This window comes from Procambarus clarkii, chromosome 63, assembly GCF_040958095.1.
Source record: "Procambarus clarkii isolate CNS0578487 chromosome 63, FALCON_Pclarkii_2.0, whole genome shotgun sequence".
In the NCBI taxonomy this organism is placed as follows: Eukaryota; Metazoa; Arthropoda; class Malacostraca; order Decapoda; family Cambaridae; genus Procambarus; species Procambarus clarkii.
Window position 1 is genome coordinate 25852617 of NC_091212.1, and position 143681 is coordinate 25996297.

General features: G+C 47.7%; 1 protein-coding gene and 1 long non-coding RNA gene across 2 annotated transcripts in view; both read left to right on the top strand.

Annotated features, from left to right (window-relative positions):
• Nucleotides 1-10312: 10312 nt before the first annotated feature.
• LOC123769449 (UPF0764 protein C16orf89 homolog) lies at nucleotides 10313-108201 on the top strand. The gene is made up of 8 exons (XM_045760557.2): nucleotides 10313-10686; nucleotides 11580-11681; nucleotides 27356-27532; nucleotides 40810-40964; nucleotides 41670-41841; nucleotides 69236-69382; nucleotides 74272-74503; nucleotides 107078-108201. Exons 1-8 carry the CDS (start codon nucleotides 10392-10394, stop codon nucleotides 107427-107429), a joined length of 1632 nt encoding a protein of 543 aa, XP_045616513.1. The 5' UTR covers nucleotides 10313-10391; the 3' UTR covers nucleotides 107430-108201.
• Nucleotides 108202-130787: 22586 nt separating this feature from the next.
• LOC123769448 (uncharacterized) overlaps nucleotides 130788-143681 on the top strand; it is a 68139-nt gene continuing 55245 nt past the window's right edge. Inside the window, exons 1-2 of the long non-coding RNA XR_011223581.1 lie at nucleotides 130788-130918; nucleotides 132059-133055. This is a non-coding gene — a long non-coding RNA (uncharacterized lncRNA). The remainder of the gene's footprint in view (nucleotides 130919-132058; nucleotides 133056-143681) is intronic.

Genomic DNA, 143681 nt, shown 5'->3' on the forward strand with positions numbered 1-143681 from the left:
GAGAGGTGGTGATAGTGTTCTAAGAACCACATCAGACGGACATTGACCTTACGTTCAAAGAGTTTGCAAACTCATCTCATGAGGGCTTCCGGCACTTATGCCGAAAGTCCTTGGGGGATGTCTCTAGAGATCCTGGTTTCCGAATAGGAAGAACCACCGCCTCAAGCCAGTCCTCGGGGACTGACGACGACTCTCAGATACGGTTATACAGATTTAGTAAATACCGAGACGCGCATGAAGGGAGATGGCAAAGCTTCTCATAATGAATGTCATTTGAGCCCGCTGTTGTAGAACCGCAGAGGGCCAGGGCAGACTGAAGTTCGAAGAGTGAGAGAAGGGATCGTTATAGGGAAGCTGGAGATGAGTGCAAAAATCTAAGGGATAAGATTCAAGAATGGGCTTACAATTTAGGAAAGACAGAGGAAGAAGAGAACTGGAGCTAACAGTCAAAAAGTGGGAACCCAGTTCGGTCGCGACCGCCACCGGATCCGCCACAATAGTACCACGGAGGTGAAGGATTGGCGAGACATCTGGAACAAACTTACCCACTATCTTGCGGATTTTCTTCCAGATCTGGGGCAGAGGAGTATCGGACGTAATGGTGGAAACATAAGATTTCCAACTCTCATGTTTAGATGTATGGATGAGATGGTTCTACGGGCCACCGTATTCGCCTTCCGAAATAAAATCAAAGAATCAACCGTATGCTGGCGACGGTGTTTCTTCCAGGTTGCACGCTTACAGCGGACAGTCCGAGCACAGTCTGCATTCTACACTTTCATTTGCACCAGGAGGTAAATCGAGGAATAGAGCGGAGAGCAACGTCGAATATGGTGTCAAGAAAAAGGAGGACGGCACAAGGGAGAGGCAGAGTGGAGAGGTCAGAAAGGGTAGCATGAAGGGTGAATAGATTCCAATCAGCCTTGATAAACTGCCACCTAGAGAAGGAGAAGGGAGGGTGAAAAGAAAAAAAGGTAACATAGACTGGGAAATGGTCACTGCCACGTGAAATAAGTAAGGAGATTAGCAGAGAAAGAGCAAAACAGGAAAGGGTGCGAGTGCAGGAGTCCACATGAGTTGGTTCACCAGGATTTAGAAGAGACAGGGAGGAGAGAGGGCAAATGGTTCGAGAAGGCGGCCCCGGGTGTTTGTCAGAACATCACCCGAGAGGGTATGCTGACAGTTGAAATCACCCAACAGGAGCACAGGCTCTGGTGAGGAGTCCAACAGGTGCTTAAGATCAGGAAGAGAAAGTGGAACATTTGAGGGGAGATAAATGGAACAGACTGTATACCATTTACTCACAAAGATACGGGCCGCAGAACATTGGATAGGCGACTGAAATGTAGTGGGGACGAAGGGAATATCAGTACGAATCAAGAGAGCAGTAGAGCCCCAGCAAAAGCTGGAGGGGGGAAGAGAAAGTAATAACCATGAAAGTGACCAGGACGAGCACCCAGCATCGGCTCCTGGAGACATACACAAAGTGGTGAAAACTGCGTTATCAGAAGTTAGGGTTCATGGAAGTTGGCATAAAGTCCACGAATATTCAATTGAAGAATAGACATTGTCAAAAAGAGAGAGAACAGCAACAGAGAACAATGAAGAAACAAAGGTAAAGAAGAACAAAGTGAACAAAGTATACAAAGTAAGATCAGGATCAGGATCAGTGAAATCAGAGTTAGAGGGCATGGGTACAGTTAGCAAGGACGATGGAGTCAGCAGAGCGGGAGGACGGACCTGAGGTGGACGGACAGGGTCCAGAGGGGGAGGTGATATTGGAGAGGGGCGGTCAAGGGGATCGGGGGGGGGGGGGCAGGAACAGGGAAGCCCACCTCATCAAGGGCAGCAACCGAAGGGGAATCGAGGACCAAGGGAACCTCCATAGCTGGGACAGGGGACTCGACCATCGAAATGGAAGGAGAGGTAGGGACAGAGTCGGAGTTGGGAGGAGGAGAAGAAGGCGATGCTTTTTTACCCGCTGGGGAGGAAGGAGAGGAGCGAGGCTTACGCTTCTGACTGAAAGAGACAGACATGCCAGCAACAACGTACTGGGTGACAGCCTCCATAGTCTCAACAGGAGAAGGAGAACAGGAACAATTTACATGAAGATCGTTAGGAGGACGATGGACAACAGCCTGAACAGACAGGTGGAGGGCCAAAAGACAGAGGGGAGGGATGGGGAGAAGGATCGGGGTGAAAAGGGAAAGAGGACTCAGGAGGCAGGGTAGCCTGGGAAGAAATGAGGGGGAAACACCAGACAGAGAACCAGGAGGAGGACCTTCCGGGTCAGAACGTAAATGAGCAGGGGAGGTGGTGGTGAGTGTGTCCAGGTCCAAGGCCTGGAAACGGTTATGAGACTGAGGAAGGAGGGGAGGGTGAGAAGTAGTGGAACGCATCACACGAGCATAAGACATGCCAGCAAAAGAGGGGAGACAGTGGACGTGGCGTCTCACCTCAGGAAAAGACAAACGATCGCGGTGCTTCAAATCAACGATGGCTTTCTCAAATTTGTAGTGCACACACGCGCGGGAGTAGGTAGGGTGGGCGTCACCGCAATTGATGCAATGAGCCTGGGAAGAAGAGCACTCCGTCTTAGAATGACCCGGGTTCCACACAAAGAGCAGAGAGACACTGCACTCGTGCATTTGAGGGAATCATCCCCAAATTTCCAGCACCTATTGCAAAGTCTAGGAGAGGGAATGTACTCCTGAACGGAGCATCTGACACCAGCAAGAATTATAGAATGCGGAAGGGACCTACTATCAAACATGATCTTCACAACGCGAAGAGGCTGACGATAACGACCACGAGGGGGCCGAGTAAACGTATCAACCTTAAGGACAGAATGGCCTTGGGCTTCAAGGATATGTTTAATATCCTTCCTAGCAGTCTTCCGGGTCCCTAACACTAGTCGCAACAAGGTGTGGGAGGATAACAGTGCCGATACTGGCATTTAACCGGGCATTTTTGGAGATCCTAACAATGTAGGTCTCCCCAATGCTGGACAACGAGGCTAAGCGTGCAGCTGCTTCCTGAGAAGGAGCAGCAATGATACACGTACCAGTACGGGTGGGGTTAAAAGTAACAAGGCTATCTACCGAATCGACAAGGTGTTTATGGAGGGAGAAATCATCAAGACGTGTAGAATCCAGATGGTTGAGATCAAAGTACTTAGTCCATGTAGCAGGACCAAACAAGATTTGGAACATATTAGAACTGGAAGGAATCATGCGAGTGCATCAGTGGGGAGGGGGGGGGGGGTCGGCGCCGAGCAACCCCAGTAAGAGGGGGTAAAAGGTGCAGTCATCACAATGAGAGAAGGAGCTATGCCAGGTGATGAGGTGGTCATCACTGGGGGCTTGGGGCTCAAGCCTGCAGCAGAGGAGGGAGCGTCAAAGGAGCAGCTTGGTTTGGGCCCAATGTAGCGGGGGCTACAGAGCCCGGTCTTCCAACAAAGTCCAACTCAGGGGCCCTGGTCGCCCACCCCACGATCCAGGGAAGTTAAGAGAGGGTCATTCATCGGCATATAAATGAGCAGGTAATGATCTCATTCACGAATAAGCCCCCATACCCCACCATGGAGCCACAATTAGATAAGATGGGGCCTCCCAGGGGCATCGTGTGCAATGAAATTGCAATTATTTCATCGCGAGTGCAATGAAATTGTCGGCAGTGGAGAAGGTGTTCCACTGTATCCTCCTGGGTCTTGGGTCGGACACCACTGGCAGTATGGAATCTACCAACGTAGAGGATGGAGATGTGCTGCCAGGCAGGTGTGGCCAATCAGGAGACGAGTGGTGGCCGTGTCGAGGAGTCGAGAATAGTGACGAATCGGAGGACACGAGGAGTCTTCCCAGAGGCCCGCCAGAGAAGAGGACCTAAGGGCTGGCGCCATCACTGCCTTCCAACTCGCGAGGTAAGGCGCCTGGAGTTGCGAGAGTATCGATAAAGTCCAGAGGCACATGTGTAGTCCTGGAGACCATGTGCCATCCCTACTGCTGTGTCGGCCACCTCATTTTTATTAATACCGACATGTGGCGGAACCCATTGGAGATAAATCGACCAACCTGGAGTATCAGAGTACGTCAGCAGTTCTCCATGGATCTGTGACACAGTATGACGATGGACTCGCGGACATAGTGATGATATCAGATGCAGGGCTTTAACAGAGTTCACGTAGAAAACCACCGCCGAAGGCCTGACACTTGTCGAAGGAATCGTAAGGCCAGTAAGATTGCAAATAGTTCCATAGCCAGGCACGAATGAGCAGGGGAGAGCTTCCACGTCTGACAGAAGAAGAAAGGAGCAAAGTATACAGCCGCGGAGGTGGATGGTGGCTGATCATTGCGGGACCCATCTGTGTAAACCTCCAAGTATCCAGGGTACAAGGAGGCTCGCAGGTCTGCAAAGATTGAAGGGGCCAGACCCCTCTAAATCCCTCTTCCGACGAGGAGGTTTGGAAAAGTTCAAAGACACCCAGATGAGCTTCTCTGCCCACAGAGGAACCGGAGAGATGTCTCAGGTTGCATTGCATTTGACCATGTAATGGTGGAGCAATAATAAAGCAAACGTATTTATATTTGTTATATATTTATTTAATTTTTGTTTAGATTTCATTTATTCGCATTTTTTGTATTAACAAACTTGGGTATACACAGCATCCTATCCTTAGGTATGATAGATTGGGAGAACAAGGAACCGCATGGAGGAGAGGAAACATGGAGAGCTAAATTACTGGAGGTGGCAACAAAAAACTTTTTAAGCCAGCATGTCAGGGAACCCACACCAATGAGGGGAAACGATGATCCAGCGAAACTTAACCTAGTCTTCACTCTGAATGACTCCGACATAAGGGAAATTTACTTCGAGGGCCCAGTAGGAATGCGTGATCACAGTGTACTGACGTTTGAGTATCTGGTCGAAGAAGGGTTAAAGTACTCGAGGAAGGGAATTGAAAACAAAAGGCTAGCATTCCGTAAGGAAAACTATGAGGAGATAAGACAATTCCGTTAACATGAGAAACTACGAAAATTCGAAAAATAACTAACGAAAGTTCCTAACATGGGAATCAAAGCCCAGGGGGGAAAGACGGCCCAAGACATGATGGAATACATCACGAAGAAGTGTAAGGAGGCAGCAAACAAGTTTACCCCGGCCCAAAGGGAAATAAATGAAATGCTGATGAGAAACCCATGGTTTAATCAGAGAAAAAAGTAAGCTAGCTAAGGAACAAAGTAAAAGAGCGTGAAGACACTAGAAATAACAGGACACTTGAGAGCTGAGAAGGATACCGGAGAGCCAGGAATGAATACGTCAGGGTGAGAAGAAAGGCAGAAGAGCAATATGAAAACAACATAGCAAGCAAGGCAAAGACTCAACCTAAATTGCTGCACAGCCACATCAGGAGAAAGAAAACTGTGAAGGAACAGTTAATGAAACTGAGGATAGGGGCAGACAAATTCACTGCAAATGACAAGGAAGTGTGCGAGGAACTTGATAAGAAATTCCAGGAAGTCTTCACAGTAGAGCAAAGAAAAGTTCCAGATATAAGAGAAGGAATAGTTAACCAGGCACCACTAGAGAAGTTTGAGATTACCAGTGGGGATGTAAGGAAGCTTTTGCTAGAGCTGGATGTAACAAAGGCTATAGGCCCGGATGGAATAATGCCATGGATACTAAAGGAAGGAGCAGAAGCACTGTGTCTACCACTCTCCATGGTGTATAACAAATCACTGGTAACAGGTGAACTACCAAAAATTTGGAAGACGGCAAACGTAGTCCTGATATACAAGAAGAGGGGATAGACAGGAGGCACTGAACTGCAGGACAGTGCCCCTAACTTGCATACCATGCAAGTTAATGGAGAAGATTGTGCGAAAAAAGCTGGTGGAACATTTGAAGCGAAGGAACTTTGTGACACAACACCAACATGGGTTCAGGGATGGTAAGTCATGCCTCACAGGATTAACTGAATTCTACGACCAGGCAACAAAAATCAGGTAAGAAAGAGAGGGGTGGGCAGACTGCATATTTTTGGATGGGCAGAAAGCCTTTGACACAGTACCACACCAGAGACTAGTGCCAAAGCTGGAGATGCAGGCAGGAATGAAAGAGAAGGAACTCCATTGGATAAGGGATTACCTAAGTAACAGAAGACTGCGAGTCACTGTGAGGGGTCAGGCCGCAAATTGGCGAGGCGTCAAGAGTGGAGTCCCACAGGGTTCAGTCCTTGGACCTATACTGTTTATGATATATGTAAATGATTTACCAGAGGGTATAGAATCATTCATTTCATTGTTTGCTGATGAAGCAAAAATTATGAGGAGGATTAAATTAAGACGGAGGAAGACAGAATGAGGCTACAAGATGACCTAGACAGACTGAATGAATGGTCCAATAAATGGCTACTAAAGTTCAACCCGAGTAAATGTAAGGTAATGAAACTAGGCAATGGAAACAGGAGGCCAGACACAGGATACAAAATGGGAGATGAAGTCCTTCATGAAACGGACAGAGAGAAGGATCTAGGAGTTGATATCACACCAAACCTGTCTCCTGAAACCCACATCAAACGAATAACATCTGCGGCATATGCGTGGCTGGCTAACATCAGAACTGCCTTCAGGAACCTGTGCAAGGAATCATTCAGAACCTTGTATACCACATATGTAAGACCAATCCTGGAGTATGCGGCCCCAGCATGGAGCTCGTATCTTGTCAAGCACAAGACAAAGCTGGAAAATGTTCTTGATTGTCCGTTGATTAATGTATATAGAAACACTGAGATAAGGACTGTTCCTGAGCAAATAGCCTGGATGTGTCACAAAGGAAAGGTTGATGATATTCTTGGGAGATATAAGAATTTTGCACCAAGACTGTAATATTTTGTTGAATTATCCGTATAACTAGGTCATAAAAGTATTTGTGTACGTCTGATACCATACTACTTGTGAAGGAGGAAATGTACATGTTTATCTCTCAGAATGTTTGGTAACAGGTTTATTGTTTGTGATGTGTGTCTATGTATGTACTAACACGTTGTACTGAACGGGGTGAGAATAGCTTGAGCTACCTCATCCCTTTGTGTGTATTTTACCTCAATAAACTTATTTCAATTTCAATTTCAATTTCAAAGCTGGAAAAAGTTCAGATATATGCCACTAGGCTAGTCTCAGAACTAAGAGGCAGGCTGCGTGAAATGTACGTCACGACACTGGAAGATAGAGGAGTAAGGGGAGACATGATCACTACCTACAAAATTCTCAGGAATTTACAGGGTAAATAAAGATAAACTGTTTAACACGGGTGGTATGCGAACAAGGGGACACAGGTGGAAGCTGAGTACCCAAATGAGCCACAGAGACGTTAGAAATAACTTTTTCAGTGTCAGAGTAGTTAACAGATGGAATACATTAGGCAGTGATGTAATGGAGGCTGACTCTATACACAATTTCAAATGTAGATATGATAGAGTCCAGTAGGCTCAGGAATCTGTACACCAGTTGATTGACAGTTGAGAGGCGGGACCAAAGAGCCAGAGCTAAACCCCCGCAAGCACAACTAGGTGAGTACAGCAATGTGCTGTTACCCTATTCTATATGAAAGATTACACAGTGTAGATCAAAAACTAGCTATAAGTTCATCTATTCCCATCTCACAGGATGGTTTGTCATACATGGAATCAGGGGAGAAAATATGCTCAATACATAAACAAGTCAACTCTGACTAAACAACAACTTCACGATTTTCACAAGAGCTAAGCACTGAATCATGGAAACATTATATTATAATTGCTCTTACTAGTTTCTACAAGATTCTTCTCAATGTCATTTCTTTTTTAACAAGCTTAGGTATACACAGCAATGTGCTGCTACCTTATTCTGTATGAAGGACCACACAGTGTAGATAAAAAAACAGCTACAGGCTCATCCAACATCCGTACCTCACAGGACGGCCAGTCATACATGGAATCAGGAGAGAACATGAAATGTAAGGCTGATCTATTAGCCCCCACTAGCAAAATCTGGGTACATCACAAGAATATCTTCCAGTATCCCTGAGTGTATGAAGTAATTACAGAGCTCAAAGTACCTCATACCATTTGGTCTGAAGTCACTGATAATAGCGCAATCACAGAATATAGTGTTGGAGAGTATGTTATAGCGCTTGTTCACATAGTTTATATTTGGAATGTTCACCTTTGGGGGATTCATTACCTGCAGCCACCTGCCATAGATATCGATATCCCATCCTAATTCTGCCAATGTCAATGTCATTGTCTAGTGATGTTTTATGCTGCCCGACCGCATATTTCTCGGTTCTAAACATATCATAGCTCTTCATACTCGTGCTTTCTGGCCTTTGAGTGTCAGTAACTGTTCTTCTGTCTTCCCTAATTTCTTGAAATATTGCGGCTTTTACACCTCAGAGAGTGGAATACCCATATCCAATTCAATTTCAGGCAGTTCTCTAATCCTCTAATCAAATCCTCTACTCAATCCTCTAATCCTCTAATCAATCCTCTAATCAAATAAATTTCAAAATAAACAATACCCAAATTTGTAACAAATTAGATGGCAAATTCCTTGGCATTCTCATTGACCACAAGCTGAATTTCCAGGGACACATTCTAAATATATAAAAAAAGTTTCAAAAACTGTTGGCATTCTTTCTAAGATCAGATATTATGTACCGCGCCCTGCCCTGGTGACTCTCTATTACTCCCTCATCTATCCATATCTCAACTATGGTATTTGTGCTTGGGGTTCTACTACCCAAAATCATTTACGTCCTCTAATTACTCAACACAAAGCTGCTATTAGGACAATATCCAACTCTGGCCCCAAACATCACTCGGTACCCCTACTCAAATCTCTGAACATGTTAGACATTAAGTCACTGCACATTCTCTCATGTGTATTATACATATATAAAACGCTGAACTGTAATGCCAATCCTGACCTCAAAAGCTTCATAGAAGGTTGTAACAGAACCCATGAGCACCACACCAGAAATAAATACAATTTTGATAGTCCTAGAGTACGACTTAATCAAACTAGAAATGCTCTACAAATCAAGGGACCCAGAACGTGGAATGACCTTCCCAACCATGTTAAAGACTGTACCTCTCTCAACCAGTTTTAGCTAAACACGAAGCTATACCTAATAAATTCCCTGTAACCTACCTTACCCCTCTATTGTCAACCAATGTCTGTTTTTTTAAATAGCGCTGTTTGTCGACAGAATTGTATTTGTGCTGCTTTTTCAGCCATGTTCCCCCCTTTTTTATCTCTTTTTTTATTTGTTCTCAACTCATTTTATTCTTTATGCTCAATTAGTATTAAGCTTTAGTCATTTAAGTTTTTCATGCCCGAAACGCTTTGCGTAATAGTGGCTTTAGGCATTGTATGTACTAGCCCTATCTATAAATCCATCACTCTTTGTAAAATCCTTTGTATGTATGTACCTTACCTAAATAAACATTTGATTTGATTTGAGTTAATCACATGAATTGTATGTACTACCTCTATCTTTAAATCTAACAGAATGTTTGTATTGTAAGTCTGCAACTATGTATGTACTGTTCCTAAATAAATTATTATTATTATTATTATTATTATTATTGTCTGCGTCATCATGCTGGACAACACCTATGTACTCACCTAGTTGTACTCACCTAGTTGTGTTTGCGGGGGTTGAGCTCTGGCTCTTTGGTCCCGCCTCTCAACCGTCAATCAACAGGTGTACAGGTTCCTGAGCCTATTGGGCTCTATCATATCTACACTTGAAACTGTGTATGGAGTCAGCCTCCACCACATCACTTCCTAATGCATTCCATTTGTCAACCACTCTGACACTAAAATAGCTCTTTCTAATATCTGTGGCTCATTTGGGCGCTCAGTTTCCACTTGTGTCCCCTAGTGCGTGTGCCCCTTGTGTTAAATAGCCTGTCTTTATCTACCCTATCAATTCCCTTCAGAATCTTGAATGTGGTGATCATGTCCCCCCTAACTCTTCTGTCTTCCAGCGAAGTGAGGTTTAATTCCCGTAGTCTCTCCTCGTAGCTCATACCTCTAAGCTCGGGTACTAGTATGTGAGTAGGTGAGATGGTATCCATACAAATGAGACTCTGAAACACATGCTGTTTGCATTAATAATGCTGTTTATAATGAATATTACAATATTCTTAGTATCTATTTTGCATGTTTTGTTTTTGATTGATTTAGCTTTTTAATTTTTAGTTTTTAATTTATACTAAAAGCTAAAAGAACGTAGATGCGTATCAGTCAAAAACGAAGTTTTAGAAAGTTAAAGTCCGGCCCTTTGTAAACACTGGGAGTGGCCGTGGACCGTGTCACTATGTAGTTGTCATAGGCATTTTACTGAGAATGGCGCAGTATACTTTCATAATACAAACAACAATCAACTTCATAATATTATCGGAATGGGGGAAGGGAAGTGTGAGAGGCGGACAAGTGGGTGTGGGCAGTCAGCGGGACCTCGGACACCAGCGGGTGTCTCTCGTGGGGTCTCCTCCAGGCGGTGGACCCCTGCGGCAGGTCGGGTCCCACACGCACCTGGTCATGCAGGTGTTGGCCGCCCTTGACAAGGCCATTGGTTATTATGAGAAGAATTATGAGATACTTAAGTTTGATGGTATGTTTGGTGCCAAGGTTGTTGAAGGTGAGTATCGGCACTAGGGCTATAGCTCTGCTTAAAATGTCCTGTAAATATATAGACACATACTTGTGCAGAACTATCACTCGTGTTTCACACTTCATGATGACACCAGTTTACCTTGTCAAGAATTGGCGCCATGTTTCTGCTGGCCATAAACTTTGTAAAATCTCTGTTGTTTCCTTTTACTGCATTATCAACAGATGTCTGTTACTTACAACATTTTATTTAGCATTGATCTGGATATTATCTTGAGACACATCCTGGGTAATTCAAACCACTTGCAAAAAAATAAATCTATATTTATATATCACTACTCAAAATGTAGTTTTCTCAGTGCTAAGGCTATGCCTGAACCTTTGCAATTATTGAAAGTTGAACTTTGATTGGATATGATCTTTAATTATACATACTGTATGTATAAAACACTGGCTGTTGTCCATAACTTTGGTATGAATAATATGTAATTGCTAGATAACAATTTACAAGGTTCTAATGATTCAGCTGTGACCAACTGCTTAATCTTATAATAGAATAATAAAATATTAAAATAACCTAACATATCCTGGGATACAGTAAGTAAAACAACATTTGTATTTTCATTATATTTAATATGTTGGGCCTAGCATAGACTCTTTTTTTTATTTATTTAGGAACTCAAAATGGGTGAATGGGTCTTCAATGCTGGGAAATATGGTACTTATTAAGACTTGCATGACACCCTCATTTATATATTCATTATATTATCACTCATGTTCCATTGCCAGTTTTACAAGACGCAGTACCATAAATATTTCAACTCATTGTCTCTCTTTGTAATACTTTCGTTCAGCATGTTTGTTTTAGAATATAATAGTCTGTTTCCTATTAATGGATTCTTTCTTGTATTCTCTTATCAGGCCAGTTAAACCTTTTGGTTGCGGAGTATAATAATGGTTTCCTCAGTGGCATAATGGACAACATCATGAAGAATGATATCTCAGGAATGGCAGCTAGGGCAGGTAGGAAATGTCTGTTCTGGTATGATTTCATATTCATATTAAATATATTCCAGAAACATAGGTACTTTATTTTGCTTTTAAATATGTATTGGTACAGATAAATAAGGAATTTTGTTCTAGTGATTATAATTTTTCCTTTATTTTAGCTAAATGTTTTGTCAGAATTTTATTTAGAGACTGACACTTGATGCCAAATTAATTAATCTACATTATTGTAATGTAAAACTTTTTAGGTTATATAAAGCATTAAGTTTTGTCTCTTATCCAATATGATAATTATCACAAATGTACTTGTTGAATTAAAATTTAATCTTATTATTATAATACTGTTATTCTTATCTGTTAGTCTTATCTGGGCTCTTACCCTTGAATTACTGTCTTTAGGAGCTCAAAGGCTGGTACAAAATAATGACTGAATTTAGCAATATTTTAATGTTTCTGTGGGAGCCCCTTTGGCTCCCTGGAGCTATTGGACTAATGTTTGATATATTAGACCGGGGTATTTGTCTATGGAGTTTGACCTACCGAGGACCATGAGCCAGAACCTGGCCTCCTCTCAGAATGGTTTCAGGGAGCAATGGCCCTGGACACCCCCCTCCCCAGTGTTTGGGGGGTTTTCCTTATCTGGCATCGACTGGGGTTACGCACCCAGCAAGGTAGGCATAACAAAACAAACCCCACATGGTAAGAAAATTACAGCTAAAAACCGAAAAGAGAGGTAGAACTCCCTCTCCCTCTAGACTTCAAGGAAACAATTAAACAAGCAAACGTCACACTTCACTGCAGTGCCTCTTATTCGCGCAGCCCTCCAAAGCCCCGGAACTCCCTGCGCCGGCTACCCAGCACTCCAGTTCGTTAGCTAATGTGGTCCGGGGTGGACGTCTCTCTGGCATCGATTTCCAAGGCGGTGTTTTGCCTTCATTGCGACGTCTGCAATGTTGTTTTTGACTCGTTGTTTTTGCCTCTGTCACGCTGCCTGCTGGGTCGTGATACTTTCGACCCTGAGTCCTGCGAATTTTGTTGCTTGCGGGTGACTTGGTTTACCCAGTCTACTGATGATGATATTCGGGTACAGGCGGCGCAGGCTTTGCATGTTAGGTTTAAGTTGTTGCAACGAGCTAGGTTGGTTGCTGACCCGGAAGGCCCGAGGCTGCCTCGTTTTGGTTATAGGGACGTGGACTTGTAGTGTTGGTCACTTCGACCTTGGTTCACTCCGCACCCCTTGTCCTTCCCCTGCTGTGGTTTGGTCTGGTCTCCCCCTCCTGCTTCTGGCTCCAAAACATCTGTGGGGTTTCGGTTGGGGCAGGGTTTAGATGGTGTTGAGACTCGGGCGGTCTCGGGGGATGCCCCTTCCGGGCCGGCGACAGAGGCATAGTGAGTCTTTCCTCCCTGCCGAGGCGTCTGGGTCCGACCAGTGGCTCCTTTTCTTCTGCTTTCTACGACTGCTGTGGCCTCTTCTTTTGAAGCTGGAGCTTTGGGAGACGACTCAGCCTCGGGGCCTGATGTAGTGGCTCCCACAGCGGGGGAAGGGGGCCTTGGGCCCTGTTGGACCCCACCTGGGTTTTTCTACCCCTCTGAGCAGTGCTTACTGTTGCAAGGAGTGGGGTTTTCTCCCCCCCCCCTCTGTGTTCGAATTTGATTTGGTGTCTGCCCCTCCCTTGGGGCCTCGTAGCCTGGTGGATAGCGCGCAGGACTCGTAATTCTGTAATTACCTAAGTGTAATTACCTAAGTGTAGTTACAGGATGAGAGCTACGCTCGTGGTGTCCCGTCTTCCCAGCACTCTTTGTCATGTGGCGCAGGTTCGATTCCCGCGCGAGGCAGAAACATTGGGCAAAGTTTCTTTCACCCTGAATGCCCCTGTTACCTAGCAGTAAATAGGTACCTGGGAGTTAGTCAGCTGTCACGGGCTTCTTCCTGGGGGTGGAGGCCTGGTTGAGGACCGGGCCGCGGGGACACTAAAACCCCGAAATCATCTCAAGATAACCTCAAGATAACCTCCCTTCCATGGTTCGGCTCCATGTCCCTTCAGGAGGTTTTTGTCTTCCCGCATCCCTCCTGCTGTGGTGCGGGAGGCCTTTGCGGCTTATCTCCTGCGCGACCCGGATTACGCCTCTTACGGATCCATCTACTTTCAGGTTTGGGTCTTCGTTTCCTACTGGATTCGTTACGACGTTCCGGACTCGTCTTGGCTGGCAGACTGTCCTGTTTTTGCTTTCGAGACTTGGCATACATTCTGTCGTTCCTGCACACTTGAATCACGTGAGTCGTTGACGGTGGACCAGGTTTTCCTAGGGGGCGAGTGTGGACCAGGTTTTCCTAGGGGGCGAGTTTGAACATCTTAATGAGTGCTTGTTTGCTCCTGTCCTACCTCGGGATGTGGGCGTCATGCAGCTTCACGTGTAGGTTCTCTCACTTTCGGCTGCGCTGGTTGCTGAAGACTTGCGCGCTCGTGGCATGCTGGCTTCGGCCTTGCATTTCTTTTCCCTTCTGGAGCTGTCTGCCAACTGTCTTGAGGAGGATGTGGAGATGCTTGGGGCCGTTCCTGGGTCTAGTGCCTTGGGCTCAGCGATGCGTTTGTCGTCTGCCTTGTTGAAGCTGTTTGCGCCGATCCTGCGGGATGTGGTGTCAATCTTTTCTGCCTCCCAGCTCGGGAAAACCACCGTCAGCAGGCGGTGCCGGCTTCCTCCTTGGAATCTGTTTGGGCCCTGGCTCTTAGAATTTCTTTGCCTTTTTGTCCCTTGCTGTTTGCCGATTCTGTGGTGGCACAGTATTTACAGGCGGCCATGGCTAGCTGTCATAAGATGTCCGACTTACTGGTTCTCCAGGGGTCTCAGGGGGGGGGGGGGCTTCCCAGAGGGGTCATGCCAGGGCTCATGGCAGGGCTCAGGGTTCCATACATTGAGGTAGGCCACTGGTGCCAGTTTCGAAGCCAGCGTCGCCTTCAGACCCGTCTTTGTCTGGTCGCCACGGTGTTCGCTCTGTGCGGAGCTTGGGCTCTCGTAAGGGGCTATGGTCCTTTCGTGGTCCATCACATTGACAGGGCGATGGGGTGGGGGGGAGGTTTGCTCTGTTCACTCATGCCTGGTCCCACGATTTGTGGGCTTTTCGGATTGTTTCCAGCGGCCTGCAGTGGCGTTGGGTGGCCCTTCCTCCTTCGGGGACGGTTCGGGGGCTCGCGGGGCAGGCCTTTTCTCCTGCGCTCTGTCGGGTCATCTTGGAGTTGGTACGGTTGGGCGTGGTCAAAATGACATCTCTCAGATGGGTTTCCCATCTGTTCCTAGTCCCGAAACAGGACTGTGCAGACCTGCGGTTCATTCTGGACTTGTCCTGTCTGATCCCTTGGGTTCATTGCCCCTCCTTCCGGATGACTACTCTGTCCCAGGTCCGGCTTCTGTTGGAGCCAGGCGCTTAGATGGTGTCCCTGGACCTCCGGGATGTGTATTGGCATGTCCCATTTCATCTGCGGTTTAGGGACTGGCTTGGTTTTATTGTGGGGCGTCAAGAGTTACCGCTTTCGTTGTCTCCCATTTAGGTTGAACCTGGCACCTCACATTTCACATGCCTTACTCGGGTTGTAGTGGCCCGTTTGCATCTCTTAGGTGTTTGGGTGGCCTACCTCGATGACTGGCTAGTTTGGGCTCCCAGCCGGTTCGAGTGTCTGCTCGCCAGGAATTTGGTTCTTTCCTAGCTCGCCGGGTTCGGGTTCTTGGTGAACTGGAGGAAGTCCCATTTGGTTTCCTCCCAGTTTCGGACTTGACTGGGTCTTGTGTGAGACTCTTGGACCGTTTCCTTGTCTCTCCCTCTGGAGTCTCTCCTTTCGCTGCGGTCCCCACCTTTACATTTTTCTTGGGGGTTCGTGAGTCACTGAGACTGCTCGAGGGTTTGTGCAGGAGGCTGAACTTTGTTGTGATGGTCTACCGACCGGGTTAGATTTGGCTTCATCGGCTGTTCTGGTTTCTTCAGAGCCATCCCTTCCGCATCTATCGCGATCACTGGGTTCGTCCGCCGGGGCCTTGCGTTGGTTGCTGCGTCGCCGGCTTCCTCTTCGGGTTTTTCGGGGTTCAGTTCCTTGGCGCCTACCCGAGCCTTCGCTCGATGTGTTCACAGACATGTTGTCTCTGGGCTGGGGCTTTGTGACCAGCTCACCAGGCCTGCCAAGGGCGGTGGGGTCCACCCTTCCGTCGAGCCCACAGCACAGTGCGGGAGTTTGCGGTGATGTGGTTTTCCCTTCGGAAGGTTCGGGTCGCTTGCGGATCGATGATCCGGCTCCATTCAGACTGTTTCCCGGTGGTTCATTGTCTGAACCACTGGGGTCCGATGCAGTCCGGGCTCTTTGGGGTTGGTCGCTTCGGGTGATTGTCTGCTGAGTTCTCAATGTTTGGCTTTCCTGTCAGTTCATGTTCAGGAGATGTCTAACGTTCTGTCGGATGGCCTGTCTCTGTTCGTTCCCCTGTCCACGGAATGGACGGTTCAAAGCCAACTCATTCAGTTGACTCTAAACTGAATAGTCGGTTTTGAGCCAGATGTTTGGAGTCTCTCCTTCAGCTGCGGTCCCACCTTTGCATGTTTCTTGGGGGTTCATGAGTCACTGAGATTGCTCGAGGGTTTGTGCAGGAGGCTGAACTTTGTCGTGATGGTCTACCCGCCGGGTTATGTTTGGCTTCATCGGCTGTTCTGGTTTCTTCAGAGCCATCCCTTCCACATCTATCGTGATCGCTGGGTTCGTTCGCTGGGGGCCTTGCGTTGGTTGCTGCGTTGCCGGCTTCCTCTTCGGGTTTTTCGGGGTTCAGTTCCTTGGCGCCTACCCGAGCCCTCGCTCGATGTGTTCACAGACATGTCGTCTCTGGGCTTGGGCTTTGTGACCAGTGCTCACCAGGCCGGCCAGAGGCGGTGGGGTCCACCCTTCCGTCGAGCCCACAGCACAGTGCGGGAGTTTGCGGTGATGTGGTTTTCCCTTCAGAGGGTTCGGGTCGCCTGCTGATCGATGATCCGGCTCCAATTAGACTGTTTCCCGGTGGTTCATTGTCTGAACCGCTGGGGTTCGATGCAGTCCTGGCTCTTTGGAGTTGGTCGCTTCGGGTGATTCGTCTGCTGAGTTCTCAGGGTTGGGCTTTCCTGTCATTTCACGTTCAGGAGATGTCCAAAGTTCTGCCGGATGGCCTGTGTCTGTTCGTTCCCATGTCCACGGAATGGAAGATTCGACGCCGACTCATTCAGATGACTCTGAACTGAATGAGTCGGTTCAGAGCCAGATGTTTGGGACACCCGGAGGTGGACCGCTTTCCGTCGGCATGATCGAGGCGTTTTCCAGTATATGTAGAGCCCTTCCCAACTGCGAGGCTGTTGTGGTCATTGCCTTTCGGCAGGACTGGTCGAGGTGCGGGTTCCTGTACCTCTTTTTTTCCCGGTTCAGCTGTTGCTCCAAGTCCTGGCTCGCTTGGAGACTTGCCAAGAATGAGTAGTCCTCTTGGCCCCTTGGTGACCGGCCCAGCCTTAGTTTCAGGTGCTGCTTGCTCAGTGTCCGAACCCGGAGGTTTTCCCACAGCTCCACCTCTTTCAGCAGATCGGTCCGGTCCGTTACATGGCAGGTTCGATCTCCTTCTCGTGTCTTCGCGTTTGGTGTTTTTTATTTAGGTCTATCACCATCTGTATGGCGATCAGGTGGTATCATTGATGGTGTCGCACCTGCGGGCTTCGTCTCGGCGGCAGTATGAAATTTCCTGGCACGCCCATTCACTTCTTTCTCTCGCTTCGTAGGTATTCCTCGCTCTTGGTTTTCGGGTTATCTTGTCTTTTCTCTCGTGGTTGTTTCAGGACCGTTATCTTATGCCGAATACTGTCGTCTCGTATCGTGCAGTTCTGGCAGAGCCCCTGCAGCTTTCTTTGGGTATTTTGCTTCAGCGCTGTTTTGCAAGCTGTCTTGTGCATTGTTTCACCTCCAGCCTGATCATGCGCTGCTTGAGCTGTCCTGATCTTTGGATGGGTGCTTTCTTTTCTCTCTTCTCCTCAGTTTGTTGTGGCCCCTTCAATCCAGGATTGTTTTTCTAAGGCTCTTTTTTTTCTGTTGGCATTGGCTTCTGGGGGTTGGGCCAGGGAGCTTCATGCTGTCTTCCGGCACAGAGGTTTCTGCTCTTTTGGTCCTCATATTAGGTTTGTTCGCTTGCAGTCGTCTCCTTCTTTTCTGGCGAAGAATGAGATGACTGCTTTCCAGAGGGGTCATTGGGTTGTTGATGCTTGGTTGGTCAGGCTGGGGGTCCATCATGTTTTGTGTCTGGTTGCAGCTCTCTGCTGTTATTTGCTTGCCCGTCTTCTGTATCCAGGGACGCGCTTTGGGTTGCTTCGGTTTCCCCTTCTTCCCTGTTTCAGGGTTTGGGTCTCTCAGATCGTCTGCAGGGTTATTTGGCCCAGTCAGCCTGCGGTCTATCCCCGTGCCCACGACGTTCGTAAGTTTGCTGCTCTTGCTGTTGTCTTTGGCAACCTGTCTAGGGCTGACATTCGAGCACGGGGATTTTGGCATTCGAACAGGGTCCTGGCTGCGCTTTACCTTGTGAATGTTCCTGAGCCTTGTCAGGCCTGTGTCGCTTTGGGTCGGCAGTTGCAGCCAGTTGTCTCGGCTTCGTGTTGAGGAACGAGCAACGACTGCTTCCTGGGTAAATCCCTCTTATTTTCGTCTTTTGGTAAGTAGTGACGAGGCTTTCCCCAGAAAACCAGCATTAGATGTAATGAACCCGGCAACCCTACTTCCCTTTGGGTGGCGCTTTTTCACGTGTTTTTGATATCCAGCCTTAGAACTGGGGTCTTGGGTAGCTGGCGTGAGGGGTTTGGGGCTTCCTCTTTCCCCTTCTGGGGAGGGGAAGCTGAGCAGACGGCAGTGCAGTGACATGGTGATGTCATGCTCGTTTTTGTTTGGGGAGTTTTGTCCACTAGTTCGACTCTCGGTAGCAATTTCTTTATCAGAATAGGAATTTGTTGTAGGATGCTTACCTTTCTGGGTGCCTGACCCAACGGTCGATGGCAGACATAGAATGCTTCCAACCATAGGGGGGTTTCTATAGTCCATTGCTCCTCATGCCTCTCTGAGGGGACCCAGGCTCTGGCTCGTGGTCCCCGGTAGGCCTAAGAACTCCATTCACATTGACTGATGCCAAAGTGTAATATTAGCATATCAGCTTGGATAGCTCCGGGAAGAGTCCAGGTCTCACCCAGAAAATGGCGTTTCATTACATTCAGTGCTGGTTTTTTCACCTCCGGCCTGCTCATGCACCACCTGAGGCGTCCTGGTCCTTGGATAGGGTGCTCTCCTATTTTTCCTCTCGTCTGTTTGTGGTGGCCCCCTTTGGTTCAAGAATTGTTTTTCCAAGGTTCTGTTTCTGTTGGGATTTGCCTCTGGGGGTCAGGTCGGTAAGTTGCATGCTCTCCTCCGGCTCGGATTTTTGCTCTTTCAGTCCTGGTGGTAGATTTGTTTGGTTGCTGCCTTCTCCTTCTTTTCTGCCGAAGAACGAGACGGCTGCTTTCCGGAGGGGTCCGTGGGTCATTGATGCTTTGTTGGTCAGGCCGGGGGGGTGCATCATGTGTTGTGTCCAGTTGCGGCTCTCCGTCGTTATCTGTGTGCTTCGGCTTCGGTGTCTGGGGATGCTCTTTGGGGAAATCCAGTTTCTCCTCGTTCCCTGTTCTAGGGCTTGGGTCCCCCAGGTCATCCGAAGGGTTATTAAGTCTAGCCAGCCTGCAGTCTATCCTCGGGCTCATGATGTTAGGAAGAATGCTGCATTGGTTGCCGTGTTTGGCAACATGTCTTGTGCTGATATTCGGGTGCGGGGATTTTGGAAGTTGGACAGGGTCCTGGACGGCCGTTATTTGGTTATTTGGTGTTGCTTTGGGTCGCAGGTTGTAGCCAGTTGTCTCGACTTCATGTTGAGGAGTATGTGGCGACCGCCTCCCGTGTAAGTCCCTCTTTTCCTTATCTTTGGTTATGTAGCTCCAGAGAGCCGAAGGGGCTTCCCTCAGAAAACCAGCTTTGAATGTAATGAAATGCCATTTTCTAGATGAGGAGCCCTGGAGGCTCCCTGGCAACCCTCCCTCCCTCCGGTCGGCAGTTTTTCGAGTTGTTTGATGCTTAACTTTTGAAATGGAGTGCTGGGTAGCCAGCACAAGGAGGTTCAGGGCTCCCCTTTCTCGGGATGGGAAGGGCTGCGAGGACGAGCGGCGCTTCAGTGGAGTGTAACGTTTGCTTGTTTCCTTGCGTTTAAAGGGAGTGAATTCTACCTCTCTTTTCAGTTTTTAGTCATAATTTGCTTACCCTGTGGGGGTTTTTGTTATGAGTACATTTCTGGGTGCCTTACCCTGGTTGATGGCAGATAAGGAAAACCCCCAACCACAGGAGGAAGGGGGGATTTCCTGGTCCATTGCTCCCTGAAACCTCTCTGTGGGGGGGCCAGGTTCTGGCTTATGGTCCCCAGTAGGTCAAACACCATAGACTTTATGCCCCAGTCCAAGTTATCACACATTAGCCTGATAGCTCCAGGAAGCCTTCGGGGCTCACCTAGACAATGGCGTTTTATTACATTTAATGCTGGTTTTCTGTGGGGAGCCCCTACGGCTCCCTGGAGCTTATCGGGCTAATGTATGTTATATTCGACTGGGACATTAGCTAAGGAGTTCAGACCTACCAGGGACCAGTGCCAGAACCTGGCCCCTTCAGAGAGGTTTCAGGGAACAATGGCCCTGGAAAACCCCCTTGTGGTTGGTGTTTTCCTTATCTGCCATAGACCAGGGTTAGGTACCCAGAAAGGTAGGCATAACAAAACAAACCCCACATGGTAAAAACTAAAACAAAAAAACGAACAGAGAGGTAGAAACTCCCAAGTAAACAAGCAAACATCACACTTTACTGCCGTGCCGATTGTCCGCGCAGCCCTCCCCGCCCCGAGAGGGGGAGAGGGGAGCCCCAGACCTACCACACCGGCTGCCAAGCTTCAGTTTGTAAGCTAATGTCAACCGGGATAGACGCTTCTCTGGCCTCAGTTTCCTAGGCGGTGTTTGAGTTGTGTGGCGTTCACTGCCGTGTGTTGTGTTGTGCAATGGCCAGGCGTACCTCATCAGTGCCAGGGCTGCATGCGCTTAGTGGCTGACTTCCCTAAGCGCCCTGTGAGTACTGCCCCTGCGTGACAGGGTTATCTTCTCTGGGGCGTTCGGGAACCATTCCCGTAGAGGTTCTTGCTGCTCGGCATTTGCCTCGCCCTTGGGGCCAGCTGGGGCTTGGGGCCCTTGTTTGGCCCTGGGTAGGGATTGGTATTGTGCTGGTTAGAGCGTCAGGGTACCTGGTTACCTGGTTGATACCTGATTGATGGGGTTCTGGGAGTTCTTCTACTCCCCAAGCCCGGCCCGAGGCCTGGCTCGACTTGTGAGAGTTTGGTCCACCAGGCTGTTGCTTGGAGCGGCCCGCAGGCCCACATACCCACCACAGCCCGGTTGGTCCGGCACTCCTTGGAGGAATAAATCTAGTTTCCTCTTGAAAATGTCCACGGTTGTTCCGGCAATACAGGTATTTCTTATGCTTGCTGGGAGGACTTTGAACAACCGCGGACCTCTGATGTTTATACAGTGTTCTCTGATTGTGCCTATGGCACCTCTGCTCTTCACTGGTTCTATTCTACATTTTCTTCCATGTCGTTCACTCCAGTACGTTGTTATTTTACTGTGTAGATTTGGTACTTGGCCCTCCAGTATCTTCCAGGTGTATATTATTTGATATCTCTCTCGTCTTCTTTCTAGTGAGTACATTTGGAGGGCTTTGAGACGATCCCAATAATGTAGGTGCTTTATTGCGTCTATGCGTGCCGTATATGTTCTCTGTATTCCCTCTATTTCAGCAATCTCTCCTGCTCTGAAGGGGGAAGTGAGTACTGAGCAGTACTCAAGACGGGACAACACAAGTGACTTGAAGAGTACAACCATTGTGATGGGATCCCTGGATTTGAAAGTTCTCGTAATCCATCCTATCATTTTTCTGGCTGTCGCAATATTTGCTTGGTTATGCTCCTTAAACGTTAGGTCGTCAGACATTATTATTCCCAAATCCTTTACATGCTGTTTTCCTACTATGGGTACATTTGATTGTGTTTTGTACTCTGTATTATGTTTAAGGTCCTCATTTTTACCGTACCTGAGTACCTGGAATTTATCACTGTTAAACATCATGTTATTTTCTGATGCCCAGTCGAAAACTTTATTAATATCAGCTTGAAGTTTTTCAATGTCCTCAGCCGAGGTAATTTTCATACTGGTTTTTGTGTCATCTGCAAAGGATGATACGAAGCTGTGACTTGTATTTTTGTCTATATCTGATATGAGAATAAGGAAAAGCAGCGGTGCAAGGACTGTACCCTGAGGTACAGAGCTTTTCACTGCACTTGGACTAGATTTTATATGGTTAACAGTTACTCGCTGAGTCCTGTTTGACAGAAAACTGAGTATCCAGCGTCCTACTTTACCGGTTATTCCCATTGACTTCATTTTGTGTGCTATCAGGCCATGGTCACATTTATCGAAAGCCTTTGCGAAGTCCGTGTATATCACATCAGCATTCCGTTTCTCTTCTAATGCCTCAGTGACTTTGTCGTAGTGCTCAAGTAGCTGTGAGAGGCACGATCTTCCCGCTCGAAATCCATGTTGGCCTGGGTTGTGAAGGTCATTGGTCTCCATGAAATTGGTGACCTGACTCCTAATCACTCTCTCAAATACTTTTATGATGTGCAATGTTAGTGTAACTGGTCTATAATTTTTTGCCAATGCTTTGCTTCCTCCCTTGTGTAGAGGGGCTATGTCTGCTACTTTAAGTGCATCTAGTATCTCCCCCGTGTCCAAGCTCTTCCTCCACACTATACTGAGTGCCTCTGGGTGTTGTGTGACCTGCCACCTATGCGGCGACCAGTTCCTGTTGCCTCTGGAGACGGTGTACTTTTGCGGGGTTTTTCTTTTGTTTTTATTTTCAATTGCCTGGTGGGGGTCTGCCCAGTTAGCTATAGTTCCACTGGTAGTGTTTGGTGGCCCTCTGCTAGGCCCCCCGTGATTGTACACGTCACAGGGATTTTCAGTGCTATCCTCTACCCTCTTGTTATTTTTGGGTTTCTTAACCGATTAGCAACACCTTGCCCAGGCTTCCCGTAGCAGTCAGGCTACGGGCCCTGGAAACCCCTTTTGGGGCTCGGTAGACCATTGAATGTGTCTTCCGGGTTCCAACCCATCTTGTACGGGATCGTTGGTTGCTTTGCCCTTGTCTCCGGGTGACAGTCACCACTTTTACCTCCGTTATGCTGCCTGTTGGGTCACTGACACCTTGACCCGGAGTCTTGCGAGCGATATTCTCTGCTTGTTCTTCAGTACTCTCCTGATGTTATTACTGTTCAGAGTACAGGCGGCATCCGTGTTGCAAGCTAGGTTAGGTTGCTGCAACATGCTAGGTTGGTTCCCACTCGGATGCCCCGAGGCCGCCCGAGGTTTTGGTTAGGTGCTATTCACCCCTTTCCCTCCCTGTTCCCCGCTCCGAACCGTCTACGGGTGTCTGGGTCGGGGTGGGGTTTAGTTGGGGCCGAGACTCGGGCAGTTTTCGGGGGCTGCCCTGTTCGGGTTGGGGGACGGAGGTTTATGAGCCTGTTCCTCCTGCCAAGGCTTCTGGGTCTTACCAGCAGCCCTTTCTTGCTGCCTTTCCCATGGACTCTTCCTTTTCTTTAAGGGCGGAGGGCTTGGAGGACGGCTCTGCCCCTGGGCCCCTGTTGCTGGTTCCCGTGGCTGTGGGGATGGCTGCTAGCTGTTCTGGGGCGGTTTGCCCCTGCCTGGGTTTTCTGCTTTTGGGAGGAGTTTTTCGCCCATCCAATCTGCTTGCTTCCCACTTTTGCTGGCATGTTTTCATATCTTTAGCGTCGGTCACAGCCCTCTGTTCTGGTGGCTATTTTCGTCTGCCGGTTTCCCGGCGTGGCCACCAGGGCAGCGTTGCGGTTTGTTTACATGTGCCTGGGTGTGCGAGCGAGCTTCTTGGGTGAGTTTTCACCTTTTTTCAGGGGTTTTATTCTCCTGTTGTCGTTTCTTTGCTTTTCTGGTGTTTTTTGCCCGTTTCCTGTTCCTCTGGGAACGTTTGGGTGTTGATTTTACACCGGTTTTCCCATTTTGTCTGTTTTAGGTCTGGGCCCTTGGGTTTGGGCTCAGTGTCCCTGGCTATTACACTTGCTCCCACACCTTGTCCCTCGGCTTTTGGTCTGTTATGACCGTTTCCCTGGGGGTTCTGTCTGGGGTCTGTGCTTTGCCTTTCTGTGGTGTTTCTCCGCCGGCAAATGTGCTGGTTTGGGCTCCCCCTGGTTCGATTCTGGGTTTCTTTGGATTCTTTGGTTTCGTTCCAGAGGTTTCTTCCTCTTGGGCCCCCTTTGTGGGTTCAGGGGGCTTTGTTTCCTCGTGTGTGACCCGGTTCTGCCTTCTGGAGTTCCGGGGTCTTCCTGGCTTGCAGACTGATCTTTTTGGGTCTTGGCACATGTTGTGGTCGTGCTGGGACTTTGAGGTTTTGTTGTCGAGGTGGGCCTTTTGATGCAGTTTTGTGCCTTCTTTGCCTGGCCGGCGTGGTGCTCTCTGCCCACTGGTCGGCGGCTTGTACTTTTCTTTTCAAGTGTATGTGTGTGTACGCATGTACATGTGTATGCTGTGTGTTTACTAGTTGTGTTTACTAGTTGTGTTTTGCGGGGGTTGAGCTTTGCTCTTTCGGCCCGCCTCTCAACTGTCAATCAACTGTTTACTAACTTTTTTTTTTTTTTTTCCCACACCACACACACACACCCCAGGAAGCAGCCCGTGACAGCTGACTAACTCCCAGGTACCTATTTACTGCTAGGTAACAGGGGCACTTAGGGTGAAAGAAACTTTGCCCATTTGTTTCTGCCTCGTGCGGGAATCGAACCCGCGCCACAGAATTACGAGTCCTGCGCACTATCCACCAGGCTACGAGGCCCCCATAATACACATGTGTGTATGTGCACATGTGTATACACATGTGTGTATGTGCACATGTGTATACACATGTGTGTGTAACATACCTTGTGTACATGTATGTGTATATACATAATGTGTATATGTGTACTTTTTCTTTCAGGAAGGGCTCTGTTCCCTTCTCTGTTGACGGGGTGCTGGCGAAGCAGCTTGCTCTGTTGACTCTCGCATGGTCCCGCTGTTGGTAGTTGTCGTCTCTTTCGCATCAGGTTGTCTTGTCCTTTCTTGGGTTTTCAGGACTACAGTTATTTGATGTTTTTTACTGTCGCCTCATTTTTTATGGCGCTGGCGGAGCCACTCAGGCTTGCGTTCGGGGTGGACGTCACATCTGCCCCGTTTCGTACGCTTTCTCGTGTTTTGTTTCACCTCCGGCCTGCTCATGCGTCGCCTGAGCCGCCCTGGTCTTTGATCACGTTGCCTTCTTATCTTCTCCTCAGTTTGTGGTTGCCCCTTCGGTTCAGGTTTCTGCTCTTTGGTACTGGTGGTAGATTTGTACATGTGCAGCCTTTCTCCATTCTGACGACGGTCGAGACGGCTGCTTTCCAGAGGGGTTCTTGGGTTATTGATGCTTGATTGGTTTGGCCGGGGGTGTGTCCTATGTTGTCTGGTTGCGCTTTTTGCCGTTACCTGCATACCGTGTCTGGGGTTGCGCTTTGGTTTGATCCGGTTCCCCTCGTTCCCTGTTTTCAGGGCTCAGGTCTCCCAGGTCGTCCGCAGAGTTTTTCAGTCTTCCAGCTTGCGGTCTGTCTTTGCACCCGTGCTTTTCAGACGTTCGCAGCTTTTGCTGCTGTGTTGGTGACGTCTATGGCTCATTTCGGGCGCAGGGATTTGAGGGTCGCACAGGTTCTTGGCCACCCTTTCTTTATGCGTGTCTGCTCCTGTGCGTTCTTGTTGCCTTGGGTCGCAGGTTGCAACCTGTTGTCTCGGCTACGCTTTGCGGAGTTTGTAGCGGCCGCCTCCTGGGTTAGCCCTTTCTTTTCCTTCTCTTTGGGTATGAAGCTCCAGGGAGCCGTAGGGGCTCCCCACAGAAAACCAACGTTGAATGTAATGAAATGCCATTTTCTGGGTGAGCCCCGGAGGCTCCCTGGCAACCCTCCCTCCGACCGGTCGGTGGTTTTTTCACGTTGGTTGAAGCTTAGCTTCCGAACTGAAGCTTGGCAGCCGGCGCAGTTGGTCCGGGGCTCCCCCCTCCCCCTCTCAGGGCGGGGAGGGCTGCGCGGACAATCAGCGCGGCAGTAAAGTGTGATGTTTGCTTGTTTGCTTGTTTCCTTGGGATTGTAGGGAGTTTCTACCTCTCTGTTCGGTTTTTTGTTTTAGTTTTTACCATGTGGGGTTTGTTTTGTTATGCCTACCTTTCTGGGTGCCTAACCCCGGTCGATGGCAGATAAGGAAAACCCCAACCACAAGGGGTTTTCCAGGGCCGTTGCTGCCTGAAACCTCTCTGAAGGGGCCAGGTTCTGGCGCTGCTCCCTGGTAGGTCTGAACTCCTTAACTAATGTCCCAGTCTAATATAACATACATTAGCCCGATAAGCTCCAGGAAGCCTCCGGGGCTCACACAGAAAATGGCATTTCAATGGCATTTTTGGACTTAATCCAAACCAGCATTCAATGCTGGTTTGTTTAATTTTTTTCACCCTTTGTGATATGAAATGAAAGTTGTTAAATTTAGCAATATTTTGTCATTTTAATTTTTTTTCAGTTAATGTTAATAGTTTTTTAACCCCTGCACCACGAAGTTGTCACATGAATCGAGTGGAGTGGGGTTAATTAGTATACAGTATTTGAAAAATATAGAATTTTATCAAACTGAATTAAGTTTACTCTATCTTTATTATTATTATTATTGCAATAATAATATGTATCCACCAGTGTCAAGTTTAGTAATAGATTAAGAGTTGTCTTGTAAATGGCAAACTCTCTCATGTGGATATAGAGAAGACTACTGTTGTCTCCTGTTAGCAGGCTTAGAGCTTTTCCTTCTTGAAGCTCATGATATGAGACATACATATCTCATGTATATCTCATGATACATGAGATAGAGATAGGTTAAGGTATCTCTTAACCTTACTAATTTTTCCCTGAAATATAACCCACCAATTGGTTACACCCATGTCCTTTATTACTGCTGAGTGAACAGGGGCGAACAGTTAAGGATTAGTGCACAGTTAACCCCTCACTATTCAAGTCTTGAACCCAGCCGAAATGGCTCGCACATTGTGGGGCGAGCATGCTACCACAGGGACACTGTAAAATTAAAATAAAATTCTGTAAATTACAATAATTCCAACTTTAATTTCTATCGTTATACTTTCTCCTCCTCTTAGTCACAGGGCTTAGAATATTTGTACATAATTAAGTGGTTTATATAGAATGTAACTTTCAAGTGCACAAACTAACTACAGTACTGTACTGTATGTAACATTATCACATGTTCAATATTCTTTATTGTATAAGTACAAATTTATTAATTGATATTTTATTTTAACATGTGTTTGGTGTTTATTTCAACACCCTTTCAAGGGTCTTTCATAATGCTGATTTTTATTTTTTTATTCAAAGTTAAGTTTTATCCATTATTAATTATTAAAACTGGATAGAGTGAAAGCATTCAGTACTGCATATAGAGAGTTTGTGTGTTGCAGGACGTGTTGTGAAACTAGCAATTCCATACTTGCATGAAAAGGAACCAGAATATATGAAAAGATTAAAGCGGATATTTCAGTTGTCTTGGGATATTGGACACTCTCATCGCACTGTTGACATGTCTCTACTTTGGTCCAATCATGTACGTCTTCTTGCCCAACCTGAAACCCTCAATGGTAAGGTATCGTGTCAAGACTAGCTTATGTTACAATAAAGATAAGAGTAAGCTGTATCCCATCCACGTAAAATGATGGATGAAATTTATTGAGTTTTAATTACAGTAAAATCTTACGAATATGGTTAAGTTCATGCCACATGTATACATAAATAATTATTTTTTATTTGTAATATGTTGGTCATTAACCAATTTTATTAATAAAATATTTGTGTTACATTTATATTACAGTATTTTTGTTATATTAATGCCTCCACAGACTTCAACCATATGCAAATTTCTTGTGGACTAAATTACGTATTTTTGGGGGACCCCCTTCGGCTTCCTGGCGCTAACCAGGCTGATAGGAATGTATTAGACCCTGGCATCAGTCAGTGTGCTCGGAGTTAAAGGCTACCAGGAACCACGGGCCTGAACCTGGCCTCCTCAGAGAGGCACGAGGAGCAATGGCCGATAGAAACTCCCGCGTGGTTGGAAGCATTCTATGTCTGCCATCGACCAGGTCAGGCACCCAGAAAGGTAGGTGCCCTAAAACAAATCTATTCAAAAAACAAAAACATGTAATAAAGCATGCTTATTCTGGTTAAAATATTGTTACTGAAAGCCAAACTAGTAGACAGAATTCCCCAAATGAAAACAAGCAAATGAGCATGACGTCACCACGTCACCATGCCGCTGTCTGAGTAGCTTCCTCCGCCTCCCCAGGAGGGGGAAGGGGGAGCCCCAGACCCCCCATGCCTGCTTTCCTCCCTTCAGTTCTTGGCTGATGTGAACTGGCAAGGTCGTGTGCCCCTGGCTCCTGTTTTCCAGTTCTGTGCCTTGTGGTGTGGTACTATCTAAGAGGTGGTGCGCGGCGAGCCAGGAGTTATTTTACACGTACTCGGGGCTACGTGCACCTAGGGGTTCCCCCTCTTCCCTAGGTGCCCTATAAATACTGCCCTTGGGGCTTGGGGCCACCTTCCATCAGTCACCTTGGGATCTACCTCCACAAGGTCTTTTGCTGCTTGGTGACTGACCACCCTTTGGAGTCATCTGGGGTGTTTCATACACCACTGTTTGCCTCTAGGAAGGGGGTAGTTTCGTCACTGGTTGGGGCGCAGGGTACTGTGCAGCTAGTTTTCACCTGTCATAGCGGCCAGCTCTGTTCCATCGGGGCACGTTGTCCTCTTGCGGGGTTTTACTTTTATTTTCCTGCCTGGTGTCAGGTCTCCCTCTTGGTTTTGGTCACACCCATTTATATCTTTGTGGTCCTCCACTGGGCCCTCGTGAGTGAATACGTCCTGGGGGTTCAGCTTTAGTAGTTTGATAACTTTGGGTGCCAGTTAGCAATACCCTGCCTGGCATCCCTTAGCGAAATTATGCGACTAAGGGCCATGGGAAACCCCGTGGGGGCTCTTTGGTCCGATGGATGCGACCCCTGGGTCCCCTCTCGCTTCGTGCGAGTTTGAAGGATGTTCTATCCCCTTGTCTCGGGGTGACACTCACCGGTTGTGCCTCCGTCATGCTGCCTGTTGGGTCTGTGACACCTTCGACCCGAAGTCCTGCGAGTTTTGTTCCTTGTTTGTACTCCAATACACCCAGTCCACTGATCGTGATATTCAGGTGCAGGCAGCTTCGGCGTTACATGCTCGGTTGGTTGCTACCCCCGGATGCCCCAAGACTGCCCTGCTTTGGTTATAGGGACCTGGACTTGGGGGTGTTGGTCACTTCGACCTTGGTTCAGTCTGCACCCCTTTATCCTTTCCCCTTCTGTTGTTCGTCCTTGTCCTTCCACCCTGCTTCCGGTTCCGAAGGGTCTGAGGTTTTCGGAGTTGGGGCAGGGTTTAGTTGGTGTTATGACTCGGGCAGTTTCGGGGGATGCCCCTTCCAGTGTGGCGACGTAGGTATTCGAGCATATTCCTCTAGCTGGAGCTTCTGGGTCTGACCAGTGGGCCCCTTCGTTCCTGATTTTACGGCGGCTCCTGCCTTTTCTTTTGAGACAGGGGGACTTGAAGAACGGCTTGGCCCTGGGTTCTCATAGGGAGGTTCCCAGCTGGGGGAGGGGGTTGACTTGGGGGCCTTGGGCTCCATTGGACCCCGCTTGGGTTTTAGTACCCCCCTGAGCGGGGCTTGCTGTTACAAGGTGTGGGGGTTTTCTTTTTCTCCCTCCTTGTATGAGTTAGATTTGGCGTCAATCCCTCCCTGGGTTCGGTTCTGTGCTCCCTTGGGTTCTTCGGTCTTGTCCTTTCGGAGGTTTATGGCCTCCCTCATCCTGCCTTATGTGGTTATCTTGAGGTTGTCTTGAGATGATTTCGGGGCTTAGCTTCCCCGCGGCCTAGTCCTCGACCAGGCCTCCTTTTTGTTACACACCCCCCAGGAAGCAGCCCGTAACAGCTGTCTAACTCTCAGGTACCTATTTACTGCTAGGTAACAGGAGTATCAGGGTGAAAGAAACATTTTGCCCATTTGTCTCCGCCTCCACTGGGGATCGAACCCAGAACCTCAGGAATATGAATCCGAAGCGCTGTCCACTCAGCTGTCAGGTGCCCTGGTGTGGTGTTTGAGGCCATTGCGGCTTACCTCCTGTGAGACTCAGATTACGCCTCCATAATGAATCTTTCTTCTTTGGTGTTTGAATCATCCTTTTTCCTTACTGGGTTCTTTCCCGGAGTCGCCCTGGCTTGCAGACTACCCCTTTTTCTTGTTGGAGTTACATTCAGGTTACCTTGAGGTGCTTCCGGGGCTTAGCGTCTCCGCGGCCTGGTCATTGACCAGGCCTCCTGGTTGCTGGACTGGTCAACCAGGCTGTTGGACACGGCTGCTCGCAGCCTGACGTACGAGTCACAGCCTGGTTGATCAGGTATTCTTTGGAAGTGTTTATCAAGTTCTCTCTTGAACACTGTGAGGGGTCGGCCAGTTATGCCCCTTATGTGTAGTGGAAGTGTGTTGAACAGTCTCAGGCGCTCTGATGTTGATAGTTCTCTCTCAGAGTACCTGTTGCACCTTTGCTTTTCAATGAGGGTATTCTGCACATCCTGCCATGCCTCCTGGTCTCATGTGATGTTATTTCTGTGTGCAGGTTTGGAACCATCCCCTCTACTATTTTACACGTGTAAATTATTATGTATCTCTCCCGCCTGCACTCAAGGGAATACAGATTTAGGCTCTTTAGTCGGTCCCAGTAGTTTTGATGTTTTACTGAGTGGATTCTAGTAGTAAAGGATCTCTGCACGCTCTTCAGGTCAGCAATTTCTCCAGCTTTGATAGGGGCTGTCATTGTGCAGCAGTACTCCACTCTAGAGAGCACTAGCGTTTTGAAAAGTATCATCGGTATAGCATCTCTAGTGTGAAAAGTTCTTGTTATCCAACCTGTCATTTTTCTTGCAAATGGCATATGTGGCAAATGGCGTGGCATATGTTCTGTCGGTCCCGTGCACTTGAGTGGCGTAAGGCTCATACAGTGTTCCAGGTTTTCCTTGGGGGCGAATTTGAGCACCTCGACGCGTGCTCAAATGCCCCTGCCCTTTCTCAGGATGTTTCACGGATGTTGCAAGTTGAGTTTCGGTGGTGCAACACGCTAGGTCGTTTGCTCCCCGGGAGCCCCGAGGCTGCCCCATATTGATTAGTGTGACGGGGCTTGGGGGTGTTGGACGCTTCAGTTTTGTTTCTTCCGCCTCCCCAAGTCTTTCCTCTGTTATTGTCCCCCCCCCCTCTCTTCCTCCCTGCATCCAGATCCTTACCATTTGTGGGTTCAGGGTCAGGGCGGGGCTTCGCTGGTCTTGAGACTTGGGCGGTCTTGGGGATTTCCCTCTTCCGGGGTAGCGATGGAGGCATTTGAGCCTGTTCCTCCAGCCGTGTTGTATGAGTCTGCCAGTGGGCTCCCTTCTTTAGTATTTGTCCGGTTGCCCGGGCTTTTTCTTGTGAGGCTGGGGCTTTGGGGGAACATCTCAACCCCAGGACCTGCCTGGTGGGTTCTCGGGGCTGGTTAGGGGCTGATGTTTGGACCCCGCCTGGGTTTTTCTACCCTCGGAGCAGGGCTTGCGGTTACGAGGAATGGGATTTTTTCTCTCCCACCCCCCTCTCCGTACATGTTTTTGGAGGTTGGCCCATCCCCGGGATCGGTTCCTTGTCCCTTGGATCTGTCGGGTCCGTCCTGCCAGTGAGTCCGTTTCTCCACCCTTCTTCTTGGGACAGGCCTTCACAGTCATGTTCCCCTCTTCTCGGGGATCTGCATGATTTTTGGTTTCAGGTGCGACTTTGCCTTCCGTGCCTTCGTGCTTCACGCTTGCTTCTTTATGTTCTTGAAGGATCGGGAAGGTTTTGATTCTTCCCGTATTCTTGGAACATCTGTCATCTACCGGTCCTTTCTGGGGCTTGTTGGTCCTTCTCCAAGCTTCTCAGTTTTCGGTCCTGTTTCGTTCTTTCGTGCTTGTCTCTTCTCTCCGTGCACTGTCCTGCGCTGCACAGGGTTGCCAGATTGGGCTCCTTATAGCCCAAATGGGAAGCTGTGCTATGTTTCTTTTCGCTCCTTCCTGCTCTTTTCGACTACGGTTGGTGGCTGCCCTGTGTACTCTCATATGTGATTCGGTCGTTAACAACACTATTTTGTCTATTTTTCTAGTCATATTCGTGGTTTCCTCTTCAGCTCGCGACTTCTGGCGACTGATATCTGGCATTCCTGCTGTGCATGCGCCATGGTTGTTTGTTTTGATATGGGCGGTGTGCACTTGTGCTGGGGTTTTGCGTCCCATTTCTCTCGGGTGCTTCGCCTCTTGCTCTTCTCAATTCTCCAGTCTGCCCCGTAGCTCTTGGGGCGTTCTGGATTGCTGCTATTGGGAGGATGCAGGGTTTTCCCTTCGTATGGGTGTGGTGCTCCTCCTTCGCCTCTACCTTACCTCCTGCATGTGCGGCTCTACTTTCTTCCACTGGCTACGTTGTGTCGTAACATGTACGTGCCTATGTTCTGCAGGTGAGTTTATGCGGTCTGGCATCTCTTTCGGCCAAGCGCTGGTTCGTGGTTTTGGGATACGTATATAAGAACATCATAATACTGCAGCAGGCCTATTAGGCCATACGAGGCAGTTCCTATTATATCCATCCAGTCCCACTCTTATGCATGTCCAGCCCATGCTTGAGTCCAGGTAGGGGTCCTACCGCCACCAGGTTACGAGGTACAATGGTGGGGGGTATATGTTATGGGGTAAGTGTTCCTGTCTGGATGTTTTCAGGTGACGTTTTGCTGCAGTTTTCATGCTGTGGATGCGTGTTGGGGATTGGTTGTGGATTTTTGTTTGGCCCTTCCGTGCCTTACTTGTTCTTCTGGGATAATAGTTGCAAGGGGTGTCATGGCCCCATTTTTCGTAGTCTTATCTGGGTCACTCTTTCCTTTGCACGTCTTGCAGTGCCTGGCTTAGCCCTTCCATATACATTAGATTCTCTGTACGGTACTTGCCTAGTTGTGTTTGCGGGACTTGAGCTCTGGCTTTTTGGTTCTGCCTCGAGTTTTTCACCTTTTGTTGGTGGTCGAGTGGCTTCACTGATGGTGTCCCACCTGCGTGCTTCTTCTTGGCGGCATTGTGGGGTTTTTGGCAGTCCTTACTTTTCCTTCTGTCCCTTCTTCGGTAGCTGCGTTTGATGGCGTGGTTTTGTCCTTCTCTTGTAGAGGTTTGGGGCCATCATCTTGCCCCATACTGTCGCCTTGTATCATGCAGCGTTGGCGGAGCCACTTCAGCTTGCTTTCAGTTTTTGATGTTACTTCTGCGCCGTTTCGCAAGCTGTCTCGTGCATTGTTTCACCTCCAGCCTGCTCTTGTGTCACCTGAGCCGTCCTTGTCATTGGACAGAGTGCTCTTTTCTTTCTTCTCCTCGGTTTGTTGTGGTCCCTTCAGTTCAGGATTGTTCTCCAAGGCTCCTTTTCTGTTGGCATTGGCCTCTGAGGGTCGGGTTGGGGAGCTTCATGCTCTCCTCCGGCGCAGGGAGGAGAAGATTTTCTGTCTTCGTGATGGTTTTGTTCGCCTGCAGCCGTTTCCTTCTTTTCTGGTGAAGAATGAGACTGCTGCTTTCCGGAGGGGTCCCTGGGTTGTTGATGCTTGGTTGGTTGGGCCGGGGGGTGCATCATGTTTTGTGTCCGGGTGGCGGCTCTCGCCGTTTTTGCGCGCCATGACTTCTGGGTCCGGGGACGCGCTCTGGGCTCATTCGGTTTCCCTTCTTTCTTGTTCGTGGGTGCGGGTCTCCCAGGTCATCCACAGAGTTCTTCAGGCTAGCCAGCCTGGGGTCTATCCCCATGCCCATGAAGTTTATAAATTCGTGACTCTTGCTGCCATCTTTGGCACCATGTCCTGGGCTGACATTTGGGCACGGGGCTTTTGAGGGTCGAACAGGGTCCTGGCTGCTCGTTACCTCGTGCACGTCCCGGGGCCTTGTCGGGCCTGTGTCGTTTTGGGTCGGCAGTTACAGCCAGTTGTCTCTCAACTTCGCCTTGTGGAGTGAGCAACGACCGCCTCCCAGGTAAGTCCCTGAGTTTTTCCTATATGTTTTTTTTTTTTTTTTTTTTTTTTTTTTTTTTTTTTTTTTTTTTTTTTTTTTTTTTTTTGAGATATATACAAGAGTTGTTACATTCTTGTACAGCCACTAGTACGCGTAGCGTTTCGAGCAGGTCCCTGGAATACGATCCCCTGCCGCGAAGAATCGTTTTTTCATCCAAGTACACATTTTACTGTTGCGTTAAACAGAGGCTACAGTTAAGGAATTGCGCCCAGTAAATCCTCCCCGGCCAGGATACGAACCCATGACATAGCGCTCGCGGAACGCCAGGCGAGTGTCTTACCACTATACCACGGAGACTAAACTAACTAAAAGAGTTAACTCCGTGAAGCGGAAGGGGCTCCTCCCAGAAAACCAGCATTGAATGTAATGAAACGCCATTTTCTGGGTGAGACCCGGAGGCTCCCTGGTATCCCCTCCCTCCCCCCGGTCGGCAGTTTTTTGTGCGTTTTGACATTCAGCCTCAGAAATGACAGGTGGATAGCTGGCATGAGGGATCTGGGGCTCCCCCCTTCCCCCTCCCGGGAAGGGGGGAGCTGCACAGACAGTGGCGCGGTGACATGTGACGTCATGATCGTTTGCTCGTTTCTTTTAGGGGAGTTCTATTCACTTGTTCAGCTTTTGGTTGCAATAATTTCACCAGAATAGGGGTTTGTTTTGGGATGCTTACCTTTCTGGGTGCCTGACCTGGTCGATGGCAGACATAGAATCCTTCCAACCACATGGGGGTTTCTATAGGCCATTGCTCCCCATGCTTCTCTGAGGGGGCCAGGTTCTGGCTCGTGGTCCCCGGTAGGCCCACAGAACTCCATACACATGACTGATGCCAAAGTCAGATATTAGCATGTTAGCCTAGTAAGCTCCGGGGAGCCTCTGGGTCTCACCCAGAAAATGGCGTTTCGTTACATTCAACGCTGGTTTTTTGTCCTTTGCTGTTTGCAGAGTCTGTGGTGGTGCAGTATCTGCAGGCAGCTTCTTCCAGTTGAATGTCCCATGTCGGACGTGTTGGTTCTTCAGGGAGCCCGTGGGTGGGGGGGGTCTTCCCGGAAGGGTCGTACCAGGGCTCAGGGTTCCTCCAGTCGTGGTAGGACAGTGGTGCCAGTTTTGGAGCTGGCACAGTCTTCGGACCCATCTTCGTTTGGTCGGCGCGGTGATCGCTTGGTGCGGAGGTCAGGTTCACATAAGGGACATGTGCCCTTTTGCGGTTCGGCCAATTGACAGGACAATGGGAGGAAGGCTCGTGCTGTTTGCTCACGCTTGGTCCCATGATTTGTTGGCCTTTTGTGTCATTTCGTGTGGCCTGCGGTGGTGTTGGGTGGCTCTTCCTCCTTCAGGGGGTTCAGGGTTGGCGGGGTAGGCTTCTCCTACGCTCTGTTGGGTCATCTCGGAGTGGGTTTGCTTGGGTGTGGTCAAAACGACTTCGACTCTCGGGTAGGTTTCCCGCCTGTTTCCGGTTCAGAAACAGGACTGCGCAGACCTTCCAGTTCATTCTGGACTTGTCCCGTCTGAATCCGGGGGTTATTGCCCCTCCTTTCGGATGACTACTCTGTCCCATATCCGTCTTCTTCTAGAACCGGGCGCTTGGATGGTGTCCCTGGACTAGGACACGTACTGGCATGTCCCCATTCATCTGGGTTTCAGGGACTAGCTTGGTTTTGTTCTGAGGCATCAGGATTACCGCTTTAGTTGCCTTCCATTCGGCTTGAATGTGGCACCTCGCATTTTCACATGCCTTACCTGGGTCGTGGTGGCCAGTCTGCCTCTTTTAGGTGTTTGGGTTCTGGCCTATCTCAAGGACTGGCTTTGTGTGGGCTCCCAGCTGGTCCGCATGTCTGCTCGCCAGGGATTTGGTTCTTTCCCAGCTCGCAGGGTTCGGGTTCCTGGTGAAGTGGCGGAAGTCCCATCTGGTTCCCTCTCAGGTTCGGTCTAGGCTGGATCTTGTATGGGACTCTTGGACCTTGAGGTTATCTTGAGGATATCTTAGATGATTCCAGGGCTTAGCGTCCCCATGGCCCGGTCCTTGACCAGGCCTCATTTTTGTTACACATCCCCAGGAAGCAGCCCATAGCAGCTGTCTAACTCCCAGGTACTTATTTACTGCTAGATGAACAGGGGCATCAGGATGAAAGAAACTTTTTGCCCATTTGTCTCTGCCTCCACCGGGGATCGAACCCGGAACCTCAGGACTACAAATCCGAAGCGCTGTCCACCCAGCTGTCAGGCGCCCTAGGACCGACTGCTTCCCTGTCTCTCCCTTTGGAATCTACTTCGGCTGCAGCCCCGCCTTCGTCTGATTCTGGGGGGGGGGCACCAAGGTCACACGGCAGTTGCTCGAGGGTTTGTGCGGGAACCTGAACTTTGCCAGGATTGTCTACCCGCCGGGTCAGGTTTGGCTTCATCGGCTGTTCTGGTTCCTTCGGGGACATCCCTTCCACCTCTCTCGCGATCGCTGGGTTCGGCCTCTTGGGCCTTGCGTCGGTTGCTGCATCACCGGCTTCCTCTTCATGTTTTTCAGGGTTCAGTGCCTTGGCGCCTACCCAAGCCCTCACTCGATGTGTTCACAGATGCGTCGTCTCTTGGCTGGGGCTTTATGACCAGTGCTCACCAGGCCGGCCAGGGAGCGGTGGGGTCTGTCCTTTTGTCAGGCCCACAGCACAGTGCAGGAGTTTGCGGCGGTATGGACGTCGCTTCAGAGGGTTCAAGTCGCTCGCAGATCGACGATCGATTGCTCGCAGATTGATGCCTATTTGAACTGCTCCCCAGTGGTTTATTGCCTGAACCGCGAGGGTTTGATGTGGTCCTTGGCTCTTTGGGACTGGTCGCTTCGGGTGATTCGTCTACTGAGTTCTTAGGGTTTGGCTCTCTGTTTACATTCGGGGGGGTGTCCAATGTCCTGGCGGACGACCTGGCTCAGTTCATTCCCCTGTCCACGGAATGGACGATCGACGCCAACTCGTTCAGTTGTAACTATGCAGCTGAATTATAACATGTTCAGTTGGCTCTGCTGGACGTACGGGTCTCCAGAGGTGGACCTCTTTGCGTCGGCGTGGTCAAGGCTCCCATTGTATATGGCTCCCTTCCCCCTACCGCGAGGCTGTCAGGGTCGATGCCTTGCGGCAGAACTGATCGAGGTTGAGTTGTACCTCTTTCCTCCAGTTCAGCTGTTGCTCCAGGTCCTAGCTCGCTTGGAGACTTACCAAGGAAGAGTTGTCCTTCTGGCCCCCTTGGTGGGTGGCCCAGCCTTGATTTCAAGCATTGCTTGCTTAGTGTCTCAACCCGAGGATCTTCCTGCGGCTTCGCCTCTTTCAACAGATTGGTCTTGTCAGTTATGTGACTGAATTGGTCTTCTCCTCGGGTCTTCGCGTCTGATCTTTCTGACTCGAGTCTATCACCACTTGTATGGTGAGTAGGTGACTTCGTTGATGGTGTCCCACCTTGCTTGTTTCCTTGGGATTGTAGGGAGTTCTACATCTCTGGTCGTTTTTTCTTGTTAGTTTCTTAGCATGTGGGGTTTTTCTTAAGCCTGCCTTTCTGGGTGCCTAACCCCGGTCGATGGCAGATAAGGAAAACCCCCAACCACAGGGGGGTTTTCCAGGTCCATTGCTCCCTGAAACCTCTCTGAAAGGGCCAAGTTCTGGCTCATGATCCCTGGTAGGTCTGAACTCCATAGCTAATGTTCCGGTCTAATATAACATACATTAGCCTGATAAGCTCCAGGGAACCTCCGGGGCTCAGCCACAAAATGTTGTTTCATTACATTCAACGCTGTTTTTTTTTTTTTTTACATCCAGTCTCAACTGCAGGGTGGATAGCCGGTATGGGGGTCTGGGGCTCCCCCTTCCCCCTCCTGGGGATTGGGGTTGCACAGACAGCGTCTCCGTGACGTGGTGACGTCATGCTCGTTTCCTCGTTTTCATTTGGAGAGTTCTGTCCACTAGTTTAGCTTTCAGTAGCAATATTTTAACCAGAATAGGGGGTTTGTTTTGGGGTGCTTACCTTTCTGGGTGCCTGACCCGGTCGATGGCAGACAGAATGCTTCTAATCACACGGGGGTTTCTGTATGCCATTGCTCCTCAGGCCTCTCTGAGGGGGTCAGGTTCTGGCTCGTGGTTTCTGGTAGGCCTAGAGCTCCATGCGCATTGACTGATGCCAGGGTCTAATACATTCATATTAGTCCGGTTAGCTTCAGGGAGCCTCTGGGTCTCTCCTAGAAACTGGCGTTTCATTAACCCTCAAACCGCTAGGGGCCCAAATGGAATTCACACCCACAGGTGCAACAAAAAAATATAATCCAAAAAATTCTTTCGTCTTATAGAAGTGTTCATTTTTGTTCTCTGATCACGGAAAAAATAACAAAAAAATCGTAGGTGGCATATTTTAGCCGCAATAGGGTAGGGAAGTGTGGCAAAAAAGGGGCGTTGGCAGAGCCTTCGCCAGACGAGGTCTACTCCGACCGAGCTGTCAGACGGCAGTTGCCACAAATATATTATTACCTAATTATTTCAATGTCTCTGATTGATTTTTTCTTAGTTTTTTTGCAGTAATATTATTCCATACAGTGAATTGTGGTATATTTATATTATAAAATGTGTGAACCATCGCTGTACTCAAAATTATGGTGTGCATATTAGCGATTCAATTATTATGTTCATAAAACAATAAACAAATAGTTTTGCTGTTGTTACACTATATACACAGGTTATATATAAGTATTTGCATGTTTTGTACACCATAACGAACTACTAAGTTGGTCTTGTGAGTCAAAAAGCAACGAGGAGTGATCGCCAAACACCAGCGAGCCACTCACTGCCACTCCCTCCCTCAACACCACCTCACTCACCCTCATTCACCTCCCACAATACTCTTTCTGTATTTATTCACTATACACAGACGTTATATATACGTATTTACATGTTTTGTTCACCATAACTGTACATCTAAGCTTGTATGGTGAGTAAAGGCAGAAAGACGTAGCTACTCACACAGTCAGCTGATCGGCGGCCGCCCTCAAGGCCAGACGCACCAATATTTGTCCTCCAACAATATTATTTGTGGTGTTATTACGCTATATACACACATTATATATAAGTATCTACCTGTTTTATTCACCATACCTGAACAAATAAGCTGGTATGGTGCCCAAAGACCATAGTGGCCATCAGTAAACAACATGCCAAGTCGTACAGACGACGCTCCTCCCTCACCAAAATGGCGGCTCCCAACCTACTCCTCTCGCTGTTATCTCACACTATACACAAGTTATATATAAGTATCTACATTTGTGTTCACCATATCGAACCACTAAGCTGGTATGGCGAGTGCAGTCAATAAATGGTGGCCACACACCGTCAGAAAACGACGCCACAACCCTCCCTCCCACAGCATTACTCCTCCCTCCATGGAGCACAGCGCTAAATATCACCACAATCCTGCTATTATCAGAATCCTGGTCAGTTTTATCACAGTCAGGGGGCTTCAGTAATACTATCACTGCTAAATAATAGCAGTATCATTTATATTATGGTATTTGTATGCGATGCTGTGGTCACAAGCTGAACAGCGGTGCTGTGAGCTCGTGCTGCGTGCGCCAGCCTTGGTGGCTTGCTCAATACTGACGCTGTAACACCCAAGAATGTTGGCCTGGATTTTTTTACTAGGTGGCATCTGGCAACTATCGGTCGTGGCTGTACTATAGCTGCCCCTATCCCAGGCGGGGCGTTTAAATTATAGCGCTAGACACAAAATCATATATAAATGATGTGCGCGGTTTCGTTTTTTTTTTTTTTTTTGAGATGTATACAAGAGTTGTTACATTCTTGTACAGCCACTAGTACGCGTAGCGTTTCGGGCAGGTCCCTGGAATGCGATCCCCTGCCGCGAAGAATCGTTTTTTCATCCAAGTACACATTTTACTGTTGCGTTAAACAGAGGCTACAGTTAAGGAATTGCGCCCAGTAAATCCTCCCCGGCCAGGATAGGAACCCATGACAGCGCTCGCGGAACGCCAGGCGAGTGTCTTACCACTACACCACGGAGACTAAAATTAGTGCCCCGAGAGAGGAGTTTTGTCACTGATATCATTTATATATGATATGCGCGATTTGAGGGTTAAATTCAATGCTGATTTTAACAAAAAAAAAAAAAATCTATGTGTACAGTACCTACATTATCATTAACTCTTTCCCAACCTTCATTAAAAGTACCAATGAATTCCAACAGTTAACAGCAGCACCCAACTACTTCATAAGGTCACACATGTCTCCTGAATTGTCATGTACAGTACAAACAATTACATTCTTTCTCTTTTTACAAACCACTTCTGGACAGCTTTGTCCTATACGATATCCCGTGTGCTGTTCACACTTAGTGCCGTCTTCCTTACAAAACCTTATCTACCCATAATCTTGCCAGTTACCTTTCTTAAATATTCGCTTGTCTGCACTTTCTTCACCACTCTTCCATCATCCGTTTCATCCAAGGTATAATCTCAATATGCCTTCCTGAGTCTTGCTGTTTATTGACTTTTGTGCAACTTAATTATCTATGACATTTTCATTTAATTATCTATTCTCCTAACATCACACACACAATTCTCATATTGTCTATTTCTACTGTGCTAATTCTAATACACTGGGTTATGTATAAATTATTCCAATAGTCAATAAGTTTTTCACTTTATAATGCTATTTAGACAAATTAAATGAGTGCTATATATTTTATTAACTCTCTCTAACAAATATGATTTTCTATCAATCAGAACTGGAGAGTGACCATTGCATGGCTGAACTTCTAGAACCAGTAAATGGGATGATGTGCCACATGACTGAGAGTTGCCAGAGAATGATGACTACACCTGGAAGAGAGAAATATGCCTTAAGTCATCAAATATTGTACACTATGGTGGCAGAGATGGTAAATAATTACTTATTTGAAATATATTTGCATACATTACAAGATGTATTAAATTTTATTATGTTGTTCCTATTTATAACTAGATATATCTATAATATGTGCCAAGTTCAAAATCGACTCAATGGCAGATAATAATTCTTTTGTTAGTCTCAGGCGGTGTCAATTATGAGGTGATTAAGAAGAAACCAAATGCATTCAGGATGAAAGAATTAAGTTTGAGTTATCTTGAGCCAGTAGCTGATTCATCCTTCATATAGGCTATGTCCAAACATTGCTGGCAGATATCACCATCATAGGAGTACAGTACTTAACAATAGTTTATATCATGATATAATTGTTATGAAATATTGAAAACACTATGATATTGCTATATAGTCATGCACGTGAGGGTCATGACTGAGTATCTAGTGAATGGTGAGGTAGCCAAGGTGCCAGCAGCTGTTCTGGGAATCTTGCATGTGTGATAAGATTAAGAGGAAGAAGTTTTATAAACAAATTATATTTTAAGTTTACTCTTCAGTTTGATTATAAAAACTTGGTTAAATATTTTTAACTGAACAAAAATTTTAGTTTGTAAAAGACTGCAAAAGGTCACTTTTACTTGGTTTCTAATTGGGCTTCTGGTATTCATCTTCTGGTTTTAATTTTCTATCAAAGAAAGTTTAGATCTTTTCACTCTTTGTTTCACTTCTAACTATTTTTTAGAGTGGATGTGGAAGTCGCTTAGAACAGTGGTTGGTTAAACACAAGCGTAGTGGAAGTGTGGAACAGCTCCAAGGAGAGATGTGCTCCAACCTTTACTCTGAGGCTCTGTCACTTGCTACTGCTATGTTCACTGACAATATTCTTACATTCAGAGACCTTTTATTGGAAATGGGTGAGTGGTTCTTTTTTGTGATTTTTGCTGAAATAACAATTTGTTTAATTACCTGACAAATATTAAATTTCACCCTTATCTTAAGATCAAATTAGTATCTTTTAACAATACAAGAGTCAAAGACTTGGATAATATATGTTTCTGGAATATAATAATATAGAATGTTGGTGGATGTATCAACAGGATGGTGGAAAGGTTAGAAAAGTGCTGATAATTTCACAGAATATTTTTTAATCGTAATATCCTCAGTAGGATTACGTATGATTTTGTCCAACTTTCTGCTGCACCCAAAGGTATAGCTACCTATTATATCATACTTAGGGATTTTTCTGTGGGGAGCCACTTCGGCTCTCTGGAGCTATCGGGCTAAAATGCAATTCATTAGACCGGGGCATTAGTCACAGGAGTTCATCCAACCGGGGACCACAAGCCAGAACCTGGCCCCTCCCCGTCAGGGAGGCACAGGAAGCAATGGCCCTGAAAAAACCTCCCTGTTGTTGCACGTTTTCCTTATCTAACGTCGGCCAGGATTAGGGACCCAAAATGGTAGACATAACAAAACAGACCCCCACATGGTAAGAAAATTGAAACCAAAAACCAAACAGAGGCAGAACTCCCTCCAATCCCGAGGAAATGAGAAAACACGCGAATGTCACACCCCACCTCCGCGTCGCTTGTCCGCGCAGACTCCCCTCCCACTAACCCCCCTCTCTCCCGTGCACCAGCGACCCAGCCATTTAAGTTCGTCGGCCAATACAATCCAGGGCGGTCGACATCTCTGGCCTCGATTTCCTACGCAATGTTTTGCCTTAGCGGTGTCCTCTGCTGTTCGTGATGTGGTGGATGGCAGTACCTGAAGTGTACCGTGGCTGCATGCGCTTAGGGCAGCCTTCCCTAAGTTTCCTGTGAGCACTACTTTGCGTGTCAGGGTTATCTTCCCTGGTGTGTTCGGGATGCCATTTCCATAGAAGTTCTTTGCTGCCCAGCATCTACCCCCACCCTTGGGTGGGGGTAGATGCTGGGCAGGCCACAAAGATGCTTTGTGGCCCTTGTTTGGCCTTGGGTAGGGAGTGGTATTGATGCTGTTTGGGGCTTCAAGGTGTTGTGCAGCCAGCTTACCTACGCAGCGGCCAGTTCCTGTTTCCTCTGGGGATGTACTTTTGTGGGGGGTTTTCTTTTCTTTTTATCTGGTTTGCCTGGTGGGGGTCTGCCTGGTGTGGCTATTGGACAACTTATAATAATTTGGTGGCCCTCCGCTATGCCCCCATGATTTTACACGTCGCAGGAGTTTCAGTGTTTTTATCTCCCCTTTGTTAGTTTTGGGTCAAACCAGTTAGCAACACCTTGCCAGGGCTTCCCATAGCAGCCAGCTTACAGGTCCTGGAAAACCCCTTTCGGGGCTTGGTGGACCTATGGATGCGTCTTCAGAGTTCCAGCTCGCCTCATGCGAGTTTGAAGGTTGCTGTGTGCCCTTGTCTCAGGATGACAGTTGCCGCTTTTGCCTCAGTCATGCTGCCTGTTGGGTCAATGACACCTTTGACCCGGAGTCTTGCAATTCGTGTTCTCTGCAGGTTCTCCAGTTTACCCATTCTGATAACATTGATATTCGGGTACAGGCAGCATTCGCATTGCTGGCTAGGTTTAGGTTGCTGCAATGTGCTAGGTTGATCGCCCACCTGGATGTCCTGAGGCTGCCCCGTTTTGGTTATAAGGACCCAGACTTGGGGGTGTTAGTTGCTTCGACCTTGATTCAGTCAGCGCTCCCTAGTCCTTTCCCACTTTTATTCACCCTGCTCCTCCCTTACCTGCTTACAGCTCCCAAATGTTTGAGGGTTTCGGAGTCAGAGAAGGATTTTGTTGGTAATGAGACTCGGGCAGCTTCAGGGGCTGCCCCGTTCGTGTTAGGGATGAAGGCATTCGAGCTGGTTCTTCCTGCCAAGACTTCTGGGTCCCACCAGCAGGCCCCCCACCCTTCTTTTTGGCCTTTCCCCTGGACTCTATCTTTTCTGTGGGGAGCCCCTACGGCTCCCTGGAGCTTATCGGGCTAATGTATGTTATATTAGACCGGGACATAAGCTAAGGAGTTCAGACCTACCAGGGACCAGCGCCAGAACCTGGCCCCTTCAGAGAGGTTTCAGGGAGCATTGGCCCTGGAAAACCCCATATGGTTGGGGGTTTTCCTTATCTGCCATCAACCGGGGTTAGGCACCCAGAAAGGTAGGCGTAACAAAACAAACCCCACATGGTAAGAAACTACAACAAAAACCGAACAGAGAGGTAGAAAACTCCCTACAATCCCAAGGAAACAAGCAAACAAGCAAACATCACACTTTACTGCCGCGCCGATCGTCCGCACAGCCCTCCCCGCCCCGGGAGGGGGTGGGGGGAGCCCCGGACCTACCGCGCCAGCTGCCAAGTTCTAGTTCGTTCGCTAATGTCAACCGGGATTGACACTTCTCTGGCCTCAGTTTCCTAGGCGGTGTTTGCCTTGTGTGGCCTTCACTGCCGTGTGTTGTGTTGTGCGGTGGCCAGGAGTACTTCATCAGTGCCGGGGCTGCATGTGCTTAGTGGCTGACTTCCCTAAGCGCCCTGTGAGTACTGCCCTTGCGTAACAGGGTTATCTTCCCTGGGGCGTTCGGGAACCATTCCCGTAGAGGTTCTTGCTGCTCGGCATTTGCCTCGCCCTTGGGGCCAGCTGGGGCTTGGGGCCCTTGTTTGGCCCTGGGTAGGGATTGGTATTGTGCTGGTTAGGGCGTCAAGGTGTTGCGCAGCCTGCCACCTAAGCGGCGGCCGGTTTCTGTTGCCTCTGGAGACGGTGTACTTTTGCGGGGTTTTTCTTTTGTTTTTCATTTTTCATGCCTGGTGGGGGTCTGCCTAAGGTGGTTATAGTTCCACTGGTAGTGTTTGGTGGCCCTCTGCTAGGCCCCCGTGATTGTACACGTCTCAGGGGTTTTCAGTGCTATAATCTACCCTCTTGTTATGTTTGGGTTTCTTAACCGGTTAGCAACACCTTGCTCGGGCTTCCCATAGTTGTTACCCTATGGGCCCTGGAAACCTAACCTAACCTCCCGGGTTAGCCCTTTCTTTTCCTTCTCTTTGGGTATAAAGCTCCAGGGAGCCGTAGGGGCTCCCCACAGAAAACCAGCGTTGAATGTAATGAAACGCCATTTTCTGGGTGAGCCCCGGAGGCTCCCTGGAAACCCTCCCTCCCACCGGTCGGCGTTTTTTTTTGCGTTGGTTGAAGCTTAGCTTCCGAACTGGAGCTTGGCTGCCGGCGCGGTAGGTCCGGGGCTCCCCCCTCCCCCTCCCGGGGCGGGGAGGGCTGTGCGGACGATCGGCGCGGCAGTAAAGTGTGATGTTTGCTTGTTTGCTTGTTTCCTTGGGATTGTAGGGAGTTTTCTACCTCTCTGTTCGGTTTTTGTTGTAGTTTCTTACCATGTGGGGTTTGTTTTGTTACGCCTACCTTTCTGGGTGCCTAACTCCGGTCGATGGCAGATAAGGAAAACCCCCAACCATATGGGGTTTTCCAGGGCTATTGCTCCCTGAAACCTCTCTGAAGGGGCCAGGTTCTGGCGCTGGTCCCTGGTAGGTCTGAACTCCTTAGCTAATGTCCCGGTCTAATATAACATACATTAGCCCGATAAGCTCCAGGGAGCCTCCGGGGCTCACCCAGAAAATGGCGTTTCATTACATTCAACGCTGGGTTTTTTTCCAGGGTAGAGGGTATGGAAGACTACTCTGCCCTGGGTCTCGACTTGGGGGATCCTAGAGCTGTGGAGGAATTAACCTGTGAGGCTTGAGACCCCATTGACTTCTCTTGTTAGTACCCTCTTTGCGGGGCTTACTGTTGCAGGGGGAGGGGTTTTCTTACCCCCTTCCCTGTAAGAGTATGATTTAGGGTCGGCTCCTCCTTGGGTTCTGTTTTGGGTGCCCTTGGGTTCCTCAACTCCTTCCGTCCGGAAGTTTTCTGCTTCTCGGATCTCACCTAAGAAGGTTCGGGAGGCGCTTGCTGCGTACCTCATGCGAGATCTGGTTTCTGCCTCCATGATGGATCCATCCTCATTTGAGTTCCATTCTTCTTCCCCATATTGTGTGCCTTTGGAGGTTTTGGAGTCTTCTTGGCTAGCAGTCTGCCCATTCTTTTCATTGGGTGCGTGGCATGGGTTCTGTCAGACCCGCACACTTGACTGGCGAGAAACTTTTACCGTTCTGCAGGTTTACCCGGGAGGTGTGGGGGGGTCAGTCTTGAGTGCCTTAACCCTTAACATGTTAGGGGTATAATATCCTTTGTTCCCACAGGTGCATGTAATTTTGAAAAAAAAAAAAATATATATTTTTTCTTCCTAACCTGTTAATTTGTGTTCACTGATCACGGGAAAAATAATAAAAAAATCGTAATTTGCATATATTGCTCGCTATAGGGCAGGGAAGTCTGGCAAAAATCAGGCGCTGACTCAGCGTGCGTCCCAGGCAGTCTGTTGATCGCCAGCTGTCAGGCAGGAGTTGCCACAGAGAGATAATTACGTAATTATTTCAATGTCTCTGATTGATTTTTCATAGTTTTTTTGCTGTAATATTATTCAATAGTGTGTAGTTTGATATATTTATATAATAAAATGAGTGAATCATCGCTGTACTCAAAAATATGGTGTGCATATTGTTGATTCAATTATGTTCATCAATCAGTGAACAAATACTTTGTTGGTTATTACACTATATACACAGGTTATATATAAGTACAGTGGTACCTTGCATAAGGATCGCCCCACAAGGCGAATATTTTGGGTAACGACTGGCCCGATCGGCGAGAAATCGTCCCATATGACGAACACTCATTTGTGTAACGTCAACACCACATGGTGGGGTCACGCCGCCACTGTCGACAGTGTTGTATTGGTGTCTCACACGACCAGTATCCGTCTGTATCGCTCCACACACAATTCTGATATTCGTGTTTTTTTTTTTTGTGGTTTTGTGATTACAATTCTGAACGCACGATGTCGTCCAAGAAGCAGCCTGCGAAAGCAGGAGTTTGCAAGGGGAAGAAAGAGGCAATCACTGTGGAAGTGAAGAAAGAGATCATAGCAAAGCACGAGCGTGGTATTCGTGTGGTTGATCTTGCCAGGGAGTATGGCAGGGCTCCCTCAACAATATCCACCATACTGAAGGGCAAGGATAAATATAAGACGCTTGACGTGGCCAAAGGAGTTAGCAAGCTCACCAGCAAACGTCCAAAACTCCTGGAAGATGTGGAACGGCTACTGCTGGTGTGGATGAATGAACGACAATTGCATGGCGATTGTGTCTCTGAAGCTATCGTTTGCGCTAAGGCTAGGATGCTGTATGTGGACCTTGTCAGGAAGATACCAGGTGCGTCGTCTGAAGATGAGGAGGTATTTAGGGCAAGCCGTGGCTGGTTTGAGAACTTTAAGAAAAGGAGTGGTATACACAGTGTTGTGCGACATGGGGAGGCTGCCAGCTCTGATAAAGGTGCTGCTGAGGCTTTTGTGCCAGAGTTCCAGAAATTTGTTGATCAGGAGCAGTTTCTGCCACAACAAGTTTTCAGTTGTGACGAGACCGGCCTTTTTTGGAAAAAACTGACGAAGAGGACCTACATCACGCAAGAGGAACAATCATTGCCTGGCCACAAACCGATGAAGGATCGCCTTACTCTCGTGCTCTGCGCCAATGCAAGTGGCGATTGCAAGGTCAAGCCGCTGCTCGTCTATCACTCGGAAAATCCACGAGTGTTCAAGGCGTTTAAGGTTCACAAGACACGGCTGAATGTGATGTGGAGGTCGAACAAGAGGCCCTGGGTCACGCAGATCTTCTTTAGTAAGTGGGTAAATGACGTTTTCGGCCCCACAGTGAGAAATTATCTCGTCGACAAGCAGTTACCACTCAAGGCCTTGCTTGTGCTCGATAATGCACCTGCGCATCCTCGCCAACTGCTAGATGATCTGTTCCCTGAAAATCAGTTCATCACCATCAAGTTTCTTCCTCCAAACACCACGCCACTCCTCCAACCCATGGATCAGCAGGTCATTGCTAATTTTAAGAAGCTCTATATGAAGGCCTTGTTGGAGAGATGTGTTCATGTGATTGACACCACAGAGTTGACCCTCAGACAATTCTGGAAGGAGCAGTTCAATATCATGGGGGCCTTGCGTTTGATAGATAAGGCCTGGGAAGGGGTGTCACGGAGAACCCTACACTCTGCATGGCGAAACCTGTGGCCTGAGGGTGTCCCTGAGCGAGACTTAGAAGGTTTCGGTCCTGCACCTGCATCTGCATCCGCACCTGTGGATGACCCGGAGGCTCTTTTAGTGGATGATATTGTCGCTCTGGGACACACACTGGGTCTGGAGGTGGATGCCGCTGATGTGCAGGAGTTGGTGGAGGAGCACAGTGATGAACTGACCACCGAGGAACTCCTGGAACTGCAGAAAGAGCTGGTGCAACAGGAGGTACAGGAGCTCTCATCGGGGGAGGAGGAGGTCTGCGAGGATGCTATCCCATCTAGTGAGATCAGGGACGTGCTGGGCATGTTCGAAAAGGTGACAGCATTTGCGGAAAAGCATCACCCTGATAAGGCGGTGACAACACGGTGCGTGAACCTGTTTAATGACAATGTGCTGTCTCGATTTAGGGACATCCTCAAACGAAGACAACAGCAAGTGACACGCGATATGGTCAGTGGACAGGGTGGGAAGAGATGTGCTAGTGATATTGAACCACAACCCGGTCCTAGTGGGGTTAAATTCCCAAAGAGAGTGAGCCCCCCTGACCCAGAGGTGGTGTCTCCCTTCTCCCCATAAGCCCTCTCCTCCCTCCCTCCCGATCGGCTCCCTCAAGCCAGCAACGACTCTTCATAAGGTAAAGTGAATATACACATGGAAACAGTCAAACAAACATTTATTTAACATGTACAGTATAATATTACCAGTGTATAATGTCATATTGTTGTTTTAGGGGGTGGAACGGATTATTTATATTTACATTGTTTTGGGTGGGGAAAATTGTTTTGCATGACGCCGGTTTCACATGACGACGGCGGCGTTGGAATGGATTAAATTCGTTATGCAAGGTAGCACTGTACCTGCATGTTTTGTTCACCATAATGAACCACTAAGTAGCTATTATGAGTCAAAAAGTAACGAGGAGTGACCGCCGTGTACCAGCCAGCCACTCACGCCCTCCCTCAAGTCATCTGACTCACCCACATTCTCATCCCACAATACTGTTTTTGCTTTTATTCACTATATACAGACGCTATATATAAGTATCTACATTCGTGTTCACCATAACGAACCACTAAGTTGGCATGCTGAGTGGCAGTGCCAGTGGCAGCCCGCCACTGGTTGCTACTTCCTCCCTCCCTCAAGTCACCTGACTCACCCACATTCTCCTCCCACAATACTGTTTTTGCTTTTATTCACTATATACAGACCCTATACCTGTATATAAGTATCTACATTCATGTTCACCATAACGAGCCACTAAGTTGGTATGCTGAGTGGCAGTGGCAGCCCGCCACTGGCTGCCACTCCCTCCCTCCCTCACCTCACCTGACTTGCCACAATTCTCCACCCACCATACTGTTTTTGCTTTTATATACAGACGTTATATATAAGTATTTACATGTTTTGTTCACCATAACTGTACATCTAAGCTTGTATGGTGAGTAGAGGCGCAAAGACGTAGAGCCATCAGCTCACACAGTCAGCTGATGGCTGCCGCCCTCAAGGCCAGACGCACTAATATTTCTACTCCAACAATACTGTTTGTGGTGTTATTACGCTATATACACACATTATAAATAAATATCTACCTGTTTTATTCACCATACTTGTACAAGTAAACTGGTATGGTGCCCAAAGACCATCGTGGTAACCAGTAAACAACACCGTCGTCTGCACGGTGGCGTCGTGCAGACGACACCACCGCCCTCACGAAAATGGCGGCTCCCAACCTTCTCCTCTTGCTGTTTATACCCTCTATACACACGTTATATATAAGTATCTACATTTGTGTTTACCATAGCGAACCACTAAGCTGGTATGGTGAGTGCAGTCAATAAAAGGTGGCCACACACAGTCAGAAGACATCGCCACCACCCTCCCTCCCACAGCATTACTCCTCCCTCCATGGCGCACAGCGCTAAATATCACCCCAATCCTGCTGTTATCAGAACCCTGGTCAGTTTTATCACAGTCAGGGATCTTCTGTAATAATATCATCGCTACATAATAGCATGAACAAGTATATTATGGCATTTTTAGGCGATGCTGTGGTCACAAGCTGAACAGCAGTGCTGTTAGCTCATGCTACGTGCATCAGGCTTGGTTGCTCACTCAATACTGAGGCGCCTAACACCAGGGAGTTTGGCCCACGATTTTTTTTTTAAATGGTGTCTGTTTACAAGAGCCCTGATGAAGGTGTGGTGAACCCCGTGTATCAGCGGGCCGTTTAAATGTTGCGTAGTACTCCAACACGTCATATGACGTGATGCGCAGTTGACTGGAACAACTTCCAACACGTCATATGACGTGATGCGCACTTTAAGGGTTAATGTGTGTTTGTTCGCCCCTGTTCTTCCTCGGGATGTTGGCCTTGTGCAGCTGCATGTGCAGGTTCTCGCCCTTTCCTCATCATTGGTAGCTGAGGACTTATGCACCCAGGGGCATTTGGCTTTGGTCTTGCGCTTCTTTTTCCTTCTCGAGATGTCCTTGTACAGTATTTGTTTGAGGAGGATGTGGGGGCATTGGGTGCCAGGTCTTCGTCAGGACTGCTGGCCTTGGCGACTAGGGCGTTGGCCGCACTGTTGATGTTGTTTGCACTGATTATCAAGGAGGCATTGTCTCTGTTTTTTGCTTCTCGCCTTGCATGCCGGCAGGCTGTGCTCACTCACTCACTGTGCTTTGGAATCCGCTTGGGTCCTGGCTCTTAGGTTTTCATTGCTTTTTTGTCCATTGCTGTTTGCGGAGACTAGTTGTTGTCCTATGTCGGACTTGTTCTGCAGGTCGGGGTGGGCCGTTGGTGCCAATTTCTGAGTTGGAGCTTCCTTCGGAGCCAGTGTCGTTTGGTTGGCGCGATGATCGCTCTGCTCCTCAGCTGGCTTCTTGTAAGGGGTGTCGGCCCTTTCGTGGGTCACCCTGTTAACGGGGTAACGGACGAAGGTTTGCTCTGTTTGCTCACGCTTCGTCCTATGATCTGTTGGCATTTCGGGTCATATTCTTCAGCCTGTGGTTGCATTGGACAGCTCCTCCTTCGGTGGGTTTAAGGCTGGTGGGGCAGGCTTCTTCCCCTGGGCTCCATCAGGTCATCTCGAAGTGGGTATGGTTGGACGTGGTCGAAACAACCCCGTCCATCAGGTGGGTGTCCTGCCTGTTTCCAGTGCTGAAACGGAATTGTGCGGATCTGAGGTTTATTCTGGACTTGTCCCATCTGAACCCTTGGATTCCTTGTATCTCCTTTCGGATGACTACTCTGTCTCAGGTTCGGCTTCTGTTGGAGCCGGGTGCCTGGATGATGTCTCTGGACCTCAGGGATGGGTATTGGCTCGTTCCCATTCATCCAGGGTTCAGGGACTGGTTATGTTTCATACTGGGGCGTCAGGCTTACCGCTTTCATTGCCTACCTTATGACTTGAATCTGGCACCTTGGGTATTCACGTGTCTTACCTGGGTCGTGGTGACCCGTCTGCATCTGCTAGGGGTTCGGGTCCTGGCCTATCTCGACGAATGGCTGGTGTGAGCTCCCAGCTGGTCTGCTTGTCTGCTTGCCAGGGGAGTGGTTCTTTCCCAGCTCGCCAAGTTCAGGTTCCTGGTGAACTGGATGAAGTCCCATCTGGTTTCATCCCAGGTTCGGACCTGATTGGGTCTTGTTTGGGATTCTCAGACCGTTTCTATGTCTCTCCCTTCAGAGGCGTTGCTGCGGATGCAGTCCCACCTGCAGCTGTTTCTGGGGTGTTCCCGGGTCACTCGGCGATTGCTCAAGCAGTTGTATGGGAGTCTGAAATTCGCCATGCTGGTTTACCCGCTGGGTCAAGTTTGGCTTTGGTGTCTGTTCTGGTTTCTTCAGGGATGCTCCTTCTGCTTCTCTTGCGATTGTTGGGTTTGGCCTCTGGGGACCTTGTGTCGGTTGCTGCGCCGCCGGCTTCCTCTTAGGTTTTTTTTGGTTTGGAGCCTTGGCACCTGCCTAGCCGAGCCCTCGCTCGATGTGTTCACGGACACATTGTGAATAGCCTCAGCCTAACCTCAGCTGGGGATGTGCCGACCTGTGCTCACCAGGCCGGCCAGGGGTGGTGGGGTCTGTCCTTTTGTAAGGCTCACAGTACGGTGCGGGAGTTCGTGGTGGTTGGCTGTCCAGATGGTTGGGGGTTCAATCGTTCGGCTCCATTTGGACTGTTCTCCGGTGGTTCATCGCTTGAACCTCTCTTCGGTCCTTGCCTCTTTGGGGCTTGTCGCTTCGAATGGCTCATCTGCTAGATTCTCTGGGTTTGACTCTCCGTGAGGTTTATATCTGGGGATTGTCCAGCGTCCTGGCAGATGGCCTGTCTTTGTTCATTCCCCTGTCCACGGAATGGACAGTCAACGCCGACTCCATCAGTTGGCTCTGCCGGACATATGGGCTCTCGGAGGTGGATCTCTTCGCGTTGGCTTAGTTGAGGTGTCTCCTGATATATGTGGCGCCCTTTCAAGACCACGGTGCTTTTGCAGTGGACGCCTTTCGGTCGGCAGGAGTGGTTGAGGTGTGGGGTTACCTGTACCTCTCCCCCCCCCCCCCTAGGTTCAGCTGTTGCTTCAGGTTCTGGCTCAGTTGGAGTCTTACCATGGGAGAGTAGTTCTCTTGGCTCTTTAGTGGCCATCCCAGCCTTGGTTCAGGCTCTGCATGCTTGGTGCCCAAACCTTGGGCGTTTTCTGCGGCTCCGCCTCATCCAGCAGATCAGACCAGTCTGGTACACGGCTGGTTCGGTCTTCTCCACTCTTCGCGTCTGTTTTTTTTTTCTGGGGGAACCCCATCGGCTCCCTGGAGCTTATCCAGGCTGATGTGCTAATGTCAGACTTTGGCATCAGTCATGTGTATGGAGTTCTGTGAGCCTACTGGGGACCACGAGCCAGAACCTGGCTTCCCTCAGAGAGGCATGGGGGACAATGGCCTATAAAAACCCCTGTTTGGTTGGAAGCATTCTATGTCTGCCATCAACCGAGTCAGGCACCCAGAAAGGTAGGCGTCCCAAAACAAACCCCTATTCTGGTGAAAATTGCTACCAAAAGCCGAACAAGTGGATAGAATTTCCCAAAAAGAAACAACCTAACGAGCATGATGTCACACGTTGCCGTGCCGCTGTCTGCGCTGTTCCCCCCTCCCCGGGAGAGGGAAGAGGGGAGCCCCAGACTCTTGTGCTGGCTATTCACCCTTCAGTTCTAAGGCTGATGCTAGAGGCAGAGGTTGTGTGTTCTGGCTCCAGTGATTTTTCAGCACTGTGCTTAGAGTGTGGTGGCTGTTTTCCAGAGGTACGAGAGCCAGGAGTTATTCTACAGTACTCGGGCTGCCTTGCAGTTTCCTTGCAGTGTTTTCGGGGCTTAGTGTCCCCGCGGCCCAGTTGTCGACCAGACCTCCGAGTTGCTGGACTGGTCGCACATGCTGTTTGACACGGCTGTGTGCGGCCTGAAGTATTACTTACAGCCTTGTTGATCAGGTATCCTTTGGAGGTGCTGCTCCAGTACTCTCTTGGTCACTGAGGGCTCAGCCTGTTTTGCCCCTTGTGTGTTGGGGGGGGGGGGGCATGTTGAACAGTCTCGGGCCTCTGATGTTGCTGGGGGTTCTCTCTGAGTAGAGAGGCTGGGTTGGATTTTGTCTATGTTCACTTCCCTGCTTTTGCACCGCCTGTATGTTTGGTTCTTTCCCAGCTTGCCAGGTTTGGGTTCCTGGTTCCTGGCTTACTCTGCCAGTTGGCATTTTCCGGATCTTGCGGTGTCACTTCTCACAAGTCTCGCATCGGAACCATAGTGTCTCCGATCTCCTGGCGAGCTCGCTGGCATTGGGAAGTTTTCTGTATGGCAGACATTCCTTTTCATTCCTTGCCGGCTTGGGTTCTGGCTCTGCTTGCTCGGTGATCGCACCCGAGGTTTTCCCGCGGCTCTACCTCTTCTTATGCTCATTCAATCCATGGCGGGGCTAGTTCGGTTCTGCCTCAAGTATCTCGCCATCTGTTGGTGGTCACGTGGCTTTGTTGATGGTGTCCCACCTGCGTGCTTTGTCTTGGCAGCGGTGTGGAGTTTTCTTTGGCGGTCCTTCCTTTTTCTTTCTGTCCATTTGTTGGTTTGCTATGTTTTCTTGGCGTGGTCTGGTCCTTCTCTTCTGGAGGTTTAGGGCCGTCATCTTGCCACATACTGTCGCCTTGTCTCGTGTGGCGCTGGCGGAGTCGCTCCGGGTTGCTTCAGTTTTGGGAGTTGCCTCGGCACTGTTTCACGAGCCATCTCTGGAGTAGTTCACCTCCGGCCTGCTCTTGCGCCACTTGAGGCATCCTGGTTCTTGGATTGTGTGTTCTTTTCTCTTCTTGGTTTGTGGTGACCCCTTCGGTTCCGAGTTGTTTTCCGAGGCTCTTGATGGCATTGGCCTCTGGGGGTCGGGTTGGAGTGCTCGATTCTCCTAATAGGTTTGTTCGCTTGCGGCCATCTCCTTCTTTTCTAATGAAGACTGGCATGGTTGCTTTCTAGAGGGTTCCTTGGGTTGTTTGATGCTTGGTTGGTCTGGCCAGGGGTGCGTTGTGTTTTGTGTTCGGTTGCGGCACTGCTCCATGCTTGGTGTGCCATGGCTGCCGTGACCAGGGTCGCGCTTTGGGTTGTTCCAAGCTCACCTCTTCCCTGTTCCAGGGTGTGGTTCTCTCAGGTCGCCCGCAGGGTGGTTCGGTCCTGCCAGCCTGCTGTCTGTAACTGTGCCCATGTAGTTCATTGGTTGGCACTGCGTTCCTTCGTTGATGTTCCTGGGCCTTGGGTTGGCAGTTGCCGTTTTTGTCTCTGCTTCGCATTGGGGGGGTGTGCGTCTTCTGCCTCCTGGGTCAGGTCCCTCTTGTTTTCATCTTTGGGTAGGTAGCTCCAGGGAGCCGATGGGGCTCCCCCCCCAGAAAACCAGTGTTGAATGTAATGAAACGCCATTTTCTGGGTGAGACCCGGAGGCTCCCCGGCATCCCTCCCTCCCTCCGGTCGGCGGGTTTTTCACGTGTTTTGACATCCAGCCTCAGAATTGAAGGGTGGATAGCTGGCACGAGGGTCTGAGGACTCCCCCTTCCCACTCCCGGGGAAGGGGGGGAGCTGCGCAGACAGCTGCGCAGCGACTGTGATGATGTCATGCATCTTTGCTTCTTTCTTTTTGGGACGTTCTATCCACTTGTTCGGTTTTTGGTAGCAATTTTCACCAGAATAGGGATTTGTTTTGGGACGCTTACCTTTCTGGGTGCCTGACCCGGTTGATGGCAGACATAGAATGCTTCCAACCACACAGGGGGTTTCTACAGGCCATTGTTCCCCATGCCTCTCTGAGGGAGCCAGGTTCTGGCTCGTGGTCCCCGGTAGGCCCATGGAACTCCATACACATGACTGGTGCCAAAGTCTGACATTAGCATATCAGCCTGGATAAGCTCCGGGGAGCCTCCAGGTGTCGCCCAGAAAATGGCGTTTCATTACATTCAACGCTGGTTTTTTACACATGTTTATCACCATTTGTATGGTAATCAGGTGACTTCGTTGATGGTGTCCCACCTGAGAGCTTCGTCGCAGCGACAGTATGAAGTTTCCTCGCGTTCTCTCTGCCATTTCTGGGGTGGAGCCCCTACAGCTCCCCGGAGCTATCCATGGCTGATGTGGATACTGTAACTATTTTGCATCAGTCGATATGGGTGGAGTTCTAGCCTACCGGGGATCACGAGCCAGAACCTGGCCCCCTCACAGAGGCACGGGGAGCAATGGCCCATAGAAATGCACATGCATTCTATATCTGCCATCGACCGGGACAGGCACCCAGAAAGGTAAGTGCCACAAAACAAACCCCTATTCTGGTTAACAACGAAAATCGACAAAAGAGTGGACAGAACTCCCCAAAAGAAAAGCGAACAAACAAGCATGACGTCACACAAGTCGTGCCGCATGTCTGCGCAGCTCCCCCCCCCCCCTCCTGGGAGGGGGAAGGGGAAGCCCCAGACCCCCGAGCCGGCGATCCTCGCCTCAGTTCCTCGGCTGATGGGATCGTGCATGGTCGTGTGGCTCCAGCTCCAGTCTTGTCTCAGTGCTGTGACTTGTTTTCAGTGCTGCTCTTATGGTGGTCGTGTGAGCTGGGAGTAGTTTTCTCAGGTACTCGGGCTGCATGTGCTTAGGATCACCTTCCCTGAGTACCCTGTAAGTACTGCCCTTGGGGCTTAGAGTTGCCTTCCACCCAAGTCACCTTGGGTCTACCTCTGTTGGCTTTTCGCTGCTTGGCATTTGGCCATCCCGAGTGTTTGGGGGTTTTCCTCCCCTGTTTACCTTGGGGTTAGTGGTAGTTGGTAGTGGTAGTTAGTGGTTAGTGGTAGTAGCACTGGTGGGGCGCAGGGTACTGCGTAGCTAGTTTTCACCTATAACAGTGGCCGGCTCTGTTCCCACTGGGTACGTTGTCCACTTGCGTGATTTTTTTCTGTGGGGAGCCCCTACAGCTCCCTGGATCTTATCGGGCTAATGTATGTTATGTTAGACCGGGACATTAGCTATGGAGTTCAGACCTACCAGGGACCAGCGCCAGAACCTGGCCCCTTCAGAGAGGTTTCAGGGAGCAATGGCCCTGGAAAACCCCATATGGTTGGGGGTTTTCCTTATCTGCCATCGATTGGGGTTAGGCACCCAGAAAGGTAGGCGTAACAAAACAAACCCCACATGGTAAGAAACTACAACAAAAACCGAACAGAGAGGTAGAAAACTCCCTACAATCTCAAGGAAAACAATCAAACAATCAATTTACTGCCGTGCCGGTCGTCCGCGCAGCCCTCCCCTCCCCGGGAGGGGGAGGGGGGGGGCCCCGGACCTCACCACGCCGGCTGCCGTCAGTTCGCAAGCTAGTGTCAACCGGGATAGACGCTTCTCTGGCCTCAAATTCCTTGGCGGTGTTTGCCTCGTGTGGCGTTCTCTGCTGTTGTTGTGGTGTGCGGTGGCCAGGAGTACTTCATCAGTGCCGGGGCTGCATGCGCCTAGGGCTTCCTTCCCTAGGCGCCCTGTGAGTACTGCCCTTGCGTGTCAGGGGTTATCTCCTCTGGGGCGTTCGGGAACCGCTCCCGTAGAGGTTTTTGCTGCTCGGCATTTGCCTCGCCCTTGGGGCCAGCTGGGGCTTGGGGCCCTTGTTTGTCCTTGGGTAGGGAGTGGTTTTGTGCTGGTTAGGGCATCAAGGTGTTGCGCGGCCTGCCACCTAAGCGGCGACCGGTTCCTGTTGCCCTGGGGACGGTGTACTTTTGCGGGGTTTTTCTTTTGTTTTGTTTTTGTTTGCCTGGTGGAGGTTCTGCCTCGTGGGCCCATAGTTCCCCTGGTATTGTTTTGGTGGCCCTCTGCTAGGCCCCCGTGCTTGTACACATCTCAGGGGTTTTCAGTATTATCATTTACCCTTGTTTTGTTTGGGTTTCTTAACCGGTTAGCAACACCTTGCCCGGGCTTCCCGTAGTTGCTACCCTACGGGCCCTGGAAACCCCTGTCGGGGCTCGGGGACCCATGGATGCGTCTCCCGAGTTCCAGCCGGCCTTGTGCGGGTTTGAAGGTTGCAGTGTGCCCTTGTCTCAGGGTGACAGTCCCCTTGGTTTGCCTCCGTCATGCTGCCTGTTGGGTCAATGACACCTTTGACCCGGAGTCTTGCGAGTCCTGTTCTCTGCTTCTGCTCCAGTTTTACTCTGAGGATGTTCCTATTAGAGTCCAGGCAGCATCAGCGTTCCATGTTAGATTTAGGTTATTGCAACGCGCTGGGTCGGTTTCCCGCCTGGATGCCCCGAGGCTAACCCGTTTTGGCTTTAGGGACCCTGACCTGGGGGCGTTGGTTGCTATGGCTTTGGCTCCTGCCGCGCCCTCTGGTCCTTCCCCTGTGGTTCTTCCTGCACCTCCCCCCCTGTGTCCGGCTCCGAAACGTATGCGGTTTTCGGCCTTGGCACAGGATTTAGTTGATGGAGAGACTCTGGCTGCTTTGGGGGCTGCCCCATCCGGGTCGGGGACGGAGGCATTTGAGCCGGTTCCTCCTGCCGAGGCTTCTGGGTCCCACCAGCAGGCCCCCTTCTTGTCTGCCTTTCCCTTGGACTCTACCTTTTCTTCAGGGGTAGAGGGTCTGGAGGACGGCTCTGCCCCGGGTCCTGACGTAGGGGATGCTGGGGCTGGGGAGGATTCGGCCTGGGGGCCTTGGGCCCCCTGTGACCCCGCTTGGGTGCTTTTGCCTTCCCCACGGGGTTTATTGTTGCAGGGGGAGGGGTTTTCTTACCCTCCCTCCCTGTATGAGTATGATTTGGGTTCGATTCCGGGCGCCTTTGGGTACCTCGGCTCTGTCTTTACAGGGGTTTGCTACCTCCCGTCTCTCCGCGAAGGTGGCACGGGAAGCTCTTGCTGCATACCTCTTGCGAGACCCGGGTTATGCCTCCCCAATGGATCCGTCCTCGTTTGAGTTCGGTTCTTCTTCCCGTTTTTGGGTGCGTTTGGAGGTTCCGGGGTCTTCCTGGCTAGCAGACTGCCCTTTCTTCTCGTTGGGGGCGTGGCATGGGTTCTGTCGGACCCGCACGCTTGATTGGCGGGAGACTGCTACTTTTATGTAGGTTTACCTGGGGGGCGAGTTTGAGCACCTTAATGCGTGCTTATTCGCTCCTGTGCTTTCTCGGGATGTTGGTCTTTTCCAGCTTCACGTGCAGGTTCCTCAGCTTTCGGCTTCCTTGGTTGCGGAGGAGTTGCGCTCCCGTGGGCATTTGGCTTCGGACTTGTGTTTCTTTTCCCTTCTCGAGCTCTCTTCTGCTTGGCTTGAGGAGGATGTGGGAGCGTTGAGTGAAGGGCCTTCGTCCGGGGCGCTTTCTTCGGCAGCTAGAGCGTCGGCTGCACTGTTGAAGCTCTTTGCGCCCATCCTGAAGGAAGCGGTGTCTCTGTTTTTTGCTTCTCGCCTCGTGTGCCGTCAGGCTGTGCTCGCCCTCTCTTTGGAATCCGCTTGGGCCCTGGCTCTTAGGTTTTCATCTCCTTTTTATCCGTTGCTGTTTACAGAGTCTGCAGTGTCCCAGTTTCTGCATGCGGCTTCGTCTAGTTGTCGTCCTATGGCGGACTTGTTGATTCTCCGGAGCGGTCGTTCTCGGCAGTTTCGGAGGGGTCGTGCCAGGGTTTCGGGTTCCGCTGGTCGAAGTGGGCCATTGGTGCCAGTTTCTGAGCCATTGTTCCCTTCGGGGCTCGCGTCGTCTGGTCGGCGCAGTGATTGCCCTGTTCGACGGTTGGGTTCTCGTAAGGGGCGTCGGCCCTTTCGCGGTTTGCCCCGTTGACGGGGCGATGGGGGGGAGGCTCGCTCTGTTTGCCCACGATTTGTGGGCCTATTCGGTCGTGTCATCCGGCCTGCGGTGGCGTTGGGCGACTCGTCCTCCTTTGGGGAGTTCGGGGCTAACAGGGCAGGTCTCTTCTCCTGCGCTTCGTCAAGTCATCTTGGAGTGGGTGCGCTTGGGCGTGGTCGAAACGACTACGTCCCTCAGGTGGGTTTCCCGCCTGTTTCCAGTGCCGAAACGGGACTGTGCGGATCTGAGGTTCATTCTGGACTTGTCCCGTCTGAACCCCTGGATTCCTTGCCCCTCCTTTCGGATGACTACTCTGTCTCAGGTCTGGCTTCTGTTGGAGCCGGGTGCCTGGATGGTGTCCCTGGACCTCAAGGATGCGTATTGGCACGTTACTATTCATCCGGGGTTCAGGGACTGGTTAGGTTTCGTGGTGGGGCGTCACGCTTACCGTTTTCAATGCCTTCCTTTTGGCCTGAATCTGACACCTCGCGTTTTCACGTGTCTGACCCGGGTTGTGGTGACCCATCTGCGTCTTCTAGGGATTCGGGTTTTGGCCTACCTCGACGACTGGCTGGTGTGGGCTCCCAGTCGATCAGCTTGTCTGCTCGCCAGGGATATGGTTCTTTCCCAGCTCGCCAGGTTCGGGTTCCTGGTGAACTGGAGGAAGTCCCATCTGGTTCCGTCCCAGGTTCGGACGTGGCTGGGTCTTGTTTGGGATTCTCGGACCACTTCCTTGTCTCTCCCTCCGGCGGCGTTGCGGCGGCTGCGGGACCGCCGTTTGCTGTTTCTGAGGGGGTCCCGGGTCACTCGGCGGTTGCTCGAGCGATTGTGCAGGAGTCTGAACTTCGCCGTGCTAGTCTACCCGCCGGGTCGGGCTTGGCTTCGGCGTCTGTTTTGGTTCCTTCGGGGGCGTCCTTTCTGCCTCTCTCGCGATCGTTGGGTTCACCCTCCAGGGGTCTTATGTCGGTTGCTGCGTCACCGACTTCCTCTTCGGACTTTTCGGAGTTTGGTACCTTGGCGCCTTCCCGAGCCCTCGCTCGATGTGTTCACGGACACGTCGTCTCTCGGCTGGGGCTTTGTGACCAGTGCTCACCAGGCAGGCCAGGGACGGTGGGGTCCGTCCTTCCATCGGGCTCACAGCACGGTTCGGGAGTTCGTGGCTGTCTGGTTCGCACTTCGGAGGATTCGGGTCGCTCGGGGATCGACCATTCGCCTCCATTCGGACTGTTCTCCAGTGGTTCATTGCCTGAACCGCGGGGGTTCTCTTCGGTCCTTGGCTCTTTGGGGTTGGTCCCTTCGAGTGGTTCGTCTGCTGGATTCTCGGGGTTTGGCTCTCCGTGCGGTTCACGTCCGGGGAGTGTCCAACGTTCTGGCGGACGGTCTGTCTCGCTTCCTTCCCCTGTCCACGGAATGGACGGTCGACGACGACTCGTTTCGTTGGATCTGCCAGACGTACGGTCTCCCAGATGTGGACCTCTTCGCATCGGCGTGGTCCCGGCGTCTCCCTATATATATGTGACGCCCTTCCCTGACTGCGAGGCGTTCGCAGTGGATGCCTTTCGGCAGGACTGGTCGAGGTGGGGTTACCTGTACCTCTTTCCTCCGGTTCAGCTGTTGCTTCGGGTTCTGGTTCGGTTAGAGACATTCCCGGGGAGAGTAGTCCTCGTGGCCCCTTAGTGGCCGGCCCAGCCTTGGTTTCCGGTGCTTTTGGCTCGGTGCCCGAACCCGGGACGTTTCCCGCGGCTCCGCCTCTTTCAGCAGGTCGGCCCGATCCGGTACGGGGCTGGTTCGACCTTCTCCTCTGCTCTTCGCGTCTGGTCTTTTTGACGCGGGTGTATCACCATTTCTATGGTGATCAGGTGGCTTCTTTGATGGTGTCCCACCTGAGAGCTTCGTCTAGGCGACAGTATGAAGTTTCCTGGCGTTCTTTTCGCCATTTTCTGGCTCTTCGTAGGTTGTCTTTTCTTTCGGATCGGGTTGTTTTGTCCTTTCTTACTTGGCTTTTTCAGGACCGTCATTTGATGCCTAATACTGTCGCCTCGTATCGTGCGGCGCTGGCGGAGCCGCTCAAGCTAGCTTTCGGGGTGGACGTCACATCTGCCCCGTTTCGTAAGCTTTCCCGTGCTATGTTTCACCTCCGGCCTGCTCATGCGCCTCCTGAGCCGTCCTGGTCCTTGGACAGGGTGCTCTCCTATCTTTCCTCTCCTCGGTTTGTGGTGGCCCCTTCGGTTCCTGATTGTTTTTCCAAGGCTTTGTTTTTGTTGGCATTGGCCTCTAGGGGCCGGGTAGGGGAGCTTCATGCTCTCCTCCGGCGCAGGGGTTTCTGCTCTTTTGGTCCTGGGGGTAGGTTTGTCCGTTTGCAGCCTTCTCCATCTTTTCTGGCGAAGAACGAGACGGCTGCTTTCCAGAGGGGTCCGTGGGTCATTGATGCTTGGTTGGTTCGGCCGGGGGTGCATCATGTGTTGTGTCCTGTTGCTGCACTTTGCCGTTACCTGCGCGCTTCAGCCGGGGTGGCTGGGGATGCGCTTTGGGTTGATCCGGTTTCCCTCATTCCCTGTTCCAGGGCTCGGGTCTCCCAGGTTGTCCTCAGGGTTATTAAGTCTAGCCAGCCTGCGGTCTATCCTCGCGCCCATGACGTTAGGAAGTTTGCGGCTTTGGCTGCCGTGTTTGGTAATATGTCTTGGGCACATATTCGGGCGCGTGGATTTTGGAAGTCGAACAGGGTCCTGGCCGCCCGTTATTTGGTGAACGTCCCTGCTCCTCGTTGTTCTTGTGTTGCTTTGGGTCGCAGGTTGCAGCCAGTTGTCTCGACTTCGCGTTAAGGAGTTTGTGGCCACCGCCTCCCAGGTAAGTCCCCTTTTTTCCTTCTCTTTGGGTATGTAGCTCCAGGGAGCCGTAGGGGCTCCCCCACAGAAAACCAGCGTTGAATGTAATGAAACACCATTTTCTGAGTGAGCCCCGGAGGCTCCCTGGATACCCTCCCTCCCATCCGGTCGGCGGGATTTTTCACGTTGGTTGAAGCCTAGTTTCCGAACTGATGGCAGCCGGCGTGGTGAGGTCCGGGCCCCCCCCTCCCCCTCCCGGGGAGGGGAGGGCTGTGCGGACGACCGGCGCGGCAGTAAATTGATTGTTTGATTGTTTTCCTTGGTATTGTAGGGAGTTTTCTACCTCTCTGTTCGGTTTTTGTTGTAGTTTCTTACCATGTGGGGTTTGTTTTGTTACGCCTACCTTTCTGGGTGCCTAACCCCGGTCGATGGCAGATAAGGAAAACCCCCAACCATATGGGGTTTTCCAGGGCCATTGCTCCCTGAAACCTCTCTGAAGGGGCCAGGTTCTGGCGCTGGTCCCTGGTAGGTCTGAACTCCATAGCTAATGTCCCGGTCTAACATAACATACATTAGCCCGATAAGCTCCAGGGAGCCTCCGGGGCGCCTCCGGGGCTCACCCAGAAAATGGCATTTCATTACATTCAACGCTGGTTTTCTTTTCTTTTTCTTTTTGCCTGGTGGGGGGGTCTGCCTTGTTTTTTTCCCTTCCCCTTATATTAGGGTCGTTTATGTGGTGGCACCCCCCTGTTTCGCCCTCGCGAGTGGACAAGTCCCGTGGGTTCAACTTTTAGCAGTTTGCTTGGTAGTTTGGGACGCCGGTTAGCAGTGCCCTGCCCGGGATAACCCTTAGCAGACCCAGTCTAGGAGCCCTGGGAAACCCCGCGGGGGCTCTCAGGTCCGATGGAGGAGACCCTTGCGTCCCCTCTCGCTGTGTGCGAGTTTGAGGGTTGCTCTGTCCCCTTGTCTCAGGGTGACTCTCATTGTTTTTGCCTCCGTCATGCTGCCTGTTGGGTCGGTGACACATTCGACCCCGAGTCCTGCGAGCTGTGTTGCTTGTTCGTGACTCAATTCACCCAGTCTGCGGATGATTTACTTCGGGTGCAGGCAGCTCGTGCGTTGCAAGGTAGGTTTAGGTCGTTGCAACGTGCTCGGGTTGTCGCTTCCCCGGACGCCCCGAGGCTGCCCTGTTTTGTGTATAGGGACTCGGACTTGGGGGTGTTGATCACTTCGGCCTTGGTTATGTCTGCGCCCCCTTGTTCTTCCCCTTCAGTGGTTCATTCTGCCCCCCCCCCCATCCCTCCTATTCCCCCTCTGCTTCCGACCCCTAAGCGTCTGAGGGCTTTGGGGTCGGGGTGGGGTTTGGAAGTTTCTGAGACTCGGGCAGTTTCGGGGGTTGCCCCGTCCAGGGTGGTTATGAAGGCATTCGAGTCTGTTCCTCCGGCCGATGCTCCGGGGTCTGACCAGTGGGCCCCTTTTCTTCCGGCTCTGCCGGGGCTTTGGAGGACAGCTCGGCCCTGGGGCCTGGTGTCGAGGCGCCTGGGGTTGGGGAGGAGCTGACTTAGGGGCCTTGGGCTCCATTGGACCCCGCCTGGATTTTCTGTCCTTTTGTGTGGGGCTTACTGTTGCAAGGAGTGGGGTTTTCCTTTCCCCCCTCTGTGTACAATTTGAACTTGGGTTCTGCTCCTCCTCGGGTTCGGTTCCGTGTCCCTGTGGATTCTTCGGTTCCATCTTTCCGGAGGTTTTCAGCTACCCGCATATCTCTGCCTGAGGTGGAGATATGCAGCTTACCTCCTGCGTGATCCGGAGTACGCCTCCATAATGGATACTTCTTCATTCAGGTTTGGATCATCATGTCCTTACTGGGTGCGTTATGAGGTTCCGGGGTCGTCCTGGCTTGCAGACTGCCCCTTGTTTTTGCTGGATGCTTGGGACACGTTCTGTCGGACCCGCATTTTTGAGTGGCGTGAGGCGTTGACGGTGGTCCAGGTATATCTGGGAGGCGATTTTGAGCACCTTAATTAGTGTCTTTTCGCTCCTGCCCTTCTGCGGGATGTTGGTGCGGTGCAGCTCCATGTGTAGGTTCCTTCCTTGTCGGCTGTTCTTGTGGCGGAGGATTTGCGCGCTCGTGGCTTTTTGGCTTTGATCCTGCGTTTCTTTTCCCTCCTGGAGCTATCTTTCAATTGGCTTGCGGAAGATGTTGAGGCGTTTGGGGCCGTTCCTGGGTCTGACGCCTTGGTCTCGGCTGCTCGGGCATTGTCTGCCATGTTGAAGCTCTTTGTGCCGATCCTACGGGAGGCGTTGCTGCAGTTTTTTTGCTGCGCGCTTCGCGTGTCGTCAGGCGGTCCTTGCTTCCTCCTCGGAATCCGCTTGGGCCCTGGTTCTTAGGTTGTCTTCTCCCTTTTGTCCTCTGCTTTGAGGCTTCTGCGGTTGAGTGTTATATTCAGGCGGCTTCTTCCTCTTGCCACCCTATGTCTGGTTTGTTGGTGCTCCGGGGGACCTGGGGGGCTCCTTCCCGGCAGGGTCGTACCAGGGCTCGCAGTTCCGTTCGTCGGGGTGTGCTACAGGTGTCGGGTTCGGTGCCGGTGCCACCTGCGGTCCCACCTGTGCCTGGTCGGCGATGGGAGGGAGGCTGACTTTGTTTGCTCATGCCTGGTCTCACGATTTGTGGGCTTTTCGGGTCGTTTCTCACGGCCTGCAGTGGCGTTGGGTGGCTCCTCCTACAGGGGGTTCGGAGCTGACAGGGCAAGCTTCCTCTCCTGCGCTCCATCGGGTCATCTTGGAGTGGGCACGCTTGGGCGTGGTCGAAACGACACCGTCCCTCAGGTGGGTTTCCCGCCTGTTTCCAGTTCCGAAACGGGGACTGTGCGGACCTGCGGTTCATTCTGGACTTATCCCGTCTGAACCCTTGGGTTTCTTGCCCCTCGTTTCAGATGACCACTCTGTCCCAGGTCCGGCTTCTGTTGGAACCGGGCGCTTGAATGGTGTCCCTGGACTTCAAGGATGCGTATTGGCACGTCCCTATTCATGTGGGGTTCCGGGACTGGCTCGGTTTTGTTGTGGGGCGTCAGTGTTACCGCTTTCGTTGTCTCCCTTCGGGTTGAACCTGGCACCTTGCGTGTTCCGTGCCTTGCCCGGGTCGTGATGGCCCATCTGCGTCTGTTAGGTGTTCGGGTGTTGGCTTACCTCAACGACTGGCTGGTTTGGGTTCCCAGTCAGTCCGCGTGTCTGCTCGCTAAGGATTTGGTTCTTTTCCATCTTGCTGGGTTCGGGTTCCTGGTGAACTGGCAGAAGTCCTGTCTGGTGCCCTCCCAGGTTCGGTCCTGGCTGGGTCTTGTGTGGGACTCTCGGACCGGTTTCTTGTCTCTTCCTCCGGAGTCTCTCCTTCGGCTGCGGTCTCGCCTGTGTCTGTTTCTGGGGGCTCCCGGGTCATCCTGCAGTTGCTCGAGGGTTTGTGCGGGAGCTGAACTTCGCGATGTTGGTGTACCCGCCGGGTCGGGTTTGGCTTCGTCAGCTGTTCAGGTTCCTTCGAGGACGTCACTTCCGCCTCTCTCGCAATCGCTGGGTTCGACCCCCAGGGGCTTTGCGTCAGCTGCTGCGTCGCTGGCTTCCTCTTCGGGTTTTTCGGGGTTCAGTGCCTTGGCGCCTGCCCGAGCCCTCACTTGATGTGTTCACGGACGCGTCGCCTCTAGGCTGGGGTTTTGTGACCAGTGCTCACCAGGCCGGCCAGGGGCGGTGGAGTCCATCCTTCCGTCGGGTCCACAGCACGGTGTGGGAGTTTGTGGCGGTGTGGTGTGTGCTTCGGAGGGTTCGGGTCGCCCGCGGATCAACAATCTGGCTCCATTCGGACTGCTCCCCGGTGGTTCATTGCCTGAACTGAGGGGGTTCGATGCAGTCCTTGGCTCTTTGGGGTTGGTCGCTTCGGGTGACTTATCTGGTGAGTTCTCGGGGTTTGGCTCTCCTGGCGGTTCACGTCCATGGGGTGTCCAACGTCCTGGCGGACGGCCTATCCAGCTTTGTTCCCCTGTCCATGGAATGGACGGTTGACGCCGACTCCTTCAGTTGGCTTTGCCGGATGTTCGGGCGCCCGGAGGTGGACCTCTTCGCGTCGGCGTGGTCGAGGCGTCTTTCGGTTTACGTGGCGCCCTTCCCTGACTGCGAGGCCATCGGGATCGACGCCTTTCGGCAGGACTGGTCGAAATGGGGGTTCCTGTACCTCTTTCCCCCGGTTCAGCTACTGCTCCAGTCCTGGCTCGCTTGGAGACTTACCAGGGTCGAGTGGTCCTCTTGGCCCCGTGGTGGCTGGCCCAGCCGTAGTTTCAGGCGCTGCTTACCTGGTGTCCGAACACAGAGTTTTTTCCGCAGCTCTGTCTCTTTCAGGAGATCGGGCCAGTCTGGTATGTGACTCGTTCGCTCTTCTCCACGAGTCTTCGCGTTTGGTGTTTTTGACTCGTGTTTATCACTCGTGTTTATCAGTGGCTTCCTTGTTGGTTTCTCACCTGCGGGTTTCCTCTCGGCAGCAGTATGGAGTTTCCTGGCAGTCCTTCCGTTTTTTTTTTAACCTTCGTCGTTGTTCCTCGCTTTCAGTTTGGGTGGTGTTATCCTTTCTCTCTTGGTTGTTTCAGGACCGTCTTCTGATGCCTAATACTGTCGCCTCGTATCGTGCGGCGCTGGCGGAGCCATTGCAGCTTACTTTCGGTATTGATGTTACTTCTGCTCCATTTCGCAAACTGTCTTGGGCGTTGTTTCACCTCCGGCCTGCTCATGCGCTGCCTGAGCCGTCCTGGTCTTTGGACAGAGTGCTCTTCTATCTTTCTTCTCCTCGGTTTGTTGAGGCTCCTTCGGTTCAAGATTGTTTTGCTAAGGCTCTTTTTCTGTTGGCATTGGCCTCTGGGGGTTGTGTGGTGGAGCTTCATGCTCTTCTCCGGCGCAGAGGTTTTTGCTCCTTTGGTTGTGGTCTTCGGTGTGTTTGTCTGCAGCCGTCTCCCTCTTTTCTGGCGCAGAATGAGACTGCTGCTTTCCGGAGGGGTCCTTGGGTTGTTGATGCTTGGTTTGTCAGGCCGGGGGTTCACCATGTGTTGTGTCCGGTTGCGGCCCTCCGCCGTTATCTGCTCGCCACTGCTTCTGTGTCCGGGAACGCGCTTTGGGTTGATCCAGTTTCCCTTCTTCCCTGTTTGCGGGTGGGTTCGAGTCTCTCAGGTCGTCCGCAGGGCTATTAAATCCAGCCAGCCTGCAGTCTATCCCCGTGCCCATGACATTCATAAGTTTGCTGCTCTTGCTACCATCTTCGGCAATATGTCTTGGGCTGACATTCGGGCACGGGGATTTTGGCGGTCGAACAGGGTCCTGGCTGCACGGTAATCACATGTGCATTTCTATGGGCCGTTGCTCCCCGTGCCTCTGTGAGGGGGCCAGGTTCTGGCTCGTGGTCCCTGGTAGGCTAGAACTCCACCCACATCAACTGATGCAAAATAGTTACGGTATCCATATCAGCCATGGATAGCTCCGGGGAGCCTCCGGGACTCGCCCAGAAAATGGCGTTTCATTACATTCAATGCTGGTTTTTTCTCTCTTCATAGGTTGTCTTCTATTTCTGATTGGGTTGTCTTGTCTTTTCTTTCTTGGCTTTTTCAGGACCGTTATTTAATGCCTAATACTGTTGCCTTGTATTGTGTGGCGTGACAGAGCCGCTCTAACTTGCGTTGGGGTTGGTTGTCCCTTCTGCCCCATTCTGTAAGCTTTCTCATGCTTTATTTCACCTCCGGTCTGCTCATGCGCCGCCTGAGCCATCCTGGTCCTTGGACAAGTTGTTCTCCTATCTCTCTCTCCTCCTCCTCAGTTTGTGGTGGCCCCCCTTTGGTTCAAGATTGTTTTTCCAAGGCTCTCTTTCTGTTAGCATTGGCCTCTGAGGGTCGGGTTGGTGAGCTTCATGTTCTCCTCTAGCACTGGGGTTTCTGCTCATTCGGTCCTGGTCAGCGACGTGTTAAATTGCAGCTTCTCCTTTTTCTGCCTTTTTTTTAGAAAGAGACGGCTGCTTTCCGGAGGGATCCTTGGGTCATTAATGTTTGGTTGGTAAGGCCGGGGATGCATCATGTGTTGTCCGGTTGTGGCTCTTCACAGTTACCTGCATGCCTTTGCATCTGTGGCCGAGGATGCACTTTGGGTTGATCTGGTTTTCCCTCATTTCCTGTTCGAGGGCCGCCCGTTATTTGGTCAACATTCCTGGTCCTGGGCAGTCGTGTGTTGCTTTGGGTCACAGGTTGCAGCCAGTTACCTCGACTTCAAGTTGAGGAGCGAGTGACGGCTGCCTTCCGAGTAAGTCCCTCTTTTCCTTTATTATTGGTTAGATATGTTGACCAGACCACACACTAGAAGGTGAAGGGACGACGACGTCTCGGTCCGTCCTGGACCATTCTCAAGTCGATTGTCGTCGATTCCATTCCTCCTCGTGCCTCTCTGAGGGGGCCAGGTTTTGGCTCGTGGTCCCCAGTAGGCTAGGAACTCCATCAAATGACTGTTGCCATGGTCTAATATATACACATCAGCCCAGTATAGCTCCAGGGAGCCTCCGGGTCTCACCCAGAAAATGGGGTTTCATTACATTCAACGCTGGTTTTTTTTTCAATATTTACTTGAATTTATCTGAGAGCTGCCACTTCTCTAGTGGCCTCAACAAGGACAAGAAGTCAGCAGCTTGTCAAAGGTTGCGCCGTTTGTCCTAAATTTATTCAGCTGGATTTTGAATTGCAGCAATGTTTTGGCATTCACGATTTTGACAGGTAGGCAGTTCCATGGGTTTATAACCCTATGGGTAAAAGGTTTTTCTATCCTACTCATGGTGATTTCTATCCTGCTCATGGCTTGTTGAGTTACATCTGTCCTTTTAATGGAGTATGTAGATCAATATCCTCAAAATTGTTAAGTACTGTATTTTACAAGTTTTTTGGTGAGATCATCTGTCATGTTATGAAATAAACATTCAAAATCCATAAATATAATCACTTGTGTGTTGGTGCCAGATGTATTCCAATAATGTGTATTTTTCTTTCAGAATTCATCTGTGGCATGTTAGGCTATGTGGAGTTCTTGAAGCGAGACTGGCTAATTGGTATATTTCAATGGCAAAGGGAATCTGGCTGCTTTCCAGCCACTGAACCTTATATTGGTAGAAAATTGCTCTCAGAGGAAAAGCTACCAGGTAATATTAGTGTTTATACTATGCTGTAGCCTAACAGCTGGGTGGGCAGCGCTTCGGATTCGTAGTCCTGAGGTTCTGGGTTCGATCCCCAGTGGAGGCGGAAACAAATGGGCAAAATGTTTCTTTCACCCTGATGCCCCTGTTACCTAGCAGTAAATAGGTACCTGGGAGTTACAGCTGCTACGGGGTGCTTCCTGGGGGGGGGGGGGGGGTGTAGAAAAAAAAGGAGGCCTGGTCGAGGACTGGGGCGCGGGGACGCTCAGCCCCAAAATCATCTCAAGATAACCTCATGAAGATAGACTTGAAAATAATATTCTGTTCCTAAATAACATGTTATGTTATTTAGGTCTGCATTTGTAACCTAAAAGACAAACATAATTCTGTAGCAAAATGTATATATATATATATATATATATATATATATATATATATATATATATATATATATATATATATATCTATAAAAAAGTATGTGTCTGTCTGTGTGTCTGTCCAAGGTTGGAGGTTAGGTGAATGGGGCTAGCCTCACCCAACTTTGCAGGGAATATGGTCTGTTGTTTGGGAAGGACATAGGCAGGTCAGGGTTGGCCTAAGTTAAATACTTTAAGACATACTAGCTTTTGTAGAGACTCTACATGCAATTTTCATAGTCATACTTATAAATGCATGCATGCATGCATACATGCATGCATGCATACATACATACATACATACATACATACATACATACATACATACATACATACATACATACATACATACATACATACATGAGAAGGATACCCCAGCACCCCTCCCTCTCTTCTCCCATTTTACCCCTCTTCCTTCCTCATTTCCCCCTCTTCCCTCATCATCGTCTTACCCCTGCCTGTCCACTCTCTCCCCTCCCCCATCTTTTCTATGCCCCCACATCACTATAACCATCATCTTCCCAGTTCTCACTATTTTCATCACTTTAATCTGAATAAATTCATTAGTAATTATTTTAGAGTTAATTACGAAAATGTGCAGTAAACTCTTTGGAAGAGTTTCAGACCATGAAGATCACATGAGGTGGTTGGGTTACAGGCTGATATTTCTTAAAGTATTTAATTTATACCAACTATGACCGTCCTATGTCTGTTCTGTTCCCCAAAACATTTCCCCCAGCAAAGTTAGTGAGGCTAGCCCCAATCTTTTGGCCTCCAACATTGGACAGACACAGACATTCTCTTTTGTATATACAGAGGTTCCTTCATTTACGATTCTAATTTGTTCCAAGAGACGTGCGTACACAAAAAATCTTAAACCAAAACAAATTTTCCTATAAGAAATAATATAAATTTAATTAATCCGTTCCACGCCCCCAAAAATATTAACTTAAAAATACATTTTAACAGAATACTACTTACATTTTTCATACACAAAACAATCAGGTATAAATATAAACCCATAAATAAAATAAGTGAACATTTAACTGCAGTCTACCTTACTGGGAACTCTTGTTGCCGGATATTAGACAGTGAGGAGGGTGGGAGAGGGTGGGGCAATGTTGGCGTATGGGAGACGGTGAGGAAGGTGGGAGAGGGTGGGGCAGTTTTGGCGTATGGGAGACGGTGAGGAGGGTGGGGCATTGTTGCTGTATGGGAGACGGTGAGGAGGGTGGGAGAGGGTGGGACAGTGTTGCCATATGGGAGACGGTGAGGAGGGTGGAAGAGGGTGGGGCAGTGTTGTCTTATGGGAGACGTGAGGAGCGTGTGGAGCATTGTTGCCGTATCGGAGACGGTGAGGAGGGTGGGAGAGGGTGGGGCAGTGTTGGCGTATGGGAGACGGTGAGGAGGGCGGGAGAGGGTGAGGAGCATGGGGCAGTGTTGCTGTATGGGAAACGGTGAGGAGGGTGGGAGAGGGTGGGGCAGTGTTGGTGTATGGGAGAGGATGAGGAGCGTGGGACAGTGTTGCCGTATGGGAGACGGTGAGGAGGGTGGGGCAGTGTTGCCATATGGGAGACGGTGAGGAGGGTGGGACAGGGTGGGGCAGTGTTGGCGTATGGGAGACGGTGAGGAGAGTGAGAGGAGGAGCAGTATTGGTGTATGGGAGACGGTGAGGAGAGTGGGAGGAGGAACAGTATTGGTATATGTGAAACGGTGAGGAGGTGGTGTTGGTGAGTGTTTAGAAGGACCGTCCCCTGCTTGCCTTAAATGTTTTCATATCTGCATCACTGTTTTCATATTTTCCTTTCAAACATTTCACTACTGGTTAGCATTGTAAATGTGTGACCACCTCTGTGGTAGAAAATAATAATAAAAAAAAAACTACTTCTGTCATGTGGCAGCCAGTCAGAACCAGTCACTTACAAGTCAGTCAAGCATTCACAGTCAAGACCAGTCACATGCAGTCATAACCAAAGGCAGTCAAGCATTCACAGTTGTGGTAGCAACTGGTTAGGCATTTACAGTCAATCAGGCTTTCACAGCCACAAACAGTTAGTAAACAATAAGAGTTTAATGTTAGGCACTCAGGCAGTCTGCCTCCTGATCCACCAGTTGGTAGCAAGGAAGCCTTCTGAATTAATACTGTTTAGATGTAGCTGGGAGGGTACAGTTGGGGGGAGGGGTCTGGTGTTGGGGATGAAGGTACACCCCACCATCCCCTTATCCATCCATCCAGTTCCCCCAACCATCTACCAGTCCCCTCACTCTCCATGCATAAAGTCCCCCCTCATCCTCCATCCATCCAGTCCCCCTCACCCTCCATCCATCCAGTCCCCTCACCCTCCATCCATCCAGTCCCCCTCACTCTATCCGTCCAATCTCCCTCACCCTCCATCCATCCAGTCCCCCTCACCCTCCATCCATCCAGTCCCCCTCACCCTCCATCCATCCAGTCCCCCTCACCCTCCATCCATTCAGTCCCCTCACCCTCCATCCATCCAGTCCTCTAACCATCCATCCAGTCCCCTTCACTCTATCCGTCCAATCTCCCTCACCCTCCATCCATCCAGTCGCCCTCACTCTCTATCCGTCCAATCCTCCCTCACCCTCCATCCATCCAGTCTCCTCACCATCCATCCATCCATCCAGTCCCCCCACCATCCATCCATCCAGTCCCCATCCACCATCCATCCATCCAGTCCCCATCCACCATCCATCCAACCGCCCCTTATCCGTCCATCCAGTCCCCTCACCATCCATCCATCCAGTCCCCCCACAATCTATCCAGTCCACTACCCCCCCCTATCCATCCATCCAGTTCCCCCCACCATCCATCCAGTTCCCCCCACCATCCATCCATCCAGTTTCCCCCACCATTCATCCAGTTTTCCCCCACCATTCATCCAGTTTTCCCCCACCATTCATCCAGTTTCCCCCCACCATCCATCCTTCCATCCAGTCCCCTCACCATCCATCTTGGGACCCATGGCATGATATATAATAAGAAATTTATTGTTCAAAAACCAAAAAAGCAGAAAAACAATGGAGTTATATACAAAGAGTTCAAGCGTGGTCATCACTAGGTGGGATACACTGGTAAACAACTGAGCGTGCCTCGCCTTGCGCCCAGCACCACGCACTCGCTCGACCCAAACAAGTATCAACAGACGTCGTATTCCAAGGCAAATGTTGTGCACCAATTCAAATTTTATGATGAATTTGACATCGTATACCAAAAAAACGTAATCTAGGGCAGTCATAAACCAAGGTACCACTGTACTGTATATACTATGCTGTATGTATGTATACATACAAATATATATACAGGTATATATAATGTCTGTGTGTAAATGTCTTATCTGTTTGAGGTTGGGGCCAGACAAGGAAGAAGGGAGGATTGGAAAATAGTGGAAGAGTGGTGGTGGGGGGGGGGGGAGATGAGAGGGAAGAAGTGGAAGGGGTAGTGAAGATTGGGAAAGAAGATGGATGTAATGAGGGGGGGGGCAGAAGAGATTATCTCAAACACTGCCAAGTATTCCTTCTAGTCTATATCTATAACAGAGAATGTCTGTCTGTCAGTCTTTCCATCCATCTGTCTATGATTGGAGGCCAGATGCTTGGGACCAGCCTCACCCAACCTTGCAGGGAAAATGGTCTAGGATATGGGATGAACATAGACTGATCAGGGTTGCAAAATTCTAAAGGGAACAGCATGCCAAGATCATATTCTGACCTGTACGATGAGTTTTAGTACTGCCCACATATTTTGAAAACAAAAATTTTAGAACAGATTTGTTTCTTGTAGTAATATATATACCATTATTCACTGATCTAATGAAAATTAAAATGATATCCTGCTGTCCATACTTTTGACCACAAAACATAAAACAGATGATCCTTCTACAGCTTCAATGACTTTCTCAACCTCTTGTTCAAATCAAATGGGTAACTTATTTTGCAATACTTTATTTCACACTGCAAAGTTCCTCCCACTGGCGGACCATCCACGCACTAATGGTACACTATTACTTCTATAAAAAAAAGACAGACAGAGAAATAGAGAAAAGAAATATGTGATAAAATCTCTCTTGAGACAAGTTCTCTTGGTAGTTGTCCATCATATTATCTATTGAAATCAAAATTTAACATGGTGAAATTCACTCATAGAATGTGGGACATATTAAGGGTATAAATGGTAACTCTCTTTAATATGTCTCGGTCACATTTTTAGCAACTTTTGCAGATGAATGAAACATTAAGAGAAATAGACATAGTGATGTATTTTTCTTGTATTTTATAACAAAAAATTCAAAATTATATCCTATGAATGCCTCTAGAATGCATCTCTGGTTTCAGTGAACTGGACCTGGTCCCCATGAAATTTGCCAAATCAAAGTTGCACTATATACTGTATAGCTAAATATAAGATGTGAGGTACTTAGTACTGTAGTCTGAAATTATTAATTTTTTCAAATACAGATGGGTGTCTTTTACATCTGACAGCAGTTGCATCATCAGCATTGTCAGTCCATCTCCGTTATTTGCTGTATCCAGGATATGAGGTAGTAAAAGTTAAGGAAGCTGCCACAGTAGTTTCTCCACTACCATTGATAATGCAGCCACCACTTGGGTCTTTCCAAGTGCATACTGGGTCTGGAGTATTGCTGAATCAACCACTCTTTAGGGAAGACATTCCTTCAGGATTAAGTAGGTAAGATGTTTGTCTTGTTCTGTTATCTTTTTTACTTATTAGGCATCAGGTGGGAATACTGTGTGTTTTTCATATAACTTTTTAAAAAATAAGGTATGAACCAATTTTCAGTGGGGAGCCCCTACGGCTCCCTGGAGCTATCGGGCTAATGTATGTTATGTTAGACCGGGACATTAGCTAAGGAGTTCAGACCTACCAGGGACCAGCGCCAGAACCTGGCCCCTTCAGAGAGGTTTCAGGGAACAATGGTCCTGGAAAACCCCATTATGGTTGGGGGTTTTCCTTATCTGCCATCGACCGGGGTTAGGCACCCAGAAAGGTAGGCATAACAAAACAAACTCCCACATGGTAAGAAACTACAACAAAAAAATGAACAGAGAGGTAGAAACTCCCTACAATCCCAAGGAAACAATCAAACAATCAATTTACTGCCGCGCTGGTCGTTCGCGCAGCCCTCCCCTCCTCTGGAGGGGGAGGGGGGCCCTGGACCTCACCGTGCCGGCTGCCTTCAGTTCGTAAGCTAGTGTCAACCAGGATAGATGCTTCTCTGGCCTCAAATTCCTGGGCGGTGTTTGCCTCGTGTGACGTTCTCTGCTGTCTTTGTATGGTGTGCGGTGGCCAGGAGTACCTCATCAGTGCCGGGGCTGCATGCGCTTAGGGGCTTCCTTTCCTAGGCGCCCTGTGAATACTGCCCCTGCGTGTCAGGGTTATCTTCCCTGGGACGATCAGGAACCGCTCCCGTAGGGGTTCTTGCTGCTCGGCATTTGCCTCGCCCTTGGGGCCAGCTGGGGCTTGGGGCCCTTGTTTGGCCCTGGATAGGGACTGGTATTTTGCTGGTTAGGGCATCAAGGTGTTGCGTGACCTGCCACCTAAGCGGCAACCAGTTCCTGTTGCCTCTGGAGACGGTGTACTTTTGCGGGGTTTTTCTTTTGTTTTTATTTTCATTTGCCTGGTGGGGGGGGTCTGCCTAGTGTGGCTATAGTTCCACTGGTAGTGTTTGGTGGCCCTCTGCTAGGGCCCCATGATTGTACATGTCGCAGGGGTTTTCAGTGTTGTCCTCTACTCCCTTGTTATTTTTGGGTTTCTTAACCAGTTAGCAACACCTTGCCCGGGCTTCCCATAGTTGTTACCCTACGGGCCCTAGAAACCCCTGTCGGGGCTCGGTGGACCATTGACTGTGTCTTCCGGGTTCCAACCCGTCTTGTATGAGATCGTTGGTTGCTGTGCCTTTGTCTCCGGGTGACAGTCTCCACTTTTACCTCCGTCATGCTGCCTGTTGGGTCACTGACACCTTCACCCGGAGTCTTGCGAGAGATATTCTCTGCTTGTTTTCCAGTACTCTCCTGATGTTATTACTGTTCAGAGTACAGGCGGCATCCATGTTGCAAGCTAGGTTAGGTTGCTGCAACACTCTAGGTTGGTTTCCCACTCAGATGCCCCAAGGCTGCCCCATTTTGGTTAGGTGCTGTTCGCCCCTTTCCCTCCCTGTTCCCGACTCCTGACCATCTGTGGGTTTCGGGGTTTAGTTGGGGCAGAGACTTGGGCGGTTTCGGGGGGGCTGCCCCGTTCGCGTTGGGAACGGAGGTTTTTGAGACTGTTCCTCCTGCCAAGGCTTTTAGGTCTTACCAGTGACCCTTTCTTGCTGCCTTTCCTATGGACTCTTCCTTTTCTTTAAGGGCAGAGGGCTTGGAGGACGGCTGTGCCCCGGGGCCTCTGTTGCAGGTTCCCGGGGCTGTGGGGGATGCCTGCTAGCAGTTCTGGGGCTGTTTGACCCTGCCTGGGTTTTCTGCTTCTGGGCGGAGTTTTCGCCCATCCAGTCTGCTTGCTTCCCACTTTTGCTGGCGTGTTTTCGTATCTTTTGTGTCAGTCACAGCCCTCTATTCTGGTGGCCATTTTCTTCTGCCGATTTCCTGGCGTGGTCACCAGGGGGCATTGTGGTTTGTTTACATACACCTGGGTGTGCGAGTGAGTGTCTTGGGTGAGTTTTTTCACCGTTTTCAGGGGTTTTATTCTCCTGTTGTCATTTCTTTGCTTTTCTGGTGTTTTCTGCCCATTTTCTGTTCCTCTGGGAACGTTTGAGTGTGGATTTTACACCGGGTTTTCCGTTTAGTCTATTTTGGGTCTGGGCTCTAGGGTTTGGGCTCAGTGTCCCTGTTTGTTATGCTTGCTCCCACACCTTGTCCCTCGGTTTTCAGTCTGTTTTGACCGTTTCCCTGGGGGTTCTGTCTGGGGGCTGTGCTGTGCCTTTCTGTGGTGTATCTCCGCCGGCAAATGTGGTGGTTTGGGCTCGCTCTGGTTCGATTCCGGGTTCCTTTGGGTTCTTTGGTTTCGTTCCGGAGGTTTCTTCCTCTTGGGCCCCCTTTGTAGGTTCAGGGGGCTTTGTTTCCTTGTGTGTGACCCGGCTCTGCCTTCTGGGGTTCCAGGGTCTTCCTGGCTTGCAGACTGATCTTTTTGGGTCTTGGCACATGTTATAGTCGTACTGGGACTTTGGAGTTTTGTTGTCGAGGTGGGCCTTTGATGCAGTTTTGTGCCTTCTTCGCCTGGCCGGCGTGGTGCTCTCTGCCCACTGGTCGGCGGCTTGTAATTTTCTTTTCACGTGTATGTGTGTGTAATTACCTAAGTGTAATTACCTAAGTGAAGTTACAGGATGAGAGCTACGCTCGTGGTGTCCCGTCTCCCCAGCATTCTTTGTCATACAGTATAATGCTTTGAAATTACTGACGGTTTTGGCCTCCACCACCTTCTCACTTAACTTGTTCCAACCGTCTACCACTCTATTTACAAAAGTGAATTTTTGTATATTTCTCCGGCAGCTTTGTTTCGTTAGTTTAAACCTATGACCTCTTGTTCTTGAAGTTCCGGGTATCAGGAATTCTTCCCTATCAATTTTTATCGATTCCTGTTACTATTTTGAACGTAGTGATCATATCGCCTCTTTTTCTTCTATCATCTAGTTTTTGCATATTTAATGCCTCTAACCTCTCCTCGTAGCTCTTGTCCTTCAGTTCTGGGAGCCACTTAGTGGCATGTCGTTGCACCTTTTCCAGTTTGTTGATGTGCTTCTTAAGATATGGGCACCGTACAACCGCTGCATATTCCAGCTTTTCTCTAATAAAAGCCGTGAACAATTTCTTTAGTATTTCTCCATCCATGTATTTAAAAGCAATTCTGAGGTTAGAAAGTGTAGCATAGGCTCCTCGCACAATGTTCTTAATGTGGTCCTCAGGTGACAGTTTTCTATCTAGAACCACCCCTAGATCCCTTTCTTTGTCAAAATTCTTTAAAGATTTCTCACATAATTTATAGGTTGTGTGGGGTCTGTGTTCTCCAATTCCACATTCCATAACATGGCATTTCTGGGGGGAGCCCTGTCGGCTCCCTGGAGCTATCCCAGGCTGATATGCTAATGTCAGACTTTGGCATCAGTCATGTGTATGGAGTTCTTAGGCCTACCGGGGACCACGGCCAGAACCGGGCCCCCTCAGAGAGGCAAGGGGAGCAATGGCCTATAGAAGCCCCCGTGTGGTTGGAAGCATTCTATGTCTGCCATCGACCGGAACAGGCACCCAGAAAGGTAAGCGCCTCAAAACTAACCCCTATTCTGGTTAAAATTGCTACCAAAAACCGAACTAGTGGATAGAACTCTCCAACCGAAAACAAGCAAACTAGTGTGACTTCACACACCGCCGCGCCGCTGTCTGCGCAGCTCCCCCCTCCCCGGGAAGGGGAAGGGGAAGCCCCAGACCCCCCGCGCCAGCTACCCACACCTCAGTTCTTGAGGCTGATGCTATAGGCGATGGTCGTGTGCTCTGGCTCCGGTGTCGCTACTGCACTGTGCTTTGCGTGTGGTGTTGGTTTTGTGGGCGCGAGAGCCAGGAGTTATCTTCAGTACTCGGGCTGCATGCGCCTAGGGCTGCCTTCCCTAGGTGCCCTGTAAGTACTGCCCTTGGGGCTTGGGGCCACCTTCCACAGGCTCCTCATGGTCTGCTTCTGCTGGTCCGTTTTACCTTTCGGTTTTTCGGCCGCCTGTTGGGCTCTTGGGTGTTCTGTTCTCCCTTGTTACCGGCAGGTAAGAGGCAGTTTGCACTGGTAGGGGCGCAGGGTGCTGCTCAGCTTGTATTTCCCGACATTGCGGCCAGCTCTGTTCCTTGGGGTTCGCTGTCCTCTTGCGGGGTTTTGTTTTTCTTTTTGTTTTTGCCTGGCGGGGGGTTCTGTCATTTTACTCAGTTTGTTTTTGCCCTTCCACTGTTCTCCTAGGTGGCGCCCCCTGCTAGGTCCCCGTGAGTGTACACGTCCCTGGGGTTCAGCTTTAGAAGATTGCTTGGTAGTTTTGGGTGCCGGTTTGCAACACCCTGCCTGGGACTACCTGAGCGCGAGTCCTCTTAAAGTAAACGCTCAGGACTCTGGGAATCCCCTAGGGGGCGCGTGGTTCCGATGGATGTGACCCCGGAGTCCCCACTCGCTGTGTGCGAGTTTGAGGGTTGCTCGGTCCCCTTGTCTCAGGGTGACCCTCATTGTTTTTGCCTCTGCCACGCTGCCTGTTGGGTCGGTGATACTTTCGACCCTGAGTCCTGTGAGTGTTGCTGCTTGCTTGTGGCTCAATTTACCCAATCCTCTGATGATTCTATTCGGGTACAGGCGGCGCGTGCGTTGCAGTCTAGGTTTCGTCTGTTGCAACGCGCTCGGTTGGTTGCTTCCCCGGATGCCCCGGGGCTGCCCCGCTTTGCTTTTCGAGACCCGGACTTGGGGGTGGGGGTCGCTTCGATCCTGGTTCAGTCCGCACCTCCTCGTCCTTCCCCTTCTGTTCGTTCTGGTCCCCCGCCCCTGCTTCCGGCCCCGAAGCGTCTGAGGGTTTCGGGGTCGGAGCAGGGGTTACTTGATCTCGAGACTCGGGCAGCTTCGGGGGGTGCCCCTTCCGGAGGGGCGGCAGAGGCATTCAAGTCTTGTCTCCCGGCCGAAGCTTCAGGGTCTGACCAGTGGGCCCCCCTTCCTCCAGCTTTTCCGGCTGCTCCGTCCTTGTCTTGTGGGGTCGGGGCTTGGGGAGAGGACTCGGCCTCGGGTCCTGTGGTGCAGGACCTCGAGGACTTGGGAGCCTTGGGCCCCGCTGGACCTCGCCTGGGTTTTTCTTCCCACTGAGCGGGGCTTATTGTTACAAGGAGTGGGGTTTTCTTTTCCCCCCTCTGCGTACGAGTTGGATTTGGTGTCGGCCCCTCCCCGGGTTCGGTTCCGTGTTCCCCCGGGTACGTCGGTTCCGTCCTTCCGGAGGTTTTCGGCTTATCGCATCCAACCTGGTGTGGTGCGAGCGGCCTTTGCAGCTTACCTCCTGCGTGACCCGGATTATGCCTCGGAAATGGATCCGTCCACGTTCAGGTTTGGGACTTCGTTCCCTTTCTGACTCCGTTACGAGGTTCCGGAGTCGTCCTGGCTAGCAGACTGCCCCTTGTTTGGTCTGGATTCCTGGCATTCCTTCTGTCGTTCCCGCACGCTGGAGTGGCGGAAAGCTTCCACGGTGCTTCAGGTTTTCCTGGGGGGCAAACTTGAGTACCTGAATGAGTGCTTGTTTGCCCCTGCCCTTCCCCGCGATGTGGGCGTTATTCAGCTCCATGTGCAGGTTCCCTCCCTTTCGGCAGCGCTCGTTGCGGAGGACTTGCGCGCCCGGGGCCTTTTGAGTTCGGCCTTGGGGTTCTTTTCCCTCCTGGAGCTGTCTTCGGATTGGCTCATGGAGGATGTGGGGACGCTTGGGTCCGTCCCGGGGTCCGGCACCTTGTCCTCGGCTGCACGTTCGTCGGCTGCCTTGTTGAAGCTGTTCACGCCGATTTTGCAGGATGCGGTTTCCCTGTTTTATGCTTCCCGTCTCGCGTGTCGGCAGGCGGTGCTGGGTTCCTCCGTGGAATCTGCTTGGGCTCTGGCTCTTAGGCGTTCTTCACCTTTTTGTCCTCTCCTGTTTGGGGAGTCGGCCGTGGCGCAGTTTATTTAGGCTGCGTTGGCGGCTTGTTGTCCGATGTCGGACTTGTTGGTTTTCCGGGGGTCCCGGGGTGGGTCTTCCCGGAAAGGTCGTGCCAGGGCTCGGGGTTCCTCTCGTCGTGGTAGGCCTTTGGTGTCAGGTTCGGGGTTGGCTCCTCCTGCGAACCCTCCCTCGTCTGGTCGGCGCGGTGTTCGCGCTGTGCGGGGATCTGGGTCTCGTAAGGGTCACCGGCCCTTTCGCGGTTTGCCTCCTTGACGGGGCGATGGGGGGGCGGCTTGCACTGTTCGCCCGCGCCTGGTCCCACGATTCGTGGGCCTTTTGGGTCGTGTCTCGCGGCCTGCGGTGGCGTTGGGTGGCCCCTCCCCCCTTTGGGGGGTCGGGGCTGGCAGGGCAGGTTTCTTCCCCTGCGCTCTATCGAGTCGTCTTGGAGTGGGTACGATTGAGCATCGTCGAAACGACGTCGTCCCTCAGATGGGTTTCCCGTCTGTTTCCGGTTCCGAAACGGGACTGCGCGGACCTGCGGTTCATTCTGGACTTGTCCCGTCTGAACCCCTGGGTTCATTGCCCCTCCTTTCGGATGACTACGCTGTCTCAGGTTCGGCTCCTCTTGGAGCCGGGAGCTTGGATGGTGTCCCTGGACCTCCGGGACGCTTATTGGCATGTCCCGATTCATCCGCGGTTCAGGGACTGGCTCGGTTTTGTTGTGGGGCGTCTGAGTTACCGCTTTCGTTGTCTCCCGTTCGGGTTGAACCTGGCACCTCGCGTGTTCACGCGCCTTACGCGGGTTGTGGTGGCTCGTTTGCGTCTCCTAGGTGTTCGGGTGTTGGCCTACCTCGACGACTGGCTGGTTTGGGCTCCCAGCCAGTCAGCTTGCTTGCTAGCCAGGGATTTGGTTCTTTCCCAGCTCGCCGGGTTCGGGTTCTTGGTGAACTGGAGGAAGTCCCATCTGGTTCCCTCTCAGGTTCGGACTTGGCTGGGTCTCGTTTGGGACTCTCGAGCCGCCTCCTTGTCTCTCCCTCCGGAGTCTCTCCTGCGGCTGCGGTCCCGCCTTCGTCTGTTTCTGGAGGGCCCTCGGGTCACCCGGCGGTTGCTCAAGGGGCTGTGCGGGAGCCTGAACTTCGCGATGGTGGTCTACCCGCTGGGTCGGGTTTGGCTTCGACGGCTGTTCTGGTTCCTTCGGGGTTCCCCCTTCCGCCTCTCTCGCGATCGCGGAGTTCGACCCCCGGGGGCCTTACGTCGGTTGCTGCGTCACCGGCTTCCTCTTCGGGTTTTTCGGGGTTCAGTGCCTTGGCGCCTACCCGAGCCTTCGCTCGATGTGTACACGGATGCGTCGTCTCTCGGCTGGGGTTTTGTGACCAGTGCTCACCAGGCCGGCCAGGGGTGTTGAGATCCGTCCTTCCGTCGAGCTCACAGCACGGTGCGGGAGTTCGCGGCAGTGTGGTTTGCTCTGGGGAGGATTCGGGTGGCCCGCGGATCGACGATTCGGCTCCATTCAGACTGCTCTCCGGTGGTTCATTGCCTGAACCGCGGGGGTTCGATGCGGTCCTTGTCTCTTTGGGGTTGGTCGCTTCGGGTGACTCATCTGCTGAGTTCTCGGGGTTTGGCTCTCCTGGCGGTTCACGTACGGGGCGTGTCCAACGTCTTGGCCGACGCCCTGTCTCGCTTCGTTCCCCTCTCCACGGAGTGGACGGTCGACGACGAGTCCTTCCGTTGGCTTTGCCAGACGTTCGGGCGCCCCGAAGTGGACCTCTTTGCGTCGGCATGGTCGCGGCGTCTTCCCGTTTATGCGGCGCCCTTCCCCGATCGCAAGGCCGTCAGGGTCGATGCCTTTCGGCTAGACTGGTCGAGGTGGGGGTTCCTGTACCTCTTTCCCCCGGTTCGGCTGTTGCTCCAGGTCCTGACTCGCTTGGAGACTTACCAGGGGAGAGTTGTCCTTCTGGCCCCTTGGTGGCCGGCCCAGCCTTGGTTTCAGGCGCTGGTTGCTCGGTGTCCGAACCCGAGGGTTTTCCCGCGGCTCCGCCTCTTTCAGCAGATCGGGCCGGTACGTCACGTGGCTGGTTCGATCTTCTCCTCGAGTCTTCGCGTATGGTTTTTTTGACTCGAGTCTATCATCATCTCTATGGTGATCAGGTGGCCTCCTTGTTGGTGTCCCACCTGAGGGCTTCTTCTCGGCGGCAGTATGAAGTTTCCTGGCGGTCCTTCCGTTTCTTTTTGCGTCTTCGTCGTGTTAGTTCCTTGTCTGTTCGGGTGGTCTTGTCCTTCCTCTCGTGGTTGTTTCAGGACCGTCATCTTATGCCTAACACTGTCGCTTCGTATCGTGCGGCGCTGGCGGAGCCGCTTCAGCTTGCTTTTGGTATCGATGTTACGTCTGCGCCGTTTCGCAAGCTGTCTCGTGCATTGTTTCACCTCCGGCCTGCTCATGCGTCGTCTGAGCCGTCCTGGTCTTTGGACAGAGTGCTCGCTTTCCTTTCATCTCCTCGTTTCGTTGTGGCCCCTTCGGTCCAGGATTGTTTTTCCAAGGCACTTTTCTTGTTGGCTTTGGCCTCTGGGGGTCGGGTAGGGGAGCTTCATGCTCTCCTCCGGCGCAGGGGTTTCTGCTCTTTTGGTCGTGGTGATTGTTTTGTTCGTTTGCAGCCGTCTCCTTCTTTTCTGGCGAAGAATGAGACTGCTGCATTCCGGAGGGGTCCATGGGTGGTAGATGCTTGGTTGGTCAGGCCGGGGGTGCATCATGTTTTGTGTCCGGTTGCGGCGCTTCGCCGTTATTTGCGCGCCACAGCTTCTGTGTCCGGGGACGCGCTGTGGGTTGATCCGGTTTCCCTTCTTCCCTGTTCGCGGGTTCGGGTCTCTCAGGTCGTCCGCAGGGTTATTAAGTCCAGCCAGCCTGCGGTCTATCCCCGTGCCCATGACGTTCGTAAGTTCGCGGCTCTTGCTGCCATCTTTGGGAATATGTCTTGGTCTGATATTCGGGCGCGGGGATTTTGGCGATCGAACAGGGTCCTGGCTGCTCGTTACCTTGTGAATGTCCCTGGGCCTCGTCGGGCCTGTGTTGCTTTGGGTCGGCGGTTGCAGCCAGTTGTCTCGGCTTCGAGTTGAGGAGTGAGCGACGACCGCCTCCCGGTTAAGTCCCTCTTTTTCTGTCTGTGGGTAGTTAGCTCCGGGGAGCCGACGGGGCTCCCCCCAGAAAACCAGCGTTGAATGTAATGAAACGCCATTTTCTGGGTGAGTCCCGGAGGCTCCCCGGCATCCCTCCCTCCCTCCGGTCGGCGGTTTTTTCACGTTTTTGACATCCAGCCTCAAGAACTGAGGTGTGGGTAGCCGGTGCGGGGGGTCTGGGGCTCCCCCTTCCCCCTCCCGGGGAGGGGGGAGCTGCGCAGACAGCGGCGCGGCAGTGTGTGACGTCACACTAGTTTGCTTGTTTTCGGTTGGGGAGTTCTATCCACTAGTTCGGTTTTTGGTAGCAATTTTAACCAGAATAGGGGTTTGTTTTGAGGCGCTTACCTTTCTGGGTGCCTGTTCCGGTCGATGGCAGACATAGAATGCTTCCAACCACACGGGGGCTTCTATAGGCCATTGCTTCCCTTGCCTCTCTGAGGGGGCCCGGTTCTGGCCGTGGTCCCCGGTAGGCCTAAGAACTCCATACACATGACTGATGCCAAAGTCTGACATTAGCATATCAGCCTGGGATAGCTCCGGGGAGCCTCCGGGACTCACCCAGAAAATGGCGTTTCATTACATTCAACGCTGGTTTTATTCACATTAAATTCCATTTGCCAAGTGTTGCTCCATATACTTATTTTGTCCAGGTCTTCTTGAAGGGCATGACAATCATCTAGGTTTCTTATCTTCCCTTTTATCTTAGCATCATCAGCAAACATGTTCATGTAATTCTGTATTCCCACTGGTAGATCATTTATGTAAACAATGAACATTACCAGTGCAAGAACTGAACCCTGTGGTACTCCACTCGTAACATTCCTCCAATCCAATACCTTGCCTCTGATTACGGCCCTCATTTTTCTGTCGGTTAGGAAATTTTTCATCCATGTTAGTAGCTTACCTGTAACTCCTCCAATATGTTCCAGTTTCCAGAACAACCTCTTATGTGGAACTCTGTCGAAAGCCTTTTTAGGTCCAGATAGATGCAGTCAACCCAACCATCTCTTTCCTGTAAAATCTCTGTGGCTCGATCATAAAAATGGAGCAAATTCATTACACAGGATGTTCCAGATCGAAAACCATACTGTCTGTCTGATATTATATCGTTTTCCTCCAGGTGTTCTACCCATTTAGTTTTAATTATTTTTTCCAATGTTTTGACTATTACTCTTGTCAATGATACAGGTCTATAATTAAGGGGGTCTTCCATGTTTCCACTTTTGTAGATTGGAACTATGTTAGACTTTTTCCACACATCAGCTACAACTCTTGTACACAGGGATGCCTGAAAAATCAGTTGAAGTGGAATGCTGAGCTCAGGTGCACATTCTCTCAGAACCCATGGTGAAACTCCATCTGGACCAACTGCTTTGTTCTTACTTAGCTCCTTGAGCATTTTTTCCACTTCATCTCTAGACACCTCTATGTGCTCTATGTTGTTCCCTGGAATTCTTATTGTGTCTGGTTCCTAACGATTTCATTTTGTACAAACACACTTTGGAACTTTTCGTTTAGTGTTTCACACATTTCCTTTTCATTTTCCGTGAATCTATTTCCCATTTTCAACCTCTGAATATTATCCTTTACCTGCAATTTGTTGTTTATGAATTTATAGAATAGACCTGGTTCTGTTTTACATTTGTCTGCAATCCCTTTTTCAAAATTTCTTTCTGCCTCTCTCCTCACTGCTGTGTAGTTGTTTCTCGCATCTTTGTATCGCTGGTATGTTTGGGGGTTTGGCCTCTTCCTGTATTGATTCCATTTTTGTGTCTTTTGGTCTCTGGCCCTCTCGCAATTTCTATTGAACCAATCCTGTTTCCTAGTTCTGCATCTCTTTGTGTGTGCGCATGTACATGTGCATGTGTGCACTGTGTGTGTGTGTGCACATGTGTATGTGCATACGCACGTGTGTGTAATACACCTTTGTGTATTGTACTCAGTTGTTGTACTCACCTAGTTGTGCTTGCGGGGGTTGAGCTCTGGATCTTTGGTCCCGCTTCTCAACTGTCAATCAACAGGTGTACAGGTTCCTGAGCCTATTGGGCTCTATCATATCTACACTTGAAACTGTGTATGGAGTCAGCATCCACCACATCACTTCCTAATGCATTCCATTTGTCAACCACTCTGACACTAAAAAAGTTCTTTCTAATATCTCTGTGGCTCATTTGGGCACTCAGTTTCCACCTGTGTAATTACCTAAGTGTAATTACCTAAGTGTAGTTACAGGATGAGAGCTACGCTCGTGGTGTCCCGTCTTCCCAGCACTCTTTGTCATATAACGCTTTGAAACTACTGACGGTCTTGGCCTCCACCACCTTCTCACTTAACTTGTTCCAACCGTCTACCACTCTATTTGCGAAGGTGAATTTTCTTATATTTCTTCGGCATCTGTGTTTAGCTAGTTTAAATCTATGACCTCTTGTTCTTGAAATTCCAGGTCTCAGGAAGTCTTCCCTGTCGATTTTATCAATTCCTGTAACTATTTTGTATGTAGTGATCATATCACCTCTTTTTCTTCTGTCTTCTAGTTTTGGCATATTTAATGCTTCTAACCTCTCCTCGTAGCTCTTGCCCTTCAGTTCTGGGAGCCACTTAGTAGCATGTCTTTGCACCTTTTCCAGTTTGTTGATGTGCTTCTTAAGATATGGGCACCACACAACAGCTGCATATTCTAGCTTTGGCCTAACAAAAGTCATGAACAATTTCTTTAGTATATCGCCATCCATGTATTTAAATGCAATTCTGAAGTTAGAAAGCATAGCATAGGCTCCTTGCACAATATTCTTTATGTGGTCCTCAGGTGATAGTTTTCTATCTAGAACCACTCCTAGATCTCTTTCTTTATCAGAATTCTTTAAAGATTTCTCACATAATATATAGGTTGTGTGGGGTCTATGTTCTCCTATTCCACATTCCATAACATGACATTTATTAACATTAAATTCCATTTGCCAAGTGGTGCTCCATATACTTATTTTGTCCAGGTCTTCTTGAAGGGCATGACAGTCATCTAAATTTCTTATCCTTCCTATTATCTTAGCATCATCAGCAAACATGTTCATATAATTCTGTATACCAACTGGTAGATCATTTATGTACACAATAAACATCACTGGTGCAAGAACTGAACCCTGTGGTACTCCACTTGTGACATTTCTCCATTCTGATACATTGCCTCTGATTACTGCCCTCATTTTTCTATCAGTCAGAAAATTTTTCATCCATGATAGAAGCTTACCTGTCACCCCTCCAATATTTTCCAGTTTCCAGAACAACCTCTTATGTGGAACTCTGTCGAAAGCCTTTTTTAGGTCCAGATAGATGCAGTCAACCCAACCATCTCTTTCCTGTAATATCTCTGTGGCTCGATCATAGAAACTGAGTAAATTCGATACACAGGATCTTCCAGATCGAAAACCATACTGTCTGTCTGATATTATATCATTTCTCTCTAGGTGTTCTACCCATTTAGTTTTGATTAGTTTTTCCAATACTTTCACTATTGCACTTGTCAATGATACAGGTCTATAATTGAGGGGGTCTTCCCTGCTGCCACTTTTGTAGATTGGAACTATGTTAACCTGTTTCCACCCGTCTGCTACGATTCCTGTACACAGGGATGCCTGAAAGATCAGGTGAAGTGGAATGCTGAGCTCAGATGCACATTCTCTCAGAACCCATGGTGAAACGCCATCTGGGCCAGCTGCTTTGTTCTTACCGAGCTCCTTGAGCATTTTTTCCACTTCGTCTCTAGACACCTCTATGTGTTCTATGTTGTTCTCTGGAATTCTTATTGTATCTGGTTCCCTAAAGATTTCATTTTGTACAAACACACTTTGGAACTTTTCGTTTAGTGTTTCACACATTTCCTTTTCATCTTCCGTGAATCTATTTCCCATTTTCAACCTCTGAATATTATCCTTTACCTGCAATTTGTTGTTTATGAATTTATAGAATAGACCTGGTTCTGTTTTACATTTGTCCGCAATCCCTTTTTCAAAATTTCTTTCTGCCTCTCTCCTCACTGCCGTGTAGTTGTTTCTCGCAGCGTGTCCCCTAGTGCATGTGCCCCTTGTGTTAAATTACCTGTCTTTATCTTCCCAGTCGATTCCCTTGAGAATCTTGAATGTGGTGATCATGTCCCCCCTAACTCTTCTGTCTTCCAACGAAGTGAGGTTTAATTCCCGTAGTCTCTCCTCATAGCTCATACCTCTCAGCTCGGGTACTAGTCTGGTGGCAAACCTTTGAACCTTTTCCAGTTTAGTCTTATGCTTGACTAGATATGGACTAGTGTGTATAAATGTGTGTATTTATGTATATGTGTATGTACATAATATGTATGTATATGTACATAATATATGTGTATATGTGTGTATATATATATATATATATATATATATATATATATATATATATATATATTATATATATATATATATATATATATAGGTAAGGTTAGGTTAGGTAGCCAAAAAAAGCTAGGTTAGGTTAGGTTAGGTAGGTTAGGTAGACGAAAAAACATTAATTCATGAAAACTTGGCTTATTAGGCAAATCGGGCCTTGAATAGTAGGCTGAGAAGTGCGTTCTGGCTATTAGGTACGACATTATATATATATATATATATATATATATATATATATATATATATATATATATATATATATATATATATATATATATATATATATATATATATATATATATATATATATATATATATATATATATATATATATATACATATATATATATATATATATATATATATATATATATATATATATATATATATATATATATATATATATACATATATATATATATATATATATATATATATATATATATATATATATATATATATATATATATATATATATATACACACACACACACACACACACACACACACAAACTTGGGTAAAAGTGACCATGTCTTTTTGGGAATAAAGTATGCAATGCGTTATAAGCTGGAAGAAAATAAGGAGGTTGAAGCAGTTGAAAAACCAGACTTCAGGAGAGGACATTATGGTGACCTTAGAAATTTTTTTAGTGAGTATAATTGGACAGACTTGATGCTAGGCAAGGAAGTGAATGAGATGTATGGCAAGTTTTGTGAAATATATGATAAAGGCACAAAAAAATTTATACCAAAACAGAGATGCAGGACCAGAAAACAGGATTGGTTCGACAGAAATTGTGAGAGGGCAAGAGACCAAAAGACACAAAAATGGAATCAGTATAGGAAGAGGCCAAACCCCCAAACATACCAGCGATACAAAGATGCGAGAAACAATTATACAGCAGTAAGGAGAGAGGCAGAAAGAAATTTTGAAAAAGGGATAGCAGATAAATGTAAAACAGAACCGGGCCTATTCTACAAATTCATAAACAACAAATTGCAGGTAAAGGATAATATCCAGAGGTTGGAAATGGGAAACAGATTCACGGAAAATGAAAAGGAAATGTGTGAAACATTAAATGAAAAGTTCCAAAGTGTGTTTGTACAAAATGAAATCTTCAGAGAACCAGACGCAATAAGAATTCCAGAGAACAACATAGAGCGGATAGAGGTGTCTAGAGATGAAGTGGAAAATATGCTAAAGGAGCTCGGTAAGAACAAAGCAGCTGGCCCAGATGGCGTTTCACCATGGGTTCTGAGAGAATGTGCATCTGAGCTCAGCATTCCACTTCACCTGATTTTTCAGGCATCCCTGTGTACAGGAATCGTAGCAGACGGGTGGAAACAGGCTAACATAGTTCCAATCTACAAAAGTGGCAGCAGGGAAGACCCCCTCAATTATAGACCTGTATCATTGACGAGTGTAATAGTGAAAGTATTGGAAAAGCTAATCAAAACTAAATGGGTAGAACACCTGGAGAGAAATGATATAATATCAGACAGACAGTATGGTTTTCGATCAGGAAGATCCTGTGTATCGAATTTACTCAGTTTCTATGATCGGGCCACAGAGATTTTACAGGAAAGAGATGGCTGGGTTGACTGCATCTATCTGGACCTAAAAAAGGCTTTCGACAGAGTTCCACATAAGAGGTTGTTCTGGAAACTGGAAAATATTGGAGGGGTGACAGGTAAGCTTCTATCATGGATGAAAAATTTTCTGACTGATAGAAAAATGAGGGCAGTAATCAGAGGCAATGTATCGGAATGGAGAAATGTCACAAGTGGAGTACCACAGGGTTCAGTTCTTGCACCAGTGATGTTTATTGTGTACATAAATGATCTACCAGTTGGTATACAGAATTATATGAACATGTTTGCTGATGATGCTAAGATAATAGGAAGGATAAGAAATTTAGATGATTGTCATGCCCTTCAAGAAGACCTGGACAAAATAAGTATATGGAGCACCACTTGGCAAATGGAATTTAATGTTAATAAATGTCATGTTATGGAATGTGGAATAGGAGAACATAGACCCCACACAACCTATATATTATGTGAGAAATCTTTAAAGAATTCTGATAAAGAAAGAGATCTAGGAGTGGTTCTAGATAGAAAACTATCACCTGAGGACCACATTAAGAATATTGTGCAAGGAGCCTATGCAATGCTTTCTAACTTCAGAATTGCATTTAAATACATGGATGGCGATATACTAAAGAAATTGTTCATGACTTTTGTTAGGCCAAAGCTAGAATATGCAGCTGTTGTGTGGTGCCCATATCTTAAGAAGCACATCAACAAACTGGAAAAGGTGCAAAGACATGCTACTAAGTGGCTCCCAGAACTGAAGGGCAAGAGCTACAAGGAGAGGTTAGAAGCATTAAATATGCCAAAACTAGAAGACAGAAGAAAAAGAGGTGATATGATCACTACGTACAAAATAGTAACAGGAATTGATAAAATCGACAGGGAAGACTTCCTGAGACCTGGAACTTCAAGAACAAGAGGCCATAGATTTAAACTAGCTAAACACAGATGCCGAAGAAATATAAGAAAATTCACCTTCGCAAATAGAGTGGTAGACGGTTGGAACAAGTTAAGTGAGAAGGTGGTGGAGGCCAAGACCGTCAGTAGTTTCAAAGCGTTATATGACAAAGAGTGCTGGGAAGACGGGACACCACGAGCGTAGCTCTCATCCTGTAACTACACTTAGGTAATTACACTTAGGTAATTACACACACACACACACTTTTTCTTTCGGAAGGGGCTCTGTTCCCTTCGCTGTTGACGGGGCGCTGGGGGAGCAGCTTGCTCTGTTGACTCTTGCTTGGTCCCGCAGTTAGTGGGTGCTTTTGGTTGTCTTCCGGCCTCTGGTGACGGCGGTGGATGGCTTCTCCTCCTTTGGGGGGTTTAGGGCTGGCGGGGTGGGCTTCTTCCCCTGCGCTTCGTCATGTCATCTTAGTGTGTGTGTTGGACGTGGTTGATCCACCTCATCCTTCTGGGGTTCCCGTCTGCTCTATGCAGACACAGGCCTGGCGAATCTCCGGTTCTTCTGGACTTCTCCAGTCTGCGCCCTGGATTCTATGCCCTCATCGGAGGACTGATGTCTCCGGTCCGGCTTCTGTTGGGACCGGGCGCCTGGATGGTGGCCCTGGACCTCCAGGTCAATTCTTAGCACGTTCTTCTCCTGTTTTCCGGGACTGGCACAGTTGGTGGTGGGGCTTCAGGCTTGCCGCTTTTGTTGTCTTCCCTTATTTGTAATTGGCACTTGGTGTATTTACACATCTTTACCAGATCTTGGTGCCCTGTCTGAGTGTGCTTGGGATTCGGTGTTTGGCCTACCTCGACGACTGGCTGGTGTGGGCTCCCAGTCGGTCCGCTTGTCTGCTCGCCAGGTGTGTGGTTCTTTCCAGATCGCCGGGTTTGGTTTCCTGGTGATCTGGAGGCCATTCCATCTGTTTCTGGCCCGGGTTCGGATAGGATGAGTCGTGATTAGGGCTCTTGGGCTGCTCCTTGTCCTTCCCTCCAGAAGTGTTGCTGCGGCTGTGGTCCCGCCTTCGGTTGTTCATGAAGGGGGGGGGTCCTGTGTTGCTCGGGGGTTGCTCGAGCAGTTGTGCGGGAGTCTGAACTTCGACGTGCTGGTCTGCCCGCAGGGTCGGGTTTGGCTTCGGCATCTGTTTGGTTCCTTCGAAGACTCCCCTTCCGCCTCTCTTGCAATCGTTGGGTTCGTTCCTCCGGGGATCTTGTGTTGGTGTTGCGTCACCAGCTTCCTCTTTGGGGCTTTCGGGGTTCCGTGCCTTGGCACCTCCCCGAGCCTTTGCTCGATGTGTTCATAGATGGGTCATCTCTCGGCTGGGGCTTTGTGACCAGTGCTCACCAGGTCGGCCGGGGATGGTGTGGTCTGTCCGTCCGTCGGGCTCACAGCACGGTTCGGGAGTTCGTGGCTGTCTGGTTTGCACTTCGGAGGGTTCGGGTCACTCGGTGCTCTACCATTCAGCTCCATTCGGACTGTTCTCTGGCGGTTCTTTGCCGGAACCACAGGGTTTCTCTTAGGTGTTTGACCTTTGGGGTTGGTCCCTTCGAGTGGCTCGTTTGCTGGATTCTCGGGGTGTGTGTCCTATGTCCTGGCAGACAGCCTTTCTCAGTTCATTCCTCTGTTAACGGATTGGCCAGTCGTCGCCGACTCATCTCATTAGCTCTGCCGGACGTATGGACTCCTGGCCATGGACGTCTTCGAGTCGGCGTGGTCTAGGTGTCGCCCATTCTATGTGGCGGCTTTACCCACCTGTGAGGCGTTCACGGTGGATGCCTTTCGGCAGGACTAGTCGAGGTGGGGGTACCTGTTCCTCTTCTCCTGGTGAAGCTGTTGCTTCGGGTTCTGGCTTGGTTGGAGCCCATTCCCAAGAGAGTAGTCCTCATGGTCCCTTGGTGGCCGGCCCAGCTTTATTTTCAGACGATGCTTGATAGGTGTCCGAACCCGGGGCGTTTTCCCGCGGCTCTGCCTCTTTCAGCAGGTTGGACCGGTCCTGTACGTGACTGGTTCGGCCTTCTCCTCGGCTCTTCGCGTCTGATTTTTTTACTCGGGTATCACCATCTCTGTGGTGATCAGGTGGTTTTGTTGATGGTGTCCCACCTGCGAGCTTTGTCTTGGCGTTAGTGTGATGTTCCTGGTGTTTCTATGCACCTTTTTCTTGCTCTTCGTAGGTTGTCTTCTCTTTCGCATTGGGTTGTCTTGTCCTTTCTTGGGTTTTCAGGACTACAGTTATTTGATGTTTCTTACTGTTGCCTCGTTTTGTGTGGTGCTGGTGGAGCGGCTCCGGCTTGCGTGCGGGGTGGACGTCACATCTGCCCCGTTCCGTACACTTTCTCATGTTTTGTTTCACCTCCGGCTTGCGTGCAGGGTGGACGTCACATCTGCCCCGTTCCGTACACTTTCTCATGTTTTGTTTCACCTCCGGCCTGCTCATGCGTTGCCTGAGCCATCCTGGTCCTTGATCAGGGTGTCCTCTTATCTTCTCCTCAGTTTGTGGTATCCCCTTCGGTTCAGGTTTCTGCTTTTTGGTACTGGTGGTAGGTTTGTACGTTTGCAGCCTTTCTCCGTTCTTCTGGCGACGGTTGAGATGGCTGCTTACAGGAGGGGGGGTCCTTGGGTTATTGATGCTTGATTGGTTTGGCCGGGGCTGCGTCCTGTGTTGTTCGGTTGCGCTTTTTGCTGTTACCTGCATACAGTGTCAGGGGATGAACTTTGGGTTGATCCAGTTCCCTGTTTAAGGGCTCGGGTCTCCCAGGTCGTCTGCAGAGTTTTTAGGTCTTCCAGCCTGCGGTCTATCCTTGCGCCCGTGCTGTTCGGACGTTTGCAGCTTTCGCTGCTGTGTTGGTGATGTCTAGGGCTCATTTCGGGCGCGAGGATTTGAGGGTCGCACAGGTTCTTGGCCACCCGTTCTTTATGCGCGCGTCTGCTCCTGTGCGTTCTTGTTGCCTTGGGTCGCAGGTTGCAGCCTGTTGTCTCGGCTTCGCGTTGCGGAGTTTGTGGCGGCCGCCTCCCGGGTCAGCCCTTTCTTTTCCTTTTCTTTGGGTATGAAACACCAGGGAGCCATAGGGGCTCCCTACAGAAAACCAGCATTGAATGTAATGAAACACCATTTTCTGGGTGAGCCCCGGAGGCTCCCTGGCAACCCTCCCTCCCACCGGTCGGCGGTTTTTTCACGTTGGTTGAAGCTTAGCTTCCGAACTGATGCTAGGCAGCCGGCGCGGTGAGGTCTGGGGCTCCCCTCTTCCCCTCTCGGGGCGGGGAGGGCTGCGTGGATGATCGGCGCGGCAGTAAAGTGTGATGTTTGCTTGTTTCCTTGGGATTGTAGGGAGTTTCTACCTCTCTGTTCGGTTTTTTGTTTTAGCTTTTTACCATGTGGGGTTTGTTTTGTTATGCCTACCTTTCTGGGTGCCTAACTTCGGTCGATGGCAGATAAGGAAGACCCCAACCACAAGGGGATTTTCCAGGGCCATTGCTCCCTGAAACCTCTCTGAAGGGGCCAGGTTCTGGCGCTGGTCCCTGGTAGGTCTGAACTCCTTAGCTAATGTCCCAGTCTAATATAACATACATTAGCCCGATAAGCTCCAGGAAGCCTCCGGGGCTTACCCAGAAAATGGCGTTTCATTACATTCAACGCTGGTTTTCTGTGGGGAGCCCCTACGGCTCCCTGGAGCTTATCGGGCTAATGTATGTTATGTTAGACCGGGACATTAGCTAAGGAGTTCAGACCTACCAGGGACCAGCGCCAGAACCTGGCCCCTTCAGAGAGGTTTCAGGGAGCAATGGCCCTGGAAAACCCCATATGGTTGGGGGTTTTCCTTATCTGCCATCGACCGGGGTTAGGCACCCAGAAAGGTAGGCGTAACAAAACAAACCCCACATGGTAAGAAACTACAACAAAAACCGAACAGAGAGGTAGAAAACTCCCTACAATCCCAAGGAAACAAGCAAACAAGCAAACATCACACTTTACTGCCGCGCCGATCGTCCGCGCAGCCCTCCCCACCCCGGGAGGGGGAGGGGGGAGCCCCGGACCTACCGCGCCGGCTGCCAAGCTCCAGTTCGTTCGCTAATGTCAACCGGGATTGACGCTTCTCTGGCCTCAGTTTCCTAGGCGGTGTTTGCCTTGTGTGGCGTTCACTGCCGTGTGTTGTGGTGTGCGGTGGCCAGGAGTACTTCATCAGTGCCGGGGCTGCATGTGCTTAGTGGCTGACTTCCCTAAGCGCCCTGTGAGTACTGCCCTTGCGTAACAGGGTTATCTTCCCTGGGGCGTTCGGGAACCATTCCCGTAGAGGTTCTTGCTGCTCGGCATTTGCCTCGCCCTTGGGGCCAGCTGGGGCTTGGGGCCCTTGTTTGGCCCTGGGTAGGGATTGGTATTGTGCTGGTTAGGGCATCAAGGTGTTGCGCAGCCTGCCACCTAAGCGGCGGCCGGTTTCTGTTGCCTCTGGAGACGGTGTACTTTTGCGGGGTTTTTCTTTTGTTTTTCATTTTCTTGCCTGGTGGGGGTCTGCCTAAGGTGGTTATAGTTCCACTGGTAGTGTTTGGCGGCCCTCTGCTAGGCCCCCGTGCTTGTACACGTCTCAGGGGTTTTCAGTGCTATAATCTACCCTCTTGTTATGTTTGGGTTTCTTAACCGGTTAGCAACACCTTGCCCGGGCTTCCCGTAGTTGTTACCCTACGGGCCCTGGAAACCCCTGTCTGGGCTCGGGGGACCATTGAATGTGTCTTCTGGGTTCCAACCCGTCTTGTACGGGATCGTTGGTTGCTGTTCCCTTGTCTCCGGGTGACAGTCGCCAATTTTACCTCCGTCATGCTGCCTGTTGGGTCACTGACACCTTGACCCGGAGTCTTGCGAGTGATTCTCTGCTTGTTCTCCAGTACTCTCCTGATGTTATTACTGTTCAGAGTACGGCGGCATCCATGTTGCAAGCTAGGTTAGGTTGCTGCAACATGCTAGGTTGGTTTCCCACTCGAATGCCCCGTGGCCGCCCCTTTTGGTTAGGTGCTGCTCGCCCCTTTCTCTCCATGTTCCCGGCTCCGGATCGTCTGCGGGTTTCGGGGTCGGGGCGGGGTTTAGTTGCGGCAGAGACTCGGGCGGTTTTCGGGGGCTGCCCCGTTCGGGTGGGGGACGGAGGTTTGAGCCTGTGCCTCCTGCCAAGGCTTCTGGGTCTTACCAGCGGCCCTTTCTTGTTGCCTTTCCCATGGGCTCTTGCTTTTCTTTAAGGGCGGAGGGCTTGGAGGACGGCTCTGCCCCGGGGCCTCTGTTGTTGGTTCCCGGGGCTGTGGGGGTTGCCTGCTAGCAGTTCTGGGGCGGTTTTGCCCCTTCAGGGGTTTTTCTGCTGTTGGGCGGCGTTTTTCGCCCTTCCAGTCTGCTAGCTTCCCACATTTGCTGGCGTGTTTTTGTGTATTTAGCGTCAGTCACAGCCCCTGCTGGCGGCCATTTTCGTCTGCCGGTTTCACGGCGTGGCCACCAGGGCGGCGTTGCGGTTTGTTTACATGCGTCTGGGTGTGCGAGCGAGCGTCTCTGGTGAGCTTTCAAAAAATTTTCAGGGTTTTTGTTCTCCTGTTGTCGTTTCTTTGTTTTTCTGGTGTTTTCTTGCCGTTGCCTGTTCCTCTGGGAACGTTTGGGTGTTGATTTTGGGTCTGAGCCTATGGGTTTAGGCTCAGTGCCCCTGGCTGCTATGCTTGCTCCCACACCTTGCCCCTCGGTTTTCGGTCTGTTGGGACCGTTTTCCCAGGGCGTTCTGCTGGGGTCTGTGCTTTGCCTTTTAGTGGTGTTCTCCGCCGGCAAATGTGGTGGTTTGGGCTCCCCCTGGTTCGATTCTAGGTTCCTTTGGGTTCCTTGGTTTCGTTCTGGAGGTTTCTTCCTCTTGGGCCCCCTTTTGTGGGTTCAGGGGACTTTGTTTCCTCGTGTGACCCGGTTCTGCCTTTTGGGGTTCCGGGGTCTTCCTGGCTTGCAGACTGAGCTTTTTGGGTCTTGGCACATGTTGTGGTTGTGCTGGGACTTTGTGGTTTTGCTGTCGAGATGGGCCTTTTGATGCAGTTTTGTGCCTTTTGCCTGGCCGGTGTAGTGCTCTCTGCCACTAGTCGGCGGCTTGTGCTTTTACAATATATGTCCTCACCTAGTTGTGCTTGTGGGGGTTGAGCTCTGGCTCCTTGGTCCTGCCTCTCAACCGTCCATCAACAGGTGTATCGGATCCTGTGCCTCTTGGGCTCTGTCATGTCTACATGTGACATTGTATGGGGGTCAGCCTCGTTACTTGTGTGAGGAGTCGCCACATTACTTCCTAGTGCTTTCCCGTTCCCATTCTGACACAAAAAAAAAAAAAAAAAAAAAAAAAATTCTATCTGTGGCTCTTTTGGGTACTCAGTTTCCACCTGTGTCCCCTAGTGCGTGTGCCCCTTGTGTTACATAGCCTGTCCTTATCAACCCTGTCGATTTCCTTGGGTGTCTTGAATGTGGTGATCAGGTCTCCCCTCACTTCATCTTCCAGCGAAGTGTGGTTTCATTCCCGTTGTCTCTCCTCATGACTTCGGTAGTGTACTTTTTCTTTCTGAAGGGGTTCTGTTCCCTTCTCTGTTGACTGGGCGCTGGGGGAGCAGCTTGCTCTGTTGCCTCTCGCTTGGTCCCGCTGTTGGTGGGCGCTTTGGGTTGTCTTCCGGCCTCTGCTGGCGTCGGAGGACGGCTTCTCCCCCTTGGGGGGGGGGGTTCAGAGCTGGCGGGGTGGGCTTCTTCCCCTGCGCTTCGTCATTTCCTCTTCGTGGGTGCGTGGGGCGTGGTCGATCCGCCCCATCCTTCTGGGCTTCCCGTCTGCTCTTTGCAGTCATGAGCTTTTCCAGTCTGCAGTTCTTCTGGACTACTTCAGTCTGCGCCCTGGATCCTCTGCCCTCCTCGGAGGACTGTTGTCTCCTGTTCGGATTCTGTTAGGGCCTGGTGCTTGGATGGTGGACCTGGACCTCCAGGTCACTTCTTGGCACGTTCCTCTCCAGTTTTTCTGGGGCTAGCACGGTTGGTAATTACCTATGTGTACTTACCTAAGTGTAGTTACAGGATGAGAGCTACTCTCGTGGTGTCCCGTCTTCCCAGCACTCTTTGTCATATAATGCTTTGATTATAATTGTCATATTGTCATAATGATTGTCATATGTCATAATATGTCTTCATATGATTGTCATATAATGCTTTGGTGGTGGGGCTTCAGGTTTGCTGTTTTTATTGCCTTCCCTATTTTGTAAAGGGCACTTTGTACTGTATACTCTTTGCATCTTTACCGGATCTTAGTGCCCTGTCTGCGTCTGAGATTCGGTGTCTGGCCTACCTCGACGACTGGCTGGAGTGGGCTCCCAGTCAGTCCGCTTGTCTGCTCGCCAGGGGATGGTTCTTTCCAGATCGCTGGGTTTGGTTTCCTGGTGATCTGGAGGTTTTACCTTCTGTTTCCGTCCCAGGTTCGGACCTGGGCCTTGTTTCAGGCTCTTGGGCCCCTCATTGTCTTTCCTCCAGAAGTGTTACTGCGGCTGTGGTCCCGCCTTTGGCTGTTCAGGAGGGGGTCCCGGGTTGCTCAGCGGTTGCTTGGGCGGTTGTGCGGGAGTCTGCACTTCGGCGTGCTTGTCTGCCCACGGAGTCGGGTTTGGCTCCGGCGTCGGTTGGTTCCTACGGAGACTTCCCTTCCGCCTCTTGCATTCCTTGGGTTCCTCTGGGGATCTGGTGTTGGTGCTGCGTCACCAGCTTCCTCTTTGGGGTTTTCGGGGTTCCGTGCCTTGGCACCTCCCCGAGCCTTCGCTCGATGTGTTCACGGACGGGTCGTCTCTCGGCTGGGGCTTTGTGACCAGTGCTCACCGGGTCGGCCGAGGTTGATGAAGTCTGTCTGTCCGTCGGGCTCACAGCCCGGTTCAGGTGTTCATGGCTGTCTGGTTTGCGCTTCGGAGGGTTTGGGTCACTAGGTACTCTACCATTCAGCTCTGTTTGGACTGTTCTCTGGTGGTTCTTGCCGGAACCACAGGGGGTTTGGTTAACCGTGTGGTTCGTGTCCGGGGTGTGTCCTGCGTCCTGGTGGACAGCTGTCTCGGTTCATTCCTCTTCGTGGGTTGGCCAGTCGTCGCCGATTCGTTTTGTTGGCTCTGTTGGGCTTATGGACTCCTGGCCATGGACGTCTTCGGGTCGGCGTGGTCTAGGCGTCGCCCGTTTTGTGGCGCCCTTCCCACCTGCGAGGACTTCACGGTGGAGGCTTTCGGCAGGCCTGGTCGAGGTGGGGGGTACCTGTCCCTCTTCTCCCGGTCCAGCTGTTGCTTCGGGTTCTGGCTCGGTTGCAGCCCATTCCCACGAGAACAGTCCTTATGGTTCCATGGTGGCCGGCCCGGCCTTCTTTTCAGACGCTGCTTGATAGGTGTCCGTTCCCGGCGCGTTTTTCCTGAGGCTTCGCCTCTTTCAGCAGGCCGAATCGGTCCTGTCCATGACTGGTTCGGCCTTCTCTTTGGCACTTCGCGTCTGGTATTTTGACGCAGGTATCACCATCTCTATGGTGTTCAGGTGGCTTTGTTGACGGTGTCCCACCTGCGAGCTTCGTCTTGGAGACAGTATGACGTTTATTACGTTTTCTCACGTTTTGTTTCCCCTCCGGCCTGCTCATGAGTCGCCTGAGCCATCCTGGTCCTTGTTCAGGGTGCCTTCTTCTCTTCCCCTCAGTTTCTGGTAGCCCCTTCGGTTTCAGTTTCCTCCTCTTTGGTACTGGTGGTAGCTTTATTGGTATGCAGCCTTTCTCTGTCCTGGCGACGGTCGAGACGGCTGCTTTCCGGAGGGGTTCTTGGGGTATTGGTACTTGTTTGGTTTGGCCGGGGGGTGCGTCCTGTGTTGTCCGGTTGTGCTTTTTGCTGTTGTCGGCGTACCGTGCCTGGGGATGCGCTGTGGTTGATCCGGTTCCTTCGTTCCCTGTTTTCAGGGCTCGGGTCTCCCAGGTCGTCCGCAGTGTTTTCCTTCTTCCTGCGGTCTGTCTTTGCGCCCGTGCTGTTCAGACGTTTGCAGCATTTGCTGCTGTGTTGGTGACGTCTCGGGCTCGTTTCGGGCGCAGGGATTTGGGGGTCGCACAGGTTTTTGGGCGCCCATCCATATGTGCGTCTGTTCTTGGGCGTTCTTGTTGCCTTGGGTCGCAGGTTTGCGACCGGTTGTCTTGGCTTTGCGTTGCAGAGTTTGTGGCGGCCGCCTCCCGGGTTAGCCCTTTCTTTTCCTTCTCTTTGGGTATGAAGCTCCAGGGAGCCGTAGGGGCTCCCCACAGAAAACCAGCGTTGAATGTAATGAAACGCCATTTTCTGGGTGAGCCCCGGAGGCTCCCTGGAAACCCTCCCTCCCACCGGTCGGCGGTTTTTTCGCGTTGGTTGAAGCTTAGCTTCCGAACTGGAGCTTGGCAGCCGGCGCGGTAGGTCCGGGGCTCCCCCCTCCCCCTCCCGGGGTGGGGAGGGCTGCGCGGACGATTGGCGTGGCAGTAAAGTGTGATGTTTCCTTGTTTCCTTGGGATTGTAGGGAGTTTTCTACCTCTCTGTTCGGTTTTTGTTGTAGTTTCTTACCATGTGGGGTTTGTTTTGTTACGCCTACCTTTCTGGGTGCTTAACCCCGGTCGATGGCAGATAAGGAAAACCCCCAACCATATGGGGTTTTCCAGGGCCATTGCTCCCTGAAACCTCTCTGAAGGGGCCAGGTTCTGGCGCTGGTCCCTGGTAGGTCTGAACTCCTTAGCTAATGTCCCGGTCTAACATAACATACATTAGCCCGATAAGCTCCAGGGAGCCTCCGGGGCTCACCCAGAAAATGGCGTTTCATTACATTCAACGCTGGTTTTTTTGTCTGTAAAGTGAAAATCTACATTGTGTTTATATCCCCAACACTAATCCCCACAACCCACTCACACATCATACCTCCTTTCCCTTTTACTTTTAGTTTTCTCATCCTTTTTCTCTACCCTACACCACAACAGTAGCCTTTATTCCTTACACTCCCCAAATGTATCACACCCCCCTGTACTCAGTACACCATTGTAATCACACACACCCCTGTACTCAGTACACCACTGTAATCACACACACCCCTGTACTCAGAACACCACTGTAATCACACCCCCCCCCCCCCCTCCCCCTCCCCCCCCCCCAGTACTCGCTGCATCACCTTATTTGTGTCCTGGGATATATATTGAGCCATATCAAATTTGAAAAATAACCCCTCACCAGTCCCATCGTTACTAAAGTTAAAAATGTTTAGAACAGAAAGAGAGCCTTCAAGCTTTTAGTAGTGTATGTAAACACAACAATAGAATGTGTACAAGCTTAAAAATTCATACATTTTCTGAGCGGAGCCCCTACGGCTCCCTGGAACTATTGGGCTAATATGTGATATGCTAATATGCTAATATGTGGACTAATATGGGCATTAGTCTTTGGAGTTCAGCCTACTGGGGACCATGAGCCAGAGCCTGGCCCCCATAGAGACGTGCAGGGAGCAATGGCCCTGGAAAACCCTCCTGTGGTTGGGGTTTTTTCTTATCTGCCATGGACAGGGGTTAGGCACCCAGAAAGGTATGCATAACAAAACAACCCCCACATGGTAGTAAAATTACAACTAAAAACCGAAAAAAGAGGTAGAACTCCCTCCAATCCCAAGCAAACAAGCAAGCATCACACTCCACCGCCACGTCACTTGTCCATGCAGCCCTCTCCTTCCTAGGAGGGGAAGGGGAAGCCCTGGACCTCCCAGCGCTGGCTACCTAGCACTCCAGTTCGTTTGCTAATGTGGTCCGGGGTTGACATCTTCTCTGGCCTCGATTTCCAAGGCAGTGTTTTGCCTTCGTGGCGACCTCTGCAGTGTTGTTGTGTGTGGTGGCCAGGTGACCTTCAGAGTACCGGGGCTGCATGCACTTAGGGGCATCCTTCCCTTGGCACCCTGTGAGTACTGCCATTGCATGTTAGTGTTCTCTTTCCTGGCGCGTTCGGGAACCATTTCCGTACGGGTTTTTGCTGCTCGGCATTTACCCTGCCCTTGGGGCCAGCTGGGGTTTTGTGGCCCTTGTTTGGCCTAGGGTAGGGAGTGGTATCATGCTGGTTGGGGCAACGAGGTGTTGTGCAGCCTGTCTACCTACGCCGCGGTCGGTTCCTGTTTCCTCGGAACGTTGTACTTTTGTGGGGGTTTTCTTTTGTACTTTTATTTTCTTGCCTGGTGAAGGTCTGCTTGTTGTGGCTATAGTTCCACTTCTAATAATCTGGTGGCCCTCTGCTAGGCCCCCATGATTGTACACGTCGCAGGGGTTTCAGTGTTTTGAGCTCCATTTGTTCGCTTTGGGTCCTAAGTGCTTAGCAACACCTTGCCTGGGCTTCCCATAGCAGTCAGCCTACAGGCCCTGGGCCCGTAGGCTGACTGCTATGTTACGTAGGCCGGAGGTTACGTAGGCTTTTCAGCCTTGTCGGGGCTCGGTGGACCTATGGATGCAGCTTCCGAGTTCTAGCCCGTCTCGTACAAGTTCGAAGGTTGCCGTGTGTCCTTGTCTCAAGGTGACAGTCACCTCTTTTGCCTCAGTTATGCTGCCTGTTGGGTCGATAATACTTTCGATCCGGAGTCTTGCAAGTCGTGTTTTCTGCTTGTGCACCAGTAATATTCTGATGACATTGCTGTTAGGGTACAGGTAGCATCCTCATTGCATACTGGATTCAGGTTGCTGCAACGCGCAAGGTTGGTTTCCCACCCAGGTGCCCCGTGGTTGCTCCACTTTGGTTATAGGGACCCGAACCTGGGGGCATTAATCACTTTGACTTTCTTTCAGTCCGCATTCCCTGATCCTTTCCCTGTTGTTCACCCTGCTCCCCTAACCCCCTGCTTCTGGCTCCCAAACGTCTGAGAGTTTTGGAGTCGGGGCAGGGTTTAGTTTGTACTGAGACTCGGGCAGCTTCACCTGGGTTCGGGTTCAGACAACCTGAATGGGGCAGCGGGGCTGCCCCATTCGGGTTAGGGACGTTGGGGACGTATTGGGGAGGTATTCGGGCTGGTTCCTCCTACCGAGGCTTCTGGGTCCCACCTGCAGGCCCCTGTCTTTTCAACCTTTTTCCTGGACTCTGCCTTTTCTTCAGGGGGTAGAGGGTATGGAGGACTGCTCTTCCCCGGGTCCCGACTTGGGGGATCCCGGGGCTGGGGAAGAGTCGACCTGGGGGCCTTGGGCTCCCTTTGACCTTACTTGGGTGTTGGTGCCCTCTTTGCGGGCTTGTTGCAGGGGGAAGGGATTTTCTTACCCAATTCCCTGTATGAGTATGATTTGGGTTTGGTTCCGAGCTTCCTTGAGCTCCTTGGCCCTGTCCTTCTGGAGGTTTTCTGCCTCTCGTATCTTCCATAAAGAGGTTTGAGAGGCTCTTGTTGCATGTGTGATGGGAAAATGTAGGTGTAAGGCAGTCCTCCCAATGGCTGGTGTAAATGCCAATCACATTAGTAAAAAAAAAAAGAGAAAAAAAGTTGACTGCTTGGCTGTTGCCTTCTGTGGTCAAGTAAAAGGGAAAAACACGCAAAACAAATCGTATAAACAATGAAACTTTAATTGACTTTAAACAAATATAAACAAAGATAATCCCTTGGCTATGTACAGTGCGAATTAAACATAAATACAAAAACAAAAAACAATATAAAATAAAATACTGGTTACGTTACTCTGCAATGAACAAGACAAAAAATGAGTTAAAGGTGCTGAGAATATTGGCTGGCTGAAAACCTCCACTAATACACAGAGCATATGCTAGATAGAAATATCAACCTTGAGAGCACAGAATATTCTAAAGCCAACTGCTCGTGCACGCTTAGTCATAGGCTATGCAGATGGCGCTGAAGTCGAGTGGAGTCGCTGATTCACCAATGGGAAGCGTGCTGGCTGGAAGTGGTAGTTTGGTGATCGACGAGGGTGGTGCGCCGACAGCGAGGGGGTTTGGAGAGCAAGTGTAGGGTACGTATACCCCCTGTAGAAACGTATTCTTCTATATATGTACTACTCTTGAATGTAGTATTTTGATGTTATAGACGTACTGAAGTAACATGATGTAGGAAAGAGCAGGCCAAATCTCTCTTGAAAGAGATTATCGTCACACATGCTTCCTGTGAGATCCGGATCCCGCCTCCGTGATGGATCCGCCCTTATTTGAGTTCAGTTCTTCTTCCCTGTATAGGGTGTGTTAGGAGGTTCCGGAGTCTTCCTGGCTGGTAGACTGCCCATTCTTTTCGTTGGGGGCATGGCATGGTTGGGGAGGGATCTAAAGTTCATTCTGGACTTGTCCCATCTGAACCCCTGGATTCCTTTCGGATGGCCACTCTTGTCTCAGAACCAGGTGCCTGAATGGTGTCCCTGTACCTCAAAGCTGCATATTGGCACATTCCTATTCATCCGGGGTTCAGGGACTGCTTAGGTTTCATGGTGGGGCATCAGGCTTACTGCTTTCATTGCCTTCCTTTTCGCTTGACTCTGGCACCTTGCATATTCACGCATCTTACCAGTATCATGGTGACCCGTCTGCGTCTGCTAGGGGTTTGGATCCTGGCCTACCTTGATGACTGGCTGGTATGGGCTGTAAGTTGGTTCGCCTGTCTGCTCACCAGGGCCATGGTTCTTTCCCAGCTCGCCAGGTTCGGGTTCCTGGTGAACTGGAGGAAGTCCCATCTGGTTCCATCCCAGGTTTGGACCTGGCTGGGTCATGTTTGGGACTCTTGGACCACTGCCATTTCACTCCCTCCGGAGGCATTGCTGAGGTTGTGGTCCTACCTTTGGCTCATCCAGGGAGGGATCAATCTTCAGTCATCTTACTTCTAATTCACTTACACTTCACCTCAGTCATGCTGCATGCTGGATCGTACCGAGTGATCCCGGATCACTCAGCGGTTGCTCGAGCAGTTGTGCAGGAGTTTGAACTTCACCGTGCTGGTCTATCCACTGGGTCGAGTTTGGCTTCAGTGTCTGTTCTGGTTCCTTCTGGAATGCCCCTTCCGCTTCTCTCGCGATCACTGGGTTCATACTCTTGGGGGCCTTGCATCGGTTGCTGCATCGCCAGCTTCCTCTTTGGGCTTTTGGGAGTTCATTTCCTTGACGCCTACCTGAGCCCTTGCTTGATGTGTTCACGGATGCGTTGTCTCTCGGCTGGGGCTTTTTGACCAGTGCTCACCAAGCCTGCCATTGACGATGGGGTCCGTCCTTCCATCGGGCTCACAGCACGCTATAGGAGTTTGCGGCAGTTTGGCTGTCACTTCGCAGGGTTCGGGTTGCTCAGGGTTTGACCATCCAGCTCCAATCAGACTGTTCTCCGGTGGTTCATTGCCTGAACTTCGGGGGTTCCTTTCGGTCCTTGCCTCTTTGGGGCTGATCACTTTGAGTGGCTCGTCTGCTGGCTTCTCAGGGTTTGGCTCTTCGTGCGGTTCATATCCGGGGGGTGTCCAACGTCCTAGTGGACGACCTGTCTTGGTTCATTCCCCCTGTCTACAGAATGAACAGTCGACGCCGACTCCTTCTGTTGGCTATGTTGGCATACGGACTCCCAGACGTGGACCTCTTCATGTCGGCATGGTCTCGGCATCTCCCAGTCTATGAGGCTCTCTTCCTAGACTGCGAGGCCATTGCGGTGGACACCTTTCAGTGGGACTAGTCAAGGTGGGGTTACCTGTACAGTACCTTTTTCCCCCCCGGTTCAGCTGTTACTTCGGGTTCTAACTCGGTTGGAGTCCTACCAAGGGAGAGTAGTCCTTGTGGCCCCTTGGTGGCCGGTCCAGCTTTGGTTCCAGGTGCTGCTTGCTTGGTGTGCGAACCCGGGGCATTTTCCACCGTTCCGCCTCTTCCAGCAGATCGGACCGGTATGGTACACAGCTGGTTCAGTCTTCTCCTCTGCTCTTCATGTCTGGTCTTTTTGATGTGGGTTTATCGCCATTTGTATGGTGATCAGGTGGCTTTGTTGATGGTGTCCCACCTGAGAGCTTCATCTCGATGTCAGTACAGTATAAAATTTCCTGGCATTCTCTCTTCGTAAGTTGTCTTCTATTTCTGATCGGGTTGTCTTGTCCTTTTGGTCTTGGCTTTTTCAGGACAATCATTTGATGCAGCACTGGTGGGGCGGTTCCAGCTTGCGTTCAGGGGTGTATGTCACCTCAGCCCCGTTCCGTACGCTTTCTCGTGCTTTGTTTTATCTCTGGCCAGCTCATGCACTGCCTGAGCCATCCTGGTCCTTGGACCGGGTGCGCTTTTATCTTTCCTGTCCTCGGTTTGTGGTGACCCCTTCGGTTCAAGATTGTTTTTCCAAGGCTCTGTTTCCGTTGGCATCGGCGTCTGGTGATTGGGTCGGAGAACTTCATGCTCTCCTCCGGTGCAAGGGTTTCTGCTCTTTTGGTCCTGGTGGTCAGTTTGTTCAGTTGCAGCCTTCCTCTTTTCTGGCAAAAAAGAGACGGCTGCTTTCCGGAGGGGTCAGGCCAGGGGTGCATCATGTGTTGTGTTCGGTTGCGGCTCTTCACTGTTATCTGCACGCTTTGGCTTTGGGGGCTGGAGATGCACTTTGGGTTGATTCAGTTTCCTTCGATCCCTGTTTGAGGGCTTGGGTCTCCTAGGTCGTCCGTAGGGTTATTAAGTCTAGCCAGCCTGTGGTCTATCCTCGTGCCCAATGATGTTAGGAAGTTTGCTGCGTTGGCTGCTGTGTTTGGAACATGTCTTGGGCTGATATTCGGGCTCGAGGATTTTGGAGGTCGACCAGAGGCCTGTCCACCCATTATCTGGTTAACGATCCTGATCCTGGGCATTCCTATGTTGCTTTGGGTCGCAGGTTGCAGCCAGTTGTCTCGACTTTGCGTTAAGACGTGTGTGGCGGCCGTTTCCCGGATAAGTCCCTCTTTTCCTTATCTTTGGTTATGTACCTCCAGGAAGCTGTAGTGGGTTCCCCCCACAGAAAACCAGTGTTGAATGTAATGAAGTGCCATTTTCTAGGTGAGCCCCAGAGACTCCCTGGCAACCCTCTCTCCCTCTGGTCGGTGGTTTTTCACATTGTTTGATGCTTAGCTGCCAAACTGGAGTGCTAGGTACCCGGCGTTTGGAGGGAGGGCTGTGCGGATGAGCGACGCGGCAGTGGAGTCTGACGTTTGCTTGTTTGCTCGTTTCTTTGGGATTGGAGGGAGGGCTGCCTCTCTTTTCAGTTTTTACTTGTAATTTTCTTACCATGTGGGGTTTGTTTTGTTATGCCTACCTTTCTGGTGCCTAACCCTGGTTGATGGAAGATAAGGAAAACCCCTGACCACAGAGAGAAGGGGGGTTTCAAAGGCCATTGCTTCCTGCACCTCTCTGAGGGGGCTAGGTTCTGGCTCGTGGTCCCCGGTAGGCTGAACAACATAGACTAATGCCCCTGTCTAATGTATCACATATTAGCCCGATAACTCCAGGGAGCCTCTGGGGCTCACCCGGAAAATGGCGTTTCATTATATTCAACGCTGATTTTATATTATTGTATTATTATTGAATTAAGATATGGCCTTTTAGGGTAGCTGAACAAGACAAATCACTAGAAGATAAGGCAGATATTGTCTTGAAACATCTAGAAGAAATGAAGTCAAGTATAAAGAAGAAAGTTTCCATAACACAGGGAGCTGTGCCCCTACAGTCTAATAAACCTGGTGTGGCTGGGCACTCCGATACATTCTTCCTTCCTGAACAGACTGTTCCATTAGCTCAATATTTATCATCCACAACATCTGGAATGGCTTCTCATGTGTCTATGGGTCCATTCTACTTTGTGATAGCCAGTATAGCATTGGTCATTATTGTAATGCTTAGATATGTTCATGCCAAAAGAAGAGCTCATTCTATGTTTAGAAATAGATTCAGACTATAAGTGAATTAAAGTTATTGTTTGAAAGATTTTTGCTTTGTTAACTTTCATATATTTTCAAACCTATTTTTATTTTGAAAGTTTTTATATATATTTGTAATAAATGTGAACCTGTGAAAGACAAAGATGTAATTTCTTTGTAATTGCTGATTCCGATCTGCAACTATTATATCTTCAATTACTGGTTTATGGTGAACTAGTATCTGATACCTTGATTCCTTAATGGTCTTCCAATCACGTTGTGTGTTTCTTGCCAGTGTATTTTATATAAAGAGAGCATTCTTGAACTTCATATAGGAGTTAGGTCTTTCCTAATCCTTAGGGAAAATTTACTCTTGTAGTTGTATATCTTATTCTAAAGATGAACCTAATGATGTATTCACGATTACAGTATATGATAGATAAATTATGTTTAATATGGATTGTTTCGGTAATTAGATATGAGGATTTTTATGGATGCATTTTATTAACTTTGTGTTGCACAAATTTATTTGAAACCTTTTAGATAATTGTTGTCTTAATTTGCAGAGAATAGCTATCAGTTTGAGGTTGTAATAATCTCAGTAATGAATCGTGATTTTGATTTGCTGGTGTTAATAATCTTTCAGGCATTCTTTCACAATTTGGCCTTCCTTGACATGGTCAGGAACAGGTGGCCGTCCACCCTTTTGCCTCAGTGCCTGAATCGTCGTTCTGCATGTTATCTTGTGTTTTTCCTTACATTTCGTATATTTACTGGGAAGGCCCCCTCACTAGTTCTCCCAGCTTAAATACTGGTTAACTGAGCCTTAGGACCCTTACATCTAGCCTCTGAAAACCATCCATTTCTTATTGAATCAGAGAAAAACCCAAAACCAGGGTGAACCCCCTCCAGAAAGCATAGTACCCCTGTATATCACCTGTTGTGACTAAATATTTGTTGAGCTAATCAAGGTCCCCCTAGCCAAAAGTACTGTAATGCTTTTCACATGGTCACCTATCCAGATTCTGGCCAAACCTAATGGTGCTTAACACTTCCACGCATTGGGCGAGCGAGTGCCAGACCACCCTAAGATGAGCCGGGCATTCCACGTGAGCACGCGGTAATACTGAAAAGTGTATGCTCTTTTCAATTTTGTCACCTTAATTCTCGTCCTAGTTTTTCAATTTGGTATCAATGTGTTTGCAGTAGAATTCCCTACAGGATTATATGCATATAATGTCCAAAACCGCGGTGCGCCCCACCCTCAGCCAAGCCGAAAGCAGGCCAATTTTTTACGCATTGATGCGTCATTCCCACACATTCATCTAATATATTTTTGACGCCATACTGTGTCGTCCCTGCACGAAAGTGTTAAATTAATGTGACTAAATGACATTCATTTACATCAAGGTAGAATGTGCCAAGTATTCTACCCCAAAGAGATTCCACCTTCTAAATATCCTTATAATAATACAGTATATTGACCATGCCCTAAATTTTAATAAAACTGGGTACCTTCTTGGTAGATTTTTTTTATTCTTATTAGTCATAAATTTTATTGCAAAACATTTGTCTTATTTCTCCATGCATTGATATCATCACCACCACTAATTCCCAATTTTTCTTTTTCATTGGGCAGGGAGACATTAACTAGAAAAGTTAGGCGAGTAGTGTAGGAAAATTTTAAAATTATGTACAGTATGACATCCATCTATTCACCGTCCTCCACACTAAAGAGAATGGGCAACTATACACTCGAGCAAATCATATAAAGTAGCATTACACTACTTAATGAGACTAGATGCAGAATGGTCATTTGTTATTTGTCACTTCAAAACAAGACAAATAGTCTCTGCCTCTAAGAAACTGCTTCCAATTAACTTTGTTCCCTACTGTTTCTCATGTTTCATCTCACACTATCTCTGAAATAATCGCTCAACCTTTTTTTATGAAGTTTCTTCATTCGCAGTGAAATTGTCAATAGTTTAAAACTTTACAAATATTTATTAGAATAAGCAATCAAACCAAAATAATGAGTTTGCTTTCAAACTTTGTTGGTTTGATAAATTTTGTTATAATTATTAAACATTGTGCATAATGTTTAGCAAAGGTGAATTATCAGTTTAATTTGTGTAATTGTTAATCAAATAGGATTAATGTTGGCATTGATGTATTTTAAATATTACATAATTGAAGTAGATCTAATTATATTTAATGAGTCATGTTATTTTAGCTTGCTGAAGTTTCTGTCAAAGTCAAGTTTTTATTATTTCAATAAACCTTTCTCTGAGTGATTGAACCACATAAACTATAAAATTCATGTTTTGACTAATGTTTGAGATCCTCAGACCTTTACATCTTCTACACTTGAAATATTTATCAAGTAATGTGCTTAGTGTCTATTGTTGAATTAATTACAGTACTTTGATAAAATACTTTTAACATTGGACCTTCAATATATATACAGTTAAGAATGGTGTGTAGATTTATGTCATATAACATATATGATGCAGCAAGGCTGTGGAAATGAATCCTGGCTAAGTGAAGGTTGGAATGTTTTGTGTATTTGTAAGGCACTGCCAAATATTTGTACAGTACTTTGATTTATTTTCAATAATGTCTATACAAGTGCCAGAAGTATGCAAACACTTACTGTTAACAATGATTGCATACTGAAATCCTTATTAATAATAATTTGTTATAATTGTACAGTACAGTCCGCTATTAGTTATTGTTTACATCGATGGTTTGGCCTTGTTGCTAGATGCTTTTGATCATGATAACAATCTCTAAAGCTATATTTGAATTCACAATGTGCATATTTCAAAGCTGAGCATGAGTTCTCCTCTGCTTGATGTTTGCGCTTGCATGAGTGTTGCAAAATTTAATTTGAATGAGGATAAGACATTTGTTGAATCTTAATGGTAATCTTAGAGGGTTGCAGATTTGCAAATGTTGGTATGTACTTTCACTTTAGTATTGTTGCTTTGTAGTCTGTCAATTTAATTAGGGATCTAGGGGTTTACTTAAATTCTTCATTATCATTTAATAGGTACATAAACCAGATTTTTGAAGGTGGCAAATGTTCACTTTGAAGAATTTCTTTATGAGGAGAACATCTTGGTTTTTATCAATTCATTTGTTCCCTCTAGAATCACTCTCAGTGGACAGTGCCTTGACGCAGTGCGGGGGGGCTCTAGTGCACTGCCTGCGTGTAGGAGGGGTAGCTCCTGCTCTCCTCTTCTGCATGCTGTGGCATTGCACAAGCAAGGTCTATTTCCATATGTTAGGCATGTATGAAGACCTATACATGCCCTTCTGTTTCTTCATCTGGGAGTTGAACCTGTCCAGCAGTAGTGGGATGAGGGGGGGAGAGAGGGGGTAACATGCTTCTTTGGTGAGGGGACGGGGATAAAACAGGAGGTTCAATGTGGTCCATCTGAATCAATCGGCTTGCCTGGTTAGCTTCGCCTAGTTAGACATCAAGTCAAGCACCCCTATTGGTCTCTGGGATGCCATTCGGCCCTGCAGTGGTGACCCATGTATACTGTTCTGATAGGTAAACTGTATTATGGCTGCCCTGCCTACTCCATTGCCTTCCTTTGACCCTTCATTATCTTGATGCTTTTCACCATGCTGGGTTGCATCTCAGTTCTGGTGCTATTTGTTTGTTCCCTACCCAGAGCTTTTATGTTGAAATCGTCATCTTGTCGCTATAGGGTCGTCAGAATTGTTACTGCCTTCACTACCTTGCATGGTGACTGTAACATCCTTATTCTCACATTTGCAAGCTTTGGCTTTTACCCCTCTGGTCGATCGTCTTTTTTTTCAACACCTTCCTTTTACTATTTTGATGTCTCACTTACAGGCCTCTCTTTCAGTTTGTGTTTGCTATGTCTCTCCTCGTGTGATTCCTTCCTTGCCCCCATGGTGGAGTCCCACTTGTAATGTTCTGCAAGACTTTGACCCACATGATCAAGACTTACACTTCCCTCCTATTGTTGTGAAATGCCTTTTCCTTGAATATATTCTTCACGCTCACATTCTGTTGCCCTATTCACATACGGATCTACGTTTGCCAACAGTATTGGCTACTCTATGGTCTTTCTGGACTAAACCTATTTGTGCCACCTACCCCATGGAGTCATGCATCTTCACAACTGAACTGTAATTTTGCATGCTCTTTGTCAATTCCTTTTCCGATGTCAACACTCTTTTGTAATTGTGGTTGACTCTGGCAGTGCTCTCATGGTTCTGGAATCATTTAACCCTATGCATCCTGTGGTAGACGAAATCCAATATTGGTTGTTTCTTATCTCTAGCAGGATTAAGATAGTTGAGTTTTGCTGGGTTCCCAGCAATATTGGTACAGTATTAGCATAAATAAGCATGCAAATGCTGCTGCTAAGGAAGCTGTCAGCACTTGACCTGTTTCCTAAAAAAGCATTCTTAATTCAGATTTCTACCCAGTCATTTATTCATCGATCTGAGAATGTTGACAAGGTCATTGGTCTGATGTTATAGGTAACAAACTGCATGCTCTTAAGGGTAGCCTGTTCTCTTGGCCTTCCTCCTACCACATTAATTGGCAGTGGGGAAACAGTTCTGGCAAGGTTACTTATTGGCCATATGCGCTGAACTTAGACACTTAATTAACACTTTCGCGCTTTGGGCGAGCGAGCACCAGACCACCCCAAGGTGGGGCCGGGCATTCCATGTGAGTGTGCGGTAATACTGAAAAGTGTATACAGGCATACCTCAGAATACGATTTTAATCCGTTCCTGGAGACGCCTCGCCTTCCGAAAACTCGCATTCCGAAGTTAATTTCCCCATAAGAAATAAAGGGAAATGAATTAATCCGTTCCTGACTACCCCAAAAACCCCACATCAAACTAAATTTTTATACCTAATTCATCTAAATAAACCTACAAAAGTATGTTCCAGTTATTACTTACCTTACTGTCGAGTGCTGTAGGCGTATGGAAGATGGTGAGGAGGGGGGAGGAGGAGAGGAGTTAGTGTTTGGAAGGGGAGTCCCCTTCCATAATCACATCAGGCAGTGAGGACCTTTCTGGTGTGCTCTCCCTGGGACGTTTAACCTGAGTGCCACTAGGTCCTGGTTGAGGTTCACTGCTCGATTTCTTCACCAAATATTTGTCCATGAAAGCTTGCTTTTCCCTTCTTCGCAAGCTCTCTCTGTAGTAAGGCATCACAGTGTCATTGAAAAGATTAAGACAACGGCCTACTACAGTTTTGTCTGGGTGAGTGTGTTCAATAGTTGTTTGAATCTCTTCCCACATCTGACACACCTTCTTCATTACTGCAGAAGGGACATTCGCTGGTGCTGTTGCCACCACCTCCTCCTCCACTGCAGAATCATTCGCTGCTGTGTTGGCTTCCTGTTCCTGTTGAAGGGCTAGGAGTTCTTCGGTGGTCAGTTCTTCGTTGTGTTCTTCCACCAACTCCTCCACATCATCACCATCCAATTCCAAGCCCATTTTCTGGCCTAGACTAACAATTTCCTCAACAATAGGCGCATCATTTATAGGCTCAAACCCCTCAAAGTCTAGTTCTCTCACACCTTCAGGCCACAATTTTCTCCAGCCAGAGATCAGGGTTCTTTGAGTCACTTCTTGCCAGGCTTTGTCAACGAGTTTTAAAGCACTAAAAATGTTAAAATGCTCTCTCCAGAACTCTTTGAGGGTGAGGTTTGTGGCTTCAGTCACTTCAAAACATTTCCGGAAAAGTGCCCTTTCATACAGTTTCTTAAAATTCGCTATGATTTTCTGGTCCATAGGCTGAATTAGAGGAGTGGTGTTAGGAGGAAGGAATTTAACTGTGAGGAATTTATTGCATTGAGGCATCAAATCATCTTCCAAGCCTGGAGGATGAGCAGGAGCATTGTCAAGGAGAAGCACGGCTCTGAGTGGCAATTGTTTCTCCTGCAGATATTTTTCTATGGCAGGGCACAGCACTTCATTCACCCACTCCGAAAAAATAAGCCTAGTCACCCATGCTTTTTTATTAGACTTCCACATCACAGACAAACGGGTTTTCTGCACATTATACTGTTTGAAAACCCTTGGATTTTCAGAATGATACACTAGCAAGGGTTTAATTTTTAAATCGCCACTCGCATTTGAACACAGCACAAGCGTAAACCTATCTTTCATAGGCTTGTGTCCAGGCAAGGATTTTTCCTCCTTGGTAATGTATGTCCTCTTAGGCATTCTTTTCCAAAACAGTCCTGTTTCGTCACAATTAAACACTTGTTGCGGTAGGTATCCCTCAGCCTCTGCAAACTCTTTAAATTCGTCAATAAATTGTCCAGCGGCTGGTTTGTCTGAGCTGGCTGCCTCCCCATGCCTTGTAACACTATGGATACCACTTCTCTTTCTAAATTTTTCAAACCAGCCCCTGCTTGCCTTAAACTCTTTCTTTTCTGCATCACTCGTTGCAGGGGTCTTCTTTAGAAGGTCTTCGTGCAACACCCTGGCTTTCTCAGAAATAATGGCCTCCGAAACACTATCACCCCTCAACTCCTTGTCGTGTATCCAAATTAATAACAACTTTTCCACTTCTTCAAGTATTTGTGGTCTTTGTGTCGTTAATGTTCTTACTCCTTTTGCCACATTAGCACTCATAATCTTATCTTTCTTCTTAAGTATAGTGCATATTGTTGATGTCGCTTTGTTGTACTGCCTACAAAGATCAACAACACGTGTACCGTTCTCATGCTTTCGAATGATCTCTTGTTTCTGCTCTATTGTCATCCTCACATGAGCTTTCTGGCCTTTATCCTTACCACTGGCTTTCTTGGGACTCATGGTGAGATATATAATAACAAATTGTATAGACAAATCACCAAAAATCCAACAAAACACTGAAAATTCACGACAAGAATTGATGTGGGGGTAGTCACTGCGCGCGAGACAATGGTGAACTGAGGGGCAGCGGGGCAGAGGGGCGACGATCGCCGAACGACCACGCGCTAGGTCGGCTGTACGCGTATCAACAAACTCGCGTTCAAACTCGACTCCCGAAGTAACCATCGCCTTCCGAGACAAATTTTTGGAGTAAATACACCTCGCCTTCCGAAAATCTCGCATACAGGGACAATCGCATTCCGAGGTACCACTGTACTCTTTTTTTTTCAATTTTGTCACCTCAATTCTTGTCCTAGGGCCGGGCATTCCACATGAGTGCGCGGTAGTACTGAAAAGTGTATACAGTACTCTTTTTTTTTTCAATTTTGTCACCTCAATTCTTGTCCTATGATTTTTCATTTTGGTATCAATGTGTTCGCAATAGAATTCCCTACAGGAGTATTTGCATATAAAGTCCCAAAGCCCGGCGTACCACTCATACCAAACCAAGAAATTGGCCGCACGATATTACCTGTGAGCGCGCAAAAGCAATATACAGTAATGTGTATACTCTTTTTCCTCTTTGGTCACCTCAATTCTCGTCCTAGGTCTTTCATTTTGGTATCAATGTGTTCGCAATAAAAATCCCCTACACGAGTATATGTATATAATGTCCAAAATTGTAGCGTGCCCCACCCACAGCCAAGCCTAAAGCAGGCCAAATTTTTACATTTTTGACGCCATACTGCGTCATTCCCGCACATTCGTCTAATAAATTTTTGACGCCGTACTGCATCGTCACCGAGCGGAAGTGTTAATAGAATGTTGCTCTGATCCTAATTGTCCGAATTGCCTTATCCTTCTTACAGTCGTGCACCTCCTTGTAGAATATTCCGATTTTCAGGATGTTTGTGTGTCTTCCCAAATGTTCCTTGTGGTCATTTGTCCTTCTATAAAATCCTTAGTGAATCTAATACTGTACCTTCAATAACCCTCACCTTATATGCTTTCCTTCTCGTGTTTACCTCCTTGGTGATATTTAGCTCCTCTTGAATATCCTGTTACCGTGATGGTGCTGCATGGTCTCAACGGCTTGGTGCCTTCTTTTGATAATTACTTCCTCTACAATATTTTTGTGCAATTGTTTCTTTGTGGTTTGCCAAACTAATTATTTAATTTCTAAGTACAAAATCATGCAATAATGTGCTGATGGTAGCCATGGTGCTCTATTTTGTTGTATAATATGGGTATAAGTACAAAGAAGAATAGATGGTGCTCATTAGAATGTTAAGAGGATCTGGGGAGAGATTTAAGGTCTACCCAAAGATTGCTAATAGATTGCTAATGGATTTTGCAGGAACAATAATGTAATCAAATAATTAGGTAAATGAATCTCAGTGCATGTATGCAGTTTTGTATTGTGTTTTAGAGTAGTAAATCAGATGTGGGAGAACTGTCAGCACCTAAAAAATTGTAGAAAATAGTTTTAGATTAAATTGTGATTTAATTTAGATTAAATTATGATGGATGAGGTATGGCAAAAGTACTTTCCTTTTTTTATTTTAACTAGAGTTGTAAGATTGTCAAAATATAGATATAAATATATGTGAGGATAGTTTTTATTGGAAGGAGTAATAAAATTATTGAAAATAATATTAAGAGATGGTATGTATAGGGTTTAGTGAAAATAAGGGAATGAGTGCTTAAATATTTCAAATTACTGAAAGATAAATAGGTTTTTGGTACTCAGGAAGATCGAGAAATAATACTGGTATGTGATTTGACAGGTGTGGAAATATTGTAAAGTATTATTTAACACACTTTAATATATAGTATTGAAACATTAGTATGACATAATATTTACAGTACTGTATAAAATTTTTAGTGAAATAGCGCGAATGGATTGTTAAACATGAAAAGTGAATGATGGGGAAATATGATGTAGAACAGTGGCTTATAGTAAAGGTGTAGAGATATTGCAGATACTTGAGGATGTTGCTGATAGGATATGTGGGAAAGGAATTGATAGAGTATAAGAGTAAGATAAAAATTTGATTATTTAGCATTGTCTTAAGTATGTTGATCTAGGCCTTAGGCCAGGTATTGCAACCAGTTAGGTTATTCAGTGCCATGGTTTTCCTAGATCACATTCTGTCAGGTATTTTAACATTGTCCATAATCTGAATAAGAGAAAATTCTGTTAGACACTGTAGAAAAATTGGGGTATGACATACATAGATATATTATAATTAAAATCAGATGCTTACATAATGCATATCCATAGTAATTTCCTTGGAATGAGCTTTGCCAAATACAGTAACAATGAAATATTATTTTATTGTATTCAGTAACACTGTATACAGTACTTGGAATCCATTCATGAGCCATTCTTTTCCACTTACACATCCATAAGGTGATACCCTATTGTTAAGAATAGGGTTATAATCTAATTGTTAACTCTAGTGAATATATTTGTCAGATATTGCCTAACATGCATCACTTGCCAGTATTTGCTGGTTATCATTTTCAAATGCTACCTTTTTTCAACCTTCAAGTGCATTATTTCATAAGATCATGTTTGCCATTCAGTCCACTTTGTTGTAAGCTGATTTGTCTGTTAAACAAAGTTAATATGATTTATTTCACGTATGAAATAAGTTGGATGAAGATGACTGTAACTTATATTCGGCGAGTTGAAATGAATAGATTGCTCCACAGTGCAACAAATAAACCCATTTATTTTCACATCCTCGTTCACAACATTTTTCTTCTATAAATTATCCAGAATCGGGCTTCTAAATGCATCTGCAACATTCCTTTGCTTAAATAATGTATTGCCTCATCTACTGCAGTGCATATCTAATTTCATGTTACTTTAGCATGTTTTCTTTTATAACTCTCCTCTGACGTGCATTAAGTCTATACTGTCCCAGCAGACTCCTGCATGTATCCCATTGATAGCTTTCTTGCCCTATCTTTTCTCATCTTTATCACTCACTCATTTTTTATTTAACTCCAGCTCTATTGTTAACATAATTTGGCTCTTTTTTTTTTGCTTTTGTTCTGACCTGTTTATTTATGTCAGAGAAAACTAATTATATAATCACTTCAATATATATTATCTGTTTTACAGGCTTCCTTTAAATATTAAGGTTGTATAAAATGACATACTTTTCATAGCTGTTATATTGATTGAAATAGACTTTATGCTTAATTGTTTGTATTTGGCATAATTACCTTTCATGCTACCTTTTTAATATAAAAATGTTAGCTCTTTGATTTGTATGATTATACATTAGGTCTCTAGGCCTCTTTCCATTATATTCTGTGATGGTTAAATGGTGGCTAATTATATTACTCATTGTTACCCCACATAATTTTATTAAGGCTTTAATGTAGTATATTTTACTAATTCTCTAAACAAAATTTGTATAAATAACACTGATAAACAGAATGTATAAAATATGGACTATTGCACCCAAAACAAATCCATGTTGTGTACTTGGGTACTGGTATAGAGTACTATAAGACAACAAAGATTGCATTTATGCATGTTATTATGCTAGTAAATGTTAAGTTTGCTTGTTGCTTGTTTCTCTGGCCCTCTACAAAATTTATACATTTCTACAAACTGTTGATTTTTTGGGTGCTACAGTCTATAAAATTATTCAGTCACTGTAGGTACTGTACTATAATTTTTGGAAAACAGGGTGTGTGTGTTTGGGATTTCCCCACTAAAAATAACTCCTTTTAATTAAATTAATAGGGCAAGAATTGACATATTGTGTTCATCCTGTTATGCTTGCAATGTAAGCATTGTTATATGTAAATTAATTTTGAGGACTGTATGTGTACATAAGAATTAACATTAAACTGCATTAAAATTTGTCAATACTGTCACTACAATCTCCCATTTGTAACCATGTGATAATTTGTGATGGTTAATGCTGTTGAAAGCATCACCTCATTTTAACGTTTTAGATTTCATTATTGGCTTGTTTGAGATCACATTGTTGTACATATTGTTTGATGTGATAAACAATAAAGGCTGTGCTTTATTATTGCTTTTCAGCAAACCTTTGTTACTAAAATCATTTAAGTATATTTAATTTGTTAGCAGTTGTGCAAATAAAACACCACAATGCCTTCCTTTTAGCAAATAATTTTTGTCACATTCACACTGTCATTAAACTTAGCAAACATATGAGTGGTATTTCATAAACCTCAGTAAGGACTCATTCAGAACACTAGATATAGTCTGTGTGAGACCATCCTAGAATATTATCTCTTGTGGAGATAATACCTCGACAAGCCTAACAGACTTTGTCCCCTGAATAGGAAACTATAAGGTGAACCATAGCATAAAAGCAGTAGTAGTTGCACCAGAATACAAATAGCTTGGAAGCAGGGCCTAATACAGTAGCAAGACCTGCTCTATGTAAACAACACGCCCCCCCCCCCCCCCCCCCCCCCCTCTCTCTCTCTCTCTCTCTCTCTCTCTCTCTCTCTCTCTCTCTCTCTCTCTCTCTCTCTCTCTCTCTCTCTCTCTCTCTCTCTCTCTCTCTCTCTCTCTCTCTCTCTCTCTCTCTCTCTCTCTCTCTCTCTCTCTCTCTCTCTCTCTCTCTCTCTCTCTCTCTCTCTCTCTCTCTCTCTCTCTCTCTCTCTCTCTCTCTCTCTCTCTCTCTCTCTCTCTCTCTCTCTCTCTCTCTCTCTCTCTCTCTCTCTCTCTCTCTCTCTCTCTCTCTCTCTCTCTCTCTCTCTCTCTCTCTCTCTCTCTCTCTCTCTCTCTCTCTCTCTCTCTCTCTCTCTCTCTCTCTCTCTCTCTCTCTCTCTCTCTCTCTCTCTCTCTCTCTCTCTCTCTCTCTCTCTCTCTCTCTCTCTCTCTCTCTCTCTCTCTCTCTCTCTCTCTCTCTCTCTCTCTCTCTCTCTCTCTCTCTCTCTCTCTCTCTCTCTCTCTCTCTCTCTCTCTCTCTCTCTCTCTCTCTCTCTCTCTCTCTCTCTCTCTCTCTCTCTCTCTCTCTCTCTCTCTCTCTCTCTCTCTCTCTCTCTCTCTCTCTCTCTCTCTCTCTCTCTCTCTCTCTCTCTCTCTCTCTCTCTCTCTCTCTCTCTCTCTCTCTCTCTCTCTCTCTCTCTCTCTCTCTCTCTCTCTCTCTCTCTCTCTCTCTCTCTCTCTCTCTCTCTCTCTCTCTCTCTCTCGCTCTCGCTCTCGCTCTCGCTCTCGCTCGCTCTCTCTCTCTCGCTCTCTCTCGCTCTCTCTCGCTCTCTCTCGCTCTCTCTCGCTCTCTCTCGCTCGCTCGCGCGCGCGCGCGCGCACACACACACACACACACACACAAAAAAAAAAGGAAAGTTTAAAGTTTATCACCAGAACTGAACTACATTGAAGGAGACATGAGCATAATATATAAGATACTTTAGAACTGAAAAGGCAGTCTGACATAAGAGAGGACAGATGAAATTAAATTACCAAAGGAATATTAGACAAAATGGCTGCGATGTAAAGGTAGTGAAGAAGTGGAATAAAATTAGAAGTATGAAAGACATCATACATAGATTTACAGTACGTATGACTCTTGAACAAAAATGGGTTGGGGATATTGTGATACCGTCTGGATTTTTTTATTAACACATTTGGGTACATTGCATTTGTGCAACTATCCTAGAATATATGAAAGGTAATACAGTGTGTATCAAGAACTAGCTACGTGATGATAATTGTTCCCCATCACAAAGGATGGTTAGTCATACACGTTCATTAGTCTACATTGGCAAACTTTGGGTACATTATAAGGATATCCTCAAGAACACTAGTTAATAAAGTGATTGCAAAGCTCCAGGTACTTCAAGCCAACAGGTCTGAATGGTCTAATAACTGGACATTCGGTGATGCAGTTTGAGATCATGCTGCAGTTCCTGCTCACAGAGTTTGCACCTGGAGTGCTCAGGATTGGGAGATCCGTCACCTGTAGCCACCTGGCACAGGTAGCGGTAACCCAACCTGATCCTGGCAACCACTGTGTCGCACAGTCTGGTGGACGTTTTGTGCTGCCCTTAAACATAAGTTTGGGATCTGAACAAATCAGTTTTTTATACTGGTACTTTCTAGATCTGAAGTCCTTATACTGATTCCTTCCAAGTGCTACATAGTCGTAACGGTTTGGTGCTTTCTCCTGATAGTTCCTTTCCTCTTTGTAATTACAAATATTACTATGTAATATAAAGTCCTGTTTAATAAGCTGTCAAAACTAATTAAATAATAACAAAATAGTTTGTATTTAATTATCACAACACAATCATAGCAGTATATCACATTATTTCAAATGATCAGATATAATTTGAGAATGAAACTAAAGAACATTTATAATACTTTATCTTAAGAACATAAGAACATAAGAACAAAGGTAACTGCAGAAGGCCTATTGGCCCATACGAGGCAGCTCCTATTCTATAACCACCCAATCCCACTCATATACTTGTCCAACCCGTGCTTGAAACAATCGAGGGACCCCACCTCCACAATGTTACGCGGCAATTGGTTCCACAAATCAACAACCCTGTTACTGAACCAGTATTTACCCAAGTCTTTCCTAAATCTAAACTTATCCAATTTATATCCATTGTTTCGTGTTCTGTCCTGTGTTGATACTTTTAATACCCTATTAATATCCCCCCGGTTATGTCCATTCATCCACTTGTAAACCTCTATCATGTCACCCCTAACTCTTCGCCTTTCCAGTGAATGCAACTTAAGCTTTGTTAATCTTTCTTCATATGAAAGATTTCTAATTTGGGGAATTAACTTAGTCATCCTACGCTGGACACGTTCAAGTGAATTTATATCCATTCTATAATATGGCGACCAAAACTGAACTGCATAATCTAAATGGGGCCTAACTAGAGCAAGATATAGCTTGAGAACCACACCAGGTGTCTTGTTACTAACGCTGCGATTAATAAATCCAAGTGTCCGATTTGCCTTATTACGAACATTTATGCATTGATCCTTTTGTTTTAAATTCTTACTAATCATAACTCCCAGATCCCTTTCGCAATCCGACTTCGCAATCACAACACCATCTAGCTCGTATCTTGTAACTCTATCATCATTACCTAACCTCAGAACTTTACATTTATCAGCATTAAACTGCATCTGCCAATCCTTTGACCATTTCAAAACCCTATCTAGATCAACTTGAAGTGATAGTGAGTCCTCCTCCGAATCAATCTCCGAATCTTCAAAGCGACGTTCATTGCAATTTTGCAACTTGAGGTCTTTCATGACGGCAAGATATTGAACAAGCTGCGACGACAGGGCTGACCATCGTATTTACTCAACGGAATAATTGCGCTTTTTCTGGTACATAATTTTAACGATGGATGGCGAATTTATAATATTCCAAGTGTACATTTGTATGAAGATTACAAGTAAATGGAGAAATAAATGTGTGAGAGGCGAGTGGGTAAGAAGTGGCAGCGGGAGGGTTGGCAGCCATGAGTGTAGTCACGTGACACAACACAACGTCACAGTTCAAAATGGTGAGAGTGAGTGAGGAGCGCCGATGACCGCCTCCCACACATATTGTATTCTTGTAGACAACCTAGGAATTACCAACGTCTACAAATGATCTCGTCACTTTTATCAAGAGTAGTTATGTAAGTACACATCTCTCAGTCAGTATTTGCAGGTGTTTAAAGCTGGTTATATCACCAAGAAGACTGGTGGATGCTTGTATGGTGGTCCATTGACGGTGATCAGCTGATGACCGCGGGGAGGAGTGCAGGCTGCCAGCCACACTTGCGGCCACTCAGCCTCCTCATTACGGCAGGTGGTGGTGGTGGTGAGAGGTATATACTCTTGAGGCGTGTGTGGCAGGAGCACCGCACCTACTTCTCGCCAGTATGGTGCTAACAATATCTGGGCTACTTCTGCACTGTTTGAAATTAGCGGTTAGGCGCGCGCGTGCAACAGGATGCGCGGCTGCACGCGCAGCCTTTTAATACAGATACCCTGGTATTAAATACCTCTCTAGGAGGGGTTTCGTAAATATGTGTTTTTAATAAAAATATTACTATGGACTGTCTCCATTATAATGTGCATTATCGAGGAATATTTACGGTATAGGCCTACCTCAAACATGTTAAAATCATGTCTATTGCATGTTTCTTCATATTTGTGACGAAAGGTTTTATGTTGTAACTGCTGAGAAGACAGAATTCACAACCTGTGAGCCAGCAGTTTTAAAAGCAGGTTAAGGTGTCATCTCATGAGGGAGCACCGTGGATACTGTTCTCAATATCCAAGCGTCAAAAATCAATGTTGCCTTGGTGTTAGTGATCACCACACGTAAATAGGGCCGGGTGGCCTTGGTCACTACACGTGTATAGGGCCAGAATGCAACCCTCGACATTCGTCTAAATCCAGGGATATTATATAGGGCTAGGTGAATAGAGATATGATACCTGGTTAGTACTGCTGCGGTAACAGGGTTGTTGATCTGTGGAACCAATTACCGCGTAACATAATAGAAGTAGGATCCCTTGATGGTTTCAAGCATGGGTTAAACATGTATATATGAAAGAGATTGTGTGGATATAAATAGCTGCGTCATATGGACCAATAGGCCTTCGGTACATGTATATATGAAAGAGATTGTGTGGATATAAATAGCTGCGTCATATGGACCAATAGGCCTTCGGTAGTTGCCTTCATTTTTATGTTTTTATGACGTGAAAGGAAATATACCCTCCTGCCCGGAGATTGAACCTGGGGCCCTCGAATGTGAGCCTAGGACGTACACCATTGGTATAACATGCCCGTCATCGTTGGATATATTTACATCTGTTTATAGTTGTAGAAAATAGGAAGCTTGTGTAAACTTTAGAGCATTATGGCATCGCCTTCAGTCGAAAAGAAATCGTCAATAAAATTTGTAACCGATTCATGTTTACAAAAGATTAATTAGTAAAAATATATGTGATCACCATAACCTTGGTTGATTTGGTGTTAGGCGTTGGTCTGTGAATCTGGAGGGTTGTTGTAAGCCCACTACGGTAGCTTATTAACCCGTGATCCCCGGTTGTTAATCACTTTGTTTCCATAGATAAATAGCTGCTCTATGGTTTCGTGTCTGGACTTTGTGGACTAATACGAAGCTAACGAAAATGGGTTAGTATTATAATAAAACTGCAATATGTATTCGTGCTTAATCCCGCAGAACACAGAATACAAGCTAATAGTTTTTTTATATAATTTATAAATATGTAGCCTATATAGTATTCTTAATCCATATTTTAATGGTATCAATTATCGTCATTCATAATTTTTTTATTATGCCCCAGGGAAAATTTAAAGTTCATATTGAGTAGCAGGTAACTTTATGAACATCCTGTCTGTTTGGTAGAGCAACATCAATAGTAAGATACGTATCTATACTAACTTTACCCTATATATTTTGTTAATAGAAAATGACATGGTCGTACCTTAATCTTTTATTATATTTATGTATACTAGTTCACTTTTCCTACTGAAGTGTCTTACGCCGCTGATTTTAGTCTATGGCACGGACAGGAGGAATATAGATTTTTATAGACCATTTTATAGTACTCCAGTGGTACGCATATAGAATTTGCAGGAAAACTTGAAAACGCAGACAAGTAACAGTTATCCTGCAAGTTGCGTGGCCATGAGTCAGATCAAATGCGGGATTGAGCTTGATTTCGTAACACTGTTTGTATCGTGGTCACCAGTCTAGTTAAAAGGCTTTGTCCAGAATTCACAAATGACATCTAGCTGTCAAATTTTTATTTGTAATATATGTTATTGTTTTTGACACAAAAATTAAAGAAAATACTGAATGACGTGTTTCATATAAATAATCGTGTCGGGCATTCTTCTCGCTTCATGAATAAAAACTAACAACAAATTAAGTAAAGAGGACTGTCTGGAAAGCTGCAATGTTACGAAAGTGGAAGTCTGAATACTGTAAAGAGAGAGAGAGAGAGAGAGAGAGAGAGACTGACTTCTGGTGTCGCAAGACAGGATGACGTTTACGTAATCGACAACAGAGGGCCAGGACTAAAACCCTGTTCACATGCCGTTCGTGCAATATAATATTTGTTCATGGTTTCTCAATCAGTATGCTGTTGGTTAATCAGTGGTTTATTTTGAATATTAAGTAAATGTTTAAACATTAGCACTGTACTTAGTTGTGCTTGCGGGGGTTGAGCTCTGGCTCTTTGGTCCCGCCTCTCAACTGTCAATCAACTGGTGTACAGTTTCCTGAGCCAATTGGGCTCTATCAAATCTACATTTGGAACTGTGTATGGAGTCTGCCTCCACCACATCACTGCCTGATGCATAACATTTATTAACTCCTTTGAAACTGACCAAACCATCGCTGCCCACGGGGGATTGTGATGTACAAATACAAGCCAAATGTAGGTTGCTTGTTCTATAGGAATTTTAGGTAGTTGCTGAACCATTTATAGGACTCTGTAGCCCCTTTGCCACAGTACAAAGGATGAAGTGATGCTTTGATAAATTATTAAAGATAAACTAGTTAATAAATGCTCAAACTTGTGTTGCTAACATTTCCACTGCTGTTCATGGGAGGGGTATGGTCCGCATAATAAATGAACTGAACGAACAAGGGATATTTATAAACGGAGAAATGTACCCAGTTTCTCTGTGTATATGCAGAGAATGCATTTTAGTAATGAACCATGTTCCAGTACTAAATATGTTACTGTTGTTGACCAAACCACACACTAGAAAGTAAAGCGACGACGACGTTTTGGTCCGTCTTGGAACATTCTCAAGTCGATGTGACTTGATCGCACAATCGACTTGAGAATGGTCCAGGACGGACCGAAACGTCTTCGTTGCTTTACTTTCTAATGTGTGGTTAGGTAAACATATTTCAGCCACGTTATTGTGACTCCTCGTCTGCATATATTACTGTTGCGGCCCTAATAAGCCTCCCGTGGTTGATAAGACATCAAGTCTAACGCCAAACAGAAACTAAAAACACACGCACTGGTTTTTTTTAAATATCTTTGCCTTAAGGATATATTTTAAGACTGCTGGCCAAGTCTTCTGAAATATCAGTGACCAGCTCTTAGTTGGGAACACTCGAAGCTTCGGTGCAGACAGCAATTTTGCCAAGAAATTTTAAATAACGTAAACTAGACAGTTATCCTTGTCGATAAATGTGAATTTCTTGTGGCAGGAAAATGTATATTTGTGTATGAAGTGTCGGATTGCAAGTGGTGACTAAGGCATGCATGACTCAGAACTGCCTCCAGGGGCTGGTCCAGAGGTCGGCACCGGTGTGTCTGGCTGGGGACGCCACCTCTTGCCACAAACACGGATGACATCTACTTTTTCTTCCCGTATCATTATATTTTTTTTTCTCTGAGGAACCAAGTATTAAAAATAGTAAATGTTTATTTAAAGAGTCGATTATCTCCTGTGCTCATAGTAAATGCCTAGCATCCGGAGTAAGGAACGGAAGTATCAGGGGAAAGCCCCAAATCATTACGACTATATTGCACTTGGAAGTGGTCAGGATAAGGATTTGGGACGGGACGGGACGGAGGGAAGGAATAGTGATCAATTACTTGGACAGTCGGGGATTGAACGTCGACCTGCATGAAGTGAGACCGTCGCTCTACCGTCCAGTTCAAACGTTGGACCCTGCCCGGGAATCGAACCCAGGACTTATCAGTTGTGAGCCAACTGTGTTTTACTGTACGTGCAGCTCTATCTAGTCACTCGCGAGAAAATATTGGTTTAATAGTTTCAAAATATACAAACATAACTGACGGTCTTCTTTCGGCATGTCTTGGTTTGAAGGCCGCCTTTTTTTTGGGGGGGGGGGAACTGTCAGGAGAAAGCGCCAAGCCATTGCGACTATATAGCACTTGAAATGGATCAGATAAGGATTTGGGATGGGACGGGGGGAAGGAATGGTGCCCACCTACTTGGATGGTCGGGGGATTGAACGCCTACCTGCATGAAGGGAGACCGTCGATCTACCGTCCAGCTCAAATGGTTGGACTGGAGGGGGGGGGGGAGAGTTCTTCATACATACACGTTGAACCACAGCATTAATACCTGCTACTTAATGAACAAATCCACAAGGGCCGTGATGAGGATTCGAACCTACTTCCGAGAGCATCGCAGACGCTGCCTTAAACGACTGAGTTACGACATGGTATAAGAATTGCAACCATAAATTCTACTGAATTTACTTGGATCCTGCAGCCTCTCCGATAGACAAACCAGGATTTTACACAACTCCCCCCCCATGCACTCGAGCTATGTCAGTAGGCCGTTCTCCCTCTTCGCCCTTACTTCATTACACACAGAAATCACAATAGCGTGATGCCTGCTCCTTAATCTTGCTTCTCTCTTGCTTAGGTAGATATTAAGTGTTTTATAAATGGCAATTATTGCAAGACGTAGAGTTTTAACAACAAAAAATTCACTTTCATGTGTAATGCAGTTATTGTATATTGATATTGTATACATTAATATTTTAATGTATGCAATATTAAGTTAAACCTATTTTAGTTATAAAATGATATTGGTATCAATAGGTATTAATACCTATGATAATAATTGCACTAGACGGTTCACAGTCATAGTCTGTGTTTTCTTTCCTGCAAGCCTCATTGGCCAGTCGATCTACAAATTTATGGTTTCCAACATGGGATGGGATCCACACAAATTTTATTCAGAAGTTATTATCATTGGCAAAAATCACATCCCATTTAGTGTTTACAGGCTACTTCAGACATTAATTGTGATGAATTATATGAAGACTGCAGAGCATGTTTAGTCACAAAATACCACTCTACCCCCATTGAGTTTAAGGTACTCAGTAACTAGATAAATACCAAATAGCTCTGTGTTGTGCATGCTCAGTCGATCAGTCTCAGCATAATAGAAATGATAATTTCATTTGCTTTATATACTGCACATTAACGTATTTAGGTACAGCAGTATTTATGAGGCTACCTTAAACTATATGAAGGGTTAGTTTCCGGGTACATGGGCGGGCAGAACTCTCGGATGGGAATAGAATGGCAGTGTTGGTGGTGCGGACCAGGCCAAAGGTACCTTGCCACCTCAAGACACTTCCCAGCCCACCTCCAATAATGATCGTATTTATAGCAACTATTTGATCAAACGTACACGAATGAACTGTTGGACCAAACATCTTCACGTTTTTGTACTATTGGATTAGATCAAATGGCATGCTAGAAAATTGGAAACCCAAACGTATCTAAGTCGTAAATGTGCAATACTAGGCCAGATATACGCTTAGGCAAATTTAGTACGTACCTGCACTATACTAGTCCTAGGAAAGTTGAGGTATTTTTTTCAGTGCCCTCTGCAAACTGAAATGGTTCAAAACGTGAACATTGTTGGCTGCAACAGTCCGTTTTTGTACGTTCGACCAATTAGTTCCTCTAAGTACTATCGTTTTTTTAGAGGATGGATTGCTTTTTCCGGGACGTCTTTATTAACCGCAGTTGGTAAAGTTTGAGGTTAGTTATTGTTATATTTTTTTGTATTAGGCTACCAAATACTCAAAATCTACTTGTGTATTTATATTATGATTATAACTTATCAACGTTAGCAGTGTTAATGTTCAAGCTTAAACAGGCTTGTTAAGCTATCTCATACATTGCGTAATTCTCGATTTCATACATAATGCTTCACAAACCCACTGTTGCTTCTCAGTGGGATAACAATTCATTCTCTCAGTGAGGGTTTGCAAACATTTTTTTTTCCACAATTCAATGACCTATTATTGTTTCTCAATTTTGGGCTGAAACCCCGTTATTGCTTCCGTGAATGGTTCACAAAATTCTTTTGGTTTCTCTGTGAATGGTTCACCAACCCTTTCTTGTTTCTCACTGAGTGGTTTACCAATCTCTCCTTATTTATCACAGTGCACCGTTTATCTCGTCCCTTTATTTATCACCCTTTATCTCGTCCCATCCCAAATACTTATCCTGATGATGATTTAGATTCAGCTACTCGGAACAAAATGTTCCAAGCAGCACGGGCTATGGTGAGCCCGTCGTACTTGCCTGGCACAGGAGATGTACCTCGCTTATTCTTATCCCTTGCAAGTGCTATATAGTCGTAATGGCTTGGCGCTTTCTCCTGATAGTTCCCTTCCCCTTCTCCAACCTTTCATGTTTCTTTGTTGACCAGACCACACACTTGAAGGGGCGACGACGTTTCGGTCCGTCCTGGACCATTCTCAAGTCGATAAAGTTTCGGGTTTCTCACAGTGAGTGGGTTCAGAAATCTATTACAAATAATCATTAATACTCCTGTTGTGTACTATGTTAACCTTTCTTGTAATTATTACAATTATCTAATTTGCACAAGTTCCTAAGCATCTACAGTGGAAAAATCACTGTATACAGTTATGAGAGTCGTGGCTCGTGAAGTTTTTCTTTGCTCAGACACTTGTTAGTGCAGATGCTGTTTTCTCCTTCACTACTATATTTTAACATCTTACATGCGCCACCCTCCTATCATGTTGCTCCTTGACCCTTGGCCAGAATTTATTTATTGATCTATTAATTCTTTCCCATTGTCTTCCTACTCTCTGACAGTTAATTATCATATAAATACCAGTTGTCCACATAATTCCACAGATGTAAGGCAAAAGTGGAATCTACCTCAGGTTCTAGCTATTCTAGCAATCATTGCACTACTATGCAAGAAGAGCCGCATATCTATTGGTCATCCAGTACAAAAAGCAAACTCCAAAATAGATCACCGAACTCCTCCCAGAAATACCCTGCTATTCGGCTTAGGGAATTTCTGGCAGTTTACACCTCTGAGGATGTAGATTATAAAAAATATGAGCTGTTAGGAAAACTACTCGCGTATGTCAGTCCTCCTTCCCTATTTAATGGATTTTAAACCAAGTTAAGAATTTCGAGATGATAATATTACAAATGCTTATATTTAAGACATATTTAAAAGAAATTTATAAAAATTTAATTATAAATTAAATATAATCAGCATTACCAATATCTTGGCCAAGTATCCTAAGTTTCTTTACTTAAAGTAGTGCATGTAATTGACAAAAAATTGTCGCTACCTAGTTCACCACATAATAATAATAATAATTATACAAAATATACATAGGGACTATTTGCGGTGTTTACTACCAATAGTAAACCTATTACTGTACTTATTTTATTAATAAAAGAACATAAATGAAGGCATTTGTAAGACGACAACATCGTTAGTACTTTGCAATGCTCGATTTATAAATTGCCAGAATTACAGGTGAAAAACATGAATTATTCATTACCAGCAGATTTCTCTTAACCCACGAGAAGGTGGGTGAGGTCTCATGGCTGATGGTACCAGGAGGCTGGGGGTACACAACAGAGGCTGGGGGGTACACAACAGAGGCTGGGGGGTACACAACAGAGGCTGGGGGGTACACAACAGAGGCTGGGGGGTACACAACAGAGGCTGGGGGGTACACAACAGAGGCTGGGGGTACACAACAGAGGCTGGGGGTACACAACAGAGGCTGGGGGTACACAACAGCATGATGCACTCGAGAAAAGCGAGAACATTGACCTGCTAACGCAATTTCATTATGGTACCATTTTTCAAAATATTTTATTATCGAGTTAGCAAAGGATGAATAAGATCTCGGCTGATTACATACCACGCTGTTGTTGTTGTTTTAGATTTAGATACTTAGAACAAGAAGTTCCAAGTAGCACGGGCTATGGTGAGCCCATAGTGGACTTACCTGGCACAGGAGCGGGGCTGTAACTGTCACATCCCACGTTCACTCGTAGGTTTAGTGGTCCCTCTGCCATGGTTTAAAATTGTTAAGATATTGCTAAAATACAACTAGAACGTTCTATTGTGTTACAATAGAAAGTTATACAATATCTACCTGGGGGGGGGGGAAGCTCACGGAAATTTATATTAACTGGAAATTAATTAAATATATATAACAAAATGTTACATATTAATTAATTGAATTTTGTTCTCCAATGCAACAATTCGTGGTTAATGCAAAAGAATACGTTAAATTAATTCTTCTGTGATTGTTGTGGGGTTAGTCGTGTGGTGTAATTAAGGGTGTTTGCTTGTACATTTATCACACGTTATTTAGTCAATAAGTGCTGCTCCCAACCACATACTGTACCCATAATTTTGTCGCCGTTCTCGAGGCACTGTAAACATCTCCAAATTAAAAGTTGCCTTAACTATTGCGACGGTGCACCCTGCAAAATAGTGATGTATGACGGTCATAGTCCAAGAATGGTGGGCAGCGATAGTATCATGTATAAGCCTTTCCGTTCTGCAGACCTTGCCAACCTTACAAAAATGGAAGTATAATTTGCTACCTGACTTAATGATTGTATTTTTTAATGTCTTTTATATTACTTACGTTATGAAGTCACGCTCGTTTGTGGTATTGTTTTTGTTTGGCTATTATATTGGGGTGGGTGGGTGCATCAGCTGTGGTGAGTGGGAGTGGTTGCTAGGAGACGGGTCAGGACGGCTGGAGGGTCGCTCCGCCAGGTCCTAGAGGCCGTCAGTCTTGCAGCGCGGCGCGCCAACGAGGCACTCTGCTGGCGTCCCTCGTCACTCCTGGTGCCGTACACCTACTACTACTCCTCACATAATATTATCTCTCATACCAGTAACTCTGCGTGTGTATCTGGGAGGCTGACACTAACGGAAAAGTGTTAGCTGCGCCGTGAAGATTACAAAGTGACGTGAGAAGCAGGAGGGTGAGAATATGACGTCAACAAAAATATTGACATACGGGCACGTGAATCCCGCACCCCGTCATGTTTACCAAGCCGTCGAGCACATGGTGACTGGAGAGTAGCCCCTGGTGCGCACTGGCCTGATTGTCTTCCCTCCCCATTTCCCAGTAGTACGGTGCACCACAGTGTTGAGGACTGGCGAGGCAGGGGTGCGCTCACCCCTCCCCCGAGCCCGTATGTCAAGCTTCAAGCAATAAGTGACTCATAATGTCAACATGTTGATGACTTCAGTTTTGTGTCTGACTTTTTGATGAGAATACAGTGTAACCCTCTCCAACACCTCTCTACAGGATTCATTCGTGTCAGCGGATGAATGAAGCACATTTATTGAATTTTGAGAGATTTGCAACCAATACGTTTTCCGTGAACGGTTTTTCATTCAGCATTGCTCTTCTTAAATTTTGTCGTAAATTATAATTGAAAGATTTAAACGTATGACTTGAAATAAATTAAATTTTTTAATATTAATACAGGATATTTGAAAGAAAAGTGAAATTACTAAAATGTAAAAATATATAATCTTAGGCTATTTTGCAGCTTTTTAACACCATTGTAAATGATTAGTTTTGCCGTATTGATTTTGTGGGGTGAGGCGGGGATGATTAAGAGCGGAGACGACCGTTGCCGCAGTGACAGCCAGTCTTAACTCTTGTCGCTTGGTCACGCTCTGTACAAATATTGTACGTGAGGGCGCGTGCTCCAGCCATGTAGGAATGCCAAGGACGATGCGTGTACGTGGTTTAGATACACCACGTGTGTGTTAGCGCGTGACATGTACACCTCATTCATGGCCTTCTGTGCTACCTTTAAATGGCTTTTAGCCAAGTTGTTTACCTGGGGATGATTTCCGTTCATCTGCATTTTTCTACCTGAGGATGTAATGCGAATTTCGTGAAGATTATTTTGTGAGCAACAAGTTCGAGTATAAAATCGGAGGTGATTAATGTATTTATTATTTTAGGTATAGTTTAATGAAGTGAGCGTTTGGTGCATTGAGTGAAGTGAAGATAGGAGTGTAGATGGGCGTTGGTGTGAGCTGGTGATCGTGTGATGGGTGTGTGCTGCTGAAGGCCAGTTGTCCCCCTGTCTACCTCTTACGGACACTCTCTGGTAGACCCACCAGTGTTTCCCTACGTGCCTCCATTATACTTGTATACCAGTACCAACACAGCTGTGTGTAGCGTGCCTCTAGTCCCTCTGGCAGTCTTCCCTGCAGCGGACGCACTTCGCCAGGCCTCTCTGTCCTCCCAAGTGCCCCCACCAACTTGGATATACCCACGGTGGGTTCATGAGTGCCTTTTGTGGACTAGGCCTCCAGAAGTCTTCCGTGTGGTCCATGAGCCTACACGTACACTGCCAGCGGCACAACCAGCTGATCAAGGCGGCTTTAATGTTAGCCACCACCCAGGTGTGAGGCCTCCCCAGCCAACTCGCATCACAAAGTTCTGCATCTTTATACCGCCACTGCTGTTTGAATATATTGTACTGAATAACTCATTCTTGAAGCATTCTACAACAAAAACTCATTTCACGTGTAAAACATCTGTGCCCGATTATAATGTAACGGCTTCACTCCTATACCAGTGTGTGTTTGGAAACAGGCTAAAGCACGAGATGCCGTCCACGTCGCCTCAGGAGGAGCACTAAGGACTAGAAAACGATCATTTAAGGACTTAAAGATACATCTTAGAATTGGAAGACTTCAGGAACATTGAGACCCATAAAAGATTGGAGAGGGGATTAGATTAATGGGAGAGGCCTAAACAGGCATTAAATCACCAGGTGGGTAGAGGCAACCATTATAGCTGGTGGAAGGAGCAAGAATCTTCGAGTAAGCCCCAAGAGGAAGCCGCCGTCGCCATGTTTCCTAGGATCCATCTGATCGACCTGACGACGGTGGCACCCCTGCTCATACCCTTCGTCTACCTGGCTGGCGGCAGCTTCTATCAAGTGTTCAGGTGAGTGTTGTTGACATCTTGACACTATTGGATGGCGTGGCTTGCCCGCTTATACAACACTGGGTCTTATACTGTTAGTGCTATTAATACATTTATATATGGCATAATGCCAATAAGGTCCAGAATGTGTTAAAACGCTTTTTAACGTGTTTTCGAAATCTTGGAAACGGTGTAGATTTATTATTTCTTTCTTAGCCACGGAAAATTATCAGCAAACTTTGTAAATGAAGTTCCCTGACAGTTTTGTAATTGAAAATTATGCAATGGAGCCGTACCTTAAGTCCTGTAATGCTGCAAACCCCCTGATTTAGAGGCATGTGAATTGTGTTTTGTAGTTTATTGTATTATCTCATGAATTAAGTGCCATGGATTAATGTTAGCTTTATGTTCTACATGCTGTGTCAACTAAGGGAACTTTTGGGGGGAAATTAAAGATTGCGAAAGTTGTGAGAAAAAATTATATTTAATCTCAACATTTTCAAATCTTAAATGATTATAAATAAAGTGGCTTAGTCTACGTGCGTTAAGTTGACGATTTACATTTCACTTAGTGCCGGGAATCACTTATAAGAAAGTTTTAGTTTACATGATAATGCTGCGAAACACGGTCATGCCGGAAATTGTTAAGCCACAACCACGAGGTAGAACGAGGGCGCTTTCTTCTGAGATTATAGTTGAGTGCTGATGTTGGCGGGATTTAGAAAGCAAGTGTCAGAAGGGAAGGAGGGGGGGGGGCAGTGGAGAAAGTGAATAATTTGTTTACGTGGAGAGCGAGCAAGCGCGCTCGTTGTCATCGTTACGCTGTCAGCTGGACGCTGTTAAAAATGGAGGCGTTGTTCTTCAGACTGGTGAGTGTAACCTGCATAGACAGCTTGAGGTGAAGGTCAGGTTCACTCGCATCCCCTGAGTTATTATGTACACGCTACAGTAAACATTGCGGGAATATACGTGCTGAGGTCGTAGCCAACTCTTTTCAACTACTTACGAACCTTAGAATAGATGAAATCGGAGAATGCCGATTGGTTCAAGTGATGCAGCTTCTGTTGATACCCAACCTGACTCACCCACATATGTCTAACCTATGCTTAAAACAATCCAGCGATCCAACGTCTATATTACTGTAATCTGTTTAATAAATCCTCATCCCTAGGCGTTAGCTTTTACGGCCCCACATACAGAACCCGACGGGTCACGTGTGAACATGGGTCTGATTGTTGTACCTTAATTTGTTGAACTTACTGGAACCTTAGCGACCTGATTCTGTGCCTAACATGAAGTATTTATTACAATCAGTGGATAAATGTGTGTGTTGTTTCAATGTCGAATATCTGTGTTGCTAGGATTAGAGTTACTATCTAAATCAGCTACAGACAAAATCCTCTTTTTATCTTCTGAAAACACGTTTCTATCTAGACAAGCTTTGGTGTTTTCATGAGCATAAGCAGAGCTAAACCGCTCTCACTTTCACACTAGACAGGTACACGAGCCTGAGGTGAAGGTTGCGGCCCAGGGTGTGTGGAGGGCAGCTGGCGTGTGATCTTGACATTCCCATATATAGCGGCTACCAACTCCGTGTAGCTGAAGGTCGCCCACGGGTAAGGGGAGCGAGGGAGACACCTGGGCTACAGTTCTTTGGCACTCGTGAAAGGAGAAGTGTCAAACTGATGAACGGAGATGATTTTTATTGGAGCATAGTTGAGTGTCAGAATGTCGCGTAGTTATGGTGGAGGGAGGGGGTGGGGGGGGAGCTAGCAAAGTGATAATACAATGGAAGGGATAACTTGTTTAAAGAGGAGTAAGATTCCTATTATCAGGGACATGAAACCTGTTGACCATATTGAGGTATCTCGAGCCAACGACTAGCTATTCCCTTTGAGGCTGGTAAATATGAATGTATGTTTCAGCATACAATTGTTGTTAACTGTGCAAGGTCTCTGCATTATTTAATCGATTAAGTGAGAGGGCGTGGACGGGTGGGCAGCTGATCTCCAGGGTGAAGTCCGTGTAGGGATCTCTCTAGGTCACCCGAAGCGGTGGGCTGAAGCATTGCCTTGGTTATGGCATCCCTCTCTAAGTTTCGGTGTCGCCTCCTCGGAATGAGTTCATATGATGATGTCAAATGTGCTACGAAGATATTGTTTAGACAGAGCTAGGGTAGACAGAAAGCTTATTTAGAGTGCGGGCTGTGTGGGCGGAGATCACACAAGCCACCAGTTGGCAGCAAATACATATTGAGATAGTGTGTGTGTGAGATGGAGAAACTGCTGTTCACAAGAGTGTACGGGTGTCTTAGTCATGACAAGCATCACTGGCTAAGATACAGGGGGATTGAACCAGTCATTAGATTACGGTTTTGTGTTTTATTGTAGTTATTAGTTTGACTATAAATTGTTATATAAGGTTCGATTCTAGTGATATAATTATAATCAGCGATCAAACTTTTTGTCATGATCAGTTATATTAATATGTAATTGGAGTGTTATAAGCAGCGGTGTTAAAGCCTAGTTTTTTTTACCTAGTTATATTTAAAGGCTATATCACTTGTTAGTTTTTCTAGTTTTGTTAATGTTTAAATCGGTCGTACAAGTTATTTCAAATCATCGATTATGCAATTAGTACTCGATGCATATAATTTTCAGTTCCTTGAGGAAAATGGTGGATTAAGGAATAAAGGTGGTGGTACGAGGGCGAGGGTGGAGAGGACGCTGGCTGTGCTCTCCACCTTTAACCAGGCGGCTTCTATTGATTGTGGCAGTGGGACACGCGCATATGTCCCTACTGTTTGGCGCTGGGGACACCCTCCTACTGTGACCAGCTTTATTTTATTATTTGTCATGTAGGATGAGTTAGTGTAGCAATCTTGAGGTTATCTTGAGATGATTTCGGGGCTTTTTAGTGTCCCCGCGGCCCGGTCCTCGACCAGGCCTCCACCCCCAGGAAGCAGCCCGTGACAGCTGACTAACACCCAGGTACCTATTTTACTGCTAGGTAACAGGGGCATAGGGTGAAAGAAACTCTGCCCATTGTTTCTCGCCGGCGCCTGGGATCGAACCCGGGACCACAGGATCACAAGTCCAGTGTGCTGTCCGCTCGGCCGACCGAACAAAGATAAATGTGGGCTCGTAGCATCTGCTCTCCAGTGTTTATGGCTAGGTAATTATGAGGATGAAGTATCGGGTCAGTATGACTATTTAACACTTGGAAGAAATGACAAGGATCTGGGATACGAGAACGGTGTCAAGGAATAGTGCCCACGCATTGTTGGGGATCGAACACGGATGCTGTAAGGTAATGGGGTATGATTGTCATGGCTGGTAAATGGTGTACACGGAGCTAGGGTGTCATGCAGGTCCAGCTTTTCCAGAAATGTAAACTTAATTGTCAGGAAATACAACATAGGAATAAGTAATGTATAATGGTGCTGCAGGTATACAGGATGGAATAAAACAACTTGTCAGCAGAGAAAACAGGGAGACCCCCACCTGGATATCTGGCTTTTTGAAGGAACTACTGACACAGAGATGACTTCCTGACATCCATTTTAAGTGCTTTTGAAGTCAGATCTGTACTCACCTCATTGTGCTTGCGGGGGTTGAGCTCTGGCTCTTTGGTCCCGCCTCTCAACCGTCAATCAACTGATGTACAGATTCCCGAGCCTACTGGGTTCTATCATATCTACATTTGAAACTGTGTATGGAGTCTGCCTCCACCACATCACTGCCTAATGCATACCACTTGTTAACTACTCTGACACTGAAAAAGTTCTTTCTAACGTCCCTGTGGCTCATTGTGTTGCATGAACTGTGTATTGGGAGTGAGTTTGATCATGTATTACCCTAGAATCTGTTAAGTGAGAGTGCTGAGGGTGTGAAATTGTGTATAAATTCATTGAATGATTAGTTTATATTAGTCCTCTAAATTGTTCACCGTCAGATATTTCATATTTTTATTATGACATTATCTTGGGTTAAGTTTATATAAATTAATCCAACTTTAAAGTTACAAAATTGACATTCGTGAAAATTTATCGATTGTTAAATATGTGGTGGTGTTGGGGCGGCGGCGAAGACGAGCGAGATGTGTCAAAAGTTACCATGATACGTATACTTGGCGTTACTGCTACTGCGGTACACCGCACGTTTACCAGCGGCACACCTCACCTGGTCGTTGTCACACCACGGACAGGCGGACACTATATATAATTCTCAACATACCTTGAGATGGCCCTCATTACACCACCGGGACACCCCTCTCACGTCCACACCTCACCATCCACCACATACATGACTCGAACCCGTGTCCCCTCATTACACGCACTAGGGGACACAGGTGGAAACTGAGTGCCCAGATGAGCCACAGAGATATTAGAAAGAATTTTTTTAGTGTCAGAGTAGTTGACAAATGGAATGCATTAGACAGTGATGTGGTGGAGGCTGACTCCATACACAGTTTCAAATGTAGATATGATAGAGCCCAGTAGGCTCAGGAACCTGTACACCAGTTGATTGACAGTTGAGAGGCGGGACCAAAGAGCCAGAGCTCAACCCCCGCAAGCACAAATAGGCGAGTACCACCTTGCTCGCCTATTACCATATTAATACTATTTAAAAAATGCATCTGTGGAATACATTTGCCGCTGTCGAAGGAATTATATTGTGATGGATTAAATAACCTGAGGGAGCACGTGCTTCCTGAATTAAGAGAAATGTTTAGTCTAAGCCTACATTGTTTTATAACTGAACCAGCTGCACTACAAATAGCTACTGGTACGCTATGAAACACTGGAGGAAGAGTTATTTTCTGTGGTTCAAAGTCTGCTCTTCAAGCACTGAAAAACTTCTGCAAGACAGCAAAAACTTCATAGTAGCAATTATAAATATCACATATCACAATATTTGCTCGATACACAGAATAAAGGGGTTTAGAATATCTTTTGTATGGATTTCATCGTATAAACAACTCATCATGATGACAGACACATTGGAGTCAAATTAGCATACAACAATGATGAAGCTGAACCATACCTAGGTATCCCCATCTCTACTATTAAGACAATTGTGCTCCAAACATTCTGTTCTGATAGGAAAGATATCACACCCTGAAAGCATCAGTTTTTTTTTTTTTTTTTTTTTTTTTTTTTTTTTTTTTTTTTTTTTTTTTTTTTTTTTTTTTTACCACAGACGTGGCCACACTTTTACAATGCTAACTAGCATATATAAATTTTCTTCTGTCCTCCATGGACAGGGTTAGAGATGTGTTAAACACATATTTCAAGGGTTTATTGAACACTCAACCACTGAAGGTGATTCGGTGCTTTTAAAATGCTAAGCTAACCTACATACGTAAATACATAGATACACAGATTTACGTATGCCTTACATAAAGTGTTCGATGTGTCTTTTACATAGTGTAATTAATGTACATTTACGAAGGTGAAATGTAATTCTGATCAGCTTCCATATATACTTTATACCCATACATAAAGCATCAGTGTAAAATGTTGATTTGTTTTACTCGGAAAAACGTTCACCAGACAGTGCGACTTAGTGATTGTCAAGATTAGGTTGGGCTACCGTTACCTGTGGCAGGTGGCTACAAGGGACGAATCCCACATCTTCTTTAGTCCACCTCTTTACCTTATATTTCTCAATCTTCGTATCCTCCTGAGACTAAATATATCTCACGTTGTCCATATCTATTGCTGAAACTTTTGATTTTTAATACCCTTTTCGCCATGCTTCACATGCAGCCCTTTAGCTGCAGTTCTTCCAGTCTTAGTCTTTTAGCTCCACTTAGGCTACATAGCTTCCTTCTCAGATTTCAAATTAATATAAGCTAAATGTTTTCTTAATCTCATCTTGAAATACGTGTTATTACAGTTGTTTTCGTTTTAATTATATTATCAATGTGTTACGTGTTAAATATTGAATGAATCATAATTATATTTGTTTATATAGTAATCTTGTGTTATATTTTGCATAGAGCACATGTGATATATATTTTGTTGATTGGGCTGATTAATGTGTATGTGAAGCCGCATTACAATATACTGCATAAAGTGGTGTTAATCGCTCGTATCCTGTTACTACGTCTAGTGATAACACGAGGCGCCCAAGTAGGGGAAGGCTGTCAAGAGCTGCTCAATTATCTACTTGTGGCAGCTTAGGGGGTTGCTGCTGCTTCCCTTGTTACAGCAGCAGCACACTAGCTGGGGGAGGAGGTAGAACTGTCCCCTAGTGTGTTATGTCACCATCCTCAGGACTAGTTTGTTACCGCTGTCTGTAATGAGTGCAGCCCGTCCAACTAAGGTTTCCCAACGTCAAGAAAACGGTAAAATTAATGTGTGAAATGTGTCATCTAACCTATCACAAGACCCAAAACAGAAAACGGGGCAGTACGTCACTTTCGCAAGCCGTTTCCATTTTTAAGTATGACCATTTTTGGCGTTATGTAACACATACGATCGAAATACGACGTTATTTGTTAGAGGAAAGGTTGGGTGTTGCCAGATTTGAGCTGATAACTTAGGAGTGTTGTAGTTTGTGTGAAGATTTGGAGTATCCTAGCGCATTGGTTCAGGAACTGAACACTATAGTTTGTTTAATTAGTCTAGCGGTAACTAGCTAAACGAACTATTGGATTCAGTTCCAGAAAAAGCAAATAATGGGATTATTTATTATATTTATTTATTATACACCCCCATACCGCTCAAGGGATGGGTATGAGGTGTATGATAAATAAACGAAGTGAAAAAAGCCAATCAATTAGTTAGGTTAGATAGGTGACCCGGCAAAGAAATAATATAGTTAGGCATCAGTTTCCTCACCTCATCTTTGGCGCGCCCTTACAATTCAGGTGGTTATGCGAATCGTAGGGTGAGGTGACCCAACTGTTTGTTTCTGCATGTAAGTTTAGCATATCTGTGTCTTTAGTCCATACTGTATACGGGTTTTACGGGCTCACCATGGCCCGTGCTACTTGGAACTTTTTGTTCTGAATAGCTGAATCTAAAACAACATAGTGTGTATTCCTGAAGATGTGTGTTTCTGAAGATATTTGAAATATTAAAATTTCAAACTGGATGTTCAAAATATATATAGATGAATGTTTTTTCTTTTAAACCATTGGTCGGTGATACGGTGTTGTGGGTGCCTCAGAAATGCACCAAAAAGTGGTAAGCTTTGGTGGTAGTGAACACCAAGTGGTGTCAGAGGAGGTGAGGGAGCCAGGACGCCGCCCCGTTGTGACGTGGCTGAGTAGCCTCTCCCTCTCTCCCTCTGCTGGGCGAGATGATTATTGTTTTGTTGCTTTGTCAGCTTGACAAACTTTTTTAGCGGAATAAATATCAAATACCTAAATTTGACATGTGTATATATTCAAGACTGCCGGCTGTTTCCCTTTTGTCAAAAATTGTTAAGGTTATTTCAAAACACTGACAGATAGATGGCAGTCATGTTGCATTTATTTTCATAGGCTGGAGTTATTGTGCATGTTGTGAGATAGTGGCTTCGTGCTTGCATGTTCGTCCTCTAATAGCTCCACGTCATCTTTATCTCTTGCCCTGTTGTGAATGTGGGGAGCTAACCTTTTGTCCTCAGCATACGCTTCAACAGTTCGTTTCTCGGTAACACAGGAAACAAAGGACCACAAACCTCGACATAACAACATGATATGTAATGTGTTAATGGCCTCACTGCCAAACGCAAATTACTGAAGCCATAATATTCGGAGCGATGGTGAAGTCCTTGAAAAAAAATGGCATGGATGCATTGTGACTTCTGCCTTCCTTGCTTCGTTCAGGAGTAAAGGCAGTGTGCTCTTTTCTCTTCGATCGTTCAACATGGGCTACAGTTAAATCTTTATAGAGGCGTTTCGCACTAAGCTCATTTTCTAATTATAAAAAAATAGTCTAGGGTATTACCAATTCACAACATGTAGTTAGGTTTCTACTTTTAATAGAAACCTAGCGTCGCGTGCTAGGTTTGGTTTAGGTTGGGTTGGTTAAATTGTGAAAAAAAATCCGTTGCCAAATCGTTCGTGTATGATATGGCTTGTATCTTCCCATCTAACGTGTGTACTATAAGTCCTTTTTGGGTAATACATTTGTGGCCATGGACACAAGGGGGCCTCGTAGCCTGGTGGATAGTGCGCAGGACTCGTAATTCTGTGGCGCGGGTTCGATTCCCGCACGAGGCAGAAACAAATGGGCAAAGTTTCTTTCACCCTAAGTGCCCCTGTTACCTAGCAGTAAATAGGTACCTGGGAGTTAGTCAGCTGTCACGGGCTGCTTCCTGGGGTGTGTGTGTGTGTGGTGTGGGGAAAAAAAAATAGTAAGTTAGTAGTTAGTAAACAGTTGATTGACAGTTGAGAGGCGGGCCGAAAGAGCAAAGCTCAACCCCCGCAAACCACAACTAGTAAACACAAAGGTTGTGTCGGGTAGTGGTTAATCTATTTTTATGCCGCTACTCAAAGGGGATAAGATACATAGCCTAGTCAATGGCCACAATATCATAAAGCTACGCCAATTCACTGTCGAACCAACGTCATCACTATTGTAGCCTGTCTTCATAAACAAAAGCATATTGACCTTTGATCACATTTGCAACCCGTCCTCGACTCAAGTCCATTACATCCAGCGGTCGACCCCACGGACGCATCCATAAATTTTAACATGTTGTTCATTCAAAACGGAAATTTTCTCAAATATAAATTAATATTAACATTGTGCATATATAGGCATAGGTTAGGTTAGGTGTTTAGGTTCTGTTGGCGATTATTTGTGTTACGTGGGTGAAGCATTTATAGCGTTCTGGTTCGAACGAAATTCGTCAGTGAAGCCCTTGTTCTGGAAGTGTTCGAACGAAATCAGTTAAGTCGTGTGTAAACCGTTTTTCATTCATAAACAGGGGGTTTGGCGGGTGCATGGAATCACTTTTAGGTCTTTGTATGGAGGAGGGGCTGCACATTTACCATAATCCAGCCCGTCCTCTTAACAAAGACCCAAAGGCCATTCCATGCACCCGCCAAACCTCCTGTATGAATGATAAACGGTTTACACACGACTCACAACTGATGACGTTCGAACACTTCCGGAACAAGTGTTTCACTGACGAATTTTGTTCGAACCACAACGCTATAAATGCTTCACCCACGTACTACAAATATAAATAATCGCCAACAGAACCTAAACACCTAACCTAACCTAACCTAACCTAACCTATGCTGATATATTATAATATTAATTTATATTTGAGAAAATGCCTGTTTTTAATGAACAGTATGTTAAAATTTGTAAATGCGTCTCTGGGGGTCGACCGATGGATGGAATGGATTCAAGTCGAGGACGGGTTGAAATGCTTCACCCACGTACTACAAATACAAATAATCGCCAACAGAATCTAAACACCTAACCTAACCTATGCTATATATGCACAATATAATATATTATTAATTTATATTTAAGAAAATTCCTGTTTTGAATGAACAGCATGTTAAAATTTATGAATGCGTCCGTGGGGTCGACCGCTGGATGGAATGAACCTGAGTCGAGGACGGGTTGTATTGTGCCCACTGGTCTGCAACTGTGTGCCTAAAGTAGGGTATTTCACACGTCTATTTATACTTGCCATTTGGTGTTTAACACGACTGAATGGGAATTTCTATACAAAGATAGAAGTATGTTAGGTGTTCAGGTTCTGTTGGCTACTATTTGTTTACGAAGTACATGGATGAAGCGTTTACAGTGTTGCGATTCGATCAGAGGTCGTCAGCGAAGCACTGTCCCAGAAATCTTCGAACATCCTTTACAGAAAATATAGAATATTGTTATTTTAGGTTCAGCTACTCGGAACAAAAAGTTCCAAGCAGCACGGGCTATGGTGAGCCCGTCGTTCTCACCTGGCCCAGGAGATGTGCCATGTAGAATGCATTTTGAAAGTAAAAGCTGTTGTGCACTCCCACAGATCCTTAAAGAATGTAGACAGTGGTCAGGCGGATCTGATAAATTTGAAACTAAATTTGGGGGGGGGGTTCCAGAAAGAAAGGGAATGGAGGATAGAACTGTTAGCAAGTTAATCGCGTTGACAGGTTGTGGGAAAGGTCACATTGCGAAAGTGTTGGTGATTTACTATTCCGGTAGTGAACAGGTGTAGGTCGTGTGTTTGTTTACACTCGCCCCACACTCATACCTGTTGATAGTGTATGTGAAGGTGGTGTGGGGCATATGATAGTGTAGTGTAGATACAGGTGTAGTTAACATACATAGACACATGCTGATGCTCAGCACGCGCGTGTCTGGGGCATCACGGTAGGTTTGTGATATTTATAATTATATTGATCTCGCTGGTGTTTGTGTGCCCCGCCTTGGCGGCAGCAACAAGTGTTGTATTGGGGGCAGCCGATCACATACTGTGGAACCTACCACCTGACACAAACATTCCCAGTGAAACTAGCCACATAATTCAAGGATTTAAATACGGTTGCATGCTTGTTCACGGTGACAGCAGTATGCCCAGGTATTTTTTTTTTAGTCAAACATTTGTGCGTCACATAAATACCCCGCAGGTGAATGTAAACCTGTTACCAGTACCTCGCCATGGACAGTGAAGTAATTTTATATTAAAAAGC

Excerpts from the sequence above, each read along its gene's own strand:
- LOC123769449 (XM_045760557.2), top strand. The coding sequence starts at position 10,392 with ATGGCGCAGTATACTTTCATAATACAAACAACAATCAACTTCATAATA. Across the intron at positions 11,682-27,355 it reads AGGAATGGCAGCTAGGGCAG|GACGTGTTGTGAAACTAGCA; the intron begins GTAGGAAATGTC and ends TGTGTGTTGCAG. Across the intron at positions 74,504-107,077 it reads ATTCCTTCAGGATTAAGTAG|GGTAGCTGAACAAGACAAAT; the intron begins GTAAGATGTTTG and ends ATGGCCTTTTAG.